This window comes from Hypanus sabinus, chromosome 3 (genome assembly GCF_030144855.1).
Source record: "Hypanus sabinus isolate sHypSab1 chromosome 3, sHypSab1.hap1, whole genome shotgun sequence".
NCBI lineage: Eukaryota > Metazoa > Chordata > Chondrichthyes > Myliobatiformes > Dasyatidae > Hypanus > Hypanus sabinus.
This window is the reverse complement of record NC_082708.1, coordinates 105,110,673-105,254,851: the sequence shown is the minus strand read 5'-3', so window position 1 is coordinate 105,254,851 and position 144,179 is coordinate 105,110,673. Positions and strand designations below refer to the sequence as shown.

Here is a 144,179-nt window from a genome sequence, read left to right as displayed (position 1 = left end):
TCTGGAGGATAAAACTGCATAACTTGAATAAAACTCCCAGCAAGTGTTGTCAGGTAATTGTCAAGTCAGTGTTGTTAGATAATTTCAGAGGGCTGTGTAGACTTCCCTGAATTTCTGAGGAAGGTGAACTGCCTCAAAAACTTTAACGTCCAAGCTGCTGGGGGACAAGTTGTTTCACTTTCTGGGAGAGTGGTTGATACCTGGAACTTGCTGCACAGGAGGTGCTGGAATCAGATGTAATCAGTCATCGAGAGATAAAGTACAGAAATGGGCCCTTCAGTTTAGGGCCCACTCTAACCAACAACTACCCATTTGCCCTAATCCTACATAAATTGTGGCCTTTTTCCCCACATTCTCATCAATTTTCACCAGGCTCTACCACTCACTAACACACTCGGAGCAATTCACAATGGTTAATTTGTGTCTTTGGGGAGGGGGAAGAAATGGAGAACACACACATGATGGCAGGGAGAACCTGCAAATTCCAGACAGGTGGCACTCAGGGTCAGGACTGAACCCACACAGGCCGCTGGTACTGGTTCTACCAGATGCTTCACAGCATCAACACAACACCTTTCTTGCTTGAGGAGTTACAGTTACAAGCCACTTTATGAGGTACTGTCTCTGTCAAAGTACACAGCAGTGGCAGGCAAGTCTTCCACAGGAAGATCTACCAGTCTCATATAAAGCAAACTGATGTTAAATCTGTCTTTAATAATGTTGGCTAAAGAGGACATGCATCCCAGAACAATGGTAGAGTCATAGAAAACTGCAGCACAGAAATAGGCCATTCATCCCATCTAACCTGTGCTGAACTATTCTGTTGGTATTATATCCCATCCGGCTTCACTCAAATCATAGCCCTTCATATCACTCCCACACATGTACAGTACCTATCAAAATTTATCTTAACCGTTGAAACCAAACCTGCCTCTAACACTTCTGCTGGCAGTTTATTCTGCAGTCCCACCACACTCTGAGTGAAGAAGTTCCTCCTCAGTTTTCCCTTAAATATGTCACCCTGCACCCTTAACCCATGACCTGTAGTGTTATCTCACCCAACATCAGTGGAAAAGGCCTGCTTGCATTTACTCTATTTGCACTCTTTTATCAAATCTCTCCTCATTCTCTTATCCTCCAGGGAATATAATCTAATCTATTCAATCTCTTATTCAATGTCAGCAAGACCAAGGACTTCAGGAGTCACAACTGAGCACATCTACACTGAGCACTGTCACAAGAAAATAGCATCCATCATCAGGGACCCCCACTACCCAGGTCACGCACTATTCTCACAGCCACCATCAGGAAGGAGGTACAGGAGCCTCAAGACTCACATCACCAGGTTCAGGAACAGTTATTACCCCTCATCCATCAGGCTCTTAACTCAACTTCATTCGCCCCATAGCTGAAGTGATCCCACAACCTATCAACTCACTTTCAAGGACTCTTCATCTCATGTTCTTGATATTTATTGCTTATTTATTTATGATTTTTCTCAGCACAAGCTGGTAAAACCTGAGGTACAGGCATAGCCTAGCACACTCATTTGTCAATCACTAGGAACTTTTGGATTATACTAATAGTGTTTAGTATTGTGACTTTATGAAGATTTGAATAACTATCACTGTCTAGGCCTAATTGTTTAATGCTATTGAGTAGTGACTTTGTGATGATACCCAGTTGTAGATTTTACTATTGGGACAACGTATACCCTGTTCATGTTCCATAGTCTCTCAATTTCCGCTTTTAATTCAGCATATTTCTGATGTTTTTCAATATTGATTTCTGTAAGCTATGTGTGTTTGTAATAGCTGTAAGTAATTAGTTCTTGCTTGTTTATCCTCATTATCATATCCAGCGGGTTATAATGGATGGTCCTATCTGTAATACTGGATTGGTCATTTCATAATTTGTGGGACTCTGACTCTAAAACTGGACCAGGCTTGTATTCATAGTAAGCTATGGTGTCCTTTATGATCTTGTATCTTAAAGCAAGGTTTGGTGAATGATGTTTGCCACTTGTGTGCCACTTTAGAAAATAGTTCTACTATTCAAATTAATTTCTTTAGCTTTACTGATGAAAGAGCATATAAATTAAAAATGTCCATACAGAGAAGGTGTTATTATTATTAATTTTTATTTTATTTTATTTATTCACTTTCTTTTTGTACTTGCACAGCTGTTGTTTGTACCTGTGTAAGTAATCAGATTGAGTTAAACTGCTGCAGGACCCTGTAATCTGTTGGACTGTTTCTGTTTTCCCTTTGCATTTATTGTCTTGAATTTGTTGGTCTTTTATTATGTACTTTTGAATTTTTTTTAATGCTAAACTCTTGATCCTGTATTGCCACAAGGAATTTCTTTATTTCTAGTCCCCTTTGTTCCCCTTTGAAGTAGTGGGAAGAACTCTCCAGCTCTGAGTTAAATGTTTCCTTGTCGACATCTAGTGTACTCAGATTGTAGGGATGTCTTCCATCGCGGGTCAGGCTCTTCCATTGGTTAACTTTTTCTTGTATAGTGACAATTTCCTCATTTTTCTGGGTTGTGCTTTCATTGAAGTTTAATGGTGTGTACTTATCAGAATTGGATGTGTTTGTGTGGAGTTTTGAATCCAGTTTTCATTGAAAATATATTCTTAGAAGTTTTATCTGACTGTTGTGTAATATTTTATGTCTGTTATTCCTCTTCCTCCTTGTGTTCTAGTTAGTGTTAATCTAAGTGTATTCAAGTGTACATGGTGTTTTCTAAAATTTGTCATTTCAGTTGTTATGTTTCTTTGTAAATTTTCCAGTTCAGTTTCGGACCAAGATATTATGCCAGAAGAATACGTTAATATGGGTATAGTGAAAGTGTTTATTGCCTTTCTTTTATTTTTACCATTGAGCTCTGCTTGGCAAATTCTCTTAAGCACTGAACTAAATGCTGTCAAAAATTTTCCCTTTATCGCACTATGATCTATTTTCTTTGCTTGTTGATATTGCAGGTACTTCTATGTTTCATATTCATCCATCAGTTGTATTGAATCCTGCTGCTCTGTTTCATATTCTATTAGCTTTATTGAACCTTTCTTTATGTTTAATATTCTGCACTTATCCAGTCCAAAGTTCATGTTTATATCTTTAGAAAATTGTTCTACTATTTGAATTAATTGCTTTAGCTTTACTGATGAAGGAGCATATAATTTAAAGATGTCCATACAGAGAAGGTGTTAATATTATTATTTTTTCTTTTATTTTATTTAGTCACTTTTGTTTTGTACGTGCACAGCTGTTGTTTTTTGCATGCCGTTGGTTTCGTTGATTCTATTATCATTATTGGAATTATTGAGTATGCCCTCAAGACAATGAATCTCAGGATTATATATGGTAACCTATACATACTTTGATTTTAAATTTACGTTGTACTTTGAGCTTTGAACTTTCTCTATACCTCAAGTCCAGCAATACCCCTGTAAATTTTCTTGGCATTCTTTCAATCTTATGGATATCTTTCCTGTAGTTAGGTATCTACATAGCTTGCCATCTGCTGTACTCAATACTTTGAATTATGAAGGCCAACAACGCCAAAAGCTCTATGACCCTGTCAACCTGTGATGCCACTTTCAAGGAATTATGGATCTGCATTCCCAGAGTCCTCTGTTCTGCAGCACTCCTCAGTGCCCTACCTCTCACTGTACAAGTCCTACCCTGGTTTGTCCTCCCAAAGTGCAACACCTCATGCTTGTCTGAATTTATTTCCATCTGCCATTTTTCCAGCTGCAAGCTTTCATAGCTTTCCTCTCTCTCCACTACAAGCCCAATTTTGGAGTCATCCACAAATTTGCTGATCCATATGGTCAAATAATGCTGTTTGAATTTTAAACAGTGACAGTAAGGGCATTAAACCACCAATATCAGACCAGCTTCTGGCACTAGATGCTCTTTGACTTCAATGTAAAGAAAATGGGATTCAATGTACAATGGTTCCAAACTATCTTCCATTAGAATTGAGCTATGAAGGCACTAGCATAATAACAAGAATTCGTGGTAAATTAGCAAGAAATTCTGTTTGATCATCAGTAATGTATTCAATATACAAATTAGCACACTCACAACAAATTCATAACAATTCTGCCTAATTGGTATGAGAATAATTTGTTCCTTGTGCTGTTTGATCAGGACCATGGTGCACCATTTCCTGCACTGCAATATTATCAGTTGACACGTTCAGCAATACATCATTGTATAAAGATTAAAAGTGTAGGGGCAGGTATAATTACACTGCCATTGCACTTAAGCTCAGTGCCGTTTTTTTATATTGTAGTTTAGAAGTTTTAAGACTTTCAATATTACCAGCATTTGAACCAATCCTAATGAAAGTTCCCTGAGCTGAAAGGTAACTCTTTATTTTTCTGGAGATATGATTGGCATGCTAGGTATACTAAAGCATTCTGACTCTTTAATTGAAATAAAAGATATACCTGCAGTCACTCTTCAAATTATCGGTGGTGTTCACCACGTTTTATGGCACAATAGCATAGACGTAAGCACAACGCTTTACAGTGCCATTGACCCAAGTTCAATTTGTAAGTAGTTTTCCTGCTCTTACCTTGGCCACATGAGTTCCCTCCAGGTGCCCTGGTTGCCTCCCACAGTCTAAAGACATAATGGTTGGTAGGTTGATTGGTCTTTGTAATTTGTCCCATGATGGGAGAAGGGTTAAATCGGGGGTTGCTGGGCAGCACAATTTGAAGGGTCAGAAGGGCCAGAATCTCTGGCCCAACTCGAAGGGCCAGAATCTGTGCTGTATCTCAATCAATCAACAATCAAACAAGCAAATAAACAAAGACATAAATAAATAAATAAATAGATAGATAGATAGATAGATAGATAGATAGATAGATAGATAGATAAACAGATAGATAAATAAATAAATAAATAAATAGATAAATAAATAAGATTTGTCTTTCCTACAGTATTCTCTGTGTCAGGCATTTAAAAAGGGAACTTCAACAAGTGGCTCACCGAATTAGATAAATTAAAGATAATTTGAAACCATCAATGTTTTCAGTATGAACACAAAAGACATGTCGATGAATTAACGTTTAATTAGAAATGGCCTTATTTTCGTTCTAGTGTTGTGCTTTCTCCAGTTCTGATTGCCTGTATTTTCGTGATTGCTACATAAGGATCTGAGTGATGGACACCAGATGTTAATAACCTCGAACTCTAATATGGGTTGTGCCTCATTCCTTGTTGAGAGTTGTTACCATGGCTTTTCTATCCACTAATATCATTAAAGGCTGTGGGAGTCAACCAACTCTGAAGTTACAGTTTGCACCATTGTGTGATCATCTATCAGGAAGCAAGCTTTTCTGTCATTTACAGGGCCCAAAATCAATAGATCGACTCAACCTGCAAAATAACACTGGACGACTAAATTTTTTCAAAGGTGTGGCTTCCTCAGAGTTTTTTTTTGGTTTTGATTGACTGCCTGAAGCTGAACACAAATATAAATTCCTGCATCACATAAGGATTTGGAGAAACAAGAAATTAATTGTTTAATTGCAAAATAGTGCTGATGCTTTGCAATAGTTCACCTAAGCTAAAAAATGTTTTATTGGTTTTTATTTGTACTCGGTGTCTGAGGCTTTTCACTTAAGTGTCCAACAATAATCAGCCAGCACTGATGGATTCCAGTTGCCCTGATACCGTTTCTCCATGACAGCAATGTCCTGGTGAAACCTTTCATCGTATTTGTCACTGAGAGCACCAAGACTTGCAGGGAAGAAGTCTAAATGGGAATGTAGAAAATGAACCTTTAGTGGCATATTGTACTACAGTGTTTCTTTTATGCTTGTAGCACGTTGTCAACCAGCTGCATGTAGTTTGCAACTTTGCAATTGCCAAGAAAATTTTCAACAACAGCCTTGAATGCCTTCCATGTGATTTTCTCCGGTCCCACTAGAAGTTCTTCCAATTGCCTGTCATTGATGACCTGTTTGATTTGTAGACCAACAAAAATGCCTTCCTTAATCTTGGCATCAGTCATTTTGACTTGAGTTATGAATTGAAATAACAACTATTGGAGATTTCAAAGAAATTATGTACTAGGGACATTTCATGTTAATTTCCATCAGACACCCAAAAGTATTCAAGAATAAAACCTTTGCTGTCCAGTGTTATCAGTAGTCAATAAGTTTGAGAAAATTTGTAAAGATTCGGCTGATTAGTATTAGAATAAACCAGTTCCACAGCTGTTTAAACTTGGTGAAGCAATGTCATTACACAAGCCCTGAAGAAATGGAACAACAGGCCAGATTAGAAGTTTTCATGATCAAGTGTGTTTTAAAGCAGAAGGTATCCCTCACTCAACACTGCAGATCATGATCACAATGTTACTTCTGTCAGCTGGTTATACACTCAGTGATGATGCTACTTTATAGTTACAACAGTGACAGCACTTCAAAAGCACATCAATGGCATTCCAAACTGACTTGAACACACAGAGCATTCCAAACTGACTTGAAAGGTGCTATAGAAATGGTCTCAACATTTGAAATACATTTTTTTTCAAGTGCTCATAACAAATTTAATTGGATGAGTGACCTGCCTCCACTGAGCTGAGTACTATTTAAACTGTTGAATGATTTCTCCGGGTCAGCGAGCATCACCCATTCTTTTGATGGACTTCACAACGATCTCCACATTGCCATCAGGTTTGCTGGATTTGCAAGCTGAATTCAAAGCCCAATAGCTACACCTAGTGACAGAAACCTCCTAAAGGCAAAGAGCTGACACCAGCAATGTTCATTCGGCTGGGCCCTACCCTGTGTTTAATTTTATTGCAGGTGAGAGGAGGTTAATCTGTAGTCACACCTGGTCAGAACCAGACATTAGATGTGACTTTGGATGTTCATTGTGCATTGCTTTTATCTTAAAAAGCAGAACAACGATTTCGTTGTCAGCACTGCACACAGCAATAAGAAATTTATTGGTCTTGCCTCTGTGATATTTATGAATGTAATACCTTTGTCTACCAAACAAAATAACATTTTCATTTGAACGCACTTACTTCAGAAATCATTTATTTCAGTTTTTCAGACTTAATGAATTTTGCTCTGGTGCCTTGACCCGATGTTGATTTTTCAATCATTATTTGACTAGGCTTGATAACTATTAAATTCCCAGTAGGTCTGCAGCCCAGAGCACCCTGTCGTGTGAGAGTTATGACCATGGCAGTGGTTTATCTTTTATTATTTTCTTAATCTGATGGTGCAATAGCAAAGAAAGAGGTCAACTGTGTGATTGCTAACTTAACCTTCCTGCAGAACAGTAATTCAACCAAAATCAGAAACCCATCTGCACTGTAAACTGTACAATATTAGTTTAAAATGTTGTTTTAAACCACTCATTGATTTTCGTGAACAAATTGGAAAAAGTATTTAGAAACAAAACAATTGCAGCATCTTACTGTAAAACTTTAACAGCGTTATTGTCATTCTTTTCAAAGTCTTTCAAAGCATTTTATTTGTATCAGATACAGTGCCTTGTAAGGGTATTCAGCCACCTGCCCTTTGTTCACATGAAAGAGTTTTACAACCAGGATTTTCATCGATTTAACTGAGAATTTTTATTTGTGAGCCCAAAAATCAGGGAAAATTGTAAAGCATGAAAAACTAAAAATTCAAAAACTGAAATGTCAGCAGTTGAAGGGTATTCGTCTCCCTTTGCTCAGTACTTGGTTGGACCACCACTTGCAGCTATTACAGCCAGTAGCTTTTCTTGGATAAGTCTCTGTCAGCTTTGCACAACGTGATGGAGCAAGACTTGCAAAATTGCTCAAACTTTGCCAGGTGCAACCTTGAGATATTGCCAGAGATTTTCAATTGGGTTAAGGTCAGGACTCTCAAGGACGTCAGATTTCTTCATTTGAAGCCTCTCTGTGGTTGCTCTGGCAGTGTGCTTTCAATCATTATCCTATTGAAAGACAAAATCACTCCCCAGTTTATGCTTTCTGGCAGAGGCCAGCAGGTTTCTATCCAGGATTGACTTTCCCATCAATCCTGACCGGCTTTCCAGTCTCTGCTGCTGAAAAAGCATCCCCATGGCATGATACTCCCTCCACCAGACCTCACAGTCAGGATGGTGTCAGCAGGCTGATGCACAGTATGAGGTTTATGCCAAACATACCGCTTAGTGCTGAGGCCATAAAGTTCCACTTCAGTCTCATCCAACTACAAGACCTACTTCCACATCTTTACAGTATCTTCAGAGTGATGCTTTGCAAAGTCTTTACAGGCAGAGATACTATTTTTTTTAGCCAGGGCTTCTTCCTTGCCACTCTTCCATAAATACCAATTCTGTGCAAGGCCTTAGAGATTGTGGAGCTATGAACTTCATCTCCAGTTGCAGCCACTGACTTCTGCATCTCACTCAGAGCGACTGTTGCCATCACAGTAGCCTCTCTTACAAGTGCCATTCTTCTCTGGTGACTAAGTTTAGAGGGGATGGCTTGACCTAGGCAGTGTAGCAGTAGTTTCATACTTTTTCCACTTTTCACCTGGACTGCAGTGAGCTCAGGGGTTTATTCAGTGCCTTTGAGGTGGTCTTGTACCCTTCCCAGATTTATGCTTCTCTTTTAGAATTTCCCTGACGTGCCTTGAAAGTTTTCTTACTCTTGTGGGATAATGTCTTCCCTGTCAAGGGGGGTGGGTCACTCAACTTAGAGGGCGAGACCTGAGGCTGTGAAACGATCTCAGATTCTGGCGTCTCCTCCATGGTTGTTGTAGGAGGTGACTCTGGACTGCAGGAAGAGGTTCTGACAGCTCTGGCCACCTTTCTTCTCTAACGATTGACTCTGTTCTCCTCAACTGATCGATGTGTTGTCTCCAGAAGATATCAGACTCGATCTCCACCGTGTGTGTAGGAGCATGGTCCAGTTCTGCCCTTAATTTTTCCAAGTACCCATTTTTGATCATCTCTGTCGTCTCTCACCAAGGCTGCTTGATGAGGAGTGAAACATCGAACCTCCTTGTTTGAGGAGCCCTCAATTTGTCTCAGCTGTTTGTCCTGCATGGCTGGTGAGGTGTTGGTCGTGGAGTGCACTGCATTGTGATATGCAAGGAAGAAATTTGGTGAGCCTCTGATTCAGTGTAGTGTGTTCTGCTGACATTGCTCACCGTGCGTTCTTCAGACTCCGGACAAACCTTTCCACCAAGATGTTTGTCACTGGGTGGTAGGGTGCAGATGAATATGTCTTATTCCATTCATTTCCATTCCACAACAAACTGTGGTCCGTTGTCACTGACTAAATGATCTGGAACACCAGCCCTTGAGCAGAGGCTTCTCAACTCATCAACAGAATGTGAGAATGTAGTGGAGGCTGTTGAGAACACCTCTGGCCACTTTGTAGCTGCATCCACTACAACCACAAAATTAGTGCCCATGAATGGTCTGGCAAAATCCACATGAATCCTCTGCCAGGTTAATACAGGCCATTCCCAGGGATGCAGAGGTGCTGATCTTGGCACCTTTTGCACTTGTCGGTCTACCAAACAGTGCATGACAAGCTGCTTGATCTGCTGATCTATTCCAGGCCACCAGACCAAGTTCTGAGCCAATGCTTTCATTTTGACTAGGCCTAGATGATCGGCATGTAGCTCCTCCAACACTTTAGGTCTCAGCTTGGATGGTACAACCACTCTCAATCCCCACATAAGCCAATCCCCATCCCGGCACTGGTAAAAATGGGGCAACTGCAATTTCTGCTGCACATTCCAGACATTTTGTGTGGTCATGTAGACCTGAAAGAGTGTGGGGACTGTTCTCGTTTCCCTTTGGATCATCCCCACCATGGAAGGGAGACATTCGATTTGTGTTTGGGAGAATACATCAAGAGGAGTGTCCTCTTGGAAATTTTTCAGATATCTCCTTTTCCAAGTTCAGTTGGACCATCCATTCACATTTCCGTAATTAGCTGTCCTCTTGACTTCGATCTTGTAATTGCGTCCTCCAGGAAACAGAGACCATCTCTGTATTTGTGCTGCTGCTGTTAGTGGAATTTCCTTCAGTGGATTGAAAATGGACACCAGTGGTCAATGATTAGTAAGAAGGGTAAACTCTGTCTCATACAAGTACTGGTTTAGAGGTTTTACACGCCAAATCAAACTCAAGGCTCTCTATCAATCTGTGCGTAATTTTCCTCTGTAGTGGTGAGGGAATGTGATGCAAAGACTACATGGCGTTCACGTCCATCTCTCATAACATGTCACATGACTGCTCCTGTACCACAAGTTGAGGCATCACAGACAGGCTTCAATGGGTGGTGTGGATGATAATGTGTGAGTGGTGTCTGACATCACCACTTCTTTTACCTTTATGAAAGCCACCTCACACTGCCTGGTCCATTACTATTTCTTTCTGTACTCCAGTAATGAGTTCAAGGGGTGGAGCACAGTAACTAGCTCTGGCAGGAACCTGTTATATAAATCCTAAATGACAAATCATAACAAGGACTGTAAAAGGGACACATCCCTAGGCCACACAATATCCACCATTGCCAGAGTAACTGATGCTTGGTTTAAGGAATTCACACTTATCATGTCATGCTCTGAGCCCATAATCTTCTAATCTTTTCTTACACTGTCTTGAAATTTTTAGAGATTTTCCTTGTCATCTTTACTGGTAACAATGATGTCATCCAGGTAACACTATGTGGCTGGGCAGCCTTGCAGACCTGGTCCATAGCTTTCTGCCAGAGTGCGGGTGCAGATGCCCTTCCTCAACTAACCGGGCACAGCATGCGTAATGCAGCACTGTGTGAGTGTTAATGGTGAAACGCACTTTGCCCTCCTCTTCCATCTCCCTCTGCAGGTAGGCCTCAGCTGTCCACTTTGCTGAAGTGTTTCCCTCTGGAGAGGTTTGTAAAGATGTCCTCCATCCTGGTCAGAGGGTATTGATCTGCTTTCAGTACTGGGTTGATGGTGACCTTAAAATCACCACAGATCCTGACAGACCCCATTCTTCCTGGCCACTGAGCTCTTCAGTTTTTATTTATCAGAGACTGTTCGGTTGCCAGCAAGATAGTCAGTACTGGGAGTGAAAAACTACTCTTCTTTAAACACCTGGCATCCTCTCTTCTACTGTCTTAAAAGGGAAAGACACCAGCGCCCAGAACCTGCTTGAGTTCCGTCGATTTTAAGTAGTGCTAGATTTTGTAATCACATTAAAACATGTTGCTAACTTTTCAGACCTTGGGTAGTTGTGGTTCTCAGCTGTGTAATAGTCCGAAATGGGAGTATTTAATGGCTTCTGTAAGAACAGCTTGCACGAGTCACCTTCCTGATGGCGTCCCTGGGACCACTGGCATTGCCCATGGGCTCCACACCACCTTGGAAAGAATTCCTCCAGCCTCCATGTGATCCAGCTCACTGGCTACTTTATCACAATGGAATAATGAACTGGACAGGCTTTGCAAAACTTGTGTGTGTGTGTTATTTTCATATAACACTATTTTACCCTTAATATGTTTGAGTTTTCAAATGCCATCCTTTAACACTGCTGTGGGATCATCCAATAACTTCCTGAATTCACTTTCAGTTGACTCTGTTGGAGGGGATGTAGCATGCAAGTGGTGGATGGATCTCCAATCAAGTTGTAGTTGTCTCAACTAATCAACTAACAAGGCTGACCTTCCTGTTTCTGCCATATAAAATTCTAATATAGCTTGTTGGTTGTTGCATCTCACTGTTATGAACGTCATTCCCACAGGAGTCATCTTTTCTCCAGTATCAGTTTTTAGCTGGATACCTGCAGGCTTCAGTTCAATATATTTAAATGATGTTCAAAATCTTTTTGTGGAATGATTGAAACAGCTGAGTCTGCATCCAATTCCATGTTAATTAATTTGCCAACCACTTCTGGTGTAAGCCATATTGCTCAAACTCAAGGCTACCCAGCCCTGTATAACCCAGATTTTTCATCAACAGCATGCAGGTTAGTGCTCTTCTTGAAATTGGAACTTGACGTTTTTAATTTTATCTCTTCCCAGTGCAGTCCATTTATTTTTGTCTGCCCAAATGCTCTTTGTATGTATCCTACTTCGTTGCATTTTCTGCAAGTTTTGCCTTTAAATCTGTATGGATTAGGTGTATGTGAGCCCCTGTCACAATGGTAACACAACTTATTCAGCCAGGCTGGTTTCTGTTCAGATGTTGCAATTTTGTTCATGCTCATTTCCATTCTTGACTTCAACTCAATTGTGTCCCTGTCTGCTGTTTCCATTGCTACAGCTATTTCAACTACCCTTTTAAATGTAATGTGCTTTAGTTATGAGCTTTCTTGTAAGATTCTACAAACTAAATGATCACTCAGTTCATTATTAAGCCATCACTGAACTGCAAATGCAATTCAGGCACATAAGCTGAAATGGACTCCCCTTCCTATTGATTCTGATTACGAAACTTAAATCATTTTGCAATTAACAATGGTTTAGGTTCCAAATATTCCTGTTTTACTTTCATGATATCAGCAAGGATCATTTCAACAGGTTTAGTTGCAGAAATGAAACAACGAGTCAACCGATATGTTAAGGTTAACCTGCAGGTTGAGTCAGTGGTGAAGAAGGTGAATGCAATGTTGGCATTCATTTTTAGTGGTACAGAATATAAGAGCAGGGATGTGATGTTGAGGCTCTACAAGGCACTCAAGAGCCCAAACATGGAGCATTGTGTGCAGTTTTGGGCTGCTTATTTTAGAAAGGATATACTGACATCAGAGAGCGTTCAGAGAAGATTTACGAGAATGATTCCAGCAATGAAAGGGTTACTATATGAGGACTGTCTGGCAGCTCTTGGGCTGTATTCCCTGGAGTTCAGGAAAATGAGGGGGAATCTCATAGAAACATTCCGAATTTTTAAAGGCCTGTACAGATTAGATATGGCAAAGTTATTTCCCATGGCAGGGGAGTCCAGGACAAGAGGGCACAACTTCAGGATTGAAGAACAGAGATGCAGAGAAATTACTTTAGTCAGAGGATTGTAAATCTGTGGAATTTGTTGCCATGAGTGGCTGTGGAGGCCAAGTCAGTGGGTGCATTTAAGGCAGAGATAGATAGGTTCTTGATTAGCCAGGGCATCAAAGGGTATGGGGAGAAGGCACAGTAGTGGGGATGACTGGAAGAATTGGATCAGCCCATGATTGAGTGATGGAGCAGACTTGATGGGCTGAATGGCCTACTTCTGCTCCTATGTCTTATGGTCTTATGGTATGCTCTTCCACCCAACATACTCAGCAAAACTGGTTCTCGTTTCTCATCTGTTATTCCATTTTCTATGAAATACTGCTCAATTCACTCAGTATGCAATATCCTGTTATCACTTGTGAAACTGAACACATCTTTTTTTCCAATGTAGCCAACCACTTCTACTTTTTTTTAATCTTACTTATGATTATTATCATCCAGTGTGCACTGTTATGAACCCATAAATTTGTATGTTCCTTGCCTGCCTTTTCTTTAACTCAACCATTTCTGACCTTTCCTTGCTGCGCTTTTTAAAAACTCTAATGTCTCACTGTACTTCAACAGGTCTGCAGCTGTCTCCGATTAATTTTCAAAATGTACACTGCCACTGTTATGTTTTGTAACTTCAAACATAAAACTAATTGAAAGGGGTTCCCGGATCCAGGAATATGTGTCTTAGTTTCATTTTTACTTTAAGCAAGGCACATGAACATACATGGTGGTGTGATGACGTATACCATTTATGTACTTCCGCATGTAACCCACAATGCACTATGTAAAGAAGAAAGAATTCTTAATGCTTGTTGTCCATTATCTGGCACTTTTGATATGCTTCATTATTCCTTCTATATTCCATATAACCATATAACAATTACAGCACAGAAACAGGCCATCTCGGCCCTTCTAGTCCATGCTGAACGCTTACTCTCACCTAGTCCCACCAACCTGCACTCAGCCCATAACCCTCCATTCCTTTCCTGTCCATATACCGATGCAATTTTGCTTTAAATGACAATACCGAACCTGCCTCTACCACTTCTACTGGATGCTCATTCCACACAGCTACCACTCTCTGAGTAAAGAAACTCACCCTCATGTTAACCTTAAGCTTTTGCCCCCTAAGTCTCAACTCATGTCCTCGTGTTTGAATCTCCCCACTCTCAATGGAAAAAGCCTATCCATGTCAACTCTATCTATCCCCCTCATAATTTTAAATACCTCTATCAAGTACCCCCTCAACCTTCTACGCTCCAAAGAATAAAGACCTAACTTGTTCAATCTTTCCCTGTAACTTAGGTTCTGAGACCCAGGTAACATTCTAGTAAATCTGCTCTGTACTCTCTCTATTTTGTTGACATCTTTCCTATAATTCAGCGACCAGAACTGTACACAGTACTCCAAATTTGGCCTTAACAATGCCTTGTACAATTTTAACATTACATCCCAACTCCTATATTCAATGCTCTGATTTATAAAGGCCAACATACCAAAAGCTTTCTTCACCACCCTATCCACATGAGATTCCACCTTCAGGGAACTATGCACCATTATTCCTAGATCACTCTGTTCTACTGCATTCTTCAATGCCCTACCATTTACCAAGTATGCCCTATTTGGAATATTCCTATCAAAATGTAGCACCTCACACTTATCAGCATTAAACTCCATCTGCCATCGCTTAGCTCACTCTTCTAACTAGCCTAAATCTCTCTGCAAGCTTTGAAAACCTACTTCATTATCCACAACGCCACCTACCTTAGTATCATCTGCATACTTACTAATCCAATGTACCACCCCATCACCCAGATCATTAATGTATATGACAAACAACATTGGACCCAGTACAGATCCCTGAGGCACACCACTAGTCACCGGCCTCCAACCTGACAAACAGTTATCCACCACTACTCTCTGGCATCTCCCATCCAGCCACTGTTGAATCCATTTTACTACTTCAATATTAATACCTAACGATTGAACCTTCCTAACTAATTTTCCATGCCGAACCTTGTCAAAGGCCTTACTGAAGTCCATATAGACAACATCCACTGCTTTACCCTCATCAACTTTCCTCGTAACCTCTTCAAAAAATTCAATAAGATTTGTCAAACATGACCTTCCGCGCACAAATCCATGTTGACTGTTCCTAATCAGACCCTGTCTATCCAGATAATTATATATACCATCTCTAAGAATACTTTCCATTAATTTACCCACCACTGACGACAAACTGACAGGCCTATAATTGCTAGGTTTACTCTTAGAACCTTTCTTAAACAATGGAACCACATGAGCAATACGCCCATCCTCCGGAACCATCCCCGTTTCTAATGATATTTGAAATATTTCTGTCAGAGCCCCTGCTATTTCTACACTAACCTCCCTCAAGGTCCTAGGGAATATCCTGTCAGGACCTGGAGATTTATCCACTTTTATATTCCTTAAAAGCACCAGTACTTCCTCCTCTTTAATCATCATAGTTTCCATAACTTCCCTACTTGTTTCCCTTACCTTACACAATTCAATATCGTTCTCCTTAGTGAATACCGAAGAAAAGAAATTATTCAAAATCTCCCCTATCTCTTTTGGCACCACACATAGCTGTCCACTCTGATTCCCTAAGGGAACAATTTTATCCCTCACTATCCTTTTGCTATTAATATATCTGTAGAAACCCTTTGGATTTATTTTCACCTCAATTGCCAAAGCAACCTTATATCTTCTTTTAGCTTTTCTAATTTCTTGCATAAGATTCTTCTTACATTCTTTATTTACATTCCATCTTTGTCTTTCCCTCTCTTTTACTTTCCCTATATCTTAAACTTCATACATCTAACTTTTCCAAGTTCAGAGGAACCATCAGTAACCCAAATCTATAACTCTGTATATTTCAAGTGTTCATGAGCTGCAAAGTAATACTGCAGCTACATAAAATCCTAGTTAGACCACACATGGAATATTGTGTTCAGTTCTGATCACCTCATTATAGGAAGGATGTGGAAGCTTTAGAGAGATTGATTGGAGGCTGGATTGGAGAGCATGTCTTAGGAAAAGAGGATGAGCAAGCTTGGTCTTTTCTCCTTGGAGCAAAGGGAGAATGAGAAGTGACTTGACAGATGATGAGAGGCCTAGATCGAATGGACAGCCAGAGACTTTTTTCCAGGGAGGAAATGGCTAGTACAAGGGGACATAATATTAATATAGCTGGAGGTGAGTATGGGGGGTGGGGGGGAGGATGTCGGAGTTAAATTTTTTTTACAGAGAATGTTGGTTGCCTAAAATGTGCTGCTGGAGGTAGTGGTAGAATTAGGTACTTCAGGGACATTTAAGAGGCTTTTAGATAGACACATAGAAGATTGAAAATTGGAGGCTTATGTGAGAGGGAAGGGTTAGATTGATCTTGGAGTAGGTTAAAGATCTGCACATCATGGGCCGAAGGGTCTGTACTGTACTAAAATGTTCTATGTTCTATGCTCTCTAAATGCTGACTGACCAGTTGGGTATTTTCAGCACTTGCTGTTTTTATTTCTCGGATCTGCAGTATTTTGCCTCTGTTTTTACTATATTTTCCTTTTGAAATGCAGATTTTAAATGCAGTGCTGTCCAAAGTAGAACAAGGGCTTGTCATTTCAAAGTGCACTGATTTATTTGAAAGTCATTCTTAAGTCCAAGGTAGAAAATTACCTGCCTCGAAGGACGTTCCCTACAATTGTTTGCATTGACATTGACCACTGCAGAAGTATCTAAAAAGAATTATTTTCAGTTTTGAATTTGAAATTCTACATTCCAGATCCACTGCACCAATGAAAGAAGGGAAAAAAGCAATTTTCTTAATTTATCCTTTCAATTTCTCAACTTGAAAGCCCCCTAAAATCCCACAGATGTTAAAATATTTACACAAGGATATCTACTTAGTGATCATTTATCAGCTGTTCAATATTACGGCTCCAAAAGAATGGGCTAATAGAGCTCTCCCTACCATATGTGGAATTATCTTTAGGACACAATTTCTTCCTCCTATTTTAGCTAAATCTAGTTCATCAGATAGAACGCACTGAAAGGTTGGTGCCAAGAAGACCAGACCATGACCTCAAGGATCAAAACAAAGCCTTTGAGTGAACTCTTAATAGCCTTTTTACTACATCATTTGTGAAGACTGAGGAGAGTGAAAGGAAAACCCTCACTTAAGGCCAACTGCTGCTATTTGAGTGATCAGTAATGATGTGAGCTCCTGCAGCAAGCCAAGCCGACAAGCCGAGAAATGGTCAATTCTCCTTCGATAGATTAACCTTTATCCCTTTCTTTAAGTCTGAACAGCTGAACCAAAGCCACAATGAAGCCACACTTACAGGAAAGAGCCTGGTAATTTACTATTCCACAGACTATAAAGAAAACACATAATTTCAATTACAGTCTTTAATGCTGAAGAAGGAATAACTCCCATTCAACTCTTGATATCTCACAGAAACACTCCGAAATTTTAATTTCAGTTTGCATTCTTTTTCCTTCCACTAGAAACTTTTTTAAATCATCTGCTGTCTTAAAGAATATTAGAATTGAAAAAAAAATCTGTGAGAAAGCTTAACTATTTTCATTAATAAAACAATAATTGTGAGGTGATAGTCCAATTACCACTGCAATGTATATATTCAGGATTTCTACACTAGCATTTATAAATTCAACAAGAAAGTCACCTTTTGTTCTCTATTTTCTATTTTGAAATTTCAGATTGTCAGGTCATATTATAAAGTTTTAAAGGAAAAACAAAATTAATGATGTTGCATATGTTAAGAATGTTGGCATGAGACAATTTACAGATGCATTGGATGTAAAATTAATGTTTGTAATTGTTTCCTTCACCTTTGCATTCATATCTGCTTCTTAGCCCTTTTTATCTCTAGTCTGCACGGAGATTGGGTCATGGGATTGCATCTTACATATTGTTATCAGGATATGAGGTGCAATTACATTTCTGGGGAGAGGCAAGGAGAGAGAGAGAAGGAGTCACATATTTCCTCTTGGTTAATGGAGGTCATGAGTTCCAGGAAGGCAAGCAGTAGCTGGTGTTGCTCTGTACACTTTTCTTGGATTTGGTCTGTGGTGAATAGTCTGTGTCTTGATGGATGGAAAATGCCTTTGAATTAGAGCATTCAAAGACCATACAGAGGAAAAGATTAAGAGGACCTTGCCAATGACTTTCCCTATGGCAGACAGATGAAAGGCACATCTGTAATTAATCTGATTTATCACCTTTCTTGAAGATGGTCTCTTCGGCTTTTTTAACAGGCCGGGAAATTCTGAGATTGTAGTGGCCACAAGAATACATTTAAGTTCACTCTCGTCAAAGACAGAATTGAGGAAATGTTTGGAGAGCTCTTTCCAATGGGACTCCTTGCCCCTCTGAGCTTGATAAGCTTTCCTCTGCTTTTAGCTTTCAGTGGTGTGGGCCTTTTGGTGTCTGAGCTGTGGATGGTCTTGGCAATGAGGAAGAATCCATGTGATTATTGTGATTATTGGCACATTGCAGATAATCAGTTCTCTTTCCATCTACCATCTGCTCTAGATGTTTTTTATTGGACGTTGACCTCCTGGGTCTTTTCGATTTATATGTTTGTCCTGAAGACATTATGGTATTACCATCTGTTAAGGATTAAATTAGTCCCTAGACATCCTGGTCATAATAAAATAAGCAGTCCTGGTGAGTTTTAGTCCTGAAGCCAAGAGTCCAGGGAGCTCATCACTGAGGACTTCTGAACACTCTGAATGCTGCATAGTGCTTGTTGCTTAGGAGCTGTCAGATTGCCTGTCAGGCCGTGACCAATCAAAGGCTCCTGTAGAGGATCACTGCGTCTTTTAAGTTTGATCTTACTTTAGCATCATTTCTGCTGCCTTTGCTGAAGAGAATGACTGGCAGGATTGTTCCACATGATTGCTCCTAGCATTCAGAAGCAAGGGATGCTGATTTTTCAGTGTCCCCAATAACAACGTAATATTTCAAGTGTCACAAGGTTCGGATATGGCCCAAGTGTGGAGTGAGAGACACAGACTTTAATGGAAACAGAGTTAGGGGGTAAAGAAAACAATAAACACAAGGCCAAACCAGGCCATTAACTAAAACTCTGAAAGGGGGAACAGAGCCAACACTGTGGCTGAAAGAAACAACTATATATAAAACAAATACCACTAGTCTTCAGAGTCGGTTGACTCGACAGCCCAGTTTCCCAGGCAAGGCCGAATGCAAGCCGCCAGTGAAACATTGCTGTGCTTTGCTCAAGTCTCAACAAGCACTACAATGAAAAGAATGTTAAATACTATCACAATGAAATAATAATTAGCTGACATGTGCATATTCACGAGCGCAATTGCTGTATCTGTGCTGCCAAATCTGTGGTTGTGACAACAGGTGTCAAAACCTGTTTCCAGAGTCTTGCCATTCTATCTTGTTCTTGCTTTTCTGATGAAATGGTGTTAGTTCAGATAAGACTGCATTGCAAGCACAGATTTCTTACAGGCACAAACTGCAGTGTCCAAGAACTATTTTAAACTGCTGGTATGGAAATAGTGGGTTGTTGAATTCTTTAACTTTCCATACATGCCGTTGCCTCAGTTTCAGCTTTTACTCTAATACAACAAGAAAATTCTGGAAATACTTAATAGGTCAGACATCTGTGAGAAGAGAAATAGAGTTAATGTTTCAAGTTAAAAACCCTCCATCAGAACTGGGAAGGAAACAACCCAACTCTGATAAATGTTCTTCAACGGTCTCCTTCCCAGTCCTGACAAAGATTCTCTGACTTAAAACATTGTCTGTTACTCTTTCTCCAAATGTTACCTGGCCTGTTGAGCATAGCTGGCAATTTATGTTTTTATTTCAGATTTCCAGCATCTGCATGTTTTTAATTTTTAGCTTTTACTCTGTTACTTGTTTTCACTGGTGAACTTAATGATACCTCATACAAAGTTCAGCTGTTACACCAGAAAAAAACTTTGTTTGAACATGTTGCTTTCTCAGAATTTTTTGTGGCTGTTATAGACCACTCGAATCTGAACACAAATATAATTTCAGACTACTTGTATCACATAGGAATTTGGAGAAGCAAAGAATTAACTTTTATTGAATATAACATGTTTAATTGCATAATGCTTCTGATGCTTTGCAATAGCTCAACGAAGCTAACAATGTTTTGTTGATGATTTTCATTTCTACTCTGTTTCTGAGGCACTTAAGAATCCAACAATAATCAGCCAGCACTGGTGGATTCCAGTTGCCCTGATACTGTTTCTCCAAGACCGCACTGTCCTGGAGAAACCTTTCACCGTGCTCTGCACTGACAGTGCCAAGATTTGCAGGGAAGAAGTCTAAAGGGAATGCAAAAAATGAATCTTTAGTGACATGGTTTCCTTCATGGTTTTGTATGCTTGAAGCATGTTGTCAACCAGCTGCACGTAGTTTGGTGCTCTGAAGTTGCCAGGAAAATTTTCAGCAACATCCTTGAATGCCTTCCATGTGATTTTCTCCGGTCCCACTAGAAATTCCTCGAATTGCCTGTCATTGATGATCTGTTTGATTGTGGATCAACAGAATTACTTTCCTTAATCATTCTAGTTATTCTAACTTGAAATATAAATTGAAATAATAAATTTAGGTGATGTCAGAAAAATGGTGCATGATAGGGAAATTTCATGGTGATTTTCATGATCAGCAGCCCAAAACCTATAAGATAAACCCAGAAATATTCAGGAAGCAAAACCTTTGTTATAAAGAGAAAGGAAATTCGTATCACTGAGTTCAAAAAAGGTTTAAAGATCCAATTTATTATGAAAGTATGTACACAGAATACAATTCTAAGATTCAAATTCTCCAGATAGCCATGGAAATACAGAAAAATTATGGAAGTTATTGGAAGAAAAGACATCTAGCCCCCCCCCCATACAAAAAAGAAAAAGAAACAAAACTCAATCTCCAAACTGCAAAATTCCAACCTCTCCCTCACCCAAAAAGGTAACATATCGCCCACCCGTTAGTCAGCAACAAGAAAGAAAACACAGGAAAACTGAAGGAGACCAACGTAAAGTACAGTCCACACCTATAGTCACATATGTCTCAAGTTCAAAAACACCCTCCATCAGGATCGAACTCAGTCCTTCCATGGGGCCTTCATCTGCCGAGGCCTGACACGGCCTCCCGTGGGACACGTCCACTGGCCTGACGCGGCCTCCTGTGGGGAATGACATCTGGCCTGACGCGGCCTCCCGTGGGACACGTCCACTGGCCTGACACGGCCTCCTGTGGGGAATGACCTCTGGCCTGACGCGGCCTCCCGTGGGACACGTCCACTGGCCTGACACGGCCTCCTGTGGGGAATGACCTCTGGCCTGATGCAGCCTCCTGTGGGGCATGTCCACTGGCCTGACACGGCCTCCCGTGGGGAGTGACCTCTGGCCTGACGCAGCCTCCCTTGGGACACGTCCACTGGCCTGACACAGCCTCCTGTGGGGAATGACCTCTGGCCTGACGCGGCCTCCCATGGGACACGTCCACTGGCCTGACACGGCCTCCTGTGGGGAATGACCTCTGGCCTGACGCAGCCTCCTGTGCGGCATGTCCACTGGCCTGACACGGCCTCCCGTGGGGAGTGACCTCTGGCCTGACGCAGCCTCCTGTGGGGAATGACCTCTGGCCTGACATGGCCTCCTATGTGGAGTGACCTTCGGCCTGATGCCGGGAATGCAACAAATTAATTGCATAGTGCTTTAATAAGGTTCGACTTAATTTCTTCTCACATTCCTTGGAGAAAATACATGGAGTGAATGTCACCATTCCCCAGGGAATGCAAAATTATTCAGGTGATTCTGCTAATTTTTGAGTATACAGGACTGTGATGGGTTTAGCTTCAGAGGATGCAGTAAGTGGGATAATTGTGGTTGTGCTTGTTAGGGAGGTGGAGAAAGATGAAGAAGGACTGTAGGATTTAAGAAAACAAAGTGAATTTGCGTGTTATCTTATTATTTAAATGATATGCCATTGGAGCTTCCACTTGACGTGTGAAGGGAACCTACACGTGCTTTGTCTTTGCAGGTTTTAACAGGGTTCCCATTCTTGAGAACTGTTCATAATTTGTTCATAGATTGCAAATCAAAAAAGCACGTGTGAGCTGAGTTCTCATACAGCAGTAATTGCACGCAGCCCTAGTATAGAGAGCAAGTTCATCCCACCGGTCCCCCAAAGGCATATTTGTATGTATGGGTTGTAAATAAGTCTGGCATTCGTAAGCTGGGAAGGATCTGTAGACATTATTTCTGTGGTGTTCTTGTTGTCTAACACCAACTGAGAGTATTTCTACACCTACACTGAAATAGATTATTCTTTGTTATGTCACATGACTTCATCGCTTCCAAATGAAATAGTCAAATCGACCAGAAACTAATGGTAGATTCATACTCAAGGTGTAATTGGTCTAGAAAGAAATATTTTATGGTTTATAAATGATCCTTTTACGAGAAATGCATTTTAAAGATAGTCTCATTTTAAAAAAAACACCAGCTATCACTAATTCTAGCCAGCAGGATTAGTAAGAGGATCTCCAATGAGCATTTTCAAGTTGTGAACTTGCAATCTATGTCATTTTATACTGAGTTTCTGCCAAAAATATAACATTTCTGTGCAAGAGTAATCATTGTGCAAAATGTCAGTCATATCAAGACAGACATAACTTGCAGTACAGGGTGATCAAAGGCCTTGATCTATTTCTATCTAGTTTGAATATTATTTTTACTGGGAATGGAGATTGGAAACAGGACACACATACAGAATACCTCCTGGAAAACTGAAGCAAAGTTAAGAATTAACTTTTCAAACTATTTTAAAGTAAAAGTTTTGGTCCCTTTTAATTAATACAAAGAAAGCTTTTAAATGTAATGTTTTATTGGATTTTTATCAAAAAAATGGACAAGAACATGGTAATAAATATTGTATTAAAAGAAAGAAAGAAAGTTATAATCTGTACTTAGTGGATTAGTGACATAACATTTAAATGTGCCCTCACTGAAGAGTTTTACAACAAAATTCTGTGTGCCGTGGTGTCACATCATCATACAATTGAGAAACAGGCCCTTTGGCTGTCAACTCCATGCCAGTATTCTTTACTCATCCCAGTTTTCAGCACTTAACCTGCAACCTTCTATGCCATGGTGATTCATACCTGTTGCACAGACACACCAAATTAAATAAAAGCACACAAGTGGGAGATGGCTTTAACTGGTATATTCATGTTGCGGAGAGACAGAGACAGAGAGAACAAGATGCATGCATAGACAACAGTCCATACGTAGTGCTAAGGGGAGTCATTGCTTTAAAAGAGATAGATCCATACATTACAAAAATCTCTTTTAAATCTATCATTTACCTCTAACTTTAAATCTAAGTCCTCTGGGGAAATATTCCTTACTGTCCATCATATCTATTTCCTTCATAATTTTATACACCTCAATCAAGACCTCATTCGGTCTAAGCTCCTCCAAAGAAAAGAAACTTAACCTAACCAGTCTCTCCACACAGTTGAAGCACACCAACTCAGTCAACACTCTAGTGAAGCACCTCTGCACCCTCCCCTGGGTGTCGTCTTTCCTCAGGGTGTGGCATCCAGAACCATGCACTCTACTCCAATGAGCAAACACCTGGAAGGAATGTCTCGGGCCCTGAATGGTGGTGAGGGAGGAAGTGTAAGGGTAGGTGTAGCACTTGTTCCGTTTACTCTACTCCAATGGCTGCTTTTGACTATCGAAAGTCTAGGCAGCAATGGAAAACATCCAAGTATGAAAAGTAAACAGCCACTGTATTTATTTGTTGTGCACTATAACCATATAACAATTACAGCACGGAAACAGACCATCTCGGCCCTTCTAGTCCGTGCCGACGATCTTTTTTCAAACTTTTCTTCTTTGGCAGCAATATTTTAAAACCAAATTTTGATATAAAAGAGAGTGTTTGTTGAAATCAAATAAAAAACTATACTATAAAATGCCAGAGAAGTGTTTCTTTTCCACTTAACTGTCTTCTTAAACATAAATATACAAAGCACTAGGCCAAGAAGACACCATAGCTTATCACTAATTCAACTTTATTCTCATACGTAAACGCTTTCAGATCAACTATACCTGCAGTTGCTCCAATTACACTTTATGGTTAGAAGTAAAGATCAGTTTTGTTAGTTCATGGTAATGACAAAACAAGTAAATGCTTCTGGAATAAGTCCTAAAATCTACTGGCTATTTTTATTGCCACACAATAATCTCTTTCAAGAACTAGAAGTTCCTGTAAAGCTATTGTGTACATATGGCATTTCTGACAAGACACCATGAGAGCTCTATTTCCCTGTGATCCTCATCTACCAATAGATGTGTGTAGAACAGGACAGCTACCCTTTACTTGCAACCACTATTAATAAACTACAATATACTTCATGTCAACAAGGGCACAATCTCTAATAGTCAAAAAAAGGAAAATGTGGAAGAGTGACAGGGATCTGGGAGGGCAACAGGATTAACTGGACCTGGATGGAGATTTGGACTGAAGTCCTGGTCAAAGTCAGGAATCTGTCTCATTGTATTCTCCACTCTCCAAAGTGGTGCAGGCAATTTGTGTACTGGCTGCCATCAGCTGTTTCACCATAGACCAAGTTTGAAGTCGAAACAAGAGAAGAGCTCTTCAATGTATAATAATGCATTAAACTCGTTTGACAGGTAGCATTAGTTTTTAACAAGTGGTACTGAAAGAAAATACGAGTATTCAGGTCGGAAAAGAACTTTGATGTCTATCCATCTTATTCCTAAGCACACTCTCCTCCAAGGTGTTTCATTTATAACTGTAACAATGAGATTAATATTAAAAATTGACTGTTTTTGTCTCACACTGCACCTCTGGACTTGAGCTTCCATCCTGCTCGCCTATCCTTGACCGCAAAGTGACAAAGATGGTGGTTAAGATCAGCACAATAAACAACACAGTATTAGAATGCTGCTTGCAGTGAAACCGAGACCTAATGCGCTATGCTGCTTGTGCTGCATCTACAAACTGCATTTTTATAACCAAGCAATACAATCACAAGTCATTGTACAAACTGTGAACTATGGAAACAGGCTGATCACATCTTTGAATTTGACAAGGATTTTTCACTGATTTTTCACAATTAGTAATGTATTTTCACTAACAGCTGATTTTTCACAATTAGTAATGTATTTTCACTAACAGCTGATTTTTCACTCACTGATTTTTCACAATTAGTAATGTATTTTCACTAACAGCTGGAGAAATAATTTGGCTTCACCAGCAGACTCAAGGAATCTGTCTTTATATAGTACATCCAGGTACCATTCCCTTCAAATTACTGAAATGAAAATGCAAAGATCTCCACAATGGACAGTCTAGGTGAAAATTTACTTCCATATATCCAGCTATCATTTCACTCTACACACCATTTGAATAGCAACAGATGATATTTCTTTGAGGTAGCAGTATTTGCAAGTACCTTTTACAACCAGAAGTTCTTCTCTCATCCTATTCGGATAAAGGGCTTTTGACCTGATACATGAAATTTGCTGTTTCTCTACAAATGCTGCCATCTGATTTCTGAATTTTGGAAATTGAACCCATGAACATTAACTCACTACTTTTTTTAAACATTTTTATTTTTATTTAATTTTACTATTTAATGTAATATATATTTATATTCTTACTGCAATGCACAGGTTTTTTCTCTATTATATGCATTGCATTGCACTGTTGCAGCAAAGGCAACAAATTATATAACCTATGCTAGTGATATTAAACTTGATTCTGATTCTGATTCTGACCTGGTGAATGTGTCCACCAGTATTTGCGTTTGACTCCGGTCCCATTGTTCTTCAACACCGAAAACAATCTCCTTGTTCTGCTTATGCTTTTCACCCACTCTGTCCCAGAAACAATTGAATTACTAATCATGAATATTCATTAGGAGAGCAGTGAGCATTATTGGCAACAACACTGGCAATGTGCTGGAATAAACGCACTTGACCTTAAAAATTGCAAAACTGATGATAAGGCTAGTTTATAAACTGACCAGCTAGGAAGCAAATAAAGGAAAATATCTGCAACAGGATGGCTCCCAAAGGTGATGTTCCAAGGATTTAATTTACATAAATGAATATAATCAGCAATTGTATTCATTGTCTTCATGAAGACTGTCCATCCTAATGGATTCTGCTTAAGTGAATGTCCTTGGTTCATGGTTCTGTGAAGTGGTTGCCGAGATAATAAGGCTGGCTTCTTGTGACAACGGAGATCCAGTACAGGTGTGCCTAGGATACGTTGCTGACTTTTTCATGTGATTGTATGGCAATTGTTGGTGAAGACATTGACCTTTCATCTTCTTTAAATGACAACCAGCTTCATCATGGCACACCGCAAGCATTCCACATTGTACTGGTAACACAATAGAAATAAATATATTTAGGGCCATAGTGGATGATGCATGTCATTCCAGTTCATTTTTATTACTATTTCCAAAATATTGTAAAGAAGTTCTATCTCAAAAATAAAATCTAGCTATCCTCATTGGTTTTAGCTGTTTGGATATAGGTTAAAGGCGAATAACAATAGTATTATTTAGAAAATCAAAATGAATGAAGTTTTCAGTTTTAATTTACACCATAAAACCATAATATATAGGAGCAGAATTAGACCATTTGACCTACTGAGTCTACTCCGCCATCTCTTCATGGCTGATCCAAATTCCCTCTCAGCCTCAGTCTCCTGCCATCTCCTCATAACCCTTCATACCCTGACTAATCAAGACTCTGCCTTAAATATACATAACAACTTGGCCTCCACAGCTTCCAGTGGCAAAGAATCCAACAGATTCACCACTCTCTGACTAAAGAAATTCCTCCTCATCTCTATTCTAGTAGGACCCCCATCTATTCTGAGGCTGTGTCCTCTGGTCTTTGCTCTCCCACCTTAGGAAACATTCTCTCTTCATCCACTCTATCAAGGCCTATCACTATTTGATAGGTTTCAATGAGGTCTCCCCTCATCCTTCTGAATTCTAGTGAATACAGGCCCAGAGCCATCAAATGCTCTTCATGTGACAAGCCATTCTATCCTGGAATCATTTTTATGAACCTCCATTGAATGATTTCCAGTTTCAGCACATCCTTTCTAAGATAAGGGGCCAAAACTGCTCACAATACTCTAAGTAAGGCCTCACCAGTGCTTTATAAAGTCTTTCCCTTTTGTTGGTTATTTGATAGATTGAAATTTGGGACTTCAATCACATTTGATAAAATTCAGTTATAACAGACTGACATTATACCTGGACTTATTAATTGTATGTTTGAAGTGTACACAGTGGTGTGAATTTTTACGATTCTCTCTCTATGTGGGCAATGTTTGCTAAATTATCTGAAAATATCAATTACACTATAATTTCCTCCAGTTTTAGTAATGCTACATTCATTTCTTCATTGCAAAGAATCTCAAATGTGTTTATATTACATTATGCAAAAAATTATCACTTGTTACAAATGGAAAAACAGATATAGATCTGTCAAGAGTATTTACAGGGGAACAAAATCCATTATCTTGTAATTTAGTGTGAGTTATTCTGTTATTTTCCTACATTGAAAGCCTACATTTCATTTTTACATCAACATTAGTTAAACTGTAATTACAAATTTAAAGACTAAAAATCACACTGGACAACAAAGATTTTACTTCCTGAATACTTTTGGGTGTACCTTATAGATTCTGGGCTGATGATCATGAAAATCACTGTGAAATTTCCCTATCATGCATCATTTTTTTAAAAAATGTTGCCCACAATACAAGCTGAAAGCTTCCTATCTTGTTAGGTCAAAACACAATGAGCTGAAAAATAGAAAGAGAATCAATCCCACCCTAGAAAGCTCCCATATAAATCTAACTTCAAAAAAAAATTCTAAAGCAACACACACAAAATGCTGGAGGAACTCAGTGGGTCAGGCAGCATCTATGGAAAGGAATAAACAGTGGTGTTTTGGGCCAGGACCCTTCATCAGGACTGGAAAGGAAGGGGAAAGATGCCAACCTGATTCTGCAGTGTGGTCATGAGCTTCAACTCTGATAATGTGGACAATACTTGCGTCTCCGAGCTTCCAATCAGATTCCACTCCTGTGAAAGACTGGAACAATAATGGAGTAGATGTTAGATCCAGTAAGATACGGCAAGTATAAATCGTGGAACTCCCTATCCAGCAGCAGTCTGGGTGTACCTCCACTTCAGCTCTTTGTACCAACTTCTCAAAAGGCAATTAGAGCTGTGAAATAAATGCCGGCTCTGTCAGCAACATCCAGATTGAAAACCACATTACTGGTGCTGAATGTTCATGTGGATGATGGTGGTTGATTGCAATTACCTCTGCATATATGCATAAATGTGTGCAATTGGTATCCAACAGTCTTGCATCTGCCAACAATCAATGGTGAATTTTAATTTTTGCAAATTCCATCAAAATAAAAAAAAACTTAGGTAAGGGACCTCAATGCAGAATACTCAAGTGATGTTGAAAGTCACTGTACTTTGACATAACACACATTTGCTCACCCAGCAATTAGGAAAGCTATACAAAAACTGGAGTTCATCACCTGAACTAAAAGCAGGTTAAATAGACCACAAGGACAGAGCTTTGAGGAATTATCTATTAGATGTTAGTCATTCTACACTCTATGTTAGTTAATGAACAAACAATTCTCTGTATAGTTTGGAGTAAATGGACACCTGGGAGTGATTAGTGAAAGTGCCAATGGGGGTAGTGAAAGAAAAGAGCAAAGCTTAAGCAGTTTATAACTGAGCACAACATTAAATTACAGGCTTGTAAATGATCCCGTAGTTCTCCTGGCTTTTTGATACAGTCTTTGGAATGAACTGAATGGTTTTTTATTCTACCTTTAAATGTATTTTCTTTACCCATAGCCAAAATCAGGTTTGTATCTGGTTTTTATATAATTTAAAAATATATGTTTTATCAGAGGAAAAATATTACCCCGAGATTAATTGTCTTGAAGGGATTTGCAGGAAAATAAAGAAGTATAATAGAATGATAAAAACTGTACGTAAGCATAGACTGACAAATAACCAATGTGCAAAAGAGATGTTGTGCTAATTAAAAATAGATAAATAAATAATACTGAGAACGTAAGTTGTAGAGTCCTTGAAAGTGAGTCAGTAGGTCATAGAATCAGTTCAGAGGTGATGTGAGTGAAATTGTCCGCGCTAGAGATTGGATGGTGTAGGGTAGATGTGGGAAGGCTTCTCCTCTGGTGAAGTGGTGTATCCTCCACTTCTTGTAGGCTTTTCCATTCTTGGACACTGGTATTTCCACACTAGACCGTGATGCAAACAGCACTCTCCTGTGTGTCTATAGAAGTTTGTCGAAGTTTTTGATGACTTGCCAAATCTGCTCAAATTTCTAAGAAAGAAGTGGTGCTGCCGTGCTTTCTTTGAAATAGTATTTACATACTGATCCCAGCACAGATTCTCTGATGGGATAATGCTCAGGAATTGAAAGTTACTGACCCTCTCCACCCTCAATCTCCTAATGACCACTGAAACATGGGCCCCCAATTTCTTCCTGCTGTAGCTGACAATCTTTCGTTTCGCTGACATTGAGTGAGAGGTTGTAGTTGTGGCACCGTTCAACTAGGTTTTCGATCTCTTTCCTATCTGGCTTATACAAACAAAGTGAGGCTTTCTTCAGTGAAACTTAAGTGGTCTGTTTGTTTGACTCTTATCCATTGCTGGCAACAGGCTTCAAGTAGGTCAAGTAGGTTTATTCATTATAAAAGGAAAATCTACTCCCCATGGTGGCTTTCTCCCAGACAGCATACCCACATTCCTGGTTGTAAACAGAAATTACCCTGATTGAAATTTGACATAATACACCTGCCATCCCTGCTTAATTACTCCATCAATATCCCACAGCCCAAACTCCCATTCTCTTCAAGATCTCAATCAGTCCTCAGCTAAACCGTAGACTTCCCCCCGCCTCTGTCCCAGATCTGTCTCCCCTACATAACTGCACTTCCTCCTTGTGTTCTACCTGGCTGACTTGGACTTGTTCATAAAAGGACTTGGCAGCTGTGGAACTGGCCAAATATTATGTTGATCTACCACACAGCACCTTTAACATGCCAGGAGGGAAGAAGAAAGATAAGAAAGTGTAAGTGGGTGGTGAAGTAGCATAGCTAATGCGAAGTGGTTGGCAATTGCTGTAAGATTGGGGTTCAATTCCTGCTGCTGCCTGTAAGGAGTTTGTTTGTGGGTTTCCTTGTGTGCTCCAGTTTCCTCCCACAGTCCAAAGACGTACTGTTAGGGTTAGTGAGCTGAAGGCTTGCTACATTGGCGACACTGGCGGATTTGACACAAACAACGCAATTCTCTTTATGTTTTGATGCATCAGCAACAAGTAAATCAAGCTAATGTAATAGAGCTCCATCTCCTCGACACAACTGCAACATCTGGTGCTGTCTGTGTGGAGTTTGCATGTTCTCCCTGTGACTGCAGGGGTCTCCTCCCATTCCTAAAGGCATGCAGTTGGTAAGTAAACGGTAAATTGCCCCAGTGTGTAGCTGAGTGATTCAACCTGAGGGAAGTTAATGGAAAGAAAGGGTATTAGTCCAAGCTGAACATGGAGTGGCTGACTCAGTGGTCTGGAAGGCTCTGTGGCGTCGGAGGAATTTCAAGGCACTCCTGTGTAGAGAGTGTGATGGAAGATTATATGAAAGGAAGCAAAAAAAAGTGTAGAAAGGCGCAGCTGACTTGCTTTCTACTATTGTACAGCTCCACACACAGTAAACGTCCCGGTGACAGAGCACAGCCAGAGCTGTAAGAATCGAAACTGTCAGTGCTAGAAATCTGAAATAAAGCAGAATATGCTGGCAAAACCCAGCGAGTCAGGCAGCATTTTGTGAGTTAGAAAAATAACTTGTATTTCAGGTTGAAGATTTACCATCACCATACTTGCAATATCTCTGTTTCTCTTTCCATACTTGAGCTGCTGCTTTTTTCTAGCAGTTTCTGTTCTTGTCATTGGAGAAAACAGTCTCTCTGGTTTACTGTCCTTGTGTGGAAATGGCTAGCTACCTCTTGGTTATTTACTCCATGGGGCTGAGGTCAGAAGTAGGTGCAGTAGGAAATACTCCAGTCTCTGTCATCAATGGCAGTAAAACATCGAAACTGATAGTTTTTTTCTAAATGATTTTTAGTTTTAAGCTAGTTTCCTCCTGTGTTCTTTATTGCTTGCCATAAAGACATCTAAGGCAACCAAATAACTTGGAAAGGATCCCATACAACGTACAACATGTTATTACTGAATCACTGCAGACAAGCTTTGGAGCTCGAGTCAATTCCCAGGCTAGAAACATAGAAGGCAAGGGTGTTGCATGTACTCAGGATCATCTGGGATGCTGAGGATATCGTAGATGATAGCTTTAGCGAGGCAGTCACAGTCCTCCTGTGGTGAACTACATATACCTGTCTGGACACCCCCCCCCCCCACTGACTGCTCCTGTGGCTCCTCCCCACAGACCCCTGTATAAAGGTGATTGGAGGCACTGCTCCCCCCACCCCCCAGTCTCCAGGATGTTGTGTGGTGGTCTCTTGCTGCTGACGGTGCTTTCTTCCAGCTAATAAAAGCCCATCTTGACTCACGTCTCCGAGAGTTATTGATGGTGCATCACCTCCTGCAGCCATAAACTTGCACAGCCCGTACCGTCAGCACCAGTAGTCAGCCATGGGGCAAAGAAGGGAAGTGTGAAGACCGACAGAATGATAATGAAAGGGATCTTGATGGTAAGCGGAGCGAATGAGCATCTTTGTGGCCACTATCAAGACTCCAGGGTGGTGTATTGCCTTCCTGGTGCTGTGGCAGGGGGGAGGATGTCTCACAGTGGGTACAGAGCATTCTGAGAGAGGAGGTTGCAATCCTGGGTACAAATAGTACAAGCAGGAGTGGGGATGAGGTCCTGTAAGGAGATTTTAGGAGCCAGGTAGATGATAAAATGGATCGACAGGCTCGTTTCCAAGACAATGAGACCTATATGATGATTTGCATATGAAATGGACAGAAACCGATATCCTCACTGAGCTATTTGTGAGGGTTTAAACTGGAGTGGCAGGGAGATGGGAACCACAATAGCAAGGCAACGGGTGATAGGGATGAGGGCAAGAAAGTTGGCATGACAAGTAATACAAGCATTCTGGTGGGAAACCCTAGTTGGGCAATCTTTCACTGATTCTGCTATTTATTTAAATCTTACATCCATCCCACAATGTGAGGGAGTAAAAATCTTTCTGTTGTGACTCCGTTGCAATGTACAGACATGTGAATTTAAAAGTCTAATGGCTTGTAGAAAGAAGCTGCCCTGTAGCCTGTTGGTCCTGGCATTAATGCTGCGGTACCCTTTGCCAGACAGAAGCAGCCGAAACAGTTTATGGTCGGGGTGACCCGTGTCCCTATTATTCTACAGATTTGCTGCATATGCCCACAAGAAAATGAATCTCAGGGTTGTAAATGGAGACATATATGTACTTTGATAATAAAATTTCCTTTGAACTTTGAAAGAAAGTACACTATGGGGCTTGCCATGGGACTGATGGGCTGCAATGTGTTTATTATGGATAAGGGGGTTGAATTTTGGGCCTAGATAAGTACATGGAATTACAACATTGTTAAGTAGACCTGGTTACACGAGGGACTGGATCAACAGCTCATCATCCCTGGGCTCTGGATGTGATGTTGGGGGGAAAGGGGGGGGGAGCAGGGTAAAAGAGTTGGAGGATTTACACTACAGATAAGATAGAATGTCACTACCGTACTCAGAAGAGGACATACTGCAGGGTTTATCCACAGAGGTAACATAGGTGGAGCTCTGAAATAAGGAAGGTGCAGTTACACTGATGGGATTATACTATAGACCACCACCCCCCCAAAATCCAGCAGGAGGTGGAGGCACAGACATGTAGACAGACCATGAAGGGGTGCACAAACAACAGTGGGAGACTAACTTCCTTAGTGTTGACTGGAACTTCCTTAACACGAAAGGCTTTGATGGGGCAGAATTTCTTCAGTGCATCCAACTCAAATTGGTATATGGAGAGTCCAGCTAGAGGAGAGAACATACTCAGTCAAGTTTTGGCTAATGAACCACACTGGGTGATGGGGCTGACACTGATTTTTGGAGCAGTGACCACAGCTCATTATGTTTTAAGATAGTTATATGGAGGAAGCTGGATCCTGTGAGAAGGTACTAAATTGGGAGAGCATAAGTTAGGACAGGATCGTACAGAAGCTAAGGGAAGTGGACTGGGAGCCACTGCTGTTGGAGTAACTTGGGAATTGTTTAACATCCAGCTGACTGGAGTTCCAGATTGGCCTGTTCTGGGAAGGAGTAAGGATGAGGAACTTTGGATGATGCAAGAGGTCCTAAATTTAGTCAAGAAGCAAACATACGGTTAGGAAGTTGAAATCAGTCTGGGCTCTTGCTATTTCTATCTTGCTATAAAAATATTTATTTCTAAGTATTTCTATTTTATTTCTAAATATTTCTATTTGTATTTTTCTATCTTGCTATAAAAATAGCAAGATAGTCCTCAAACCGGGATTATGAATAGCAAGAGGGGCCTTGCTTATCAGGATCAAGGATAATCCCAATACATTTTACATTTGTGTTAAGAAAAAAAGAATAGCTAAGGAGAGGGTAGGTCCTTAGAGGACACGGTAGAGAATTTGTGCTTGGAGTCAGAGCAAGTGGCAGAGGCATTAAATGAGTACTTCATGTCACTGTTTACCTAGAGGAAAGATTTGGAGGATACTGAAAACAGAGTAGGGCATATTAATATGCGAGGACATTTTGGGACTAAGGTGGATGCAGTGCTGTGTCCTCTGAAAAGCATTAAGGAGAGAATCCTCAGTATCTCAGAATATTGTATGAGGCCAGTGAGGAGATTGCTGGGGCTTTGACAGAGGTCTTTGTATCCTCTCCAGCAGCAAGTGAGGTCCCAGAATGATGCTGCCTGGATTAGAGGGTATGGGCTGGACAAACTTAGGTTGTTCTCGCTAGAGCATCGGAGCCTGAAGGGACATCTGATAGAAGTTTTTGAAATTATGAGTCACAGAGTTATAGACATTCAGAATCCTTTCCCCAGGGTAGAAATGTCAAAGGCTAGAGGACATGTGAATAGGAAGTGAATGGAGGGACGTGGATTAATACATTGGAAGACATTTAGCATAAATGGGCATCAAGACCAGCACATGGTGGGCCGAACCACCTGTCCATTGCTGTACTGTTTTATATTCTATACAAATCTAACAGATAAGTGATGATGGGTTAGTGTGCTTCAATGAAAACAAGAGGGGTACATTAAGGCATTGGGTAGCAGGGTGGGGAGACGTCTCTACCAAAGGAGGTGTAAGGCATTCCTTGCCTTTGCTAACCTGCAGGTCACCTGCTCAGACCCCTACCCCCGATCAGGGTCACGTGAAGCCACGGGAGCAGGTGGTGGATGGTCGTACGAGCAGCTGGTGCATATTGCATGTCCTGGTTATGCGACCACTGATGCCAGGCAGACAATCTCTGAAGAGTAAGTATTGATAATGGCTGGGGTCACCCGTCTTGTAAAGTCACTGCCCAGAAAAAAACAATGGCAAACCACTTCTGCAAAAGAATTTGCCAAGAAGAATCATGGTCATGCTAAGACCATGATCAGCCATGATCATACGACAGGGCACATAGCAAACAAACACGAAGGTGGGTTGTAACTGGGATAATGTTAAGGAAGCAGCTATGTTGTTTATTTAATAGGTGATTAAAATATTCTGTAAAAAGTTCCTTGCTAGATGCTTAAATGATGGCTGCAAGGATTCTTCTACTAAACCATATTGTTTTCAGTAAGGTGTTAACATCTGCATATTAAACACAGAGGTAACTGACTCTGTATGACAGTGAACAATGTAGAAACAAAATGCCAGATTGTTTCACATTTTGACTGATTTTTAATTCCATCATGGTCAAAGTTATTTTGTGAGTGCAACAAACATTAAAACACAAACTGGGCATATCATTGAGCAAGGAGTACGTGGGCTTCTGACATTGTATCGCATTAGCAAGAAGATATGCGGAATCTACTTAAATCAGAATAACTCTTCTGGTATTAAAATTATTCAGTCTTTTTACAAAGGTAGCATGACTTGGTTAACTAAATTCAAATCTAATAACCTTACAGTGAATGAATTTCTGTAATTCGATAAAATGATATTTTAAACGGCAATTTAGTGATCAGGAAATGGGCATGAGCTGTAGAAGTGTGTTTTCAAAAAGGATCCCATTAAAGGACCAATTATGCCACATTGTTAGTCGCAGCATTTTTATTTATTGATAATGATGTTGCAAAAAGTTGCTTACTTTCCTGGGTTCCACCAGAAATTTGTTTTATATTTTGGAACTTACATTTACAAAGATAGATTCGATGTACAGGGGAGTGAGATGTTGCTGAGGAACAACATTACTGTCACCCATGCCTGTAACCACTCGTACTGGGAGATTTCTAAGTGTAAACTCATAGGCATTTACCTAATCAGTCACTGACACAGGAGGGGTCATTTCAGTGAGGTCTGCACTTGTTTGCTGATTATAGCAGAAACAAGGAAGAAAGTGGCTTAATGAATGTGTTGTAATAGTAGTACCTTTTCAGTAAAGATCATTATCATGCATCAGATTAATTACAATCAACTCACACTGCAGAGGAAGTGTTGAGGATTCAAAGCATGGTAGAAACAAAACAGAATCAACTCTGTGCCAGTCTGAAGTGTAGTCTGTGCTCATTATTTTCCTCACACTGAATGTAAGATCCATAGTGCAACCACTGCTACGCAGAGAAGTCTTCAGAATGAGCTTATTAATTTTATCTTGTCACACTCTACCAGGTCTAGTATAAGCTGCCTTCTGCTTGTTTCCAGTACGTGCTGGCCCAAAAATGCTCCATGAACTGCTTTCAGAGCTTTCTTTGCAGATTTGCTTCCTTTGCAGAATTTTCTAATCGTTATATAGATTGTAATTCCCCATGATTATTGCCAGACTTTTCTGAGAAGCTCTCATTATTTTTTTTATTTTATACTCTGTCCTATGCTATAGTCACAAAAGAGAGAGGCCTGCACATCATTCCCACAAATGATTTATTGACTCACAAACCTGCATTCTCTTTCCTGAACTTATTCATCCCTGCTTATGGCTCTAATTAATTCATTGAGGCACTTGTCTAACTTCTCCCTGCTTCCTACACTTCTTAAATCTCACATACTCTACAAAACCCAGGAGCAAATCGTATCTCCTGTAGCTATATCTCTTTCATGAGAGAATCTGCAGATGCTGGAGGTCTAAATCAGCACACACAAAATGGTGGAGGAACTCAACCGGCCAGGCAACATCTATGGAAATTGATAAAGAGTCGATGTTTCGGGCCGAGACTGGAAAGGAAGGGGAGAAATCAGAGTAAGAGGATGGGGGGAGGGGAGGAAGAAGTACAAGGTGGCAGGTGATGGGTGAAACCAGGAGGGGGCCGGGGAGGGGTGAAGTAGAGCTGGGAATTTAATTGGTGAAAAAGGTACAGGACAGGAGAAGGGGAATCTGATAGGAGTGGACAGAACACCATGGGAGAAAGGGAAGGGGGAAGGAGCACCAGAGGAAGGTGTTGGGTAGATAGGAAGATAGGAGGGACAGTGGAGGAATGGTGAGGTGGGGAGCAATTACAGGAACTTCAAGAAATTGATGCTCATGCTAAATCCCTTTAATAGTTAACACATACAAACAAGCTGGATGAACTCAGCAGGTTGGGCAGCATCCATTGAAACGAGCAGTCAACGTTTCGGGCCGAGGCCCTTCGTCAGGACTGAAGAAGGAGGGGGCAGGGGCCCCATAAAGAAGGTGGGGGGAGGGTGGAAAACCAATCAGAGGAAAGATCAAGGGGTGGGGGAGGGGAAGCAGGGAGGGGATAGGCTGGAAAGGTGAAGAAGGAATCTAAGGGGAAAGCACTATGGGTAGTAGAAGAAGGCAGAGTCATGAGAGAGGTGATAGGCAGCTAGAAGAGGAGGCAGAGTGAAAGTGGGATGGGGGAAGGGAGAGGGAGGGAATTACCGGAAGTTGGAGAATTAGTCTCTTTAATAGCTATCAGTTCAGAAATATGGAGGTGAAGTTAACACTCGGGTCTCATTGCCAAGTGCTCTGCAGACTTGTATGTGAATTGTCTAATTTATTAACATACTATGGTGAATCAGTCACTTTTTAACAGACTCTGCTTATCATTAACTTAGGGTACTAGATTCGCCTTGGGGTACCTATTTGTGCAATGGAGGAGTTGAGAGGAAATCTGTCTGGTGAAAATGTTACGGTTTATAATATCACATCCTTATATATGTATAGATATAAAGAAAGTAAAATCAAGTAAATGTGGTACAACAGAAAAGCTATATGGTCAGTGATTTCAGACAGGTCAAAAAGGATTAATACCATGTATAAATAGATTAGAGTGTGTTAAAATGCAGAAAATTAACACTGTGTTCCTAGCTAAACAAGCTTGTACAATGACTCCTTGGTATGACCACAAGCATGTCTTATCTTGTTTAAATTACCATCTGAAGCAAATGTAGGGTCAGTTTTCCACTCAATAAATGAGGAAGTGAAAATATACAACGAAGTTTGTCTTGTTATTAACTGGTTGGCCAATCAAGATCCAAGTAAACAAGTCAAATTCTTTTGCAATCTATACACACCCTCAGCAATTAGACTGAATATAAAGTTACTTGAACTTATTATGTAATATCAATGAAGAATACAGTCAATTGTGTAGTTACATTAATCATCCATTTTACTGATTAAATGCTATCCGGATTTGAAAGTAATGACGCTATTGTTACCAAGAGTGAGTAATTCCTTAAAGAACAATTAAAAATATGATATCAAGATAAGGAGTCGCAAGATTTAAAAAAAAGATTAGCAGCTAGTGTTGGTAAATTAAGAAAGAACTGTTTAAGCATTTAAGCACAAATATGGCAGATTCCAGTTCAGTGAAAAGTAGTGAGGTGACTTTCAAGAGAGTACGAAAGGAAATTTAAGATACTCCACAAACATGAGAAAGTCTGCAAATGCTGGAAACCCAAAATGCTGGAGGAACACAGCAGGTCAGACAGCATCTATGGAAATGAATGAACATTTGACGTTTCGGGCCGAGACCCTTCTTCAGAACTGAGAAGGGGGAAGACACCAGAATAGAAAGGTGGGGGGAGGGGAAGGTTATCTTATACTCTCCTTATAATATGTAAAAAGCTATATGGGAGGCTTTACTTGCATTCCATTTGCATCCTGCCATCTTTCACTGATTATGACAGCGTTGGGGTAATAAGTTGAACCAGAATCAGGTTTATTATCACTGGCATGTGTCGAGAAATTTGTTAACTTAGCCGCAGCAGTTCAATGCAATATATAATGTAGAAGAAAGAAAAAAATAAAATAATAACAATAATAATAAGTAAATAAATCAATTACAATATACATATATTGAATAGATTGAAAATCATGCAAAAAATCAGAAATAACCTTTTGCTATATTATCATTTGGAGTTGTTTTATATATTTTCAATGGTTTTTGTTGACCAAGATTCAAGAGTTAAGTATATACAGGACTTAAATATTCTAAATTATGGATTTCACTCTGCAAGGGCTCAATAAATTGTTGCCAATATTAAAGTCACAGCTAAGCTTGGGGTCACTAAGATGCTCGATTGGTGTTGTAACACAGGTTAACTGCCTTATTTTACAGTCACACAGATATTCCAATATCCAGTGGAGATCATATCTAAATACAAAAGCAGTTTCTAAATTTTCTCTGTTAGTTCCATACCAGTTATTAAAATTATATAAAATAAAATGGTGCCTAGGAAGTGCATAAAAGAATAGGAGAGGAGTGCAAGATGAATATATTAAGCTTTGTTGTGTAAAATAGACTGGATTAGAACTTTTGATTTTCGATATTTTTTAGTTTTCAGATACTGAGAATCATCTCCTGTTTTGTATTGAATTATCTCATTAGTTGTAAGCAATGTGAAATAAATTCTGACAGCAAAGAGAAGAAAAGATCCTGAAGACTAACAAATTTCATATTTACTTAAAGCTTCATTTTGCTAGGGTTTGAGATTTCACTCCTTCAAAGCTTAACAGAAACGAGTAATCTGTTAATATTTCAGGCAGAGACCTTTCTCCAGGATTGGAAAGGAAGGGGACATGTCAAAGTATGAACTTACTCAGACTTCTCCCCTTCCTTTACAGTCCAGATGAAGGTCTTGGTCCAAAACATCAACTATTTACTCTTTTCCATTGCTGCTGCCTGGCCTGCTGAGTTCCTCCAGAATTTGTGTGTTTTGTTTTGGATTTCCAGCATCTGCAGATTTTCTCATGCTTGTTAAGTTTAATAGAGTTGTCTTTTCTATTATATTGTCCCTGAATTGAGATTGAGATACAGTCTCCCCTGTAGGTGTATAAGTTCATTCATGTTGCAGACCTTCAGTTGGACTGCAGAAACATTACAGAATACCTTCAAATTTTGTGCATAGTATTTTAATAAAAATATAGAAATTGAATTCAAACCACTATTTAAACCTGTAAAATGTGATGCAGTCACCATAACAACATTGGCAAAACTACTTTCTTTGAAAGTCCTACCATCAACAAGTTCCCTTGCACTGTTAGAAACAATGTCAATTTTAAATGTAAATACCTGGCCCACAGAAGTTTCAGCAATACCCTTTCTTTATTTTTAAACATTGGAACTGGTTTTACAAATGATACTCTCTGGTGAAATTTGTGCACGCATCTTCATGCTTTCTCATGCACCCATTTTAACCTTAATGAAATTACCTGCTGTTCATTGATTGTTGAAGTTTCGGTTACATTGTCAATGCTACTGCTGCTTGTTTGACTCATTTCTTCCTGATAACGGCTCTTCTTGAAATGTTTCTGGAATCTAGTAAACAAAACCTGTTATAATTAACCAAGCTCCATGTACAATTAACAGTGAGTGAAGTGTTTAAACTTTTAATTTGGAAAGTGAAGGAAAGAAAACAATGAGGGAGCATGATTGTAAAAATTTGAGTGCAGCTATTTAGGGATACATTCAGCAAGCAGTTTTTCACACAAGTGGCAAGAGATAATACTTCCCAGCCTAAAGAGGCCAAGGATACTCTGTCAAACGAAATGTTCAAAATTGATTACAATGCGTTATGTCAAAGCATCTATTCATTAAGCAGCCACATGAATTAAAGAGAACAACTGGTTGATATTTTGTTAACTTCTGGCACAAAGCATAAAGCAACTGATATATTACAAAATAGATATTGGGAAATGTAGAGGAGACTTAACTCAAAAACAAAGCAGTGGAGATGATTTAGCGGTACATGTCAACTTTGATAACTTTAATAATCAACTGCAAAATCCATAAACAATAATCCAAAATCCATAAAAACAAGAAAGAACAGATACTAAACTCACAGTCATTAAGGTTACTGAAGATTAGGAGTTACCAGTTGAGGCTAGCTGGTTTGCATGAGTGAGGAAGGACTGTGGATGAGAGCGGGGTTTAAATAGGCTGCAGGTGACTCTTGTTAGGTAGTTGGAGACTGGGAGGGTGATCCAGATGGGTCCAGTGGAACTCTTCGATGTGCAAAGGATCCAATGAAAATGGGCAGCACCCAAGATCTCTTCTCCAGGCCGTACCTTTCTCAGATGACCAGATACTGCATGGCCCATCCACAACAATATGTATCCATCAATCAGTGAACTGTATGCACTGCACCACCTTCCAACATCCTAGGTTCCAGAGGGGCAGGCTCAGGCAGGTTGAGTAGTCCTGCTTGAGACAGGACACCTGGAAGGTAGGTGAAATCCTGAGGGATGGAGGCAGCTGGAGAAGGGTAGGTGACTGAATTGATGCGATGGATAATCTTGAAGGGACCAATGAACTGGGGTGAGAGCTTGTGGTGTACAAGGACAGATCATGGGTGGATAGATAGACACTGTCCCAGGCTGGAATAATCTGGCTAGCTGCTACTTGTGGCAGTAGGCATCATAGGATGGCTGTTCATGCCTTCTCCCAAGCACTCTGGCAGTGTTGAACCAGGGGCCTGATGGATGTGACCTCCACCATTATCTCTTCTGTGGGGAACAATGGGGGTTGGTAGCCATGACAAAGGATGACATAAGCACGGTAGAGGAAGTGTGCAGATTGTTGGATAGCTCAGCCCAGACCAGACAATGCTTCCATGAGGAAGGGTCAGAAGCAGCAAAACATCACAGAAATTTCTCCACTTGCTGATTGACTATTTCTAACTGTCTATTGGTCTGTGGATGATAGCTGGAGGACAACCTCACTGAGGTGTAGAGGTGGGAGCAGAACTCGGCAGAACCGTGAGACAAATGTAGGCCACAACCCAACACGATATTCTTGGGGCAAGCCATGGAGATGAACGACATGTTGAAAAACCAGGTTAGCTGTCTCAACAGCTGATGGTTGTTTTGGGAGAGCAATGATGTGGGCCACCTTGGAGAACTGGTCCACCACTGTCATGATCACTGCAGCCCCATTGGAAGGAGGCAAACCCGTGATGAAATCCACGGTGGGACCATGGGTGTCAAGGAACAGGCAAGTGTACAGGAGCCCAAAGGGCTGTTGGTTGGGTGAATTAGACTGGGCAGGCAGTAACAAACCGATGTACATCTGCAATCATGGTGGCCCACCGGGACTGGTGTCACAGAAAATCGAGAGTACGTCATGTACCTGGGTAGCTGGAGAGGGGTGAGGAGTGGGCACACTGTCGGGCCTCAGAGGCCACCACACATACATGCAGCTGCCAGGTGTGTTGACCGGACCAGGCTTGCGCAGTTGGGCCTGGCAGATCTAGTTCTAAAGGTCCCAGATGATCAGGGTGAGTATCTGGGAGGATGGATCTCCAGCTGGGTCAAACTGTTGTGACAGGGCATCCACCTTAGTGTTCTTGGAGCTGGGTTGGTAAGAGATGGTGAGGTTGAATTGCCCAGCAAACCTGATGAGGGTTGAGTTCACGGGTCTGTTGTATGGGTAAGAGGTTCAGGTGGTCAGTCCAGTTCAGAAGGAACTTGGTGTTACCCATCAGCTAATGTCTCCATTCTTCCAAGGCCCATTTGATGGCCTGTCCCCTACTCCATAACGGTGCTGTGTAGAATTAAACATGCACAGGAAGGCGGCACAAGGGTGTGTGTTCCTGTCTGGTCCTCGCTGGGACATGTGCCCACATCACACGTGTCCATCTCTACCACAAAAGGTCCAGAGGGGTTCGGATGGCGGAGAATTAGAGCGGTGGTGAAGCGTCTCTGGAGATCCTCAAAAGCGTGGTCCTCGGCAGCAGGTCAGGTTACCCATGAGGGAGGTGAGAGGATTAGCTGCAGTTTTTGATAAACTGGCAGTAGAAGCCCAAGGAGCACTTGAGGGAGTGTGGTCAGGGCCATCCAGTGATCCTGCGCACTTTCTCTGGGTCCGTGTCCATGTCTTGGCGTGAAAGGACATAACCCAGTAAGGAAATGACTGGGGTGCAGAACTGGCCTCTCTCTAACCTGCAGTGCAGTTGGTTTTCCAGGAGACGCTGGAGACTGATCAGACATTTATAGACATAGTCTTGGGGGTCCTTGGAGAAGATGAGGTTGTTGTTGAGGTAGACAAAGACACACCAATGTAGCACATCTCAGAGAACTGCGTTGATAAAAACGACTGGACTGTCGGAAAGTCTAAAAAGCATCTCCAAGTATTTGTAGTGACCAGTGGATGTTATGAATGCCATCTTCCACTCATCCCCCTGGCATATACAGATCAGGCTGTAGGCACTCTGTAGATCCAGTTTGGTGATTTTGTTGAGTCCGTGACAGTCAATGCAGGAGTTAGAATTCGATTTAGAAAAATCTTTCTGTTGTGACTCCGTTGCAATGTACAGACATGTGAATTTATAAGTCCAATGGCTTGTAGAAAGAAGCTGCCCTGTAGCCTGTTGGTCCTGGCTTTAATGCTGCAGTACCCTTTGCCAGACAGAAGCAGCCGAAACAGTTTATGGTTGGGGTGACTGATGTCCCCGATGATCTTCCAGACCTTCTTTCTGCACCTACTGCTGTAAGTGTCCTCAATGGAGGGAAGTTCATGTCCACACATATGCTGGGCTATTCGTACCACTCTCTGCAATGCCCAGAGACCGAGGTTGTCACGGACCCCGTACCAAGCAGTGATACAGCCAGTCAAGATGCTTTCCATGGTGTCCTTGTAGAAGGCCTTGACGATTTGGGGGTCCATGTCGAATTTCTTCTGTTGCCTGAGGAGAAAGAGACACCAATTTTTTTTTTGACAAAGAAGAACCTTCCACCGGCTGGGGACTGGAATGTTGATTGAACTTGTGCTGTAGTGTTCCTGGCTCGGGTCTCAGGAGGGGACAGGGAGAACAGATGACCTCTGGCCGTGTAGTCTACGAGGTAGCAGGATGCTGGCTATGTCGTGGCATCCCTGAGGGAGTTTGGTGAGGCCACGTGTTTCCTCCATCTCCACGGATCTATGGTGCGAGGTTCACTGATGTTGCAGGCAGTTACCCCTCAAGTGGGTCCCTGCTGAACCGGGTGGCAAAGCAAAGACCATGAGTGGAGAGCCGGGGGAGTGTTGGGCGAGTCGATTAGATGGACTCACTGTGCTCTCTGATGCTCACATGCAAGGCTGTGTGCATGTCTTGAACGTCCCAGCTCCCAAGGGACGTCTGTCAGTGGCTGTGATGCAGAAGGAGTGAAAGATAGGCTGGGAATTGAGTCCAAGCTGCACACAAGGAGTCCTGTCCAGAAATAAAAACACAAAATGCTGGCAGAACTCAGCAGGCCAGACAGCATCTATGGGAGGAGGTAGTTTCTCCTGTCCAGAACGTTGGCTGTGGCGCCTGAATCCAGCAAGTTCCTCTCATGTGCTTAGAGCCATTGGAGTCTGGAGGAAAAGAGAGAGAGGGAGAGAGATTTGGGCTATGACACTGGGTTGAGTGGCCAGCGGAGCTTTTCAGATAGAAGGCTGTGCCTGGTGGTGCCATTCCTGGAAGCATTTGATGCACGGGTATGCAGACAAGTTGTTCCTCCATTGACGATCAAGTTCTTAAGGGGTTAAAGCAGCTCTCTCTAGCTGGACAGGTTCTGGAGGTGAGGCTCCAGCAGCCTGAAACGGTTCTGGGAACGAAAACAGGTCTGGCTGGGGATCTGGAGGGTCGTTCCAAAAGATACTTATCGATTCGGAAGGCTGGAGTGGTGAGGCTTTTGAGGTTAGTGGCATCTCCTGGGTAGACAGCTCAATTTTGAGGCACTTTGAGAAGCTGTTATAGGATGGGCCAGCAGCACTTCCACATCTCATCTCCATTCCGCTACGAGGGTCCTGAATTCCCCAGTGAAATCTAGGACCAAGCATGAGCCTTGACGCAGGTGATGTATCTGCTCCACGATCCCTCTTCCATTTCCCGGAGCATCACATCAGGGAATTCCTCACATTTGTTGCAAAAGATGGGTTTATTGTCCCAGTTAGCGGCGGCCCAGGTCAGAGATTGCCCAGTCGAGAGAGAGAGAGGCGCTGAAGGCAAACTTGGCTCAGTCTGTAGAAAGCAGAGTCAGCTGGAGCTTGAAGTGTAAGATGCACTTGGACAGGAAGTTGTGGCATTGGGTTGGAGATCTGTCAAAGTGTATAGGGAACCAGTATCCCAGCCTCAGGGGGAAGAGGTTGACTGTCATGGGGTTGCTGTATTGAGACTGGTGAGCAGATCGTCAAGGGTTTCCTGCTGCTCCTGGATGGATTGCTCATGTCAATGGACAGCTTACTTCAGGTGAGCATGTTCTACTGGGCCAGTTGATGATTCACTCATCCAGTCAGGGAACAAATGGGACACTTGACCCAGAAGCAGAGCAGCAGAAACGATTTAGCAGTGACCGGAAAATTTAATAAACAACTGCAAAATCAACAAGCCGCAAGAGGCCACAGAACAAGAGAGAACAGATGCTAAACTCACAGGCAATGAGGTAACGTGAACCCATGGTTGGGTCCTCTACTCTGCACCGATCAAAGCGTCGAGCAAGGTTAAAATGCCAAGGACAAGACCAGGAAACGAGTTGGCGTTCAGAGCCGTCTGCCTGTGTTTGACTGGTCCTCCTCTCACTGCTGGCGTAGGAGTCTCGATGGCTGCAAGGTTCGATGGCATCAGCGGCCAGTAGCTGTGGGCTCGCTTTTGGGGATTCTGCAGTTGGATGTTTAATGTTCTCAGTCCTGAATACCCCACAGCTGCGGGTTAACTTCTGTGGACTCTGCAGTTCATGCGCCATGTCTTTTTTTGTTTACTCTTTCTTACTATTTGAGTGCTTTGATTGAGGAGCTTTGGCGTGGAACTGCCTCTGCAGCTGGGGCCTGCCATTGCTTTGGGGGGGTTTGATGTTTAACATTCCATGTGCTAGTTGCTCATGTTCTGCTGTCTGGATGATTGGTTCTTTGTTCCTGAGTTAGGTCCTTTCTGATCGTCGTTGTGTGGGCACTTTGTTTAGATGGGTTCTATGGTGTTTCTTGGTTTTATGACTGCCTGCAGGAAGAGGAATCTCAGGGTTGTACACTGTTTACATACTCTGATAATGTCCTTTGTAACTTTGAAACTGAAGGCTAGGAGCCAATGGTTGAGGTTGGCTCGTTCGATGAGTGAACAAGGATTGTGAATGAGAGCTGGGTTTAAATAGGCTGCAGGTGATGATTTGGAAATGAGTGAGAGGTGACTCCTGTTAGGTGGGTGGAGACTGCAAGTGCAGTCCTGACAGGAGCCCCTTAAGGCCACCCCCTATGGCCCAGGACTATCTGCTGGAATTCCTCAATGGGCAATGATCCAAGATGTAAGTAGATGGCACTCAAGATCTGTCCTCTGGGCCATATCCTTGTCGGTTGACCAGGTACTCAAACCCTGTCCCAGACGATGTAAATCCATCAGCCAGCGGACAGTGTACATCGAACCACCTTCCACCATCCTAGGTTCCAGGTGTGCAGGCTCAGGTGGGTGGAGTGGTCCATGAACAGCAGAATTGAGGCCCGTTGTCCATGGACCACGTGAAAGGTAGGTGTGATCCTGAGGAACGATGGCAGCTGAAGATGGTCAGTGATCAGGTTGATGCGACAGGGACCAAAGAACCGGGTGACAGCTTGTAAGAGTCATTGCACGGGGGCAGATCTCAAGTGGATAGCCAAATATGGTTGTCCTGGTGGCAGTAGGCATGGTAGCAGCTAGGATCGTCCTCCACGCCCTCCTCCAAACATTCCGGCACTGGTGAACCAGGGCCCTAACTAACAGAACCTTAATCATTGGCTCCTTGCAAAGAACAAAGGGGGTTTTTAGCCATGAAGCTTTCCAACTGGAGCCATACCCATGGGAGAGGAGGTGTGGAAATTGTGTAAACAGATGGTGTATAACAGGAAAAGGAGTAGTTCCAAGACTAACACTTGAGAAACACTGCTAGTCACCAGCAGCCAACATGAAAAGGCCTTCTTTATTTCCATTGTTTGCTTTCTGCCAGTTAGCCATTCTCCTATCCAGCTAGTTACTTTCCTGTAAGACCATGGGCTCTATTCATGTTTAGCAGCCTCTTTGTCAAAGGCCTGCTGAAAATCAAAACATCCACTGGCACTTCTTTGTCTATCCTTCCTGTTGTTTCCTCAAAATGCTCCCCCTTGGGAAAATCATGCTGACTTCGGCCTAATTTATTGTGTGTCTCCAAGTACCCCAAAACCTCATGGACTCTAACATCTTGCCAACCATCGAAGTCAGACTAACTGGACTATACATTCCCGTCTTTTGCCGCCCTCCATTCTTAAAGGGTTGAAGTGTCATTATTTTAAACAAATCAGGACACAGCTGTGGAAAGAGAAATTTTTCAGGAGAGAAACCGAAGTTCTGCCAATCATGGATCAATATACACAGTAGCTGCTTGATGTGTTGTGCTTTTCGATTTATATACAAATCATTGTGAATATCATCCATTTATACTCACCCGATGCGGTACGAAACACAAGCTCCCACTGACAGCAAGCAGATTAACAACATCATGCACGCGGCTATAACCACATTACGCTTCTTTTCTTCCTCAAATTGGCGCAGTTCCCACCATTGTAAGTCGCTGTACTCGCACCGCTCCCCCACGTAACCTTTAGGGCAGCTGTAAAAGGAGCAGAAAGCAGGTGAGGAGAGAGGATGTGGAATACTTGTGCCTTCTACCACATTGTAGTCAGACTATTGAACAGCCCCCTTGGATGAGAAATGACCCTTGACCTCATCACCTACATTGTTGTGGCCTTGGATTGTATTGTTGGCCTGCACTGCACTCTCCCTGAGACTGTAACACTCTGTTCTGTATTCCGTTATTGATTTTCCCTGGTACCACCTCAATATACTGATGTGATGGTATAATCTGTGGTGGATGGTCTGTAAACTGGTGTTTGTCCCTTTAAACCCCATGAGATAAAAATAAACTAGATACTGATTTACGTAGGGAGCCAGGAGGCATGGGAGCTTCCACAGAACTATTGCAAGTAGTTGGACTGCGGCATTACTTTCAGCTGCCCTCACACTCGCTACTCTCTTGTTGCCTGTCTGTGAGCACTGCCCAGACTGAAACCAGCAAATGTCAGAGACTACTCCCCAATGAACAGTCACAGCACTTCCATCAGAGGTGGCCGGGGCCAGAGGCAGTAGCCAGCAGGGTCAGGTTCAGGGAGAATGGCTAGAGAAGGGAAGCCTTACAGAGGTCCTGGTATCAGGCCCACGTCCTCTGTTCATTACTATACCTATTCTGAAACCCATTTCTAGTTTAGAGCATAGAACTGTCCAACATGGCACCTGCCCTTTGACCCATGATATCGTGCCAACCTTTCAACCTACTCCGAGTCAATCTAACACTTCCCTCTCATATAGGCCTCCATTTTTCTTTCATCTATGTGCCTGTCTAAAAGGCTCTTAAATCTCCCTCATGTAGCTGTCTCTATCAACACACCAAGGAGCATTTCTAACACATTTATCACCTGAGCAGGTTCAATCAAGTCATCTTGCATTCTCTGTATGAAAAATGTTGCTGGCTCTCCGCTCTCGCACAAGAATGATCACATATCCTTAATTCAGCCCATTTTCTTCAGATAATACATATAATCATGTAGTAAGTTTCCATATTTAAAATTTAACTGTATCCTTGCATTCTCATATCTGTTTTGAATAGGAACATGGCTGGTGAGTGTATCCACATGTAAACATATGCATATATCACATATGTGATCCATTAGGTTTCTGTGGTTTCTCCCATCATCCAGAACCGTTAAACTTCATTTGAATTTAGGGACTACTTAGCGCCACAACTGTAATATGTCATCTGGTCTTGTCCTATCAGAGGTATTCCCTTTGTTCTACCCATTCTCTACTACTTCTACTCTACTACTTTGTTCATTCTCTACTACTTCTACTTCTATTCTTCTACTCAATTTCTCTACTACCTAAAACTAACCTGTTTTCTCTCTTTCTCAGTTCTGATGAAGAATCCCAGATCTGAAACTTTGACTGCTTCCCCGTCCTCAGATATGTCTCATCGACTGAGTGTTTTCAGCATTTTTAAAAACTTACATTTCAGTTTGCCAGCCATACTTTTAATTTTCACCAAAGATACTGCAAAGTCGCTAGTATCTGTAGAGTTCATTAAAAACTAACCTCTACTCTGCCAGATCTGCAGATATTTGTACGGAAAGTTACAGTCTCCCCTCTCGGGGAAAGTAGGAGAACACCATGACACCATTTCACAAAGAAGAAAGGGAGTTCAGACCCATTATTCTATATCCAGGGTTTTCTCACAACCAAGTATATTAAAACAAATAGGTGATATTTCTGACTGTGCGATTGTCTTTCATATTATACCACTACTATGCTTCAAGTTTTATTTCATCACCTATAAAATGATAGCATGTGAAAAGTGTCACAATAACTTAATTCTTTATTTGACCTAGAGGCAATACTACATATACCATTTGTTCTACATTCCATTCATTTTCCCTGAAGTCACAGCAGAAAAACACAAGACATAACTCCTTTCAATTCCTTTCCCTTTAATTTCTTTTCATGCTTTTGCACTTTCTCCATTCCTTTTCAATTGTTAACTGGCAGCACATACATCAGCAGAGCTCATAAACATTGTGTCCATACGGCAGAAGGGTTGGCACTCCCACTCATCTGCTGCAGTCTACACTGAACTTCACAGCTCAGTAAGCTAAATCTTGAAGCAGACATTCCTGATCCTTGTCTAAAGATGGCGCCAAATGTACTGATAGGAATTCAAAGGCGTCACCAGGAGGGGATGGACTGAGCTTACAAGAGAGTAGTGTTTTCCTGGTTGGTGCAGAATGGGAGAAGACAATCTGAGGCTAAAGGTGTTTGAAACATATTGAGTATTTTTTTAAACTTTCTCTGTAAAGCTAGGGGAGGGAGGAATATGATTAATGACCATTACCTTGTAGCCTGTGGCTCAACCTTAGTTGGTGATCGGTGTCCTTTCACTGTCTGAAAATTTTTTGCTGTTATTTCCTGCCCAGAGTGGGCAGGTTAAATTCACCTGAACCCTGTCAGTTGGTTACTAATTCCCACTCCTGCTTAGCATTGGGACTTCTTTTTGCTAAATCAGATATTGTGAAATTAGTTGAAAGCCTTGGGCATTTTTCTGCATTGAAGCACTGATTGAGATGTGGTGATTTTGATATCCTTCAACTAAAACAAATGTCATGTGACAACACTGCCATCTACAGCAAATTCCCTTTTTTTAAAAAAAATAAATTACTTTCAGTAAACATCCACAGAAGTGAAGCATGAAGGTACACTCTAGGTACAATACAGGTTCTTCCAGCAACTCCTCATTATATTTTCCTTTCCATTCTTCCAAAACAAAACACAGCAGAGCTTAAAAAAAGTATATTAAAGTGGTTGTTATATTGCAGCTTGAAAATGGTGTGGATTAATTCAGTCATCTGATATCAGCCCCGCTGTTTCATTCCCATGGAATCCAAGCCTCAATCCATATTGCCTGCTTTACACTCTCTTTCAAGTTAATACCACCCTCTCTTTCTCTCTCGCTTTCTCTCCGCACACACACCTAAGGTGAGTGTTCTTCAGATATATTCCAACTGCCCTTATAAATTGCAAGGAATATTTACCAGAGATTAATTTCATAATCATATTTCAATACAAGTTGGTGGATCATTTTTCACATAGCTGAAAATTGCCAGAAGTAAGATACTTCATAACTATCTCTAGTCTCTTGGCTGTGAATAACCTGATTTTAAAGAAAACAAATATGAATTTAAAAGCTCTTTAATTGTCATTTCCTTTCCATATTTTGATATGGCAAGATTTATGAAGCTTTCCAGAGAGTGGCTTTACTTGCTAGAAACATAAACACAGTTTTGCCACACTAATAATTTTCAATGTTGTAATCTGATCTGTGCCCAGTTTTGTGACGCTAGAGCCGATCTGGGTAAATTAGAACCTGGACCAGTCTGAAGGGATGTGGAAACAGGAGCTGGTACTATTTTGTGCCCCATTATTAGTTACTCTTTCAACCACTTTCTGTTGTCTTTCATGTTTGCTGCTCGTTCTTTCTTACTTTAGCCTTGATTCCTATTCAAAATGTCTCATCGTGAGAGTTCCACCTAACTCTGTGTCTTCAAACCCCTGCAACCTCGACTTTCTTTCTTGCATGAATAAAAAGACTATCTTCTTTATGTTGAGGTTGTGTTTCTTATAACTTGTATGTGACTACTTCACACATCTCATGTAATGCTGTGCTAATGGGGGCCCTTCCTTCCGGCTGTCAGATGCGGCCGAGTTGGTTTCGTTCTCCAAGAGCCATGAATATTGCTGATTCAAATCCATCGCAAGAGAACTGAAGCAACGCACACAAAATGCTGGAGGAACTCGGCAGGTCAGGCAGCATCTGTGGAGATGATGTTTCAGACCGACATCTTTCACCAGGACTGGAAAGGAAGGGGGAAGACACAAGAATAAAGAGGTCGTGGTGTGGAGGAGGAGGTGACAGGTGAAGCCAGGTGGGTGGGAAAGTTAAAGGGCAGGAGAGGAGCGAATCTGATAGGAGAAAAAGGAAAGATGGAGGGGCACCAGAGGGCAGGTGAGAGTCCAAGATGGGGAATAGAAGGGGGCGGGGGAGGGGGAGGAAAAAAATTACTGTTTATGCTATCTGGTTGGAGGCAACCTAGATGGAATATGAGGTGGTGCGTCTGCAGCCTGAGGAGGAGCCTCACGTGCCTCATCTTGGCACAAGAGGAGGTCATGGACCAACATGTCGGAATGGGAATGGGAACTGGAATTGAAATGCGGGAAGTCCTGCTTTTCCGGGAGAACTGAGCACACGATTGTGGAGGTGTCCTTCGCGGGTTTGGTTAATACCGAGGATGTTTCATCTGTACGTAAACAGCCACAATATGTAAATGAAGAGCAGCACCATCTTCCATGGAAGAATATGCAATATTTGTCATTGAAATAATCATCTCACCTCTTTGGCAGGTTCTCTCTGTTTACATATTGACCAGGATTATGAAAGATCTCCAACTTCAAAACTACACCATTGCAGCAAAGAGCAAAGTATCACTCTGGAGTTATGGCAGACAATACATAAACTCAAGCATTCCTTTCCCTTGCATTAAACTCGTAGGATGTTTTATTTCCTTCGTACTTTTTACTTTCTGCCACTCAATTTGCTATTTTACACTTCATGCTCAGAAATGTCAACAGCACACATATCACTGCTTTTATTTACTTGCAGGAAACTGATATTATCTCGGTGATAAGGGAGCAAATTCCTCCATTCAGACAGAAGTCTTCATGTGAATGTGGGCAGTTCACCATGTGATTCTCCGGCTTGTGTGTCGGTATCTCAGATATAACGCTCCTGGCAGTTGCTTCCATCAAACTTTCAGCGGGCGCAGCAGATCTGATTGTACCTAGGTGAATTGGAAATGTTTCATACCTTAAACACTTTGATGTTACAGGCAACAACATTGCTGGTAGAAAAGGTCATCTGTATTTCATTTTTAAATGTATTCTTCCTGGTAAAATAGGTGTGAGGTGAGGCTTATCCCTGACTGTCCATGAGGAGGCGACAATGAGCGACATTCAGAACGTTTGCAGTCTGTGTTCTGATGGTGCTTTTGGGTAGGGCACAACGACTTGGAAGGAATTGCAAGTGATGCATAACCAGTAAGTGGCACTGTGGGGCTTAAAGTCATCAAGAGAAACCGTGTGGAAAAGGCCCTTCAGACCTCCAGATCCATGCTGACTGTCAACCATCTGTTTACACCTATCCGACATAAATCCCATTTTCATTCCTCTAACATTCCCAGTGGTCAAGAGGACCACTACCTTGTCGAGGGGTTTGGGGGCTTGCATGCCTCAATGACCCAGCAAGCTTTGCTGGCTGGAGTCAGGGCTTTACACTTTGGCTCTTGGTGTAGGGTCACGCAGGCTAAACAGGTCAAAGGGTAGAGGCCAAACTGACAGCTGTCAACCAGCCCTCCAGGTTTAGGGGGTTACAGCTCAGGGCTAACAACCCAGACTGGTAAAAAAAGCTGTTACGTAAACAGGAATGAAGATTTCTTCTACATCTGAGTGTCCACCAGGGACTTGCATGACTGACAGGAGTGAAAACCAGGAAGAAGCTACAGACATGATGAAGGAAGCCCTGAAATTGCTTGCCTAAACACCAGCAGTGTAATGGGCAGTACGTAATTAACATTACCATCAACTCCCACCAGATTTTAGCACTCACCGAAACACTAGGGACAATTTACCAACTGACATGAGCACTCAGAGGCAACCCATACAGTCACTGCGAGAGTGTACAAACCCTGCACAACCAACACCTGATGCCACGATTGAACCCACATCTCTGACACTGTTAGGCAGAAGCTCCACTAACTGCACCTGTATCCCTGCAAGCGCAAATGCTACACCTGTCCCCACACCTCCCCCCTTACCACCATTCCGGGCACCAGACAGTCCTTCCAGGTGAGGCAACACTTCACCTGCGAGTCTGCTGGAGTTTTCTATTGTATCCGGTGCTCCCGGTGCGGCCTCCTCTACATCGGTGAGACCCGACACAGATTGGGGGACCGCTTCGTCGAGCACCTACACTCCGCCTGTCACAATAGACAGGACCTCCCGGTTGCCACTCACTTCAACTCTGCCTCTCATTCCCATCTAGATATGTCCATACATGGCCTCCTCTACTGCCATGATGAGGCCAAACTCAGGTTGGAGGAGCAACACCTCATACACCGTCTGGGTAGCCTCCAGCCCCTTGGTATGAACACTGAATTTTCCAATTTCTGGTAATTGCCTCCTCTCCACCTTCCCCTATCCCAGGTCCCTCTCTGCCTCTCTCCCCTTTCAACTTGTTGCATCATTATCTCTACAGTTCTTTCATGCTTATCCCCTCCCCCTCCCCCCTTTATCTTTCCTCTGATTGGTTTTCCACCTGGCGCCTCTAGACCCTACCCCTTCCCATATCTCTATTACTGGGCTTCAGTCCTCTCTTCCCCTCCCTATTCCTAATGAAGGGTCTCAGCCCAAAACGTTGGCTACTCTTTTCTCAAGGATGCTGTCTGACCTGCTGAGTTCTTCCAGCATTGTGTACGTATCCTGTGACAGGAACTTGGAAGAACTGCTTTTCCTGAACATTTCTTGCTTTTAAACTTCTTAGTGATGGAGAACATGGGATTAAAATACTCTGAACAACAAATAGGCAGCAAAAGGCACTTGCAGCAACAACCTTACTTAATGTTAATCTCAGCTATTTAAATATTTAACAAAGTATATTGACTATAATTTTAAGAAGTCTTTTGTTGACAAGAAACCTTCAGAAGTTATTGGGAATACTTTTGGAACTGCTCTGTCTTCACTACCTACCCATGCATGGAGGTGCTGCAAGCTTTCAATTACACACACGAATGGAGACTGCTGCACTCGCAACAGAAGCAAGAAAATGCCCCACTCACACATGCCCTACAAGAACTGGTTTGGTTGTTGTTTGTTGCTGAATGGATCAAATCTACCTCATTGTTAACTAAAATATATTTTCTAGGTTATTTTAATAAAGTATTATTTGTATTCATAATCCAATGCTATATTTGATCAAGTTAGTGCAACTTTGAAGGACCACATTGAATGAGATGGAGTCCAAATCCAGTACATTGTCACATGCACAGATCCGTGCGCACAGTGTCATGAAAAGCTTACTTCCAACAGCATCAGGTACACAAAATTCACAAGAAAAACATAAATCAACCACAAATCAGACTAAATTGTACAATAAAGTACACAATTGAAACAAACTAAAGATTGCATTGCAGTGCAAGGTAATCATATCTCTACATACACACACACATACACACGCTGTACACACACACTATACTGAAATGTTTGTGAAAACGTAAAGTTCAGCATCACTAAATAATAGGATGGCACGGAGGCATAGGGGTCAGTGCAAAGCTTTACAGTGCAGGTGACCGGGTTCAATTCCCACCACTACCTTTGAGGAGTTTGTACGTTCTCCCCATGACCACATGGGTTTCCTCCGGGTGCTCCGGTCTCCTCTCACAGTCCAAACTGTCCCGTGGTTAGGCTAGGATAAAATCGGGAAACTGCTGGGTGGTGTGGCTCGAAGTGCCATAAGGCCTATTCCGCACTGCATCTCAATAAGAGACTCATTCAGTGTAAAGCTCGTCTACTTACGCAAACAATGATATCCTGTTCCTATAAACCCTTTGTAACACGTACAGGTGTAATTTCCATCTGTGTTCGTGCAGAAAGCATTTTCATCACAACTGTGCACCCCAGTTTTGCATTCATCAATATCTGAAAAGCCAACATTAGAATCACATTAGAACATACCATAAGTCTGATTATCACTGCCATATCTCATTTAATATCTACAGTTCATTTATATGTATACGTACACATTTAAAGTGTCAGTAATGTATACTGATGGCCGGCTTTAACAAGTTTGACAAAGACTGAAAAATTGTTACAAACTTTAAATAAGGAGATGAGAAGTAGGAAGAGTAGACCATTCAGCTCCCTCACTCCTACTCTCTCATTCAGTCAGATGTTGATTGATCTTTCCTGCAATGCCTTTTTTCTGAACTACTGTAGCCCTACATCCCCCGATACCCTTAATATCCAAAAACCTATCTATGTCTTTATAGTATATATTCAACAATTGAGCCATTGAGATCCTCTTAGGCAGAGAAATGTAAGATTCACTACCTTTTAGGGTGAAACCAAACTTTTACTCTCTGAATGGTTGATCCCTAATTTTCAGAAACATTGTGCTTGCATCTACACTGCCACACTGGTAAGGACTTTATATTTTCAATAATTATCACTTTCTTCAAAATACAAGCAGTTACAGAGCCACTTGGCTTGAACTCTCCTCACAGGACAAGCCCATTATGACCGGAATCGGGAAAGTCAATCAGTGTTTGTTTCTGTATATGTTATTTTTTTATCAACTCATACTGAAGGACACCTAGGCCTTTCTGAACTTCAACACCTTTCAAGCTCTCATCAGTCAAAAAATAACCCAGCTTTCTATATTTTTCCACCAAACTCATTTTTTATATCTTTCTGCACAATATTTTGTCTGCTACGTTCCTGTCCGGTCACTGGACATGTGTATATCACACTAAGCAACACTCACAGAATGCTGGAGGAACTCAGCAGGCCAGGCAGCATTGATGGGAAAAGAGTACAGTACAGGATTGCTGAAGGCCTGAAACGTCGACTGTACTGTTTTTCCATAGATGCTGACTGGCTTGCTGAGTTCCTCCAACATTTTGCATGTGTTGCTCAGATTTCCAGCATCTGCAGATTCTCTCATTTGAATATCACACTAAAGCCTTTTTCATCCTTCTCATTGTCAGTATGGTCACTCTGCTTTGTGTCATCAGCAAACTTTGAAATATTGAACTTCATCTCCTCATCTTAATTTTTAATACAGACTGTGAACAGCAGGGATGGCAGATGTGATCCCCACATCTACCCAACCCAAAATGACCCATTTATTTCTTCTCTGTTTTCTAGCTAGTAACCAATCCTTAGTCCATTGCAATATATTATTCCTAATCTATGTTACTGCCCATTCTTTTTAAAACTATCTTTTGCTTGGGGCCTCCCTGAAAGCTTTCTGAAAGTCCAAATGCACTGTTGCAGCTACATCACCCTTAATTATGTTCCTAGTTACAAACTCAAAACAATTCCAGGAGATTTACCAAATCTGATTTCTCTTTCGTAAATCTACATAGATTTTGTCCAATTGAAATGTCATTTTCTGTGTCCTATTATCACTTCTTTAACGCTAGATTCTAGTATTTCCCCTGCAACTGATGTTATGCTCCTCTAAACAGCAGGGTTATATTTGGTAGCTTCCATCTATAACCATTCTCAAGTCTCTGAAATATCAGAAAATGGTAATTTGTATGTCTATTTTCTCCACTGCCATCACTTCTTAAATTCTAGGATGTTTATCAACAGATTTAATTTCTTAAATACTAATTTTAAATAATACCAACTTGTATTAACTCATTTCATTGTTCTCCACAATTTAGAAGGTTTTGCAGTGTCATCTATTGGGAAAACAATAATAAAATATTTGTTTAATATCTTTCCTAGCTGCATATATATTTTCATGCCTTGGTCTGTGAGGGATCCACATCAACATTAATTAATCTTTTTCTATGGAAGTTTCTATAGCACAATTTTACTTTTCTTACTACAACACCCTCATATTCTAATTATCCTACCTTATGAATGCCTTAGCCCTCTCTTGCTGAAATTCTGAAATATTCCAATCCCCTGGCTCACTGGCTTTTGCGGAGATAAAATAAACATTTCCTTTTGATCTAATGCTACGTTTAATTTCTTCCTATAACCAAGGCTCCACCACTTTACCGGCGGAGCACTTTTGCTTTGAAAGGTAGGTTTATGATACACCCCAAAAAGTAGTTACAATCATATTGTAAGATAAACAGAAGTATCTACCTTAAGTAGAGTATACAAAGAACATGTACGTGTCTTACACATCCCCATTATTCTGCTCTGTGTGGTGGGAAAGGCACCATAAAGTCAACCTGACTGCATCAGCTCAGTCTAGGGCACATTATGAGAATTTACTGGAGAAGGCGTGTATACACTATGTGCAATGACAGCAGAATAACAAGGGTGTGTGTGTGTGTGTGTGTGAGAGAGAGAGATAGAGAGAGAGTGAGTGCGTGCGCACGCGTGCATAAGAGGTGCGTTTACCGAGTGTTCTCCATCATAAAAAGGATTTTTATAAATTATAACCTAAGTAATTCTTTAAGTATTAGCCATTACTGGTTTGGTCACATCTTTTAATAATGTTTCCCAGTGTACCTTTGCCAATTCACGCAACATGCCTTTTCAGTTTGCTTTATTCAACACATTCAATTTAGAATGATTTTTAAAATAAAATCCCTTCACATTGTGATCAGCCTTCCCTAAAGGCCCCTTATTGACAAACTCCTTGATGAACCCTTTCTCATTACACAGTAACACATACAAAATATTCTGTTCTTGTGTTGGTTCCTGAACATACTGAACTACACTCCATATCTTTAATAAACCACATAACTTTGTTTTCTACACTATTAATACTACTTTGGCGTGTGAATCTCTATATGTTTTGCAGTGTCCTTATAATTATTGCATTAATATGCAATTCTAATTCCATGATTTTTACAATTCCCTGCATTGCTGCTATTGCTTGTGTGCTTTCATACAAATGCCCAATGTTTCCTTCTTAATACTATTTCTTAACTTTTTCCAAACTAATTCCAGTTCTTAATCTTTCAAATTAAGCTCTGCACTCTTTACTCCCTGTTTCCCCTTTTTTTAAAAGGCTACGAGAAAAAAAGGTCACAAAGCCACGTGCTTGCCACCAGCAGAACATCGTCTATGAATAAACTTTTCACCATAACAGAAGAGCCCATCACTACAATAATCAGGATGGCATCTACAAACATAGCTGCCCTGGGTTAAGTTAGTCTGCTGTGTGTTCAATGCACAGTGCAATGGCAGTTACGCATTCTTCAACATCTATAAGGAAGTAACATTTTGCATCATGAAATAGCTAACAGCTCCAATTAATCTTCAGACCCTGGGGACTAGTAGGTGAGTAATTTCCATTATGCAGCTTGCTTGTTTCAAATAATCTGGCCAGCTGCAGAATACAGTGGGGGCTTATCAGTAAGAGGCCATTAGGGAACACAAATCGCAATATGACAGGGTTTTATATTTAAAAGTTCATTCTGAATCTGGGAGCAGCATGACAGCATAGCAGTTAGCGTTAGCCCATCAAGTCTGCTCTGCCATTCTATAAAGGCTGATTTATTATCCTCTCAACCCTATTCTCCTGCCTTTTCCCCAAAACCTTTAACACCCTGACTAATCAAGAATCTATCAACTTCCTCTTTAAATGTGACTTGTGCTCCACACTTGTCTGTGGCAATGAATTCCATTGATTCACCACCCTCTGGCCAGAGGAATTCTTCCTCATCTCTGTTCTAAATTGACGTCATAGAGTCATTGAAAAGTACAGCACAGAAATGGGCCTATCAGCCCATCTGCTCTGTGCTGACCCACTTAAGCTGCCCAGTCCCATCGACCTGCACCCAGACTATAGCCACCAATACCCCTAATATTCAGGTACCCATCCAAACTTGTCTTAAACATTGAAGTCAAGCTCACATGCACACGTCCTCTATTCAGAGGCTGTGTCCTCTGGTCCTAGACTCCCTCAGTCCAGCAAATATCCTCTGTACATCCACTCTATCTATCCCTTTAAATATTTGGGATAGGTTTCAATGAGATTCCCCCCTTATTTTTCTAAACTCCAGAGCCATCAAATACTCCTCATATGATAACACTTTCATTCCTGGAATCATTCTTGGGAACCTCCCCTGGGCCCTTTCAAATGGCAACACAACTTTTCTTAGATAAAGTTCGTACAATATTCCAAGTGCAATCTGACCAATGCCTTATAAATCCTCAGCATTACATCCTTGCACTTATTTTCTAGTCATCTTCAAATGAATACTAATATTGCAATTGCCTTCCTCACCACTATCTCAGCCTGTAAATTAACCTTTAGGGAATTCTGCACAATGACCCCCAAGTCATTTTGTGTCTCTGAATTCTCCCTGTTTAGAAAATAAGACCATAAGAAATAGGAGCAGGAGTAGGCCATTTGGGACATCGAGCCTGTTCCATCATTCAATAAGATCATGGCTGATCTGGCCGTGGGCTTATCTCCAACTACCGACCTATTCCCCATAACCCTTAATTCCCCTACTATGCAAAAATCTATCCAACCTTGTCTTAAATATATTTATTGAGGTAGCCTCCACTGGTTCATTGTGCAGAGAATTCCACAGATTCACCACCCTCTGGGAAAAGCAGTTCCTCCTCATCTCCGTCCTAAATCTACTCCCCCGAATCTTGAGGCTATGTCCCCAAAACCTTTGTGTACCTCTTTATTCTTTCTACCAAAGTGCATGACCATACACTTCCCATCACTATATTCCATCTGCCACTTCTTTGCCCAATCTCCCAATCTGTCTAAGACCTTCTGCAGACTTCCTGCTTTCTCCACACTAACTGCCCCTCCACCTATCTTCATGTCGTATGCAAACCTAGACAAAGCCATCCAAATCATTGACATACAACTTGAAACGAAGTGATCCCAACACCAGTCCCTGCAGAACACCACTAATCATTAACACCCAGGAACTTGGAACTGCTCACTGTCTCCACTTCTGATCCCTCTATGAGGATTGGTTCATGTTCCCTCACCCTACACTTTCTGAAGTCCACAATCAGCTCTTCAGTCTTACTGATGTTGAGTGCAAGGTTGTTGCTGCAACACCAACAATTAGTTGGTATATCTCACTTCAGTATGCCCTCTCATCACCATGCAATGCACGGTGATAGTCATATTGGCAATATGACTAGAAACTGAAGATTGGAAGTGGTGGTGGACGTGGAACAACATTTCTGCAGATTAGGAAATTATTTGAAAAATTATGCATAGTGTAAAACCATTCTATAATCAATATGTCACAGAAGAATCAACAAGGTTGTATTCCATTCCACCTTCAAAAGAAATTTCTTTCACAGAGAATTGAAAGCTCAAACACAAGGTCATTAATTAATTAATAATTAGACTCAACTCATTACCTTTGCAGATGTTGCCTTGCCCAGTAAATCCTTCCGAACACTGGCATCTCGCAATTCCTTTTGATACTATACACTGAGCATTGGGATCACATTCCAAGACTCCACAGTCATCTTGATCTTGAAAAAAGGAAATCAAGGCAACTTGGTAAATAAGTACATTTGCATTAGCTTTGTTCTAAGGAAAGCGTAGAGAAAAATATACAAATTAGCACAATAGGATGGAAATAGGAAGTGGAGACCATGCGCCCTATTAGTGTATTCAGTACTAAATGGAATAGTCAAGCTTGGTCCAAATTGCCCCTATTTCAGGATGACACATTCTGTAGTTTAGTAGTCTCAGGTACAGAGAAAGGCTAGACATAATATATTGAAGTACATTCAGTGCTTTGTGAATGAGCTGAAGAGTACAGTCAAAGTGAAAAAAGTTGTATTTTTGGAGTGATTATTACTACTTCTATTCGTAAATACAATCTGAAACCAGGTGGTCAGGTGCTGTGTTGGCCAATTGCAAAGTGCCACACGCAACAAATAAAGTTCAGATCAACTTTGTGGTAATGAACTCGATCAAGGGAGGACTGTCCTTGATGTACTTCCACAAGAACTTTGATCTCAACCTGATCAAAGAGGAAGTATGTCACGACGAACCTTTATGTAACACTGAATTAATGACAATGGCAGTGTAGTATACATTTCTGAGCAGCACACGTTAGGAAGGATGTGATGCTTTCAAGAGAATGTGAATGATAACTCAGAGCATGCGTGATTGACTTTGGTGAATCTGAGTTTGTTTTCCTTGGGGCAGAGCAGTTTGCAAAGGGATATGACAGGTTAATTTAAAATCATAAAGGCACTGGGCAGAGTAAGTAGAGAGAGCTGTTTCCAGTGACAGGAGGATGAAGAACACAAGAAAAGTAAATGGAGGTCATTGGCAAAAGTGACATGACAAAAGTATATTTGCAGAGCAGGTGGTTAGCTCCAAAAACGCATTGTCAGTAGTACTGGAGGCAGAATCAATCAAAATGCTGGCTAAGTACTTATATTATAATGCTTTGGGGAAGTGCTGGAGAGTGAGTCTATCTGAATTAATCTTACATACATTTAGTGCAGACTAAACAGTCTGAATGTTTCCTTCTGATTTGATAAACATCTTGAATGGCCTCTCTCATCTGCTTTTATCTGAGCAATGCTTATTGTTCAATAGACAACAAATTCTTGCTATGGAATTTAGTGTAGCTTTTTGATAATTCCATGGGACTATTTTTAAATTTTCAGTCTGGATTATATTAATTGCTAAATAAATAGTATAAACACCTGCATGAGTAAGAAAGCAATCATTGGTGAATCTATTAATCACCCCCATTCTATCAAGTAAAATGCAATTATAGTTAGGAATAAGGATTTAATCATAGGTCGCTTGCATTAATCTAGTCAAAGCTTTTTCTATTATGGAAGCCTAAATGATTGCATTCCCACAAGTTGCAATTTCAAAGTTATCATTATTTTTTAGAAAATCCCTAAATGTGTTTGCTCCTGGTGGCACAATGCCCAATTAGTTTATTGTTGCTAACTCACAAGTCTAGGGTCCCGGGTTTGATGCTGACTGGAGATGTTTTGGAGACTGTAATTGCAAGGGTCCTCTCACTTTATTCGGTTAAATGGCTACCATCCTTTACAGTGTAGTTTAATGTGGTAAAATAATTAATAGGTAATTAATGGGGATATAAGTGCAAACAACTTGTTGGGCTAACGGAAGCTGGAGATGGGCAATGAGACTGATGGAGTTGCTCTGCTTGAAGCCAGTATGGAATGGAGTGGTCAAATTACTTCTTTCTGTGTGGTAATAGGTAAAAAATAAATGCTTATCAGAGCAGCAATTACCTGATATCATTATCTCTGCAACAAGTGAGGGTCTTGGCTGGAGTTCAGGAGTAACCTTATCTTTACTGGAATGGGCAGCAGAGGAGTAGTCTTCAGACTGGGACAGATTCTCATCTTCTAACACAGGGCTTGAGAACAAATTCACCTTGGCAGAAGATGTAATTCTGGGGTCTGTTGGCAAAAGTCCAAATGTTGCTTCATACTGTTCAATTTGAAAGTACAGTATTAAATTCCCCATCAGCTACACTTCAAATCCTCTTTTCAAGGAAAGCTTTGGATTCTTGCTCTGTTCTGATCAACCATACCTGTTTTGTTTTCATAAAGCTTGAAAAGTTACTTCACCAAAATCATATCAGGCAAATCAAAGAATCTGCTTAAAAGCGTGGATAAAGAGATATATACTACAATGTTTTAAAGATAGAGAAGCTAAATGGCTTAGTGAGACCATGTTAAATAGAAACCTAGACAGATGGGTTGAGTTGTTCTCCGATCTTAGAAATGCACTTGCAAACGTTTCATCACCGTGTGAGGAGACATCGTCAGTGAGCTGTTGTCTGAGGCCTGTCCTCTGAATTATATAATAAAGGCCAAGCATTCAGAGGACACTGCACAATCAACAGCACACTGATGATGTCTCCTCATATGGAGACAAAATGTTTGCAAGTAAATTGCCAAGATCAGAGAATAGCTCAACCCAAATATTAACCACCCGAGCTACATGTCTTCAGAATTATTCCCAATAGATCTAGACAACTGGGTGTACAAAGCTAAATTACTCAGTGAGACCAAATTAAAACATAGACCTAGACAATTTGGTGTACAAATCCCAGATGTAGTAATGATTAAACAAAAAGCCAGAAATCTAGGACTACAGGACTGCTGAAGTGGTAGAAGTTAAAGCCATATTTTACTCAAACTCCTAATGTATATGTTAAACCCCTTGGTATAAATAGCTTCAAACACAGGCTGTTTCTAATTTTCTCTGGACTTCCCACTCATTTTCCAACATTTTACCTTTCACTTAGAAGTAACGTTTAACTTATCTTTTGTTTTCCAATATTTTCCCCTTGTCAGTTGAAGCAGTAACATAAAACACTTAAAGCTATATCTTTGAAAGTATTGCTAACCCCATTAGCCAGCGGCTCAGTACACCTTTGTATCTTTTCTTCCCCTTTCTTCAGATTACATGAAGGTGCCTCTCGATTTACACCTTCGTTGCTGGGTTCCTTCAGATGGCTGAGCCCTTTGTTTAAACTTAAGATAATTCCAAATTGTCCAGATCATTCTTGTCAAGCATTTTGATCTACCGCTCGATCTTATATTGTGCATGATTTATTAGAGAATTGCAAGAGTGATGTAAAGGGCATTGGCCATTGAGTCAAATACAAAGGATCAAACAAGCTTATGGAACGAGACTGAATAATTGTACAAAGCAACATGCACAAAATGCTGGAAGAACTCTGCAGGTCAGAAATGAATAAACAGTTAATGTTTCAGGCTGAGGGCCTTCACCAGGGCTGAAAAGGAAGGGGGAGTTCAACGGAATAAAAAGGTGGTGGGAGGAGAAGGAGGATAGCTAGTGTGAGCAACAGGACTCAACTTTTTCACAACGCTAACTGATCATACAGTAAAAGTTTACATTCGGTCAGATATTGAAAGATTTCATTGTCTTCATCTTATATGTATTTGTCCATAACACAACTTAGGGGTGGGGAAATATCATAGGAGCAATATTGTTTCAAACCAGTACATTCCATGACATGTTGAGCGAGTGGCAATGCGGAGCTAGGCCTTAATGGGCCTTGCGTTTCGTTCAGAAAAATATGAATCCTAAACAGATGTAGTTCTCAGCAGCAAATTTTCATTTTGACAAAGTGGATACCTTAAAATGACTTTTGTAAGAATATTACAAATTTTCATGCAGCTTTGGTAATGTTCCTGATAGCTATCTGCCCAGTTCTATAATGTGGCAGCTAGATAGGCTAGAATGATAATAGCTGACATAATGCCCATTTACACTGGAATTAAGTGTACGCTTGCTGAGTTCCAAGCTGCCCAGGACTGAGACTGATGTATTACCAGTTTTTTGCAGATTTCAGTTTGAAGTTCTTTTCACTGGCATTAGAAGCAACTGGTGCAGTTTATCTCTCAAGAAAGGTTGTCAAATTAGTTAAAGTTATCAAAGATTTGAAATGACAAAGCTCCCATTCCTTATGAAGGGTTTTGGCTTTATTGGAGCTTGTTTATTCCTTTCCATAGATGCTGCCTAACCTGTTGAGTTCCTCCAGCATTGTGCATGTGTGTGTAACTCTGGATTTCCAGCACCTGCAGAATCTCCTGTGTTTATGAAAGCTCCCATTCACCGACTCTGGAGAGTCTGTGTTGTATTGAGTAAGATGTAGAGATGCAGGCCGAGACGCTGGACACATTCAGCAGGTCAGACAGCATCTGTGACAAGAGGAAGTGTTTATGTTCCAGGTCTAAGCGGAAGGTTGAACTGTATCTCATTTCACAGGTTCTGCCCAACTGGCTGAGCATTCCAGGTTCTATTTCAGATTTCAAATCATCTGCAGTTTTCTTGATTCTCATTTGATAATGTTCATAGCATTTCATGCAAATAGGAAATTATTAGCAAGAAATAGGAAATGATTAGCAAGCAATAGGACAATGAGGAAAACATTTCTTACGTATAGTTGTTGAAAGATTTGCAAACTGACATGATTTTCCATCTGCTGCTTTCTGGAAACCATCATGGCAAAAGCACTGGGCAACTCCCAATCTGTTCTCACAGACCTGACTACATCCACCGTTCTTATACAGGCAAGGATCAGCACCTATGGTAATAGCACAAGAAACATGAATATACTTCAGAACTATCACTGCAGAGTTTATTTATGGACATCTCAATAGGCAGTTGACGGTGAGCAGTTCTCAGCAGACGAAAGGAATTAAATGTGAAATCCACAAGTGGTCCGTCACATCTTACTTTGCCTCCATAAGCTGCTTAACAATAATAACTGGGTTCCCAGTCAAATATATTAAATGGTATGAAATTCCTGCACTGATATTACAAACATGGATTGAATGTGGAGTTTGAACAGAACCTTTCTTTTCCATTTGATGGTATGGTAGGTCTTAATTACTCTAAAATAACTTCTCTTGGAACTTATACAATTATGTGATCTCACATTTCCAATTTTAATCATTCTTAGAGTATTATAAAAACAAATTCATTTTAAAACTGTATTTTTCTTTTTTTTTGAAGCTAGTACGATTTCCAAATTTTTAATTTTATTTTACCAACCTAATTTCAAAAGTTGATACTGAATTCAAAACAATCTCTGTTTCAGATATAAACTGCTCAGCAATACAAACTGATATACTATGCTTTCCATTATTCTTCCTTTTCATAACTTCAATTTACAGAACACTTAAGAAAGTAATTTCTCTTTCAGATATAAATGCCTTATTAATGTAATTTGATTTATGAAAGAGACACAGGCAGGCCGCAGGTGCTCTACATGGCCTTGAAGTTCAAAATTCAAAGTACATTTATTTTCAAAGTATGAATGCAGGATACAACCCTAACAGTAACTTCCCACAAACAGCATCAAAACAAAGAAATACCATGGAACTTACGGAAATAAAACATTAAACACCCAACCTGCAAAAAAAACCCAAATCATGCAAATTGCAAAAAAAAACACACATACTATAAAACATCAGGAAGGAGATACAGAAGCATCAGGATTAGGAGCGGCAGAGAGGGTAACAGCTTCCTCCCTCAGGCTGTGAGACTAATGAATACCCTGCCATCACTGGGGTCTTGTCACTAGGACAGAGAGTTTTATACTGTTCACTGTACTGTTTACCTGTTCTGCACATTACATGGATTTTGAATTATATTTTATTAACCTACAGTATTTATGGTAATATTTTGGTTTATGTGCTATGCAGGAATATGTTTTGTGGGTGAACCATGGTCTGGAGGAACATTGTTTCATTTGTTAATATATGTGTTCAGTCAGATGACAATAAAGGTGAACTTGAACATTTCACTCAATGAATCTGCTCAACAGAACGTTACACTTTCCTCTACAAGTCATCGTTTCTCACTAATACTCAATCACCTCATCCAATTGTCTTCAATATTCGTCCAAAACTTGGGCCAATAGAGCAGGAGTTTCATCTCAGCATGCAATCTCCCCTGTGATTCTTGCTTCTCATGAGTGTCTTTCCCTCAGAGGTGGCTGTGATAACTGCTCTGAGAGTAGGACAAGCAGGGGATAAAAATGGTGAGATTGTCATCAACACCACATAATGTGGTGGGATGGGGTTACGCAGTTAGTGCCAAAACAGCATGACACGCCTAAGTATTGCACAGTCATTGGGTCATCCAGAATGCAGTGTAGGGGAAGGTTGGGCCGGTTCTGCTAGGGCTGGTCCAGGCTTTAGAGTTCACTTCGATTTGCCCCGTTGTGTGATAAACTGAGGCTGAGCCTATGGGCCTGCTCCAGTTACTCCAGGCTTAGTGGTTCCAGTCTCACTTTCATTCTGAATGCTGTTGTTTGCTTTTATTGCTTACACGATCTGTGTTTTATTTTCTCTCTCTGCGCAATGGGAGTTGGTCTTATATAAATTGGGTTATTTTAGGTTTCTTGTTTTGTGGCTGCCTGTAATCAGACAAATCTCGAGGTTATATAATTTATACATGCTTTGATAAAGTAAATGTACTTTAGACATTGAACTTTGAACTTTTAAGTGGAAAGATTCAGATAATGACCATCCATAATCAAGATGTAACCTGAATGTGTTTAATAACAGACATGGTATTAACTACCTTTCTAGGTCAGGCAACAGCAAAACCCTTATTAAAGACAAGTGCAAGTTTATCTCTGCATAATTATCTATGTTAGCTGCACTAAATTAAAATATACTGCAATGAACAGGAAAATAACATGAGAGTGGATTAAACTTAATATGGAAATAGGAATCTGCAAATCTAATGAACTTTTACTCCATGGATGTCCCAAGTGTTTTAGAGCCAGCCAGTGATTTCATTAAATAACCAATTAACGTTAGCCTGTTAGACCAGATGGTCATCTTCCACAATTTTAACCTAACTCATTGGATAAAACTTTGATTTAAGATTCCATTCAGTATTGCGCTGTGTAAATCAGAGAGATTGTAAATTCGCACCTGGTTTCATGCAAGGCAAGTTAAATTACAGTGAGAAGATAAATGATTATTATATATATTTTACTGTTATTTGAATTAAAAGGTTTAACTGGGATCTCGAGTACTCTATTTTTTTAAAAGAGTTTTTTTACTTCGTCCAACAAGTCTAATTTACCTGGTCGGGCCATTGGATGAACTACAGAAATAGACAAAGGTCGCCTCATTCCACCTTGGAGTCTCACTCTGTTGTGACGAGTCCACTTGTCCATTCTCATTATAGAAGGCTTACTCCAGTCTGTAAACCACACATGATCTTCAAATACCACTACGTCAAATGGGTGTCCTTCAGGAAGGGAAAAAATGTCAAAACCTTTTTTAATAACTGTTCACTTCTTGTTGCAGATGAGAAAATAACACACAGCTTCGTTGTCTTAAAAATGCCTTACCTACTTCATTCTGTTCAAGAATCTGCCGGTTGGATCCACGTAGATCTGACATCTCAATAACAGAGCGTTTGGCATCACACCAGTACAGCTTCTCAGATAGATAGTCTATGGTTATTCCACTGGGGCAAACAAGATTATCGCTGATAATAACCAATCGCTCATCACCTTCCAGGGTAGAACTTTCTATCCTAGGTTCATTTCCACAAGCTGTCCAGAATAGCTTCCTTTAATAATTTAAATAATGTACAATCCAATCATTTAAGGCTTATTTCATTTGTTTAGCATATGTTAATTAAGCCCCTTATGAATTGAAACAAATGCATTTTCATTAATAACATTGAATAACAAAAGTTTTGCTTCCTGAATACTTTTGGCTGTATCTAATGGATTTTGGGCTGTTGATCATGAAAATCACCATGAAATTTCACTGTCACACTCCTTTTCTTTTGAAATTGTCTATATTTGTTATTTCAATTCATAATTCATCAGAATTACCAATGCCAAGATTAATTCAAGCATTTTTGTTGACCTGCAAATCATTGACAGGTCATTTGAAGAACTTTCAGTGGGACCAGAGAAAATCACTTGGAAGCCATTCAAGGTGTTGTTGAAAATTTTCTTGGTAACAACAGAAAACCAAACTACATGCAGCTGGTTGAAAACGTGCTTCAAGTATACAAAACCATGGAGCACCACATTTCACTGAAGATTCATTTTCTGCATTCCCATTTAGACTTCTTCCATGCAAATCTTGGCACCATTAGTGATGAGCATGGTAAAGGGTCATTGCAGTCATGGAGAAACAGTATCAGGGCGACTGCAATGCATTGAGGCTGGCTAATTATTGTTGGACTTTTAAGCGAGAAGCCTCAGCCTGAGTACAAATAAAAATCATCAACAAAACATTTTTAAAGCGTCAGCATCACTATGCAATTTTTTAAAAAGTTGATTTCTTGTTTCTCCAAATTTGTATGTGATACAAGTAGTCTGAAATTATATTTGTGTTCAGCTTCATGAAGTCTATTATAAACAAAAAAAATTCTGAGGAAGCAGAACTTCTGAAACAAAATTATTGCCCAGTGATATGAACAGCTCAGCAAATTTTGTACATCAGAATTATTCTTTTTTGTTCTGCATTATCAAGGTGCTAAGATTTTTAAAAGGTAAAGGGCTGCATCATCTAAGTTATTTTATTCTGTACAGTAATGAAATCTATTGGAGTTAAAAAGCTGTAATGAATAGTCCGTGAGCTAACCCTCTGAAATACAGAATCACTGTCAGCTAGAAATGGGCACACTGTTAATTTGTGTCATTCTCAATTATGGAACTGAAGAGAATGTTTTTGTAAAAAGATACAGGTTTTAAAATATTATTGAACTTATTCACTTTCTTATGAGCAACCTGTTCAAATAACCTGAAGAAAGTTAGAAAGCAAGGTGAAATCAAACAATTGATCTCAACAGGCCTCTGTATAACATGTAACTGACAATCAATTCTGTTCTTTGATGTTTCAAAATGGTTGTTGTAAACTTTGTGATAATAGTTACTCTTTAGCTTCCTCTCTGCCAGGGGTTCCCAGCCTGGGGTCCACAGACCCCTTGCTTCATGGCATAAAAAAGGTTGGGAACCCCTGCTCTAAAACATAAGTCCTTGAGTGCATTTGTCATCTCCTCTGCACAACATCATCAGTGAGCTTGATGGCAAGTCATGACTACAGGTCTATGGATATCTGCATTGAATTGTCCCAGGCCACACTTCTTCTCCTGGATCCTCAGGTGCCTAAATTGCATGGCAATAGGATGCATATAATCAGTAAGAGATTACTGTTGGGTTTATATTGTACCATTCTAGAGACATTTACCAAAAGTTCAATTGCCCTCATTTTCTAGAAATAGTTTGTTTCTTCTGTTTGGTGCTAAGTGATTTCCTGCACAGAAGCTATTTGAATGTGTATGAGATTCATTGATCCATGCAGTAGGTTGGCTAACATTGTTTATGCGCATTAACTGGTTCACAATAAGCTTTACATCATAAGACATAGGAACAGACATCCACTCCACCGTTCCATCATGGCTGATTTATTTTCCCTACAGCCCCAGTCTCTGAATTCTCCCCGTAACCTTTGATGTCCATGCTAATTAAGGATCAATCAACCTCTGCTTTAAATATACCCAATGACTTGGCCTCCACAGCCACCCATAGAATCACCATCATCTAGTTAATTCACCTCCTCATCTCTGGTCTAAAGGATCATCCTTCTATTCTCAGAAGGCCCTCTGGTCCTAGATTCACACTACTGGAAAGATCCTACACATACCCACTCTACCTATGTCTTTCAATAAGATCCTCCTTCATTTTTCTAAACTCCAGTGCGCACAATTCCAGAGCCATCAAACACTCCCCACACAGTGACTCTTTTATTCCCAGGACCATTCTCATAAACTTCCTCTGGATGCTCTCCAATGCCAGCTCAACCTTTTTTAGATGTGGAGCTCAAAACCGCTCACAATACTCCAAACGTGATCTGACCAATGCCTTATAAAGACTGAGAATTACCTCCTTGCTTTGCGATCCTCTCAAAATGAATGCTAACATTGTATTTTACTTCTTCACTACTGACTCAACCTGCAGGTTATCCTTTAGGAAATCTTGCACTCCCAAGGTCCCTTTGCACTTCCGATTTCTGAATTCATTCCCTGTTCAGAAAATAGTCTGTGCCTTTATATTATTCCCTATGCCACCATTTTCCCATTGTGTGCCTCAGTACAACATCTAATATTTAATTGTTTAATGAAACAAATGATATCAATGATACTAGTTGCATATCTCAATCAGATTTGCCACACTGGGCCCTTAGTACCATCAAGGATCACATCTGTCCATCCAGCATCGTCTTTGACTTTCTACCATCAGGCAGGAGACTCCGATGCATAAAAACAAGAATGGTCAGGATGGGAAACAATTAGGCTTCTGAACTCCCTGCCGCATCACATTCGAAGTGTCACCGGTTAACTTGTCCTGTATCTGACAATATTTAATTTATGCACTTTACTTCGTTTATTTATGTGCAATTCATCTGTAGATTTTATCCTTACCTTCCTAAGTTATTGTGTGTTATGTGTTTTTCACCCTGGCCTGGAGATTCATTGCCTCATTTGATGGTATACATGTGTGTAATAAATCTGACTTGACTATTTCAACAAATCCAGTTATCTACGTATAACATCATTATTAAATAATCAGCAGCATGTACCTACTCACAGACCTCCACTGGTTCAATAGTTAGGTAGAGAATATGTGAACAATTGGATTTGTTATCTGTTTAGCATTCTGGGATGTTGTGACCTTCAGCATCACCACAGACCTAGTTACTGAAAGGATGATCAGGAGGCAAATTCTCAGTAGTTAAAAGGTCACCACCTTCTCTGTGGGTATGAAAAATTGTTGGCAGGGTTTCAAGAACAGAAATATTCTCTTTCATTCTGCTGCCATGATGTTTCAGTGTGCTCCTTTCAACTTTGAGTCAATAAATTTTAATAACAGAATACACTCAACAATACAAATGATGTGCTCTAATTCTATATTGTCTCCTCTGACCAACCCACTTGGCTGCTTTACTACTTTATAATTGAAAGCTTACTTCACCAATGGATGGACAGCAATTCCTCTCGGCTTGTTGACACCTTCACGGACAATCACCTCTATGTGCACACCATTGAGCCCACTCCTCGCAATGTGGGACAGCCTGTAACAAAGGCAGGGGGCATTGAAGGCTGTTGATTTCAGTTATTGTTTAATTTACAGTATTTGTTATATCTTGTTTACAGGGAGTTTGTACATCCTCCTCGTGACCACTTGGATTTCCTCTGGGCGCTTCAGTTTCCTCTCATGTTCCAAAGACGCGCGGCTTAGAGTTAGTGATGTTGACAACACTTGCAGGCTGCTCAGCACAGTCCTCGCTGATCTGATTAGACCCAAACAACACATTCTACCATGTTCTGATGTCTCAATGTACATGTGACAGATAATCTCATCTAATATAATTTGACACTGTAGTTTGCATAATATTTGATAGTAAACAAAGTACTGTAATTATTGCTTCCAGCATGAAGTTACTCTTTCTTTTGTAATAATCTGTAAATAACTTATACAGATAGAATAGGCTGCAAAGGGCACTTCAATAGGAGCGTTCTGAGCTCTTGAGGAATGTGCACGAAATGCTGGGAGAACTCAGCAAGATGAGTGGCGTCTATTGAGGGGAACAAACAGTTAACGTTTTGGGCAGAGACTCTTCATCAGGACTGGAAAGAAAAGGGACAGAAGCCAGAATAAAAAGGTGGGGAGAGGGTAGAAGTACAAGCTGGAAAGACTTAGGCGAGACCAGGCGAGGGGGAAAGGGGGATGAAGTAAGAAGTTAGGAAGAACAGGTGGAAGAGGTAAAGTGCTGATAAAGAAGGAATCTAATGGGAGACGACAGTGGAGCATGGAAGAAAAGATAGGAGTAGGGGAACCAGAGAGAGAACAATGATAGCTCAATAAATAGACAGTATTATTATAAACTAATACAATCTGCATATTGAACTGCCACTGTTCACAGCTGGAATGAAGAAGAGTGGGCGATAACCCCGCCTGTCAGATTGCCTTATTTCAAGTGACAGATTCTTATACCTGGAAGTCATACTGAGCTCCCCCATTTGTATGCAATAATCCCCTGTTCATTGTCATGTGATGGAGAAATCACACTGCCTTGATTGACATAAGGCAGTTGTTCTGGCCATGGGTTCCTCCTGAAGTTTCTTTTAAGGTCGTCTCTATGCAGTGTTTTGCTGTACAGGTGGGGTCTATGTTTGGAGTAAATCAGTTTGCAACTCGTTAGCTGACACAACAGACACTCTGGACACTGGGAATCTAGGATTTCCTTTGCTTTAATGCCCTTGTGGTGGCCACTCACAGAGCACTGTGGCTTAGTCAGCACCATTCATACTCACTATTACAACTCTATGGGTTCAAACTCTACTCCAGGGGCTTCAGCATACAATATCTCAGCTGACACCCAGGGTTTGTCTGTTGAATGGCATAAAAGTGTAGGGGATGGTAGTGGAGGGAGATTCAACTGCAGCTTTCAAAACAGAACTGTATAGTACCTGAAAGAATAGAACTTGCAGGATTAGCGGGGGTGCGGATCTAAGTTAGCTAACCGTACCAAGATTGTTGGTGGCAAAGGATTCAGCAGGGTATAGATGACTTGCAGATATTGGCAGAGAAATGGCAGATGGAGATTAGCCTGGCCAAAGGTGAAGTGCTGCACTTTGTGAGGTCAAATGTAAAGAGATCAGAATGCTGTTAATGGGAAGATCCTTAACAATGTTAAGGACTCTGGATTGGGGATTGCCAACCGTTATGTGGATTTTCTGGTGTAGTCTGTTTTGTCATGTGTTTTTGTGATATCATTCTGGGGGAATGTTGTTTCATTTTTTAACTGCATTGCATTTGTGGTTTTTAAATGACAATAAACTGAATCTGAATCTGAATCTGAATGTTGATGTGCTGAGGGATCTTGGGACCCAAATCCATGGGTTACTGCAAGTAGCTACACAGGTTGATGGGGTGGTAAAGAAAGCCAATCATTATTAGTCAAAGAACTGAGTTCAAGAGTTGGGAAGTTATGTTGCAGCTTCAACAAACGATAGTTCAGCTGCATTTGAAGTTTTACATTCAGTCCTGGTCCCTGCATTATAGGAAAGATATCAGATCTTTAGAGAGGGTACAGAAGTTTACCAGGATGCTGCCCGGAGTAGCGGGCATGTGATAAAAGGAGTGGCTGGTCAACCTAGGCTGTTTTTTTTGGAGTGGCAGAGGGTGAGGGGAGATCTGATCAAGGTTTATAAGAGAGAGGCATAGACAGAGTAGACAGATAATATCTTTTCCCTGTTGTAGAAATGTCTAATACCAGACAGCTGGCATTTAAGGTGAGAGGGGATGAGTTTAAGGAAGACGCAGGTTTATTTACACGGAGAGTGGTGGTTGCCTGGTGCAGTGATGGAAGCAAGTACAATGGGAGCATCCAGGAGGCTCTTCGTCAGGCAAACAAAGGTGAGGGAAATGGAAGGAATTGGGTTTTGTGTGGGCAGAAGGGACAGGTTTCGTTGGATATTTGATTAGGTGGGTATAATATTGTGGGCCAATAGACCTGTCCCTGTGCTGTACTGTTTAATACTCAATGCTCTATAGAAGAATTAGGGAAACATATCCCTGATCCTGGTCAGCAGTGATCTCTTAATCAACAACATTAAAACCAATTATAGAATTGTGCAGCACAGGTCCTTCAGCCCATCGGCCATCTCTTGCCCCCTTGTAGTAATCCTATGATCCCATCAGCCTATCCCAGAGTCTACCATTCATCTGCCCTTGAACAATTTACTGAGGCCAATTAACCTTCTAACTTAGAGGTGGTTGTGATGTGGGAGGATGATGAAGCGAAAGATCGATATGGAGAGAATGTGGCAACTTCACACATTTAGCACCAAAGGCCAGGATTGAGACCGATTACTGGAACGGTGAGATAGCTGTATCACTGCACTACCCAGGACTACTGTATACAATTCAAAAGTACCTCATTTTGATGTGTGTATTGCAACCTGTAAAATATGCTATAGAAATGCCGATTAAAAACAATATATTCCTTTGTTTTCTTCCAAGTACATAAATGTAACATATTACATTCAGGATACAGAAATCAGGTTTAATCAAAATTTTCATGCGAATCTTCTCCTTTGGGAATAGCCAAAGCAGAAGCAATGATATCACAGCTTCAGCTGCAGACTATAATGAAAAACAAATTTCCAATGTAATAGTAAGGTAATAATATTTTAATCAGCACCTTTCGCAAATCTTTTTCCCTTCCTGCTCCTGATGCTTGTCACAGGAAAGCCTGTAAATATTTGCACTGATTTAGTTGGATCAGATCTAACATGGCAGGTGCGAGCAGCCCTGACGAGGAGGTTTCAGCTCAGGACAGGTCCAGTATGTGACACACAAACGTAAGGATAGTTTAACAGAGCAGATGTCATCGGTGTCTATACCACAGCTACTGATTTTGAGATGGGAATTAGGCATGGTTTTAAGGAGGTAATGCATAAAATATAAATTTCAATAATTGCACTTATTTTCTTCAGCCAGTGCCACAACAAAAATAGGTTGAAATTGGAAAAAGAAAATATTGCTGAGGGATTTTTGAAAGACCTGCATCTATCAATCACTTCTTGTCAGTCACAGAACACAAAGGTATGAAATCAGTGGTTTAATGTTTTGAAGTTACAAAACATAACATTGGCAATGGGGTATTTTTAAAGCGAACAAGAGACGGCTGCCAACCTGTCAAAGTACAGCGAGACACTTGCCTTAAAAATACCTTATCGACAATGTTATCTTTTGTGACTTCAAAACATTAAATTAATTCCAAGGAAAGACGCGGAGTCTGGGGATGCAGGTCTGGCTTCATCTTTACTTCTAGCGAGGCGTGTATGTATCACATGGTAGTGGGATGACGCATGCAACTCACATATTTTTACATATAACCCATAATGAAGTATTCAAATGAAGAATAATATATATATATATACACACACACACACACACACAACAAATGGATTCTGAGAGCATGAAATGTAAAAGTATGAATATTAATGATCCCTTTTCTTGGCAAATCGCTGAGACCGTCTTTTCCTTGGCCAAAATAAATGTATCTCTCTAGATACAACCAAATCCTATTTGCTGGTGCCTACAGTTATTTCCTATTGGATTCTTTACGAAGCACTAACAGATGTCCAGCCAAACACGTGATTTCCACCAGCTAGTTAAAATTAGGGTAAACCTCGAGAATTAGCTCTTTAACTACAGGCGTACCTTCTGTCAATCCAGTATAATTTGCGGTTAATCCAGTCCACAGCTAGTCCTTCAGGTGAATCCACATCTTTGCTAATGAGTTTCTCACGTTCAGACCCATCCAGATTAGCTATTTCGATCTGTTTGAAACCCATGTGAGTGAAATAAATCTACAAATGGAAAACGAAAACAGAGTGGCTTCATCAAACTGCTCAATAAATGTTACTCAGAAATGCCCATTTAAATATCGAAGAACATTGTACCCATATGAACTCACACAATAATCTTATTGAACTGCCATCTGTTTACCATATGCAAAAGCTCACATTCAGCACTGTTATTTCAAGCTGTAGTGATGAGTTGGAGAATGGACTGCTTTTGGTTTTGGGCACAATGATAACATTGGGTGACAGACACGCAGAATTAGATGCAAGGTAGTGATTTTTATATTTTGCAGTTAGAATCAGGTTTAATATCACTGGCCTAAGCTGTGAAATTTGTTGTTATGTGGCAGCTGTACAATACATAATCATAAAATCTGAAGTTAAGAGTGTGTGTGTGTGTGTGTGTATATATATATTTAAAAAATTAAATTAAATAAGTAATGCAAAATAAGAAACTGAAAAATAGTGATGTGGTGTTCATGGAGACCTGAAATGGCCATTCAGATATTTGATGACAGAGGGGAAGAAGCTGTTCCTGAATCATTGAGTGTTTGTCTTCAGGCTCCTGTACCTCCTTCCTGATGGTAGCAATGAGAAGAGGGCATGTTCTGGGTGATGGGGATGTTGATGGATGTCGTCACTCCTTAAAGATGCCCTGGATGCTGGGGAGGCTAGTACACATGATGGAGCTGACTGAGTTTACAACGTTCTGCAGTTTATTTCAATCCTGTGCAGTGTCTCCCCTCTCCCTCCCCACCACCACATACCAGACGGTGCAGCCAGTCAGAAAGTTCTCCACAGTGCACCTGGAGAAATTTCTGAGGGTCCTTGGTGACGTACCAAATCTCCTCAAACTCCTAATGAGATATAACTGCTGTTGTGCTTTCTTTGTAACTGTATCGATATGTTGACACCCAGGAAACTGAAATTGCTCACCCTTTTCACTTCCTATCCCTTGGCGCAATGCACTTCAATAATTAGCTTAACCTACAAGAGTAACCCTTTTATCAGTCCACAACTTACAACTATATCTGTGAAGGGAAGCTGCGTGGGTTTTTGACACATAGGTTCCTCCTGACCATCTCAATGAAATGATACCATCTGACTAGGAAATCAATGGGTAACTGTTTTCAGAAGAGAGGTGATGATTACAGGGAATGTAGCGTGGCAAACAGCTGCTTCATGACCACTCACTTTAATGGATGAAAGATCATCAGTTCTGCGCCTGTGATTTCTAGTGTAAGCCGTCTGATTGCTCCCACGTGTTACTTTCAAAACACTTCTTGGTAACTAATCTAGTCCAATCCAAATGCAACTTTATTCTCAACTAATGTGCAGGCAAACTTTTCCAGGGCAGAATTGAGAACATTTTCCTTACTCTAGAAGAACTAAAGCAAAGGCACTTCCCTACCTGAATCCCAGCAAATTGAACATAAACCAAGTGCGTTTTAAGATAAAGATAAAATATTGCCTCATTATTGAATCATTAGAGTAGTAATGTCCTTGGTGAGTGATTGAATCCATCATTGTTATCTGATTGTCTTATAATTATCCAGAATATGATTTAATGCTTTTCATGATCAATATACCCGATTAGTTAATCACCATGATCTGAAAGTCTCTTGATAATGCTAATGTAAGCAATTTTGAATGATGATTTAAACTATACTATAAAAAGTATATCTAATTAATTTTCGTTCACTTAAAATAGTCTAACCTTTCTGCAAAAAGCTCGGATCATCTTGGTGTGCTGCAGATTTCACCAACAGTAATTTTGCTTCAGAAGTCTTAAACCAAAATGATATGTTGATTGAACCCCAGAAGAATCTGAAGACTTAAGGATAAACCACGTGAAATTATAAAATCCTATTTACCTTACTTTGAACTGGATCATAATCAAATGATAAGACTCTTCCCATCTGTCCTTCCAGAACAATATGATAATCTGTTCCATCAAAGTTTATGCGCCGTATATCGTGACTGTTTGCAAATAACAGGAATGGTCTGGGACCTGGTAAATAATAAATTGGACTATTTTCAAAAAAAAAACTCAGAAGCAATGTTTGTTGTCCAAACCTTTAAAGTGAGCTGGAGGAACCATACTGGGAGGCTTAAAAGGTACTCGGCTACAAATACACACCAAAAAGACATCCTCTCAAAGCTTCAAAGCTCAGGACAAGAAGGCATAAAAGATAAAAAGGAAAGGAAAGAAAAAATTTTAAGCTCAGTGTTTGACATTTGGAGCAGAAGTGTAAATTTAATTACACAATGGAGCGCCGCAGAAATGATAGAAGAAATTTGTGAGATAGCAAAATGTTCATTAAAATTTACCAAGGAACGGAGACCCAAAATAGAGAGTTTAATTTTTTTAAGAACTATAGGGTTGAGGATAGATTTATGGAGAAACTGATGATGACAATTTTGAAAGGGCGCAGGCAAGGAAGGGGAAGAGAAAAGGTGCATCTTGTAGTGGTAGTTAATCCTAAACCATTCAGTTAATGACTCACATGTGGGAGGAGTTCCCATATTATACAAGCAGGGTTGTCAATGAAGTTCAGTCGATGCTGGTGTCCTGGTGTGCTCTGCACCATTCCTCAATATTGAACACAACACATCTGAAGTAGATGTGTAAGTAGTTTATGAACTCAAGCAACACACACAAAATGCTGGAGGAACTCAGCAGGCCAGGCAGCATCTATGGAAAAATGTACACTCGACGTCGACTGTGCTTTTTTCCATCAATGCTGCCTGGCCTGCTGAGTTCCTCCAGCATTTTGTGTGTGTTGCTCGGATTTCCAGCATCTGCAGATTTTCTCTTGTTTGCGTTAATGAACTTATTCTTGTTAGAAGTGAATTGGTAAAGAACATCGCGGAAACAGTTTATCATAAGAGGGAGGGAGATTTTTGGTTAAAATGATGGATAACATGACAAAAGACAGAGTGGATTAATCTTGCAGATCTGACCATAACAACAAATGCAGTACTGGAAAGCTATTCCATGTATATGTAGTTCCATGATGGCACTGAGCTGCCATCTCTGTTGAGTCGCAGCTCAGATATGTAACTCAAATTCAACGTGCCATGAGTTAATGACATTGTCAACATCGGGCATCACAACTAACCTGAAGCTCGGCAGTGCTGTCCATCAAGCTGCAGACTGTAACCAGGCAGACATTCACATTTCCAAGACACCAGACCTTGCGGTACACAGATCTGGCTACAACCACCATTATCTGGTGCCCTGCAACCTGAAAGAAAAGGTCAAACCAGCGGTGAACTCAGTGAACAACATTTATTGCTTAAGTGGCTTTTTGTCAAACATTACTCAGAAACTACCATTCTGGCTTCATGTGTTTGATACCAGTTGAAATGGTGTGAAATGTCTCAATGTGAGATTTCATTTCCCAAGGTAGAGAACAGGCTATCTGAGGAGTGGGTCACAACGAAAGACAATACAGTTACACGACATCATGTTGTAACAATTAGATTCTTGCAGAGCAGAGGCAAACCTTCTCTCAGAAATCCCCAAAGTCAATTAGTTAGTTTTAATATAATTACAGCAATTACCATTATGTTATTCTTAGTGCATAATCTCTGTGGCTGTCATGCATGTAGAATGTGCAACATATTGATCAACTAAATTGATAACCAAACGTCATCATCTAAAGTCACAATCTTGACTATTTGGGAAAGTGCAGCAACAGGAAAAATCTGAGTTTAAAAGTGCACTTCAGTACTGCTCATCTATCTGGCCTTTTGGGCCAATACCTATTTAGCTTCCTCTTACAATTACTCATGTTAATAGCGATCATGCTGTCCATGATATGAGACAAACAGAAGAAAAAATGTTCTCAGGATAGACCTGTTATTACCAAGTTACTGAGTACAGAAGCGATAATCAGGCTTCTATGCATGTTCATCAAATTAGCAATGTATGAACTGGGTAATGCAAGACAAAAAGGGAAAAATAAAATATTTTTAATTTATTCAGTCTATTTCCTCAACCAACTCACCTTTCACAGTTTTACTTAATGTCCGCTTCAATGCAATAAGAGGTTGGGCCTTCATTGTCCTTTTAAGCATTGAATTTCAGACTGTCAATACCCTCAAGGTGAAAAAAAATCCTTAACACCCACCTAATCTTTGCATCAATACATATCCCCTGGCTATTTACCTCCTTGTTAATGAGAAGAATTTGTTCTGAAACCAGTTTATCTGGGCCTTTCATAATTATTTACTCCTTGATTATATCTTCTATTCTTCGATAGAGAACCTGGGCAGTCGATCTTCCTTCATAACTAAGACTATCCATCAATACCCCTGTAACTTTCCTTTCCAGCTCTCTTCCATCCTTTCCATGATGTATATAATGCTCTAACTCACCTGGCCTTTTATATTTTATGTCTTAGCCAATAAAGGGAAACGTTCTGGATGCCTCCATAAAAACCTGACTATCTGTTCTACACTCAGACTTCTTTTCCGCCATTTTGCAGGTTCCAGATGCATTCCATTGCCTTGCTTGCCCTTCCCAAACTAATTACCTTTTACTCCTCACAAAATAATTCTGTATAATACTTCTTTTATCCACCTGAGCAGTGCACTGATAGCATCTGCAGTCCACAACCCACTTCCTCACTTTCAAAACCAGAGCCAAATTCATCATTAAACTCTTTTCAGTCTTTCATTACTTAAGCCTAGACATAAATCATCAAAACATTCACCCTAATTGAGAGCTCCTGGTCCCCACTGCAAAAAAGTTCCTATTTGCTAAAATACTCTTTGAAGCAAGTTTGGATCTAGTTTGCAACACACGGACTTTCACATTTCGTATGAGGTCCTTCCACAAACTGTCCAAGCAACAAAAAAAAATTATAATCTCTATTAAAGTTTGCTGCTAATATAAATCTGAAACTGCTGGCATTTGGCTTTATATAAATAAAAACTACAACAAATTCAGAAAAGTATACTTTCATGATCAAATGTTGAAATCACAAGGCACGTATGTTGTTCTGCTGTTGTTTCATACTAACTCACCTTGGTGCTCAGCTTTTATGTGCTTGGAAAGGTGTGAGGTTGCTCAGTGACTATGAATTAAACTCAACAGAGATAGGTTAAGTCTTAGCTAATGTGTTTTGGTCATCTTTCAGCGAAGTGACAAGTTCACTGACACGTACACTGATGATGATGAGAAGGATGGTTTAGGGTGGTTCTTGGGGTATTACTGAGGCAGGCAGTTCCGTTTGAGATAGTGCAGAACTTCTTGAGAGTTATTGGAGCTGTACTCATCCAGGTAGATGAAATTGCTCCTAATTCTAGAGGGTGGGAAGACCTTGAGATGTCTGGAGATGAGCCATTCACTGCAGGATAACTCATCTGTGACCTGCACCTGTAGCCTTGGTACTTACTGCTGGTTCAATTGATCTTCTGGTCACCAGTGATCTCCAGATTACTGATTATGGGAAATTCGTGATAGTACTGTCACCGAATGTTGAAGATCGGTGATTAGAAATCCTCTTGCTGGAGATGCCCATTGCCTGTCACCTCCGAGGAACAATTACCTGCCACTGTTCAGTGGGGGTCTTGGTGTATACTGCTTCACCACAGAGGAGTTCAACAGTGAGTGAACATCCCCACTACTGACTTTACCACAGAAAGTCATTGATGTAACAGCTAAAGATGTTCAGGCCCACAACACTGCCCCATACAATGAATTTCCCTGGGCTGAATAACCAAGAATTTATTTTGTTGCTGTTCATATTGCCCAAGAAAGGGATCCAGTTTCCTCTAGCTTCATGGACCTTTTAAAGAAGCATTTGAAGTGTTTGCATCCATTTCTGGTTGGAGTCCCTCTGTTCAATGCATTGGACACTTGCTGTCTCCATCAACACAAGCACAGGTGTCACTTCCCCATCTTATTTCCTGCAATATGATGACAGGGCTCCATTTTACCATCAGAAATTGGACACAACCCACAACTTTGAGGTCTTTATCCCTCAAAGAAACAAGGAGTACCTACACTTGGTTTAAAGTGCCCTTGAGGCTAGCTGAAAGGTGATAGGAAGAGTCAGGTAGGTGGGAAAGGTAAAGGGTGGGAGAAGAAGGAATCTGATAGGAGAGGAGAGTGGACCATCAGAGAAAAGAAAGGAGGAGGGTCCCAGGTGAGAAGAGGTAAAAGGCCAGAGTGGGGAATAGAGAGAGAGGGGAGGGGGAGGGGAAAAATTACTGGAAAGAAAAATAGATATTCATGCCATCAGGTTGGAGGCCACCCAGATGGCATATACAAGGTGCTGCTGCTCCACCCTAAGAATGACCTTAACTTGGCACAAAAAGCAGCCATGGAACAAGTAAAATTTGAATACAAGTCCCTTGTCACATTCTTTACAGCTCCAAACCTGTCTGCAAATTCCATATTTTATATCTGTTATCATTCCTGACATAGATTCTTTATATTAAATTTATCAGATAACTCCCAGAGTTGAATGGTATTTAACACTTGAAGGACAGTATTCTATTTAATCAAACAGTAGTAAATGAGTTCCAATTATTCAAAAAGTAATTATTCTCAAAAATGTCTTATCAGTTGAACTTGCTTTTCACTTTTCTAATGTCTAATGCTTAACTACATAAACATTTTTTGAAAAACAAATGCTCATTGACAGGGTAATGACTTCAGAATAATCTTGGTATCTCAACTGATACCTGAACATGTTTTGCCATCCGATCGTAAAACAGATCCTGGTGGACAGATGCAGACTGGTCCCTTAGATGTCTGAATGCAGTCGTGGCTGCATTCAGTGTAATTTTCCAAACATGGAGTAATATCTGGTAAACAAAGGGGGAAAGAAGAGTGTCAGTTTGAATAATATATTTCAACAATTATTCCAGCATGCTCTAAAATGACTTTTTTCATCCCTTGTTATTGAGAGGTATTACATCTTGTTCCCATTGAATAAAAAGATTTAATATTCCTAAACATTACTCATGGATTATTAGTAATATCATAATGAAAAGCTTTCATTTTCAAGCCAACCACTATCACTGCAAGGGCTGAGGTGAAAGTCCTGCCAAGCATTTAAAGAATGTGACAAGCACAGGGAGATTGTGCTGGAATGGAGGATCTATTTTCCTATTTTATTTTTCATTCAAGACTGAAATTAATAACTTTTGGCTAGGAAGTTGTATCGAGGGAAGAGTCGGCAGGAAAAGAGATCATCACTATTTTGGAAATGGTTCTGTTATGGCCAAAAATAGCAGTGTAAACATGGACTATAAATGCATTTCCAATTACTCCTTTTCTCCTTTTCAATTTTCAGCAATTAACAAATTAAGGAACTCAAAGATCACACCTACATGCCCATTACCCAGGGGAAAATACTTCCCATCCATCTTATCTATCCTTCTCATAATTCTAAACATTTCTACAAGGTCGCTCCTACATTTCAAGGAATGAAGAGTTATCCTGGCCAACCTCTCCCTGTAACTCAGGCCCTCTAGTGTTGGCAACATCCTTGTAAATTTGTTCTTCAACAATCTGAAATACTGCATGACTATTTTCTAGATTTGCACTTATTTATCTTGAGAAATCCATATAAGCTAATGAACAATAAATAAATGGTTAAGGTATGAAACTAGTTACCTGAATGGGACTGAAGTATTTGTGAAACAAATTTAATAGATGAGGAAGGAGAAATGAAAGGAAGTATAAAAGAGGTGCAGATTTGTGTGTGTAAAGCCCTGGTTAAGATTTCTGCTGCTATGTTGTGAGGAATTTCATTTAGTAGTTTTCTGTAAAGGCAGCATATCCTACAGGTTGAATGTTTTGGTTTCGGCTAAAGATAAGGGGCCATGTTGTTCAACTTAGGAATTTTGTGTCAGCCAATCAGGATGGTGGGATTGGGAGAAGGTTCTAGAGGGAGATTTGTAATGGACAGTGTGTGTTCTTGGTCTCTTGCTGAGAGGTGCAGTACAAAGAAGATCAGGAGAGATGCCCGTAGGATTCAATCTGACGGGAAGATGCGATTGCAAGGAGTGCTTTGCGAGACGAAGGAGTCCAAGATGGGAAGCTCTACCAGTGATTGGTGATGACAATTCAGTGCCATGAGTAACAGATATACCCGGCTTTTGGAAGAGATGAGTTCCAACAGTTGTGTGCACATTTAGACTGATCTAACTGTAACGGGCCCTTATATTTATTTTTCTTTCTTTTCTTTCTCTTAATAACTGTTTGATTAAGTTCAAATTAGTAAATATACTTTCTGTATAATTTAATGCTGGGGTATGACATGTCATTTCTGGGCTACCAATAATTGTGTATGGGCAGAATTTACACAATTCACTCAAGTCGAGGTTTCTTTAATCAGAATTTCCTGTTTGGTTGAACCCCAGATCTTATTGACCGTAGACGTATATTGTTATAGAGGTGGCCTTCTTACTGCTGAGTCACGAGGTTGTTAGCAGAGTCAACTATTGAGCCGAGTTTGCATAAGAGCCCAGCGAGAGGGTTACATGTAGAATGTAAGAACCAATGTAGACACATCTTTTGACATATATTTGACAGATTTCATATAATATCTAGATCATAGTTCAGCTAAGAGTTACTCTCTTCTATTGCCAAAGAAATAACATTATGATTTTAAAAAGAATGTTCAAAAATTATGTTAGCTTTCTCTGGTCCTTAAATTTACATATGAGATTTCACTCCCGTAATAATATTGATTCCTACTCTGAAAAGCTAATTCTTGAGATAGTGAGAATCTGCTGGGTCTTTAAACGTAGAGTTTCAGCCTCTTTTTAATCAGTGAGCTCTGATGAATTAACCATAGAATCTTGGACTCACAGTAAAATACAGAATTCCTGAGCTAATCCTATTGCCAACGTTTGGCTTGTATCCCTCTAAACCTTCAGTTTGTTATCATATGGACAAGTCTATGTAGCAAAGGTATCATGGCAAGCAAATTCCAAAGATCCAGTGATGGTGTACCATCCATATAGAATAACAGCCTTTGGCTGGGAACAGAGGATCAGAAATGGGACATCAGCTGGGTTCATTGGCAGACCAGCAATGACAAATGGACAAGGCCATACCACGGATGTGTCGTAAGCAGTCGGGTTAATAATACAGTCTCCTCGTGGACAGACAGAGGGGGAAATTTCCATTTCTATGGGGGCTACAGAATTGTTATCAAAACCATTCAAACTCACAAACTACTGAAGGGCGTAAGAAGTGCTTATGGCATTAGGACTGCATATCAGAAGCTTTAAAACTAAAGCAAAGCTGGAGAGGTGATTAGTTAAAGAGTCAAGTAGTTTTTTTTTCAGGAAGCAGCCTGACTGAGTATAAGTTTCCCAGTCGGTTCAGATTGGCAACACCATCTCCACAACCTCCATCAGTACAGGTACACCACAAGGCTGTGTGCTTAACTCCCTGTTCTGTTTGCTTTACACTTACGACTGTGAGGCTAACCACAGCTCCAAGTTTGCCGACACCACTGTCATGGGTGAATCAAAGGTGGTGACAAATCAGCCTATAGGAGGGGGATTGAAAATCTGGCTGAGTGGTGCCATGACAACAACCTTGTACTCAATATCGGCAAGACCAAAGAGCTGATTATTGATTCAGGAGGAGGAAACCAGAGGTCCATGAGCGAGACTCATCAGAGGATCAGAAGTGGAGAGAGTCACCAACTTTAAATTTATTATTATTTCAGACGACCCGTCCTAAGCCCAGCATATAAGTGATATCAGAGAAAGCATGGCAGAGCCTCTACTTCCTCAGGAGCTTGCGGGAATTCAGCACAACATCTAAAACTTTGACTAACTTCTATAGCCAAAGTTGGTCAAACTATAGAAGTAATGGAGGGCAGATTGATCAGCTGCATCAGAGCCTGATACGGGAACAGCAATGCCCCTCAACAGAAAATCCTACAAAAAGTAGTAGATACAGCCCACTCCATCACAGGTAAAACCCTGCACACCATTGAGTACATCCACACAAAACGTCACAGAAAAGCTGCACCCATCATCAGGGACCCACGTGCTCTCTTCTCCCTGCTGCCATCAGGAAGATAGTACAGGAGTCTCAGGATTTACACCACCAGGTTCAGGAGTAGTTATTACCCCTCAAACATCAGGGTCTTGAACCAACGGGGATAACTTCACTTGCCCCATTATTAAAATGTTCCCACAACCTATGGACTCACTCTCAAGGACTCTTTGTCTCATGTTCTCGATATTTATTGCTTATTTATTTATTATTATTATTTCTTTCTTTTTGTATTTGCACAGTTGTCTTTTGCATTCTGATGAAACACACAAATTAGTGTGGTCTTTCATTGATTCTATTAGACCATAAAACCATAAGATATAGGAGCAGAATTAATCCATTTACCCCGTTTAGTCTGCTCTGCCATTTCAGCATGGCTGATCCAATTTTCCTCTCAGCTCCAATCTCCTGCCTTCCCCCATATCCCTTCATACCCTGACTAATCAAGAATCTATCAAACTCTGTCTTAAATATACAGAAAGACTTGGCCTCCACAGCTGCCTGTGGCAACAAATTCCACAAATTCACCATTCTCTGGCTAAAGAAATTCCTTCTCATCTCCATTCTAAAAGGATGCCCCTCTATTCTGAGGCTGTGTCCACTGGTCCTAGACATTCCTACCATAATAAATATCCTCTGCATATCCACACTATCGAGACCTTTCACCATTTGATAGGTCTCAATGAGGTCACCTCTCATTCTTCTGAATTCTAGTGAATACAGATCCAGAGCTTTTCATACGACAAGCCATTCTATCCTGGAATCATTTCCATGAACCTCCTTTGAATGGTCTCCAGTTCCAGCACATCCTTTCTAAGATAAAGGGCCAAAAACTGCTCACAATACTTTAAGTGAGTCCTCACCTGTGCTTTATCAAGTTTCAACATTACGTCCTTGGTTTTATATTCTAGTCCTCTTGAAATGAATACTAATGTTGCATTTGTCTTCCTCACCACTGACTCAATCTGCAAATTATCCTTTAAGGAATCCTGCACAAGGACTCCCAATTCCCTGTGCACCTCAGTTTTTAGTATTTTCTCTCAATCACTAGATTCTGGTTATTATTCTATTATGGATTTATTGAGTATGACTAAAAAAATGAATCTCACAACAGTTGTATATGGCAACATATGTACTTTGATAATAAATTTACTTTGAACTTTGAAGTAACGTCTTCAGTTCCAACGTTAGATATCAGTGTTTTATGATGGAAATTCTAGATGGCATGATATTGCAGCTTTTGAGTACAGAATGTGAACAAAAGAGGCTATCTGGATGCTGGAGGTCAGAGTATTGATAGCAGTCTTGTCCCTTACCTATAATGGCTTGGGAAGGTATAGATTTTCAGAAAATCTTACCCTGGCATGTTTTCATATCGGGCTGCAACACGAACCCTTTTGGACAGAAGCAAACATAAGAGCCTGGGACATTTTCACAGCCCAATGTGCAGCCATGGTTCCAATAAGCACATTCATTGACATCTGAGGAGTAAGGAATTATGTTAGAAATACTATTGTTTGTGATTGTAGCGACCAATTCTAACAAGTGAATTGCTGCTGTTGGCAACCTAGCACGGTTGTTACCCTTGTGTGACCACACTCCAGTCACCCCGGTAATGATGTCCCAAAAGTTGAAGAACTGTATTTGATCCTTTGTTTGTAACTACCAAAACATACAATCTTGAAGCAATTAAGCCTAATTAATTGTAATTAAGCAAGATTAAGCTGAATTAAGTGGTCAACAGAAGATGTGACACCCGAAGGTCCCCAGAACTAAACTGCCCAGAAAAAAGCACAAATACATAACTTACTCCCCTTGCTTTTACCAAGCCCCCACCCACATGACTAGTTTCCATAATAAACATAAAATAAACATGCTACGCTGAATACAATGTAGATAGAAAACAGATGCCTGGCTCCTGCAGTGATTATGAATTATTCCAGTGAGAGCACAATAAACGTTTTAAGGTGCTTCTGTTTTCTATCTAGTAAATATGACATGATGTCCGCACAGGCTTGTTACCGTACTATTATGATCCATGCAACGTAGCAGATGTAAACCATCAGTTAAGACAGAAAAAGTGGAGAAGTTTGCAGTTTGGAAGTTGTGAGAAAGATTAAACCATGAACAGGGACACTGCAATGAGATTCTTTGCTAAGAGATTAAGCTTACCTTTGCACGATTTCCCATCAACACTGAGAACGTAGCCAGCTTTACACTTGTAGCAATTTCCATTGAGGCTTTTCTTGCAAGTATTTCCAGCATCATTTTCTGCAGAATTTAGAGACAATTTTTGAAGCTTAGTGTTTTTCCTTTGATGAAGGGGCAGATGACAAAAACTGAAAACTGAGATGGGGAACCACTGAAGTACTTTGCCCAAGGGGCAGTAAGCCAGCCAATGCCTCAGATTCATACCTGGCCCTCTGCAGATAACTTGCACTTGCACAGAAGCTTCAGTCATGAGCAGTGAGATAACAACACTGAACAAAACACATGCTGAGAATGGAGGCCTAGAGATGGGACTAGCCAGCATAAAGGACTCTGAACCTGGAGACTGAGACTTGCTTTGACATGAGCTTAAGAGGGCCTGCCTTACTTTATCTGTACTAATCATTGTCACGGCAGCAAGTCCTGCTTCATATGCTGTTTACTCCACTACTGTGCTTGTTAATGCCCTCAGTATCTCAGTTGTCTATGGATTCTGACCTGACAGGATGTCTGTACATTTGTCCACACCTGGTCAACCTGATACCCCAATACCCAATGTTCCTCTTCACCAGTGGCAACAATACCCAATGCTTCCAACTCACTTTAGTTGAATTGATCTTCCCACCCACCCTCTTCATTCATCAGCACAGACTTCACAATAGGTTGTCCCTGTAACCCCACACTCCAGTCCATCCCTCACCTTCAAAATCCTCAGATCACTGGAGACTGAGTCTTGTGGAGCTAGGAAAAAAAGGGCCTTCCTTTACATAAAGAGAGTGTGGGAAGTGCTGTTGTACACATCAACTTGAGCCTGATGTCCACAAAGCAGCTTGGATCATATAATGTAATCCCTGCTGGGCTTTCTGTTCCAAAATAATTGGCTTGTTGATTTTCAGAAGGCATTTGATAAGGTCCCACATAGGAGATTGGTGGGTAAAATCAAAGTTCAGAGCATCGGGGGGAAGACATTGACATGGATAGAAAACTGGCTGGTAGATAGAAAGCAAAGGGTAGCGGTGAATGGGTGTTTCTCGGAATGGCAGGTGGTGACTAGTGGGGTGCCACAGGGCTCGGTATTGGGACCACAGCTGTTTACAATTTACATCAACGATTTAGATGAAGGCATTGAGAATAACATCAGCAAATTTGCTGATGATGGGTGGCAGTGTGACATGTGATGAGGATGTTAGGAGAATTCAGGGTGACTTGGATAGGCTGGGTGAGTGGGCAGATGACGTTTAATGTGAATAAGTGTGAGGTTATCCACTTTGGGAGTAAGAACAGGAAGGCAGATTATTATCTGAATGGTGTAGAGTTAGGTAAGCGAGAAATACAAAGAGATCTAGGAGTCCTTGTTCATCAGTCACTGAAGGTGAATGAGCAAGTGCAGCAGGCAGTGAAGAAGGCTAATGGAATGTTGGCCTTTATTACAAAGGGAATTGAGTACAAGAGCAAGGAAATCCTCTTGCATTTGTACAGAGCCCTGGTGAGACCACACCTGGAGTATTGTGTACAGTTTTGGTCTCCAGGATTAAGGAAGGACATCCCAGCTGTAGAAGAAGTGCAGCGTAGATTCATGAGGTTAATTCCTGGGATGTCTGGACTGTCTTATGCAGAGAGGTTAGAGAGACTGGGCTTGTACATGCTGGAATTAAGGAGATTGAGAGGAGAGCTGATTGAAACATACTAGATTATTAAGGGATTGGACAAGATAGAGGCAAGAAATATGTTTCAGATGCTGGGAGAATCCAGTACCTGAGGGCATGGTTTGAGAATAAGGGGTTGGTCATTTAGGACAGAGTTAAGGAAAACTTCTTCTCCCAGAGAGTTGTGGGGGTCTGGAATGCACTGCATCAGAAGGTAGTGGAGACCAACTCTCTGGATGCTTTCAAGAAGGAGCTAGATAGGTATCTTATGGATAGGGGAATCAAGGGATATGGGGACAAGGCAGGAACCGGGTATTGATAGTAGATGATCAGCCATGATCTCAAAATGGCAGTGCAGGCTCGAAGGGCTGAATGGTCTACTTCTGCACCTATTGTCTATTGTCTATTGTCTATCTCACACCATTGCCAGCAACACTCCTTTGATATCAAGGCTTCTCCATCTCTTTTCTTTGGCATTGTCCCTTTCCAGAAAAAGTCAAGTACCTGGTAATAATTAGTTCAATCCTGGACACGCTGCAACCAAGTCCCATCACTGGCATCAACATTAAATTTAATCATCTCTTTTTAAGGTCTTGAGTTAACTTACTTTACTATAACTGCTCTGTAAATTAATACACAATCCACTAATGATTTACTTTTTGATATTATTTCCCACTGTGCCCTTAATATTTCAACTCACTTTCCATTCCTGAAGCAATCCACTTGCCTTTAACCTATTACACTTTGTTCCACAGCCTTGAACTTTCTTTTTGGACATAAATTATTCCTTTTCCTTTTGACTGTTTGATAACTACATCTAACACCTTGGTGGTTCTCTTAACCAGGACAGCCCATTTTTATGTCTGTTACAGTTTAGACATGGTCCCTATATCAGCGGGTAACTGGCAAAAGGACATGTTGTTGATCTGGTATCCCTGTGCCAAACTGTTCAAGCATCACTATACCATCTGAGAATTTAAATTCAAATAATTACAATAAAAACTGCAATTTAAAAGTTTGCTAGTGTAATGGTTAAAAATTAAACTATAAGATTATTGTAGAAATGTATTATATTTACTATTGTCTTACAGAGAACATAAGAAATAGGAGCAGGAGTAAACTATTCACCACCTTGAACTTGTACACAACTCAACAAGATTGTGGCAGAGTTCAAAAATCACCTCTGTCCTACTCACATATCCCAAGATTATTCCAATATTCAAAAAACTCTCAACGCCCGGATGTCTTCCACCTTCCACAGAAAAAGCGTCCAAAGATTCAACACATAAGGTTTGGGATATACAAATATCCTTTTTTTTTTGCACTTTGAGGGTTTGATTGCTTTTTGAACAAGTTCCATGGCTTTCTTTGCATTGTGGCTATCTGGAGAAGACAGATCTCTGGGTTGTATACTACATACAGACTTTGATAATAACTGTACTTTGAACTTTGAACTATTTGAATAGAGATAGCCTGCCTAGGGATAGTTAACATGGCTGTGTGTGTGGCAGATCATGTGTAACCAATGTTATAGTTGTTCAAGGAGGTTACCAAGTAGGTTGATGAACGGAAAGCAGTAGAGGTGTTGTTCTAATGGACTTTCGATAAAGTCCTGCAAGGGAGGCTGGCCTAGAATGCTGTCACTTGACTTTCAGGGGAAAGTAGTCAATGGCAAGTATTTAATGTTGGCTTAGCAGGAGAAATCAGAGAGTGGTAGTAAATGGTTGTCTCTCTCGTTGGAGTTGTGCTACCAGTGGCGTGCTGCAGGGATTGGCGCTGGGTCCATTGTTGTTTATCACCCATATTAATGAATTAGATGATAATATGTAAACTGGATTAGCAAACTTGTCTCCAAGTTTGGGGGGAGGGGCATAGTGGACAGTGAGGAAGGATATCAATGTTTGCAAAGTGATTTGGATCAGCTGGAAAAATGGACTGAAAAATGGCAGCTGGAATTTAATGTAGACAATTGTGAGGTGTTGCACTTTAAAGGACAAACCAGGATAACACTTAGACAACAAATGGTAGAGGTCTGAGGTGTGCAGTACAATAAAGGGATCTGGGAATGCAGATCTATAATTCCCTGAAAGCTGTACCACAGATAGATATAAACAGAAGTTCTAGCATATTGGCCTCCATAAACCTGGGCACAGAGTATAAGAGTTGGGATGTTACGTTTAAGTTGTGTTAGACTTTGGTGAGACCAGGTTTAGAGAATTGTATGCTATTCTTGTCACCTAAGTACTGGAAAGATGTCAATAAGCTTGAAAGAGTGTAGAGAAAATTTGCCACGGATGCTTCTAAGACTTGAGGATTTGAGTTACAGGGACAAAAATACTTATGATATGTGTGCCCAAGATGGCACAGATAAGAATGTTGTTGGCATGTTGTGCTAGCCTACGGTTCTTTAAACTCAACAATAATGAAAAGATACAAGTTGATCATTGTTACTGTCAGATGAAGCAACCAAAGATCTTCTACAATTCGAGAGCAGTGAGATAATTTCACAGGAAACATCTCACACCAGCCTGGCACCAGTTAGACCATAAAGCCTTAAGACCATAAGATACAGGAGCTGAATTAGGCCATTCAGCCCATCAAGTCTGCTCCATCATTCCATCATGGCTGATTTATTATCCTTCACAATCCCATTTAATTTTACTTAGAGATTCAGCATGACAAACCATGCTGCCCAGAAAAGCACCTACTTAACCCAGGACTAATCACGGGGTGATTTACAATGACCAATTAACCTACCCACTGGTATGTCTTTGGACTGTAGGAAGGAAACGGTGCAGTCAGAGGAAACCAACGTGGTCACAGGGAGCATGTACAAACTCCTTACAGAGGACACCAGAATTGAACTCAGAACTCCCGTGTCCTGAGCTGTTGTGGCGCCCACCCTCCTGCCTTCTTCCCATAAACTTTCACGTCCTGACCAAGAACCTATCAATCTCTGTTTTAAATATACCCAATAACTTGGCCTACACAGCTGTTTATGGCAATGAATTCCACAGATTCAGTACCCGCCGGTGAAAGAAATTCCTCCTCATCTCTGTTCTAAATAGATGTTATTCTCTTTTGAGGCTGAACCTTCTGGTCCTAGACTCACCCACTATGGGAAGTATCCTCTCTGTGTTCACCCTACCTAGACCTTACAATATTTGATAGATTTCAATGAGATTCCATCCCCACCTCACCATTCTTCTAAATTCCAGCGAGTACAGGCCCAAGGTCATTAAGCACTGCTCATACATTAATCCTGTCATTCCTGGGATGATTCTTCTGAACCGCCTCTCTTTGATAAGGGGCCCAAATCTGCTCACAATACTCCAAATGCAGTCTGACTAAAGCCACAGCATTATCTCCTTGCTTTTATTCTCTACTCCTCTTGAAATGAATAAAAACATTGTATTTGCCTTTCTTACCACTGACTCAATCTGCAAATGCTGGAGAGGTAGTAATGGGGAACAACAAAATAGTGGATGAACTGAATAAGTATTTTGCATCAGTCTTCACTGTGGAAGAAACTAGCAATATGGTGGAAGTTCCAGGTGCTGGGGGCATGAAGTGTGTGAAATTACCATAACTAGAGAGAAAGTTCTCGAGAAACTGATATCTCTGAGGTACATAAGTCACCTGGACCAGATGGTGTACACCCTAGAGTTTTGAAGGAAATGGCTGAAAAGGTTGTGGCGGCATTACTAATGATCTTTCAAGAATTACTAGATTCTAGAATGGTTCCGAAGAATGGAAAATTGTAAATGTCACTCCACTCTTCAAGAAGGGAGAGAGGCAGAAGAATGGAAGCTATAGGGCAGCTGGTTTAACCTCAGTTGGGAAGATTTTGGAGTTGATTACTAAGGATGAAGTTTCAGGGTAACTGGAGGTACATAATAAAATAGGCCGTAGTCAGCATGGTTTCCTCAAGGGAAAATCTTGCCTGACAAATCTGTTAGAATTCTTTGAAGAAGCAACAAGCGGGGTAGTCAGTGGAGAATCAGTTGATGTTGTGTATTTGGATTTTCAGAAGGCCTTTGACAAGGTGCCATACATGTGGCTGCTTAGCAAGCTACAAGCCCATGGTATCACAGAAAAGGTTCTAGCATGGATAAAGCAGTAGCTAATTGGCAGAAGGCAAAGAGTGGGAATAAAGGGAACCTTTTCTGACTGGCTGCCGGTGACTAATGGTGTTCCTCAAGGGTCTGTGTTGGGACCGATTCTTTTTACATTATGTCAGTGATTTGGATGATAGAGTTGATGGCTTTGTTGCAAAGTTTGCAGATGATATGAAGATAGGTGGAGGAGCAGGTAGTTCTGAGGAAGTAGAGAGGCTGCAGAAAGACCGACAGATTAGGAAAATGGGCATAAGAATAAGAAAATGGCAGATGTTGGGAAGTGTATAGTCATGCACTTTAGTAGAAGAAATTAAAGGGTTGATTATTTTCTAGTGGAGAGAAAATACAACAGCTGGGGTGCAAAGGGACTTGGGAGTCTTTGTGCAGGATTCCCAAAAGATTACTTTGTAGGTTGAGGTTCTGGTGAGGAAGGCAAATGTAATGTTAACATTCATTTCAAGGGGACTAGAATATAAAAACAAAGATGTAATAAACAATCAAAAGCACTAGTGAGGACTCACTTGTAGTATTGTGAGCAGGTTAGGACCCCTTATCTAAGAAAGGATATGCTGAAACTAGACAGGGTTCAAAGGAAGTTCATGCAAATGATTTCCAGATTGAATAGCTTGTCATATGAAGAATGGTTGATGGCTCTGGGCCTGTATTTACTAGAATTCAGAAGAATGAGGAGTGGCCTCATTGAAACCTATTGGACGATGAAAGGGCTTGATAGAATGGATGTGGAGAGAATGTTTCCAATGGTGGGAGAGTCCAAGACCAGAGGACACAGCCTCAGAATAGAGGGGCATCCTTTTAGAATAGAGATGAGGAGGAATTTCTTTAGCCAGAGAGTGATGAATCTGTGGAATTTTTTGCTACAGATGTCTGCGGAGGCATATATGTATATTTAAGGCAGGGGTTGATAGATTCTTGATTGGCCAAGGTATGAAGGGATACCGGGAGAAGGCAGGAAATTGGAGGTGAGAGGAAAGTTGGATCAGCCATGATGAAATGGCGAAGCAGACTCAATAGGCCGAATGGCCTAATTCTGCTCCTATATCTTATGGTCTTAGGATGGCAATTTGAAATTTATGAACAGTATGCAGAAGAGTGCTGTATACAAAGTGTTGACATCTCTAAGGATCTATCCTAGGATGCAGTTACAAAGAAGGCACAACAGCAGCTATATTTCATTAGTCTGAAGACCTAGTATGTCACCAACAACGCTTACAAATTTCTACAGATGTGTCATGGAGAACATTCTGACTGGCTGCATCACCATCTGGTATGGGGGGAGGGGGGGTGAGCTGCAGAAGAATGTAATCTCAGTCAGCTCCATCATGCTACCAGCCTCCCCAGCATCCAGGATATCTTCAAGGAGAGATGCCTCAAAAAGGCGGCATCCATCATGAAGGACCCCATCACTCAGGGCACCCCCTCTCCTCATTGCTATCATCAGGGAAGAGGTACAGGAGTCTGAGGACACACACTCAATCATTCAGAACCAGCTTCTTCACCTTCGCCATCTAATTTCTGAATGCACATTGAACCCGTGAAAACTACCTCACTACCATTTTTTCCCTCTTTTTGCACTACTTATTTAATTATATATATAAGCATTAGATTGCTGGTGGCAGTTCCCAACCTGATAACTGTGAGGCCGATTCAGTTGCCGGCTGACAAAACGGATGCACTACTTTGAGATCGGCTGGAGGCAGAAAAGACCGCCTAGGGCTGATGACAACCACGTCCTTCCCGGTATACTTGTTCATTCGCCGGATAGTGCCGGTCTTCCAGTCAGAGTAGTAAATATGTTCAGCAAACAGAGACAGTCCAAATGGCCAGTGGCTGAGCAGAAAGAAGGAGAAACGCCAAATCATTAGAACGCGTTGTATTTTGTTCTTTTTGCAAGCCACACAATTCCTCCTCAAGAGACAGAGTTCCACTCAAAAAATATCTTAATCAAAGTGTACTGTAGTAATTATCATGTGAAGCGATTTCTACACTTCAAAAAGGAGGTACACCATCCAAAAGACAATAGAGGAATTTGGTTAATATCAGTGGTAGGAAATATTCTGGTTATGTGTAATTGAAGAAAATAGGGAAAGTGGCCTCCTTTGCAAGGAGACCTAGCATTTCTGAGTCACTTATGAAGAAGAGCAGTGGAGTTTCTCACTGTTTTCATGGCCAATCTTATCAAGAACCATTAGGGATGTACAGTAACTGTTGGCCATGTTATCAATGCCCCAATTCCAAAATAATTAATTTTTAAAAAATTCTGCAGTCAGTATCTCCAAATATCAGCAACACACACAAAATGCTGGGGCAACTCTGCAGGCCAGGCAGCGCCTATGAAAGAAAGCATGGTCAATGTTTTGGGCCAAGAACCTTCACTGGGACTTAATATCAGACTGTGTACACATCAATGTCAGCCAGATATTCATGCAATCAAATTGTCTTTTCCTTTTCCAGGACATAAATGCAGCAAAGATTCCTCAGAATGTGTGAGCCAGTCCATCACTTTAACATTAAAGAAATAAGCTACCATTGAAGCAGTATCAAAAAGAGGGACTGTCCCCCTAGCTCTCCATTTCCCATCCCCCTTTCGCTCTCTCACCTCATCTCACCAATCACCTTCCCAGGTCTTTACTTCATCCCTACCCCCCTCCCAGGTCTCACCTATCACGTGTTTTTCCCTCCCCTCCTCCCCACCTTTTCAATCTACTCCAGCTTGCACTCCAGTCCTGCCGAAGGGCCAAGGCCTAAAACGTTGACTGTGCTTTTTTCCATATTTGCTGCCTGGCCTACTGAGTTCCTCAAGTATTTAGTGTGCGATGCTCGGATTTCCAGCATCTGCAGATTTTCTCTTGTTTGTGGCTTAAATATGCATAGCCTAAGTGTTGCATTCCATTACAATACTAAGGTAGAAAAGACAAGAGCTTCCATATTAACAGACGTTAAACTATTTGAAATAGGTTAATGAACCACTGAACCTGCAGGCAGTATATATTTAATGTGACAACTAAAAATCTGCTGGAATAGCTCAGCAGGTTTAGCAGCATCGAGCAAGGAAAGAAATCGTGGACACTGTAGTCAGCCAGTTTTGACATGGAGCATTGTCAATTCCTTTCCTCCCACATTGAGTTCCTCCAGCAGATTATTTGTTGCTCCAGATTCCAGTGCCTGCTGCCTCCTGTGCCTTCAGTGTGTCTTCACTCCTGCACTTGTATAGCAAGCGTGAATACCTGGACGATTACAAAGTGCATAGAATTTTTTTATCGACATGTTATCTGTGAGGAATCCACATCAAGATGGAAGAGAAGGAAATGACAATCGAAAAGAAACATTGCTGATAAGGTAATAAGGGATGCAAAAATGACTGAACTTTCTTGTCACTAGACTTACTCTACTGCTTGTTTGATGACCTGAACTGAGCCTCCAGCGTAGTCACATGACCTAATGCTGCTTGACATGGCCCCAGCCTCACTTTGAAACCAGAAGAGCCGCTTGTCAATAAGATCCAGTGTTAAAATCTTCACTTTCGTTATTGGCTTGACAATGGAGATGGGTCTGGAGCCATTTAGACAGGCGCGATGAATACACGGAACAGAATCTTCTGACGCCCAAAACATATACCTTGAAAAAGATAAAGCAGTCTGCGTTAGTTATCACAGTAATGAAAAAGAGCTTTCAAAAGGGCCTTCAAGTGTTGACTGATGGTTAATGTGGATTACAGCTGGTTAGGAGTTAAGGGATCAGTAATGACTATTATGAATTTGTTAGTGTAGAAAAATTAGGAAGATATGAGTAGAATGGGATAATATTACATTGTGCAATTGTGTAAAAATTGCCTATTAAGATGATTTTGAATCTGCCAAACATGTTGTTCCTTTTCGTGCCTTTTGGTGCATCGGGTGGCATTTTTGGAACACTTGACTGTTTTATGCAAGGCCAAGTTGCTAGCTTGATGCTCAACCCAGCACAGATGGATTTGAACTTGGGACCATTCGCCTCAAAGTCTGGTGCTCATACTGCTACACTGCCAGTCAGCATCTGCACAATGTACAGGTGGAGTTAGGAGAACTCTACCAAATATCGAAGAATAATTATAATAAGGGATAACAGAGAGTGATTGACATTTATGCAAAGCCAGTTACAGTAGATGTGATATCTCTGTACAATTCCTTGTGAAAGGACTGTCTTGGGAAGTCACCTGGTTCAGCTAGAAACGTACTGTGCTTGAGTACATCAACATAAGGGAAGAAGAATATATATATATCAATAGGAATAGAAAGAAACCGCTAATTAAAACAACAAGTTTACTTTTTAAAATTATGTTTTACATTAGAACACGTCTATATGCTAAATATATCCAACCTTTGTCTATTCCAATATATTGTCTTTGGGTGGCAGGGTGGAGTTACATCTCTACCAAAGGAGGTGTAAGGTGCTCCTTCCCTCCGCTAGCCTGCAGGTCACCCTTGGGCGAGGTGTAGCACCTGCTTAGCCCCCCGATCAGAGTCATGTGAACCCATGGGAGCAGGTGGTGGATGGTCGTATGAGCAGCCAGTACATATCACAAGTCCTGGTTATGTGACCACTGACCCCAGGCAGACAATCTCTGAAGAGTATTGATAATGGCTGGGAGGTCATCCATCTTATAAAGACACTGCCCACAAGAAGGCAATGGCAAACCACATCTGTAGAAAAAGTTGCCAAGAACAATCATGGTCATGAGACCATGGTCACCCACGTCATTTGGCACGGAACATAATGATGATGATGTTTGTATTTTAAACAACAAATGTTTTATAGTGCATTTTATAATTAAGATCAGAACTATCAATTTATTTGAACGAAGATTATTCTTTCGTGGTTGATTAATGTATGTTCCTTGAGGTTCTTCATTGAGATCTATATATAATGGAAGTAGTGTCATTGGCAAAGAAAAGGCATCTGCACCATTATTACAGATGTTTTAAGTAATGCAATGCTCGAATGCTGTTTTCTCTCAATTTCATATTGTCATTAATGTGCCAGATATGTTCTTACTTATTAATAACCACATACACTCAATGGCCACTTTATTAGGTACAGCCTCTCTTTAATGTAAACATCTAATCAGCCAATCATGTGGCAGCAACTCAACGTATAAAAGCATGCAGACATGGTCAAGAGGTTCAGTTGTTGTTCAGACCAAGCATCAGAATGGTGAAGAAAGATGATCTAAATGACTTTGACCATGGAGTGATTTTTGATGCCGGATGGGGTGTTTGAGTATCTCAGAAACTGCTGATCTGGGATTTTCATGCACAACTCTCTCCAGCACTCACAGAGAATGGTGTGAAAAACAAAAAAACACCCAGTGAGCAGCAGTTCTGTGGAGCAAAACATCTTGTTGATGAGAGAGTTCAGAGAAGAACAGCCAGACTGGTTCAAACTGACAGGAAGGGGACAGTAAGTCAGAAAAACACATATTACAGCAGTGGTGTGTAGAAAACCATCTCAGAACGCACAACACATTGAACTTTGAAGTGGATGGGCTACAGCAGCAGAAGACCATGAGCATACACTTAGTGGCCACTTTCTCTTATTAGGTTCTGGAGATATCTAATAGAGTGGTCACTGAGTGCATGTGTACACACACACACACACACACACACACACACACACACACACACACACACACACATACACACACTCACACACTCACACACACACTCACACACACACTCTCACACACACACACTCACACACACCCTCTCACACACATGCACACACTCTCTCCCTCACACGCACACTCTCACACACACACTCACACACACACACACACACACACACACACAAACACACACACACACACACACACACACACACACACACACACTCACACACGTCTAATTTAATATTAACAGTGCAGAAATGAACAGATTCAGTTTAAATCAGCTTTACACAGGGTTGGTATGTTTAGAATGGCAGGTGCTGAACACAGAGAAATAATTTAATTCCTTTTAAATATATTCTGGTGTTTCTACAGAAGGCAACAGTGTCATTATCTCTTACAATTAGAGCAATTGGAATCTTGGCATTACATTTGGCTGTGATTTACTAAAATCTGTGATGATAGGTCTTAGAGTCAGAGAATCATACAAAAGTACAGCACAGAAATAGGCCACTTGGCCAGTCTAGTCCATGCTGACTACTAAGTTAAGCTGCCTATTCTAATCGACCAGCACTGGGACCATAGTCCTCCATATCTCTACCATTTATGTACCCATCTAAACTTCTCTAAAACTTTGAAATTGAGCTTGCATCACTCGCAGCACATTCTCACAGCCCGTCATGCTCCTATTAAACTTTTCACTTTTCACCCTTAACCTATGACCTCTAGTTCCAGTCCCACCCAACCTCAGTGGAAAAAGCCTGCTTATATTTACCCTATCTATACCCCTCATAATTTTGTATACCTCTATCAAATCTCCTCTCAACCTTCTACACTTCCAAGGAATAGAGTCCTAACCTGTTCAATCTTTCCTTATAACTCAGGTCCTCTCATCCCAGCAAGGATGATGGGACAACACGAAAAAGTATCCCGCTCTCCACGTTGCCAGGTAACAACTCAGTGTCAGTAATGTCTTCAGTACATTTATCTTTTGTAATGATTGTTATCCTGTCAGAACAAGTTCCAACAAGTATCTGCATAAGTTTCTATGCCCTTCGCTTTTCTTGAAAAAGATAGAATTTTGGTGCTAAACTATTCTCAAGAGCAATTATTTGTGCTTCAAATATACAGGAAAGTTGCCTTGCATTGACACATCATTAGTCTGATCTGCACGTCCTCTCACATAACAAGGGTATATCAACCCTCAGCCTGGGACTTCACACATCATGTGGGCAAAAAAGTTACCAAGTACTAAATATTAGAAGCATCCAAGAAAAATTAAAATGTTAGGATAATAAATAAAATGCAAAGTATTAAAAAAGTAGAATGAGACCTTGCATTTGAAATATACTCTTCCTTATTTTAGGAAATTACTGTTGCTTCAGAACCAAGTGGTTCTTTCGTAAGAAAACATTGCGAATGATTTATTCACAGATAGACTGAAAACTCACAATGGGATATAAAAACAATCTTTTCCTTTGCTAATGATATTGTTGAAGGACAAGTTCTGCCCAGATCAGAATAGCGCTGCTTCATTTTCTATTAATTAAGCCAAGAGATCTTTAGTATCCATCTGAGAGACGGGAATAGGCATTGTTATCCCGGAATAGGGGGATAAAGTAGTTTAAAACCAGAGCAATAAAATAAAATTAAATTAAGACTGGATGTGTATAATGAAAAGAAAAAGGTCTGTAATAAATTTCTGGTGGTTATAATAAATTGAGTTTATTCTGAAGCTGCACATACTGAAGAAAAGAGATATATTCAGGATCGGAGCAATTGATAGACATTAAGACCATTACATCATAAGGCACAGGAGCAGAATTAGGTCATTTGTCCCATCGAGTCTGCTCTGCCATTTGACCATGGTTGATCCATTTTCCACTCAGCCCCAACCACCTCCCTTCTCCCTGTTTCCCTTCATGCCCCGGCAAATCAAGGATCTGTCAGCCTCTGTTGATAGCCTTAAATCTATCCAAACCCTTGGCCTCCACAGCCGCCTCTGGCAACAAATTCTACAGATTCACCACTCTCTGGCTAAAGAAATTCTTCCTCATCTCTGTTCTGAAAGGATGCCTCTCTATTCTAAGGCTATGTCCTCTGTTCTAAGACTCCCCCACCATAGGAATCATCTTCTCCTCATCCATTCTATCAAGGTCTTTCACATTCAATATAGGTCACCCCTCATTCTTCTGAATTCCAGTGAGTAAAGGCTCTAATTTGGTTGTGTCCCTGTGGTATCCTGGTAACCACACAGATGATTTACTTTCTCTGTGCTGTTTTAAATTTTCATTCTTTGCAAATCAACTTCCAGGCATAACAATTAAAGTGGGTCAGGTTTCCTCTGAATGCGTTTTTCATTAGGTGCTACTTTGCAACTCTCCTAGAACTACTTTTTTGGCAAAGGATAACTTGGCTTCTCCTGATCTTCCGCCATTCCTTTCTCGGGACAAGCAATGTTAAGTAGCATTCTAGGTACGTTTTTCATGCATTTAAAAAAAATTCTTTCACCCCCTTTCCCCGTTTTAGCTTCTGGTGATCCTGCTGATCACACGGCAGTACTGTGGGCTTGCAACTTGCCTGGATCAGCCAGAATTCATTTCCTTCAAGACATTTCTGGCCAACTCACAAAGAAGGCTTTTAAACAATAGTTCTGGTTTCAGGTCAAAAAGCCTCAAATATACAGAAAAGTCTTATTAACCTGCTTCCTCACACAGTCCCAATAAATCTAATCACTTCCTTGCCAGATTCCCTTGCTGAGAGAGAGCTTAAAGTCCTTAATTTTAACCATGTTTTAAGGTATTTATTGAATCATGTTTTGACCAGTTTATTTCAATCCCCACAACTGTCTCAGATTCTTATTTGATATCCATTCCAGATGCATATTTAGACCAGAGACCTTGAATTATGACTCGTAGAAATATACAAGTCGAAGTCATACCCTTTCTCCGGATCCACTGCCATGACCGTGGGAAAAGTCAGATCTCTTAGCAGGATCTTGGAATTTTCTCCATGCACGTTTGACATTTCAATGGTCCCTTTCTCTCGATTGGTCCAAATGATGGTGTTGTGTAACCAATCAACAGCAAAGCCAAAAAGACCTTTTCCCACAGTCCGCACAGTCTGTGATGCAAATAATTCAGAGTTATGCTCTTCATTGTTTTCTTGCAAAACAGTAAAATGGTAACAGTGCATCTTTATTCAGTAGTCATCTGGTCATACAGTGAACTGGTTTAGAGAATTCATGGCAAAAATCAATCCAAAAATTAAATCAAGATTTATCCAGTTAAATCATTCAATATTACTGAAAGTCTTTCTACATGACGGACATTACAATAGAATTTGTAGGAAAACTGCCTGATTAATTGGTGCAGTTTTGGCACACAAGGATGGATGGAGGGAACATGGTGATTGAGTGGACAGCCCAGCATCTCTTTAATGAAAATATTTAGAGCCATTCTCAAAGGGGCAAAAGAAATCCTTCCATTTCTTTGAATATTTTGATCCATTGAGGTGGAGGAGAAAAGGAACAGTGATTTGAGAATGATCAGGTCTAAAGGAAACATGTAAAAGTGAAGAGGCAAGATAGACTGTCAGTGGACTGTCAGGTTTACTAGAATGTTACCTGGGTTTCAGCACCTAAGTTACAGAGAAAGGTTGAACAAGTTAGGTCTTCATTCTTTGGAGTGTAGAAGATTGGGGGGGGGGGCTTGATAGAGGTATTTAAAATTATGAGGGGGATAGATAGAGTTGACATGGATAGGCTTTTTCCATTGAGAGTAGGGGAGATTCAAACAAGAGGACATGAGTTGAGAGTTAAGGGGCAAAAGTTTAGGGATAACATGAGGGAGAACTTCTTTACTCAGAGAGTGGTAGCTGTGTGGAACGAGCTTCCAGTAGAAGTGGTAGAGGCAGGTTCGATTTTGTCATTTTAAAAATTTGGATAGGTATATGGACAGGAAAGGAATAGAGGGTTATGGACTGAGTGTGGGCCAGTGGGACTAGGTGAGTAAGTGTTCGGCACAGACTGGAAGAGCCAAGATGGCCTGTTTCCGTGATGTAATTGTTATATGGCTATATGGATGGTGGAGGGCCTAGTCCATATGTCCGATGGCAAATAAAGTAAATGTGTAAATTTGGAAAGAAACAAGATATTACATTTATATGGAAATCCCTCTCAGCAATTGACGAAGTATTTTTAAAATGAGTGTGAAGTGGGTTGCCCAGTTTGCCAGTCTATTCACAGACTGCAACAGACAGCACTGGTCTGGTTTATAATACCTACTGGATTCAGGATGAAAGGTGACGGGCGTTACATTACAGGATTCTCCTTACTACCTTGTGTCCGATTGGTACTGTGACGGCCTGACAGGAAAAGGTTGTGTAGTGGTTTGTGTGCACACCAGCTTGCCTATGTGAGACCTGCACATAACCCTACAAATGCATCGGGCCAGAAGTCCTGACACCGGACTGTGAGAACGGCTGAGAGGATCATAAGGGTCTCCCTACCATCCGCAGGGGACATTTATCAGGACTGCTGCAAACACAGGGCCCTTCGTATTATTAAGGATCCCACCCATCCACCAGCATTCTCTTCGACTTTCTACCATCAGGCAGGAGACTGCAATGCATAAAAACAATGATTGTTAAAATGAGAAACAGTTTCTTCCCTCAGGTCATTAGGTTTCTCAACTCCTTGCTTCATCGTATTCAAGGTCTCACTGGTTAATCTGTTCTGTACCCTACAATATTTAATATGAATGCACTTTAGTAGATATATACTCCACTTGGAACTGAGAGCCTCAGCACACATGTTCCAACTATTAAACCATTAAATAAAAACTGGAAGTGCTGGAAATATTCCCCAGATCCACTGCCTCTGAAATTTGTCGGTATATCCTGATGTTGGCCAGAGTCTGCAGAATGCTTTAGAACATAGAAATTTACACCACATTCAGGCCCTTCGGCCCACAATGTTGGGCCGACCATGTAACCTACTCTATAAACTGCCTAGAATTTCCCTATCGCACAGCCCTCTATTTTTCTAAGCTCCATGTACCTATCCAAGAGTCTCTTAAAAGACCCTATTGTATCCACCTTTACCATCTTCACTGGCAGTGCATTCCACACACCCACCACTCTCTGTGTGAAAAACTTACCCCTGACATCCCCCTTGTTCCTATTTCCAAGCACCTTAAAGCTATGCCCCCTGGGGTTAGCCTGGGATAAAGCCTCTGGCTATCCACCCGATCAACGCTCTCTCTTGGTCTATAACACTTCAAACACAAAATTGTGTGATTGGGTCAACAACTGTGCCTTGCTGGCAGCAAACAACACTCCTACCCTCGTCATTATTACCCTCTTGTCTGGAAAACCATCACTGCAGTCAATAGCCTGTGGCTTTCCTTTTGGAGTTGAGCTTCTGAACTGCCTGTAACACCTGCCAAGTCGCAAAGGTGCAGGGTCAACACGGGCCTTAAGAAAATGCAAAGAAAACTTGTGCTACTCTAAGATCTTGAGCACCACCTATTCTTCCCGGTGCTTTCTAAGTGGTTGAAGAGCTTAAAACAAGAATTAAACTTGACCACATCCTGTGAGATTGTGTTGGCAATTCTTCAGGAACGTTCCTGCACCAAATCGAAGAGACTGGGTCAAGTTCTCTGAAATTCAAAACGACGTCAATTCAAGAAACAGTGATCCAACAAGAAATGGATGCAGAACCTGCTTGTCCAACGCCCTTCTAATTCTGCAGCCCCTGGGAACCTATTTCCAAGAAGCTCAATAAGAGAAAGGTAGTCTGTCATGAAAAGGAGAAGATTTAAGCTTTAAATTTACATCAAGCATTACTCTAGTCATTAATTCAATAACTTCCTATTTCTTCAATTTTCTATTCTATCGAGATTCTATGTAGATTCTCGGTAATGGGTATGATGACATCATTTTAAAATAATATAACTGATTTTCTGCATTTCACAACATGCAAAATCAGACAAGTATAATTTTGCCCGACAGCTCCAATAAAAAATACTGCAAATCCACTTTGATATTTGTCACTTCCATTCTGATGAGTCTGTCACAGTCATAACCTGATTAAAATGTGCGGAAATAAAATCAGAATGCTCTACCTACAGAGTCCTCCACTCACCTCCAGTAACAAACAACCCGAGGAAGGAACTCGGCAGGAAGAGCAGTAAATTGTAAGCACAAGAGACTCTGCAGAGGCTGGAAATCCTGAGTAACACACACAAAATGCCGGAGGAACTCAGCAGGTCAGGCAGCAGCAATGGAAAGGAATAAACAGTTGATACTTTGGGCTGAGACCCTTCACCAGGACTGGAAAGGAAGTGGGAAGAAGGCAGATTAAGGGGATGGAGGAGAGGAACGAGTTCAAGCTAAAAGAAAATCAGTGAGGACAGGTATGAAGGGGATGAAGTGAGAAGCTGGGAGGTGATAGGTGGAAAAAGTAAGAGGCTGAAGGAATCTGATAGGAGAGGAGAATGGTCCATGGGAGAAAGGGGAGGAAGAGGGCCACCACAGGGAGGAGATGGGCAGCTGAGCAGAAGATTATGGGTAAGAGGAGTGGAGAATGGAAGATGAGGGAAGGAATATGGAGAAACATTACGATAAGTCAGAGAAACTGATGTTCATGCCACCAGGTTGGGGGCTACCCAAACAGAATATGAGTGTAGTTATCCCCTTTTAGTTTCAGTTCCTCCAACCTGAGAGTTGCCTCATCATAGCAGGCATCATAGTGTGTGTGTGTGTGTGTGTGTGTGTGTGTGTGTGTGTGTGTGTGTGTGTGTGTGTGTGTGAGATGAAGGAAAAAAACTTCATTTCCCAGTGTGCAGTGCGGGCTGTTCACCCGGAACTGGAAGTGACATTGGTGACCGGGTCACACATGTTCTTGGCAGGCTGGAGTGTCCCGTGTACAATGTGGTCGAGCTGAAGTCAGTCTGATTGTTAACGAATGTGACTGCTTTACCCACACAAGCATACCAGGCAGTAGAGGGGCCATGGACTGACATGTCAGAGTGGGAACGGGGACTGGAATTAACATGGTTGGCCACTGTTTGTTGTAGGTGACGCGAAGGCGCTTGACAATGTTGATCCCCAGTCTGTGTTGGGCCTCACCGGTATAGAGGGAGTCGCATCAGGAGCACCAAAACAGTAAAGAACCCAAACAGATTTGCATATGAAATGTTGCCTGTGAAGGATTGTTTGGGGCCCTGAAAGGAGGCAAGGGTGAGTGCAGGAAAAGAACTTCCTACACTTTGGGTTGCAGGAAAGCAGCAACCATCATTGGAGATCCCCAACACCCAGGTCATGCTCTCTACATGCTGCTTCCATAAGAAGGTAGAGGACCCTCAGGACCTGCACCACCAGGTTCAAGAACAGTTAACTACCCCTCAGCCATCAGGCTGTTGAATAAAAGGGGATAACTACACTCACTTGCCCCCATCATTGAAATGTTCCCACAACCAATGATCTCATTTTAAGGACTAAATCTCATTACCTCATGTTCTCATTATTTATCTGCATTTGCACATTTTGTTGTCTTCTGCACTCTAGATGATCCTGTTACAATTACTATTCTATAAATTTGTCGAGTTTGCCCACAAGATGAATCTCAGGGTTATGTATGGTGACACATATGTACTTCCATAACAAAACTTACTTTGAAGTTTGAAGCCTTGCATCAGTATCTACAGTGTCTTGTGTTTCCATGTGCACTCACCTTTCTGTTTGTGCCATTTATAAAGGCCTGTTGTAGAAGTCCACTCTCTCTATCTGCCCAGTAGATCTTTTCATTCCTGTAGTGAAAATCCAGGAGAACTGATAGCCCAGAATTTGTCACAATCCTCTGGTGGTTCGTTCCCTCTCTGTCAATCCTGTATATTGCATTACCGTGGCTGAAGATCAGGTAAGGTGGAGGAGCTTTAAAAAAAATTAAACATGTATAAACAGAGACACTGAGCTGTCTGAAAATGCCTCATAAGATAAGCAGTAACACCTCCATTATCTGGGAATTCTCTACAATACTCGGAGGGGTGGATGTTTCCTAATCTTTTTCCATATCAACAGCAGTTACTGTTTGGAATTTGTGGATTCCACGCATCATTGCACTGATAAAATGGGTCAAACTAGACTTGCACCTGTATAATAGGCACTTAAGGCAAAGGCATAGTATGTCATAAAGCTAACTGATGGATTACGTGAGCTGCTCATCAGAGCACAAGAGACCAATTATTATGATTAGCAACATATACTTGGCTGATGAAAACCTGTAAGAGAATGTCTATGGACGAGCTCAGGAGAGAGTTCAAATAATCTGCTCATATTACTATGTTTCTGATTCATTCTGGCCAACTACTTAGGAAGGGTGGGATAGAAATGCCTTTGGAGACAGTAGCAGAGATGTGCCGCATGCTCCATAAAGTCTCCAGACGCCATGCACTGTTGGCTGTCCGTTTCCTTCAGTGAACATTCCTGTGCATGTCCTTAGCCACTTCTATTATGCCAGCAAGGGCCGGAAAGGCATTGGAATAGGCTGACCGTGATATCAGGTAGTGATACTTCAACAAAATCAACTGTTTTAACCTTCCCGAATCTTGTTCATATTCCTTCAAAATTGAAATTGACAATTTTAACTTGCAACAATAACGAGTATGGGCATGATACAAAATGTAACCAAGTTTCAAACATTTTAACAGGAATCTCAGAAATTCATGGATTATTACTTATTAGTAAATTAAAATGTAGCTCCCAGTGGTGTGTGACCTGACCAGTGGAGGCTTCATAATGATTGCATAGAGCTTTTTACTAGCTGTAACAGTTCCAAGCATATTTTGGTATTGCAAAATGCTGTCTCAGAAGACACCAACTTTGTCCATTTAAAGTCTACTAAACAAAACCTGCCTCGGGAAATAAGTGTGCGAACAGCTATAATCCCAAAGAGCTGTAATCTATGTTTGAATGATGCTCGACCTGAAGCATAAACTGGATTTTCTTTCGACAAATGCTGCCTGACCGGCTGTTTCCTGCTTTTGTTTCAGATTCTGGTCTTTGTCATTTTGTTTATGATTCCAGGTTCGGTGATTGTCCAGTCACAGCTGATTGATCAGTGGAGAGAAAAGTATTTTCTAGGAAAAAATGTCTCAGCTTGTCACCCATGATCACTCCTCCACATTAACTAAAGATGTCAAGGCACCAAAGAAATCTAACAAAAGGAATTATGTGTAATATTCCTGAAAAAGAAACACAAATAGAAAGAATGAAAATTGTAATGGTTCAATATATTTGTTGGCATATCAATGAAATTTGTAGTTTGGTTTTATTTAATTTTTCTTGCAATTAACCTTCATAATCCAGGACCCCAGAACTAGTTGTCAAGAGTTAGTCAGATAAGGTTATTCAGATTCCTTTCTGTAATAGAAACACAACCTTCTTGGGTTTTCTTTCCTATTACCCAGACTTTAAGTGGACACCATCGTAAGACCATGAGGATTAATAGCCACTTCCAACGCAAAGTATCTGTCCATTCATATGTCCTGGTGCCTGCCACAGGATTAGGGATTTTTGTTTGCATAGAGCAGACTGGTGGTAGCATATTTAGAATACATAGACTTAATTTACGTAAATGGCATTAAAATGCTGAATGCTCGGGTTCAGGTTTTTCCTAAGAATGTAGCACCTGGCAATGATTTTTGCAACAGCTCTCCACCAGTTCAGCTTACAACCTTTAGTCTTATGTTGACTACAGTGGCATTTGAGATCAGATTGTTTTATTGTCCAGAGTTAATTGCTAGATATTATGCATCGAACTCCATGTATCTCTGTTACAGCTGACCCCCCCTTTGGATTTATACCACTTGGAGTACTGTGCTCAGTTCTGCTCACCTCACTACCGGAAGGATGGGGATGCTATAGAGAGAGTGCAGAGGAGATTTACAAAGATGTTGCCTGGATTGGGGAGCATGCCTTAAGAGAATAGGTTGAGTGAACTTGGCCTTTTCTCCTTGGAGCGATGAAAGATGAGACGTGATCTGATAGAGGTGTACAAGATGATGAGAGGCATTGATCTTGTGGATAGTCAGAGGCTTTTTCCCAGGGCTGAAGTGGCTAGCAAGCGGGGCATAGTTTTAAGGAGCTTGGAAATAGGTACAAGGGAGATGTCAGGGATAAGTTTTTCACACAGAGAGTGGTGAGTGTGTGGAATGCACTGCCAGCAGCAGCGGTGGGGGTGGTCACAATAGGGTCTTTTAAGAGACTCTTAGATAGGTACATGGAGCTTAGAAAAATAGAGGCTATGTGGTAGGGAAAATAGGCATTTTCTAGAGTACGTTTCATGGTTGGCACAACATTGTGGGCCAAAGGACCTGTAATGTGCTGTAGATTTCTATGTTTCTTCTTTGAAGTAATTCATGTTTCAGGTCAAAATCATTGTGATCACTGGTGGTCAGAGAAATACCAAACTTAGAATTTCATTATTCATCTGAGCATGAATATTGATCAGATGCCTCAGTACCACCAACATATAAAATGTCTCCACTTTTGTTGTTTTCCCCTTTACTTTTGTATTAATTTTGCTGTAATCAGTTGATCAGTGACTTACATTCTGGATGACAAGACCAGTTATTGTCCTCTAATGCGTAACCAGCCAGGCAGGAGCAGGTGTAGGAACCTGGCAAGTTTGTGCAGATCTGACCACAAGTTCCAAGCCCTCCATCAAAACATTCATCGATGTCTGAAAGACAGGGTTTACAACAGTGTGACAAGCCAGCAAGTTATTTGCTGCGATTCTGACCCATAATGCAGTGATTAGTCATGTTACACATATAAACAGCAAGTTCTTGACTAGAGGACCAAGTCAGCTTGTTTTGTCTGAACTGCAGAACAAAGTTTATCTGCAAATTGCATTTCACAGTGTTTTATGTACAACGTGCACTTGATATGACATAAGTCTGTTGTCTTGATCGTTATTCAGCATGACATCTTAAAAGATGCATTTTATTCAGAGGGATCTAAAATGAGAAATCATTTTGATTGTAGATTTAAGACAAGACTCTTTTGCGATTGAACAAATGATCTTTTATGCTAATACTATTGTGTTTTCACATTGAGGTGGCTTAGTTGGGACAACTAATGAAAAGGGGAAGAAACAAAGACTTATTTCAATATGTTAAGATTTTGGATCAGTTTTTCGCCGCTATACAATACTTTCAATTTTTCCATTTCAATCATTTGAAATTCTCTTGTTTCCTGACCTGATACATGTCTGGAACATCATCAGCCTTACTAACCTAACAGCACACACAGAAAGCTGCAGGACAGGCAGTGTCTACGGAAAAGAGTGCATACGCCGTTTCGGCCGAGACCCTTCCGCAGGACTGGAGGGAAAAAAGAGATGAGCAATAGATTTTAAAAGTGGGGATGGAGGGGTGGGGGGGGGGGGGGAAGAAACACGAAGTGATAGGTAAATACCAGGAAGGGAGAGGGATGAAGTGAAGAGCTGGGAAGTTGATTGGTGAGATACAGGGCTGGAGAAGGGGGAGTCTAATAGGAGAGGACAGAAGGCCATGGAAGAAAGAAAAGGGGGAGGAGCACCAGAGGGAGGTGATGGACAGGCAAAGAGATAAGGTGAGAGAGGGAAAAGGGGCTGGGGAATGGTGGGTGGGGGCACTACCAGAAGTTTGAGAAATTGATGTTCATGCCATCAGGTTGGAGGCTACCCAGATGGAATATGAGGTGTTGTTCCTCCAACCTGAGTGTGGCCTCATCGCGACATATTGGAATGGGAAGTAGAAGAATTGAAATGGGTTGCCACTGGGAGATGGCCTTTTCTGACAGATGGAGTATAGGTGCTCAGTGAAGTGGTCTCCCAATCTACATCGGGTCTCACTGATAGACAGGAGGCCACATTGGAAGCATCCTTATTAACCTATGCTGGCTTCTTTATTCCTCCAAACTTCAAACTTAATTCCTGGATTCATGTTCAAGGTCCCCCATCTTCTCACACCTCTCTTTCTTTGAAATCTCCTCAGGTCCTAAACCAATCTAAAAATTTACATTCGTCCAATTCAAGTCCCACTCACTCCATTGATCCCTGTTGCTTCTTTGGTCCGTACATTCAGTTGTCTCTAACCCTTCCCATCTCTGGGTCTCCCTCAAGTTGCTCCTTCAAACTTACCTTATCAGCTGCTCTGGTGTCTCCATCATTAGCTTTATAATAGTTAGCTTTATAGGCACTATTATAAAACCCTTTGGACACCACATGATCGACATCACAAAAATAAAACTCAAAAATAAATTGCAGGTGCTGTAAATCCGAAATAAAAGCAAAAAAAGTGTTGGAAACACAGCAGGTCAGGTAGCATTCATGGAGATAGGAACAGTTAATGTCGCCCGACCAGAGGAAGGATGTTGAGGCTGTGGAGAGGGTGCAGAAGAGGTTTACCAGGATGCTGCCTGGTTTAGAGGGCGTGTGCTATCATGAGAGGCTGGACAAACTTAGGCTGTTTTCTTTGGAGTGGCAGAGGCTGAGGGGAGATCTGATAGAGGTTTGTAAGATTATGAGAGGAATAGATAGAGTATACAAGGAGTATACTTTTCCCTGGGTAGAAATGTCTAATATCAGAGGCACCCAGTGAAGGTGGGGGAGGGATCGCTTCAAAGAGGATATGAAGGGTAAGAGAGAGTGGTGGATGCCTAGAATGTGTTGTCTTGTACGGTGGGAGAGGCAAATATAGTAGAGGTTTTTAAGAGGTATTTTGGTAGGCACACGGATGTGAGGAAGATGTAAGGACATGACATTGTGTAGGCAGGAGGGGTTAGTTCTGGGTTTTTTTAGTTGGTTTGGCACAGCTTTGTGGGCCAGAGGGCCTGTCCCTGTGCTGTACCGTTCCATGTTCTGTATATTTTCTATGTTCAATTCTCAGATGCTATGTAAGACTGCGAAAGGGAGAAATTAAATTAGTTTCCAATACTAGAAAAGATAAGGAGGGATGAGTGAAAGAAAGGGATAAGTGTAGTGGGGGGAAATAAATTAGTTGATGCCATAGCTAGAAGCAATTTATGTTACTTTCTCTGTGTTGATATCATTAGATATAGGAACAGAATTAGGCCATTTGGCCCATCAAATCTGCTTCGCCATTTCATCATGGCTGATCCATTTCCCTCAGCCTCAATCACCTGCCTTCTCCCTGTAATTCTTCATGAGCTGATTAAGCAAGAATCTATCAACTTCTGCCGAAATATACACAAAGACTTGGCTTCCACAGCTGCCTATGGCAATGAATTCCACAGATTCACCACTCTCTAGCTAAAGAAATTCCTCTTCATCTCCGTTCTAAAAGGATGCCCCTCTATTCTGAGGCTGTGTCCTCTGGTCCTAGACATTCCCACCATAAGAAACATCCTCTCCACATCCACTCTATCAAGATCTTTCACCATTTCAATAGGTTTCAATTAGGTCACAGCTCATTCTTCTGATTTCCAGTGAATACAGGCCCACAGCCATCAAACACTCTTCACAAGACAGGCCGTTTAATCCTGGAATCATTGTTGTGGCCTCCTTTGAACCCTTTCCAATGGCAGTACACCATTTCTTAGATAAGGAGCCCAAAACTATTCACAATACTCCAAGTGAGGCCTCACCTGTGCTTTATAAAGCCTCAACACTACATCCTTGGTTTTATATTCTAGTCCTCTGGAAATGAATGTTAGTGTTGCACTTGCCTTCCTCACCACCAACTCAAAACCTGCAAATTAACCTTCACGTAATCCTGCTCAAGGACTCACAAGTCTCTGATTTTTCAATTTTCCTTCCACTTAGAAAATAGTTTAATCTTTCATTTCTGCTACCAAAGTGCACTTCCGGACACTATTCTATCTGCTACTTCATTGCCCATTCTCCTAAGATGTCTAAGTCCTTCTGTATCTTTTCTAATTCCTCTAAACTACCTGCCCCTCCACCTAACTTTGTATCATCTGCAAAATTTGCAACAAAGCCATCAATTCTGTTAACCAGGTCATTTAGGTATAATGTAAAAAGAATGTGTTGCAGATTGAGCTGTTGGATATGCTCAGCAGTACAGACAATACTAGAGGAGAGAGAGTAACCCAGCCAAGATCACAGATGGATGACTGGCAGAAAAGCCGAGTTCTGATACAGACAGAAAGAAAGTGAAAGTGACTCTAAGTGGGAGAATTTGATATATTAAGTCCAGAATTCTGCAACCCGTGTGGAAGGAAGATGGAGTGTTGTTCTTCAAGCTTGCGTTGTGCTTCAGTGTAACAGTGTAGGTGGCACTGACAGATAGGCAGAGTCAGAGTGGGAATAGCTAAACTTATCCTCTCAGTCTTCCTCAGATTCAGTCCCTTCTCCAAGATCGAACTACAGGTATCTGCATGGCCCAAGATGTACCTGTCTTTTTATAGGATAAGATTTCTTTCAGTCCTGTGTGGACACACTGGCTCAACTCTTTTTTCCTAGCACTTCAGTAACGCTCCTGCTGTAAGCAACATATTACGCTGTCAGTCTTTAACTAAAACATCATTAACCCATCAGAGATATTACACCATCACTCTTTAACTACAATGTTGACCCATCAGAGATATTACACCGTCACTCTTTAACTACAACGTTGACCCATCAGGGATATTACACCGTCACTCTTTAACTACAACGTTGACCCATCAGAGATATTACACCGTCACTCTTTAACTACAACGTTGACCCATCAGAGATATTACACCGTCACTCTTTAACTACAACGTTGACCCATCAGAGATATTACACCGTCACTCTTTAACTACAACGTTGACCCATCAGAGATATTACACCGTCACTCTTTAACTACAACGTTGACCCATCAGGGATATTACACCGTCACTCTTTAACTACAATGTTGACCCATCAGAGATATTACACCGTCACTCTTTAACTACAACGTTGACCCATCAGAGATATTACACCGTCACTCTTTAACTACAACGTTGACCCATCAGAGATATTACACCGTCACTCTTTAACTACAACGTTGACCCATCAGAGATATTACACCGTCACTCTTTAACTACAACGTTGACCCATCAGAGATATTACACCGTCACTCTTTAACTACAACGTTGACCCATCAGAGATATTACACCGTCACTCTTTAACTACAACGTTGACCCATCAGAGATATTACACCGTCACTCTTTAACTACAACGTTGACCCATCAGAGATATTACACCGTCACTCTTTAACTACAACGTTGACCCATCAGAGATATTACTTAACTACAACATTTACCCATCAGAGATATGCCATTTGTTCTAGTCACCCGTCTCCTACTTCTTGGTTATGAAAACTAACTTATTCCCTCTGTTCCAATCCTGACACGAGGTTGCAAGGTCTTTCTTCACTCATTTTCTTTCTACAGATGCTGCCTGACCTCTAAAGTTTGAAGTTCAACGTACAGTTATTATCACTGTATGTATGCATTATCTAACCTTGAGTGATGCATTATACAATCTCCTGAGTGTTTTTATTTTATATAAATGAATGTAGCTGATCTTATACACTGGAGTAGCAAACTAACTGCATAAGCTGTGAAATGCTTAAAGTCTACCAAAAGCAAATGTGAGGGATTTTGAACAAAAGGCTATTTTCCATAAGAAAGGTGTTCCATTGCAAGTTTGTATTTGTAAAATGCAACACATAGTCCACAGCTGTCCAGGTGCAGTTGTAGCTACACACACCTGTTTAGGACAACTGCAGTTCCATCACGAGATGTGTCTATATGTTACTGCGCAGTATGTCTGTTGTACTGCCCTTGCTGAGGTGTTGCAACATCAACTGGACAGTCAGACAAACTCCATTCATAATGACATAGGAGTCAAGTCATCACTTTTTATTGTCATTTCAACCATAAGCTGCTGGTACAGTACACAGTAAAAACGAAACAACGTTCCTCCAGGACCCTGGTGTCAGGGTATAGCATCCTGTCTCCCTGGGTTTAGAGTAGACTCAATAGCATGACATAGTGAATAAGGAGTGAAAATGAAAAACAGCAAAACACAGTGCAATTACTGACTGTTCCATTCACACAAATAAACATACACAGATATATACAGATAAATATATACACAAATAAATAGGAACTTCGTTAAGTTTCCAGCAAGTAAATACTACAGGTAAGTAGTATCTGTAAACTATTAGCATCTAAGTTAGTGTCTAATAAACTCAAAAATCTTATTGATACCTTTAGATTAACTTCTGGACAATATAATTATCAATGTACAACAATGCTTCTGCTGGGGAAACAATAAGAAGCCTTTAGATAGAAACTTCTTTCACTCCTAACATAAACCTCTGGCCTACTGCCAACCAACTTGCTTTTCGATTTCCTACTTCCTGGCTGACCTAATACAGATCTGAACCAGCTCATTTCAAAACAAAAGTTGGATGTGCTTAATCACAGTGAAAACAAACCAGTTGCCCGGAGGGCAGAACACCTGCAGTAAAGGAGTTTTGATGACAAATAAGGTGTCCATTTCCAACATAATAAATATAAAATCATAAACACCAGAAAGTCTACAAATGCTGGAAATCCAAAGCAACATACACAAAATGCTGGAGGAATTCAGCAGGCCCGGCAGCATCTACGGAAGTAAACGTTTCAGGCCAAGACTCTTCCTCAGGACTGAGAAGGGAAGAGGAAGATGCCAGAAATAAAAGGTGGGGGTAGGGGAAGGGAGATCGCCAGCAGGTAATGGGGGCAGCCAGGTGAGTGGGAAAGGTCAAAGGCTGAAGAAGGAGGAGTCTGATAGGAGAGGAGAGTGGAGCATAGGAGTAAGAGGAGGATGAGGGGACCTGAAGGGAGGTGGGGAGATAGGCAAGTGTAGAGAAGCTTTAAGGGAGAGGACGCTGGAGTGGGAAAGTTAATAAGAGGGAAGGATGAGATGAAAAAAGTTACTGGAAGTTGGAGAAATTGTCATTCATGCCATCAGGTTGGAGGCTCCCTAGACAGAATATGAGGACCAGGGGACAACTTTTATTTATCTATTTAGGGGTACAGCACAGTGTAGGCCCTTCTGGCTCTTCGAGCCATGATGGCTTGCAAAACCCAACAACCCCGGCTTAACCCTAGCCTAATCATGGGACAATTAACCTACCCGCTATGCTTTTGGACTGTGGGAGGGAACCAGAGCACATGGAGTAAATCTGCGTATTCCCCAGGAAGGACGTACAGAGGCTCCTTACAGAGAACACCAGCATTGAACTCAGAACCCCTGACCTGTAACAGCGCCACTCTAACCACTACACTACCGTGGCTTTGTCAAGTTCCTCTACTCCATCGCCAAAAGTGGGATTTCCCAGTGGTTTGCCATTTTAATTCCAATCCCCATTCCCATTCCAACATGTCAGTCCACGGCCTTCTGTTGTGCCACAATGATGCCCCTCTCAGGGTGGAGGAGTAATATCTCATATTCCATCTAGATAGCCTCCAATCTGATGGTATGAACATCGATTTCTCTGAATCTGACATTTTTTTCCTTCCCCTTTCCCTCTTCTTAAATTCCCCACTCTTTACTCCCCCTCCTGACCTGCCTCTCACTCCCCTGTTGCCCCTTCTCCTTTCCTAGCAGATTCTTTCTCCATCCCTTTACCTTTTCTACCTATCACGTCCAAGCTTCTTACTTCACCCCCACCCCATTCCCCATCCACCTGGCTTCACCTAACATCTTCCAACTTGTACTCTTTCCCCTCCTCCCACCTTTTTATTCTGGCATCTTCCCTCTTCCAGCAGAAGGGTCTCGACCAGAAATGTCACCTATGCTGCCTGACCGGCTGAGTTCCTCCAGCATTTTGTCTCTGTAGCTGTTATATACCTGGATTTCCAGAAGGCATTTGATAAGGTGCTGCATAGAAGACATGTCAATAAGAGAAGAATTCATGGAGTTTGGTATAATGTGGATAGAGGATTGGTTAACTTATGGAGTGCAGTGAGCTGGATAAATGGGGGTTTCTCTAGTTGGCAGTCAGTGATGAATGGAGTTCTGTAGGGTTTGGTGCTGGACCCACAACTGTTTGTGATATCCATTAACAGTTTGGAAGAGGGGGCCGACTGTGGTGTATCTAAGCTTGCTGATGACTATAAACTGAGTGGAAAAGTAAATTGTGCAGAGGATGTGGAGAGATATAGACTGGTTAATCAATGGTCTGGCAGATGGAGTACAATGATTCTTTAGATCCAATTTTAATCTCTTATATTTGGAAAAATAAACAAGCTCGTTTAAGTAAAGTTTATTTACAAAGAAATAAAGAGATGGGTGGACTAGCCCTACACAATTTTAGGTTTTACTCTTGGGCTACCAATATAAGGAATATTACTTTCTGGTCCTATTATATTTATCATAAAGATTGCCCATCATGGGTCTCCTTAGAAGTTAATTCTGTAAAAAATTCCTCTATTGTCTCTCTTCTTGGATCATACTCTTCCTTTTCAGCAAATAAAACAACAGATAACATAATTGTTAAGCAATCTTTAAGGATCTGGTCTCAATTTAGAACATTTTTTGGTTTAGCGAATTTTTCATTATCATCTCCCATTCTCCTTAATTATTTTTTCATCCCTTCCATGACTGATAAAGTCTTTAAGGATTGGGATGAACTAGGTATTAAGTGTTTTTGGGACCTGTTTATCTCAGGATCTCATGCTTCATTTGACCAATTGTCAAATAAATTTGCACTCCCAAAATCACATTTTTACAGATACCTTCAAATTAGAGATTTTCTACGTTTCCAATTAGCTACTTTTCCTATAGGTCCTGATAAAAATTTACTGGATGATCTTTTAAATTTAAAACCTTTTTTAATGGTTCTATTACTGGTATCTATAACTTGTTGATTGATTCTAGTCAAGACTTTTTAGATAAAATAAAAAAAGCTTGGGAGGATGACCTAAATTGTCAGATTTCTGATGATAGATGGAATAAGGTTCTTAAACGGGTTAATAAATCATCTTTCTGTGCTCGTCATTCTCTTCTACAATTTAAAGTGTTTCATAGAGCTTACATTTCTAAACAGAAGCTCTCCAGTTTTTACCCGAATGTTTCTCCACTTTGTAATAAATGCAACTCTGTTGATGCCTCTTTAATTCATATGTTTTGGTTTTGCCCTACAATTGAAAAGTTTTGGTGGGAAGGATTTCATACCTTCTCTCAACTTTTTAGGGTCCAATTTGACCCAAATCCCCTTACTGCCTTGTTTGGTATTATTGCAAATGAAGATATAACTTTAAATACTCCTAACCTCCAGGTTTTAATTTTTACCTCTCTTTTAGCAAGAAGAGCAATCTTGCTTAAATGGAAGGAGTCTACCCCTCCTACACATCTTCAATGGCTACGTGATATTATGTCATATTTAAATTTAGAAAAGACCCGCTGCTCAGTCTTAAATTCTTTTTATGATATTTGGGGACCTTTCCTAAATTACTTTTCTCATTTATAAAGTTTACCAGTTCACAGACTTTTATGTATATTTTTATCTTCTCTTCTTAAGTGAATATGATTTTTTTTCTAATTATTCATTGTCATCCATCAGTTTTTTTCTTTGGTAGTTGGTAAGGGGTTGACTTTTGTTAATATATATAAAAAATTTCTTTTATGATGTATGACCTATCTTTAAATTTTTGATTACAGAGTGGTATACCTTTATGTGTTATGCTATAACATTTTGATCAATTTTATTACAATATATGAATATACACAAGTTATGTTGATATGTATCTATGTGTTGCTCTCTGTAAATCTTTTTTTCTGAATAAAAATATTGTAAAAAGAAAAGAAAGGAATACAATGCTGATTGACATGAGGTCATCCACTGAATGCTGAAAGAGGGCAGCACGTTATTGTGCAGAGGGACTTGGGAGTGCTTGTGCATGAATCTCAGAAGGTTGTTCTGCAGATGCAGCAGGTTGTTGAGAAGACAAATGGAATGCTGGCCTTCATTTCTAGATGGACTGAATTTAAGAGCAGGGAGATTATGCTAAAACTGTACGGAGTACTGGTGAGGCCTCACCTGGAGCACCACACGCAGTTCTGACCTGCTGACTAGAGGAAAGGTATACTGTCTTTGGAGGCAGTTCAGAGGAGGTTCACTAGGTTGATTCTGGTGATGAGGGGTTAATCTATGAGGAAGGATTGAGGCACCTGGGAATACAGTCGGTCCTCCTTATCTGCAAGGGATTGGTTCCAGGACCCCTCACGGATACCAAAAAACGCGGATGCTCAAGTCCCTTATTCAACCTGTCGCAATGCAGTGGATCTTAGGACCCGGGGGAACCCCAGACCTTATTTAACCTGTCTGAGTGCGGTGGACATTAGGACCCGGCAATGGGCTCTGAAACCGCAGTGTTTCTGTTCATGAAAATAATCACAATCATGACTGAAAATAAAGTGGAAATAATAAAGTGATCGGAAAGAGGTGAAATGCCATTGGTCATTGGAAAAGTATTAGGCTACGTCAATCAACGATCGGAACAATTTTAAAGGATAAAATGAGAAAGGCCCTGCGCCGATAAAAGTTACAATTGTTACTAAGCAACGCAGTGGTTTTATTATTGGGTTTTGGGGTTTTGGGTTTTTGATCCTCCACATCAACCAGGCACAGATGGAGAGGGTGCTCGGGAGCGATCTGTCACTGGATCGAACTCAGGAACTTCTGTTCCCCAGCCCGGTGCTGAAGCATACGTTCTTAAGTGTTTTATATGCATAGAAAGGTAAAATATACACTATATACTAAGACAAACGTTTGACTAACTGACACTAAATAATACTAGATATACCTGTTCCGATTTACTTAATAAGAGAACTTCTGATTTTTTTTTTCGATCCTGATCCATGATAACCCACGTACATCCTCCTGTATACTTTAAATCATCTCTAGGTTACTTATAATACCTAATACAATGTAAATGCTGTGTAAACTAGTTGTTATACTGCATTGTTTAGGGAATAATGACAAGAAAAAAAATCTGTACATGTTCGAACAACAAATGCTGGAAAAGCATTTCTGGGTTTTCTGGATTCGTGGTTGGTTGAATTTGCAGATGTGGAACTCACGAATAAGGAGGGCCGACTGTATACTTGACTGATATGCAATCTAATAGAAACATATACAATTATGAAAATGATATATAATATAGAGACAAGAAAGCTGTTTCCATTGGTAAGTGAGACTAAAACAAGGGGACATAGCCTCAAGATTTAGAGAAGTAGATTTAGGTCAGAGAAAAAACTGCTTTTCCCAGGGAATGGCAAATCTGTTGAATGGTGTGCCCTGGGAAACATTGGAGGCTACCTCATTTAATATATTGAAAAGACAGTTAGATAGATTCTTGCACAGCAAGAGAATTAAGGGTTATGGGGAAAAGGCACGTAGGTGGAGCTGAATCCAGGCCATATCTGCTATGATCTTATTGATTAGCAGGGAAGGCTTGTTTTTTGTATTTAATATTTCAATAATATTTGAGTAATCTTTTATATATGTTGGTTGATTAAGCATTCTTGTTGGTGTAATAATTCATTTTGGGTTATATGTTTAAATACATGAACTGCATACAACATTAGACTACCATGTGATACATCCACGCCTCGCTTAAAGTAAACCACAAAGTTAGACCCACACCTGGACTCCCGTGTCTTCATTTGAATTAACTTAATGTTTTGAAGTTACAAAACGTAACATCTCAATGGACCAGAGAGCCTACTCCTGCTCCAATTTCTTATGTTCTTATATCACATTCAGCCATTCTCCTTAACGCAACACCGTTAAATGATTATTTATTTTCAGGAAAGTAACAAGTACCAGGACATTTCAAGTAAATATAAAATGCTGTGAAGAAAACCACATTGAGTCACTGCTTAACTTGGAAAGGTTCTGTGTTACATCTCTAAGTACTTATTAACACTGACTACAATATCAATGAATCACCTTGCAATCACTATTCTCTCAATGGCGTACTGCAGTATTGACATTGCTAAAAGCTAACTTGATCAAAAGCACATTTTTTGTATATTGCTCATTTGTTAAATATCACTTCAAAATAAGCTCAATGTATTCATATTATTTATCAACCTAAAGCAACATTTTTGCATTTTGCATTTTGAAGGTCATCTGCTGGATTAAACCAAGGTTTATTGTATTTTTGAGAAATCAGTGAGACACAACATTTATTTGGTCAATTTTATTCCTTTGGAACTTCGCTTCTCTTCTTAAAGGAAAGGAATGCCTGCAGGTCATTGAGACATTCACAGATGCTATTGCAATTGTACTTCAGCATTTTAAAGCTCTGTTAGGTGTGGAAAGATATTGTCAAGCAGTCAAAGTCTAACTTACATCAATGAAAGGATACACAACATTGTCCCTCTGAACAAGTCTGATATGTTTTGAAACTGTTTTCATTGAGAACTGCTGGAAGCTGGACGTGAATCCAGACTTGGAAGAAATACAAAGATATATGTTTTGAGTAATAGCCATGTATAATTTAAAATGTTATGTTATTTTTTTGTGTTGAGGTTTTTGATTAATTTTCTGAAGACAATGCATTGATAAGGATGATGGTGGATAGTTGTAGCTCGGGTTGAGGCATTTAATGTTGCAGTGTTTGTGTTCTCTGAGCTCGGCAATCATGACCAGTCGAGGTGACGTCCTCAGGGTGCAGTTGTTAGCGTTTCTCTCTGGGTCTGCTCGCATTTATGTACCCACCACACCCCCACCCCCCGTTCGCTTGCCTCGGTCCTGATCGGCTAGGACACCACTTTAACTGGGACACCGCAGAGGTTCTGGCGCAGGCAAACTTGAAGCAGGCATGAGGGTTTTTAGAAGTGTGGTTCTCTTCTGATTGCATTATGATTACTTCATATTGAAGTAGTGTAGTGTAGGCCTCCGTTTGTCTTGATTGACCATGGACTTGCGCCTTGGGAAGTTTTCGCCTTGCAAGCCTGGACAAGGTTTTTTTTCTGCAAGTCTCCCCTCTCCACGCCATGCCATGTTATCCAAGGGAAGGGTATTACGACCCATACAGCTTGGCACTGGCGTCATCGCAGAGCAATGTGTGGTTAAGTGCCTTGCTCAAGGACACACACGCAGCCAAGGCTCGAACTAGTGACCTTCAGATAACTAGATGAACACCTTAACCACTTGGCCATGTGCCAGCGCATGGAAGTAGATGCCATCTACAAACCCCTAAGAGCCAAAGAAACATGGGCTAATAGAATTCAAAGGGCAACTAAAGGGGTAGCGAGTGAATATGGAGGGGGGCAGAGAGGAACACCAACAACTATGTGCTGGGAATGAGACATTGATTGGTGATGAAACATCTACAAGCTAATGGCCAAGCTCGGCAAACATCACAACATCAAACAATGAACTGCACTTTTAAGAATATATTTAAAGATAATACTGTTGTAAGACTTATCCTAAAGTAATCAAAACTAAACTTTCCAAGCAGCTCATCCACAGGAGCATACTTTACACAGTCATATTCTTGGAACCAATTTAACTATGATCTATTTTTTGTCTTGTTGAATTGAGAGTAATATGCTTTGTGGCATGGAAAAGCAAAAGCGTACATGTCTTTGCTTCTAAAATGACATGTTACATGAAGAATTAATTATAGAGCGTGAAAGAAACATTCCCCTCAAGATTTATAGCTTGCAAACAGACAGACAGACACCTTTTATCAGACCACAACATTTTTGAAAACTTGATATTCATTACAAGCAAGTTCAAATACTTGATACAAAGAAAAATAATGTGAATTTCCTTTATAATTTTGAAAATTATTGAATGCATTTTTGCTATTTCTTCCTTTCATAAATATTTCTCAGTTGAAACAAAAAATAAACTAAAATATATATTTCTAATCCATTTTGTAGCTATTTCTAGATTGCTTATTTAATTGAAGTAAGGAAAATTATTGGTTTTATTGTCTTTCTTTTGCCATCTACACCAAAATATGTATAGTTTATGTTAGTTAAACACAGAGAAACATAGAAAATCTACAGCACAATACAGGCCCTTCAGCCCACAATGCTGTACCAAACCTGTACTTCTTTTGGAAATTACCTAGGGTTACCCTATAGCCCTCTACTTTTCTAAGCTCCATGTACCTACCCAGGAGTCTCTTAAAAGACCCTATTGTATCCGTCTCCACCACCATCGCCGGAAACCCATTCCACACACCAACCACTCTCTGCATAAAAAACTTACCCTGACATCTCCTCTGTACCTGCTTCCAACCAGGGTGCTATACAGCTGTAACATTATCTCTTTGCTCTTAAACTCAGTCCCACGATTGATGAAGGCCAATGCACAGTGTACACAAAGTACACTGCAGATGCTGTGGTCAAATCGAGATGTACAAACAAGTTGGATGAACTCAGCAGGTCAGGCAGCATCCGTTAAAAGGAGCAGTCAATGTTTCAGGCTGAGACCCTTCATGAGTCCTGACGAAGGGTGTCGATCCGAAACGTTGACTGCTCCTTTCAATGGATGCTGCCCGACCTGCTGAGTTCAACCAGCTTGTTTGTATGTCCAATGCACAGTATGTCTTCTTAACCACAGAGTCAACCTACGCAGTAGCTTTGAGCGTCCTATGGACTCGGACCCCAAGATCCCTCTGATCCGCCACACTGTCAAGAGTCTTGCCATTAATACTATGGTCTGCCATCATATTTAACCTACCAAAATGAACCATTTTACACTTATCTGGGTTGAACTCCATCTGCCACTTCTCAGCCCAGTTTTACATCCTATCAATGTCCCACTGTAACCACTGACAGCCCTCCACACTATCCACAACACCCCCAATCTTTGTGTCATCAGCAAATTTACTAACCCATCGCTCCACTTCCTCATCCAGGTCATTTATAAAAATCACAATTAAGTTTACTTTAACTTGTGTTTGTCCTCCACTTGTAACCTACTCTCCTGCTGCTGCTACTGCAATAAATGTGATTTTGATGGTGTTTATACCCAGTGTACACATGCCAATGGAATAAACTCCAACTTGAGCATTCTACACCGGGAAGCAGAATCATGATAATTAGGTTTTGCACTGAATACTCCCAATGTACAATGTTAAAAAACAAAATAAATTTCTATAAAAGTAGGGAGAAATGAACGTATTATTTTGTCTGATATTATCTGTGACAATAATATATTCCTTACAACTGATGTATCTTTGAGGTAAAGTAAATAATCATACAAAAAAAGAATTAATGTCAAAGCCTTTCCTTCAGCATGCAGACTACAAAAATACTGCCTAAGGCACAACTGATCTTGATATAAATAGGAATCCAATGAAACCATAGGTTTTCTATGTTTCTATGAAAGTAAAATCTATACATAACAAAAGGTGGAAAGTGCTAAAAAGAATGTTTGACCCGAAAGTTGACTTTTTCTGGATCCATGTTTCACTGTCATGACTTTTCCATCCCCTCGTCATGACTACGTTACCTACAGATCCTCAGCTTGGCCACTACTTGTTCAGCTTGAACTGAGAGGCCTAGGCAAAAATGGTAAGGACCCAGGTACCGGAGATTCCGAGACAAGACTCAAGGCACAATTTCAAGATTGAGACAAGAACAGGGTTCTTGACTAGGTGCAGGACAAGAATCCAGATAAGACAGAAATCCTAAACTATAATTGCAGACTGAGCTAAAGTTGAGCTGACAATTGAGCACTGAATATTTTTCTTCTTTGACCACTGATTCTTCATGGCGGTTGGCAGTCCAACTTAACGGTGCATTACTGCCACCAACTGGACTGGAGTGTTTTGTAGAGAATTAGGGAGAAAAGCCCTTTCTACTTCTCTTTTCAACTGAAGGCTAAATTCCCCCAAAACGCCCTATAGATTGTAAGTTATGAAAGATGATACTGTGAATTTAAGTCACTCACATACCATAAAATTTTTAAATGAAAATGATCAACCCCCCACCCCAAAGGTTGTAATGAAGCCTGCATTTGATCTCTTTCAAACTTATATGCTTCACACTTAAATGTTCAACTGTTCCATAATGATGACAAACCCTACATAACCCAGAGTGATGTTTTCTACCAAGATATAAGGAATAATTAAGCATAGTATGGCCAACACTAAGGAGCACCAAACCTGTGTTCAGGTGCTCTTTAAATATTAAAATTCTGGAACCAAAACATCACTGCCAATTAGCAGAGTGGGGCTGAATCCTTAAAGGGGCCACGCCAGCTATCGATGCTCCAGAGTCCAGGGAATCAGAGCATCTAAATGTGACTACCAATTAACAGAGCGAGCCTGATTCTTTAAAGGGACTACGCTATCACTACTCTGGAGAATCAGTGCATCTAAACCCCAGAGGCTGGCCCAGTTGGATGCATACCATAACACAGTTAGCATGTTTGAGACATGAATAGCTATCTATCCATCTCATTCCTGCTGATAGCAACCACAACTGTCTTTCATTGTGCAAGGTGTGACTGGAATCATTGCTGCGTTTTCCTCTTGACTTTGGTTTTACCAAAGTACTTCAGTGCCACACTAACTGTAATGCTGTCATGTTCAACCAACTTCTGGAACTTTGCTCTTCTGTCTGTACCTGAAACAAAACTCTGCTGAGATCTGGAGCTGAGTGATCCTGCTGAGGTCTTCAGTAACCAGGTTACTAATTGGTGCCGGTGGCCCTGTCAATGATACTTTCCACCACAGATGATGAACGTGAGAGAATTAAACACATAGTAGTTAGTATGAATTCATTTGCTTTTTTTCCCCCGTGTTTGGAGATGATCTTTCATGTTATTGGGAAATGCCGAAGTTGCCGTGGTATTGGAACAGCTTTAAGGGGAATGACAGTATTTTTCTGGTCCCACTGTTGTTTATTTATGCCTTTATTTCTCATACAATGCTTCTCAATGGTGGCAGGTGGAGATACATCTCTACTAAAGGAGGTGTAAAATGCCCCTTCTTTCCACTGGCCTGCAAGTCACCCTTGGACAAGGTGTAGCACCTGCTTAGCGCCCCCCCCCCCACCCCAACCAGAGTCATGTGAAGCCATGGGAGCAGTTGGTGGATGGTTGTCAAAGGCTTATCACTGTTACATACCCCGTAACTGGGTCACTTACCAGCAAAGATAGAGAGGTCTGTTGAAGTCTGATGGTACTACTTTTAACAGTATTTATTGATAAAAATACACAAAAATAATATCAATGCAAACATACAGATAATATACGTCGTCAATACTAAATCTAAAAGTGCGGGTATAATAATAATCAATAAGGAATAGCTCTATCTAGGGGATAATGTATTGTCCGATGGAAATATAAAAGTCACTTTAGTTCATTCAAGCTCCAGCTTTTTGGTTGGAGAGAAAGACGGGTTAAAACTTGCCCATTCCTTTTATGATGTCAATCCTTCGAGAGTTGTGCGGAGTTGATTTCCCTGTTGTTAGCTAAAAACCGTTCTTCCGTGGTAAAGGCCCACTGATTCCGGGGCAAATGGAAACGGATGCACGTGGCCTTCCCACCGGCTTTCGCTATTACGGGATCGCTAGCGTTTCTTCTGGTGCGTCTGAGGGGCTGTTCCCACAGACCCTCTTTTATCCTGACTCACAGGGCCTCAGATGTCAATCAGGTTGGGATGATGCAATCCCTCCACCAACCCCCCCACCCCCCGGTTCATTGCCTGGGGCTTCGATGCATCTTACAGGATTCACAATTCCGTCTCCAAGAGACAATAACTAGTATCAATGGTTCCGCTTTTCGGAGGCCAGGACACATTCCAAACACTTTGTGGATTCTGCATGTCTTTCTCTCATTTCCTGGGTCTCCTGAACTGACTCAATAGTGATCTTGCAACTCTCAAAAAGGAGGGGGCCATGAGCGTAACATCACAAGTCCTGATTCTGTGACCACTGATGCCAGGCAGACAATGTCCGAAGAGTTTTGATCATGGCTGGGGTCACCTGTCTTGTGAAGGTACTGCCCAGAAGGCAAAGGCAAACCAATAGAAAAATTAGCCAAGACAATCATGATCATGAAAAGATTGTGATTGCCTTGATCATTCAACATGGCAGATAATAACCAACCAAATACGTCTTAAGTGTTTTGCGAGTACCTATCTCAATCAGCGACTCAGACAGTGCATTCCAGATTACAGATACCCTGTTGCTAAAAGCTGTTCTTCCTCAGATAACCTCTAAACCATCTACCCACTATTCTAAATGTATTCATCAACTGTGGAATTGAGTTCAAGAGCTGTGAGGTAATGTTTCAGCTATACAAGTCCTTGGTCAGACCCCACTTGGAGTACCGTGTTCAGTTTTGGTCACCTCACTACAGGAAGTATGTAGATATTATGGAGAGAGTGTAGAGATTTACAAGGATGTTTTCTGGAATGGAGAGCATGCCTTATGAGAATAGGCTGAGTGAACTTGGCCTTTTTTGCCTTGGAGTTACAGAGGATGAGAGGTGACCTGATAGAGGTGTATAAGGTGATGAGAGGCATTGATAGTGTGGATAGTCAGAGGCTGAAATGGCTAGCATGAGAGGGCACGGTTTTAAGATGCTTGGAAGTAGGTACAGAGGGATGTCAGGAGTAAGTTTTTGCACACAGAGAGTGGTGGGTGCATGGAAAGCACTGCCAGTGACTGTGGTAGAGCTGAATACAACAGTGTCTTTTAAGAGACTCTTGGATTGGTACATGAGCTTAGGAAAATAGAGGGCAATAGAGCTGGGAAATTCTAGACAGTTTCTAGAGTAGTTTACATGATCGGCACAATGTTGTGGGCCAAAGGGCCTGGAATGTGCTGTAGATTTCCATGTTTCTATGTTCTATGTATGTGATCTAATTTAGATACCCCTGTCATGGGGGATATACTATTAATACCTACTCTCTCCATGTCCCTCAAATTTCTTACACCTGTATCAGGATTTCCCTCAACCTCCTTCACTCCAAAGAAAAACAAACGCAGAGCGCCCAGTCTGTCCTCACCAGTCAATTGCACTGTCATCCAGTGAATCTCCTCAATCACGGCTTTTTACAGTAAGGCAATTTGTGGCCTGGGGTGTTGAGCTGGTCTGCCAGTCTTGCTCTTTTCTCAACTTAGTCTCTGTGATAGCATCAATATCAAATTCTCAAGTGCTAAACCATGCTTCACATTCATCTGCCTTACTGATCTGCATTGAAACAGATGCAACTTCGCCTGCATTTACCCCATGTCCCATATCATGTCTCTGTCTGCTGAATTGTTTAAGTTTTCTGTTTATGTCTGACTGCAATTGTCTGTCTACTCTCTGTCCCATTCCAAACCCACCCCCCGAAATATTTCCCTACAAATCCTGCAAACCTTCTGGCTCAGATGCAGCCCATCCCGTCTGTACACATTCCTCTTTCCTCAGAAACAGCCTCAGAGATCCTGATAAACATTAACTTTATTTCTCACATCTACATGGAAACATTGAAACATACAGAGAAATGTCTCCTTTGCGTCAATGACGAGCAGAGTCTGGAGACGTGCCAAGAGCAGCCCATGGGTTTTGCCTGGTTTCTGCAGGCCAGAACTGACAACCCCTAACACTACATCTTTAGGAATGTGGGAGGAAACCAGAGCACCTGGAGGAAGGCCTCATGATCACGGGGAGATCATACACACTCTTAACAGAGAGCGGGGGGAATTGAAACACAATCAATTTTATTGCTGGCGCCACCTATTATGTGACTGCATCACCCACCACACGACCGCGTCACACACTCTCCTCGCTATGCATTCTAGCCACCAATCACTGTCTGTGTAGTAAACCAGTCTTGCAAGTCTTTTCTAAATGTACCCCTTCTCAACCCAAATCTAAGCCCTCTAGAATTTCACTTAAATCTATTCTCTGGTGGTGTGAGTCCTGAGGCTCCTGTACCTTCTACCCGATGGCAGCAGTGAGAAGGGAACGTGATCTGTGTGGTGATGGATGTTGCTTTCCTACACACATAGGTGTGCCCAGCTGTTGGGAAGGCTTTACCTGTGACGTACTTGGCCAAATCCATTAACTTTTGTAGAAAGGAATCGGTTATTCCAAACCAAGCTGTGATACAGCCAGTCAATATACACTCCACTACACATCTGCAGAAGTTTTTCAAAATTGTAGACTGAATGCTGAATCTCTGCAGACTCCTGAGAAAGTAGAGACACTGCTCTGCTTTCTTCACAATTGTACTTACGAGCTGAGCTCTGGACAGATCCTCTAAAACCTAGGAAATGAAAGTTGCTAACCCTCTCCACCTCTGATTCTCTAATGAAGGCTGGCTCATGGACCTCTGGTTTCCCTCTCCTGAAGTCTACGATCAGTTCCTCGGTCTTGCTGACACGGAGTGAGAGGTTGTTGTTGTCACCCCACTCAGCCAGATTTTCAATCTCCCTCCCGAAAGCTGATTCATCAACACCTTTGATTTGGCCCACAACAGTGGTGTCATCAGCAAACTTAAACATTTAATTGATGGAAATATCAAGAGGATGGGGAACAGGGAAAATTGGTGGGGGTTGATATGTGAGATAGCATGAACTCAATGGCAGAATGGCCTCCACCTATGTTCATGGAAACATGAAATCCTGAAAGCTCTCTTAACAGGGAGCACATGCTTCTCAAGTTTATTAGGGCCACCAATAAAACACAAATAACAATAAAACAAAGGGGTTTGTTTGATAAGTACTGCATTCTCACAGCTGCTGACTTGAATGACTCTTCAACAACTTTTTGCAGAGTTTTTCATAGGGTCCTTACAAGAAAAATGTGGATAAAGTCTTGATAGGATTGGTGTGAACTTCACTAACTCTGCTGTTCAGTCCAGCCATAGTTAGACCCAACCAGTTACTCACTGCAGGGAGCAGGTCTCCAAAACACTTCATGACGTGTGCTGTTCAGGCAGCAAACTAGGGAGGAGAGGATGGCCTCAGGAGCCTCCAAAAAAGCCACTGGTGTCTTCCGGCCTACCTATTGCTACTCACAATATAGGGGATCATGAGACAGGAAGCCGGGACCACAGGCAGAGCTTCACTTTCCTGGACATTTGTAACATCTGTAGGAGACTCAGGATATCATGTGAGGTTCTGGCAGGTTCTACTGACCTCCTGGCTGGGGGCCCAATGCTTGCTGGGTGCAAGGACAAGAGTGGCCAATGGCTGATGAGGTGACCATGCCTCCATTTCTGCACCTCAGGACCTTCCCAAGAGACAAAGGTAGCACTGTTAGCACTTGGAAATCCACCATCCTGGTAGCAGATGTTTTGTTACACGATCAGAAAGTCCTACAGCATGGAAACAAGCCTTTTGGTTTACTGGGCCCACACTGACCTTCAAACACTAATTCACAATCCCAATATGCTTTATTCTCCCAACATTCCTGTCATTTAACTCAAGTTTTACCACACACTTAAACGAAAGTGGCAAATTACAGAGGCTAATGAAGCTCCTGTTTGGCATGCTGGTGGAGACTGGATCCACATTGTCATAGGGAGAACGTGCAAATTCCACATAAACAACAGTTCAGCGTAGGGTTGAACCTACCCTGGTGAAGCAGAGCTGAAGGTAGAGGATTAATTAAATTGTGCTTCAGTGTGTAGGGAAATGTAGGACCATGCTTAACTTTCTGAATCTGATAAGATCTTTAGAGTGCGTATGAGGCTGAATCAAGGGGTGGAGAGTCACACTGCCGGCTGCCATGGAGACTGTGTTGGCTGCAGGCCTGTTCCTCCCAGCAGGAATGAATATGAACTCTGAGTGCCCTGACTTCTCTGGAATGACATCCAGAAAGGAAGGGATCAATCGACAGGCATAGTGCATCCATTGCAACACACACACAATGCTGGAGGAACTCGGCAGGTCAAGTAGCATCCATGGAAATGATCAACAGCTGACGTTTCGAGCCGAGACCCTGCTTCAGGACGGGAAAGGAAGGGGGCAGATGACAGAATAAAAAAGTGGGGGGAGGGGAAGGAGGATAGCTGGAAGGTGATAGGTGAAGCCAGGGGGGTGGGAAAGGTAAAGGGCTGAAGAGGAAGGAGTCTGATAGGAGAGGAGAGTGGACCATAGGTGAAAGGGTAGGAGGAGGGGACCCAGGGGGAGATGAGAGGCAAGTGAGAAGAGTTAAAGGATCAGGGAGGGGAACAGAAGCATAGTGGAGGAGGGGGGGAATACAAAATTTTTACCAATACTATATTCATTCCATCAGGTTGGAGGCTACCCAAACGGAATACAATGTTGCTCCTCCACCCTGAGGTTGGCCTCATTGTGACATATTGTTCCATCTGCCAAATGATGAACTTCCCATTGGCCAAGCATTTTCATTCCGATTCCCATTCCCATTCCAACATTTCAGACCATGGCCTCCTCTTGTGCCACAATGAGGTCACCCTCAGGGTTGAGGGGCAACATCTGGGTAGCCTCCAATCTGATGGCACGAATATCAATTTCTCCTTCCGGTAAAAATATCTCCCCTTCCCCCTTCCCTCTTCTTCTACTCTCCATTCTGGCCCCTTAACTCTTTTCACCTGCTTACAACTCCCCCGGGTCCCCTCCTCCTTCCCTTTCTGCTATGGTCCACTCTCCTCTCCTGTCAGATTCCTTCCTCTCCAGCCCTTTACCTTTCTTACCTGCCTGGCTTCACCTATCTATCACCTTCTAGCTATGCTTCTTCCCCACCCCACCCCCACCTTTTCATTCTGGCATCTCCCACCATCCCTTCCAGTCCTGAAGAAGGGTCTTGGCCGGGGATGTCAACTGTTTATTCATTTCCACAGATGCTGCCTGGCCTGCTGAGTTCTTCCAGCATTTTGTGTGTGTTGCTCTGGATTTCCAGCATCTGCAGAATCTCTTGTGTTTATGATGATGCACTCATTATTTTTTAAACAACTCCTGAGAACTTTAGATGTAATGCCAGAAATGAGGCTTTATGCAGTGAAGCAGAATCCAAGTTGAATGTGTCAGCAGTATGCCCACTAAGCCTAATTGTTGAGGTAACTTGGTAATAACACATAAACTTTGTGGTTAGGCTAAAAGAGCTGATATTTCCAAAAATTTCAGATTTGCCTGTGAGTCTATCTCTTCCTCCTAAACATCAAAAGCGTCGGAGTGTTAAAATCTGGTCCTGCAAGTTGGAAGTGCAAACGACTGCATGGACTCCTTAGTAAGTACAAAATCTGAAAAATAAATGTCTGAAAGGTACAGTCGGCCCTCCTTATCCGTGAATTCTGCATGCACGGATTCAACCAACCGCGGATCGGGAAAACCCGGAAGTTGTCTCTCCAGCACTCATTGCTTGAGCATATACAGACTATTTTTTCTTGTCATTATTCCCTAAATGATACAGTATAACAGCTATTAACATAGCATTCACATTGTATTACGTATTATACGTAATCTAGAAATGACTTAAAAGTACAGGCAGTCCCGGGTTATCAATGAGTTCCATTCCTGAGTCCGTCTTTAAGTCGGAACACATACATCCGGTATTATTTAGCGTCAGTTAGTCAAATGTTTTTCTTAGTATATAGTATATATTTTACCTTTGTATGCCTATAAAACACTTAAGAAACATACGTATTTCAATAATTAAACCACTGTGTTGCTTAGTAATAATTGTAGCTTTCATCGGGACAGGGCCTTTCACGTGCTGCATTAAAATTGTTCTGATCATTGACTGACTGTGGCCTAATGCTTTTCCAATGACTGATGGTGTTTCACCTCTTTCCAATCACTTTATTACTTCCACCTTATTTTCAATCGCGATCGTGATTATTTTCGTGAACAGGAACACCACGGATTTAGAGCTGCACTGCCGGGTCCTAATGTCCACCGCTCTGAATCTGTTAAATAAAGTCCGGGGTTCCGCTGGGTCCTAAAGACCACTGCACTGCTTCAGGTTAAATAAGGGACTTGAGCATCCGTGTTTTTTGGTATCCGTGGGGGGTCTCGGAACCAATTCCCCGCGGATAAGGAGGGCTGACTGTATTTCTCACCCTCACTGGCACAAATCGGTATAGCAGCTGAACTAACGGTTTATCACCTTTCTCATTTTTCATTAGCTAAGTATTACCCAGTACTTAGCCATTACCCACATGATGTCATTGTTTTAATTTTGTAGCCTATTAGTTAGTTTATTCTCGATCTAAGGAATTTCCCTTATCTTATCCATAAATGTGATGGGATTTTCAGAAGCACCATTCTGGTCTCTTGGCTTCTTCTGTATTCCTTTGTCTCCACAACTCCACAAGCATCATTTCTCAGCTCTTTGTTTAGTTTGCTTAGCATTTACATGTTCATTTGTACTCTTAAACTGAATTAAACTGAAATCTTGGAATTAAAACTGCTCGTCATTCCTGAATCCTGGAAGATCGCTAAGGATCAGAAAATTAACAGAGATCAACAGTACGAATCAGTGATATATGAAAATACTAAAAGCAAACTAGTCTAATGCTCGAGCCTTCATGGGATGGGAGATAAAGGTTGAGAGCAATGATCATTCTTGGCTGTGGCCTGGTTTTTATTTAACCTAGCAACATATTTGTTCCAAAGAAATTGCTTCTAACATGAAATGAGCCAAACTAACAAAAGCCATCCACAGCAACTTGACAACCCCTTTTGAATGAAGGACTAAAAATCTTGGAGATGACTCAATAACATCTTTACAATGCCGCAGGAGATTTTGCATTCGAAATGAGCAAAAACTTTGCATGAGTTCACAGTGTAGGTTCCCTGAATGGCACTGTAATTAATATTCTAACCATTCCTGAGACGAAGAAACTTATTGAAAGGAAGGTGACATTTAATGGCGAAGACAGAATTGTAGTAAGGAGCATTCTGTGTTGGTGCTTGGAAGCGCACTTGGTAAATGAAGCCTGGAATCAGCCCTCATTTACATAGGCACAATAGGGTAAAATGTTAGACAAAATGACGTCTGGGAAATACCAGCTGAAACGAATCATAGAAATGACAAGCTAAATGGAGAGCAATATTATGATACCAAAATGAGAGCTGATCTCAGGGTGTCTCATTGGTCTGTAACACATTACAGTGAAACAGAAACAGAAAAATAAATGATACCTCACAAGTCATGTGCAGAATATAACTCTACAAATCCTCTGGGTTGGCCTTTCTTATATTGGTAAATAGATGTGTTACAAATCTGAATAGAGTGTGAAGTATTGAAAGGGTCATTGACAGTTTTATGCAAATGAACACACTCCAAGGTCTGAAAGCTTCAAACTGCTCACAGCTTGTTGCTACTGGCAGGGAAGCAACTTTGTGGCTGGTGTCCATCTTCTTCTTCCCTGCAAGCAGTAGTTTACATAGTCAGCATTCAGTGATTTAAACTGCTAAATTGTTCAAGTGCAAAATCAATATAATTTTTACTTTATTCTTTTGTAAGGGAGAAATTTAAAGTGCCGTATAACAAGTATTCACAGTAAGGAGACTAAGTTCACAATGGGAATTCTAATTTAAGTGTATTCGCATATGAAATCAGGTATGTATAAACAAAAACTGGGTGTAGGCAATGAATCACCTATAATCTGGAGGCAACACGACTGAATCTGCAGATGCTGGAAATTAAATAAAAAACACAAAATGCTGGCAGAAATCAGCAGGCCAGACAGCATCCATGGGAGGAGGTAATAACGACGTTTCGGGCCAAAACCCTTCATCAGGAGTGAAGTAACATGGGATGGTCGAGGGGGAATAAGAAGTGGGGGGAGGGATAAAGTAGAGAGCTGGGAAGTGATAGTCTGGAGGGAAATAGGCTAGGGGGAAGATGGAGAATTATGGGGAATAAAAGAGAAAGAAAGGTAGGGCTGGGGGGAGAGATTATAGTGAGGGGAGAAAAAGAGAGAGAAAGAGAACCAGACTAAAATAATAGATAGGGATGGAGGTAGGGGTGGGGGCAGGGGTATCAACGGAGGTCAGTGAGTTGGATGTTCATGCCAGCAGGAAGGAGGCTACCTAGACGGGAGATAAGGTATTGCTGCATCGACCTGCGTGTGGCCTCATCTTGACAGTAGAGGAGGCCATGGTCAGACATGTCAGAGTGGGAGTGGTCTGTGGAATTGAAGTGCTACACCTGCCCCAACACTTCTTCCCTCACCACCATCCCAGGCCCCAGACAGTCCTTTCAGGTGAGGCACCACTTCACCTGCGAGTCAACTGGGGTGATATACTGTATCCGCTGCTCCCGATGTGGCCATTTATACATTGGGGAGACCTGCCACAGACTGGGAGACCGTTTCGCCGAACACCGGTGCTCAGTCCTCCAGCAGTGGCGGGATCTCCGTGTGGCCACACACTTCAATTCCACAGACCACTCCCACTCTGACATGTCTGTCCATGGCCTCCTCTACCGTCAAGATGAGGCCGCACGCAGGTCGATGGAGCAATACCTTATCTCCTGCCTAGGTAGCCTCCTTCCTGTCGGCATGAACATCCAACTCACTGACCTCCATTGATACCCCTGCCCTCACCCCTACCCCCATCCTTATCTATTATTTTAGTTTGGTTCTCTTTCTCTCTCTTTTTCCCCCCTCACTATAATCTCCCTCCAGCCCTACCTTTCTTTCTCTTTTATTTCCCATAATTCTCCACCTTCCCCCTAGCCTATTTCCCTCCAGCCTATCACTTCCCAGCTCTCTACTTTATCCCTCCCCCCACTTCTTATCCGCCCTCGACCATCCCATGTTACTTCACTCCTGATGAAGCGTTTCAGCCTGAAACATCGTTATTACCTCCTCCCATAGATGCTGTCTGGCCTGCTGAGTTCTGCCAGCATTTTGTGTTTTTTTACCAATAATCTGGAAGTCATTTGGGAAATGCTCAAATCCTTCCCCTTCTACCGCAGTTGTTCTGTTCAAGTGAATGGGAAAGATCTCATTGAGATTTAAAATTTAGATACGTTTCAAATGTAACTTCATAAATATGGAATGGAAGTCAGGGTTTGTTTTTTTAAAAAAAGTGTCATATAAAATAATGTTTTACTGAGTCAGGAATTCCCCCCGATTTAATCCTAGGCTAATTACGGGACAATTTACAATGACCAATCACCCCACTGTAGGAAGAAACTGGGTCACCCAGGGGAAGCCTATGCGGTCACTTGGAGAATGTACAAACTCCTTACAGGCAGTGACAAGAATTGAACCTGGGTTGCTGGAACGTAATGTGTGCTAACCACTACGCTATTGTGTCAGTCTTACAGATGCTGTGCTCATCAGGCAAGGGTAGTGCGGGTGACGATTGTAAACAGGGAGATTTCCCCTTTTGCATCATCGCAGCGCTTCATACCTGGATGTGTGAACCTAGCTCTATTCGTCTGAAACTTTGCTTGGGGCTCAAGATGACAAGTTGTTTGTGAGGACATATCTCAAAATAACTGCTTCTGTGGAACCCTTCCACACTGAACCTCTTGGGGCAATGTTGCTGCTGGCACTGGTGTTTTGAAGGGGGTAGCTTTATACAGGTAATATGAAGGATTATACGGAGTCATGCCAGTCATCATTAGCGTTGTTACAGCACCAGTGATGCAAATATCTTTGTGGCCTTTCACTCAGCTGGTGAAATAATCGGGCAGGTACCAGCATTTGGATCATGAGGCATGGAGCTGGTGCCTCTCATAAAGTGAAGTATGGATTAGGACAAGATCGTGCTCCAAGCATCCTGTCAATAGAAGGACCCAGTTGGTATTCGCTTTGGGTATTCATTTCTTGTGAATTGTGGCAAGCTGGACAGTTGCGTATTTTCCCATCTTGGCACTGAAGTCACCCAAGATGAGCTTGCCTGCTGTGGAATGTAGGCCAGAGTTTTTCCAGTGTCATAGAGGTTCTTTTTGGCTTGAATGGAAGTCATCTAGAGTAGAGCTGCATGCACTGAGGTACGTGACAAGGTGGTTCCATGTCAGCGTGGACCAAGGCTCTTCACTAATCCTGAAGGAGAGATGCTGAAGTGACAGACGAGAGCATTTATGATGGTGAACGTCATTTCATGCAGACAACATTCCTTTTCTGTTTTGCCCCTTTAGAATATTATGTCCTCACTCTCTTTGTCTTTAAATTGGCCATATATTGTCTTTTGCACCTAACTCAGAGAAGCAGCATTGAGGTTGTATCTAAGATAGCAGAAGAGCACTTACGTCTGTCACTGCTGGAGTTGTCCACGAGGTCCTCACACTCCACAACCTGAATTCCATACTGAAGTGAAAGTCCACAACCCAGCTCAGGAAAACATAAACAACCACTGGGTTCTTCAGTGCTGTCAATGTTATCTATGGCCCAAACACACAAGGTCCCAACAGCTAAGAGCCAAGAATAGTGAACTGCTCTAGGATGGACAGTCAACAGCTGCTGAAGGAAAAGTTCAGCTACCAACCTCAACAAAATCTTTGATGTGACCACATGGGACTCCATCCTACATGGGCTATTTTGTCCAGCCCTGACAACCCTCCTGACCAACAAGGAGTTCAAGAGAAGAGTTATATCCTAACTAAAACAAGATAAGGCCTTTTGGAGCAGAAAGTATCCCTGCTGAAGTTTTAAAACTTGACAGCAAAGAGTTCCAAAGAACACTGAGGCTGTCTACAAGAAAGCTCAGAGCCATCTCTGAGGAGACTGATGTCCTTTAACATCTGCTGGATGATGCTGAGGATGTTCTACGAGTCTGTGGTGGCCAGTGCTATCATGTTTGCTGTTGTGTGCTGGGGCAGCAGGCTGAGGGTACACCAACAGAATCAACAAACTCATTCATAAGGCCAGTGATGTTGTGGAGGTGGAAGTGGACTCTCTGACAGTGGTGTCTGAAAAGAGGATGCTGTCCAAGTTGCATGCCATCTTGGACAATGACTCTCATCCACTCCATAATGTACTGGTCAGGCACAGGAGTACATTCAGCCAGAGACTCATTCTACCGAGATGCAACACTGAGCGTCATAGGAAGTCATTCCTACCTGTGGCCATCAAACTTTACAACTCCTCCCTCGGAGTGTCAGACATCCTGAGCCAATAGGCTGGTCCTGGATTTATTTCCACTTGGCATTATTTACTTATTATTATTTAATTATTTATGGTTTTATATTGCTATATTTCTACACTACTCTTGGTTGATGTGATTGTAACAAAACCCAATTTCCCTCGGGATCAATAAAGTATGCCTGTCTGTCTTTCTGTCTTTCTGTCTGTTTCAGGCACAAATCCATAACCTCAAACAGGAGGGAGACCTCACAAATGCTGTAATCACGATAATCTTCAAGACAAGAGAGAGGTCCAATTTGGTAACTAGAGTGAGGTCTCCATGCTCTCTGTCATTCTGTTCATCTATTTCCTGTTCACTGCTGAAGAGCTGTTCTGAAACATGAAATTCCACACTGAAGGGCACAGCAGACAACTGTTTTAACATTTATTTTTGACTTTGGGAACAGAGTATGGCTAACAACATTAGTGTTTATTGTCTATCTTCAGATGTTCATGCATCACACCTCCAAGAGAGATGCAGGAAACAGTACAACAACCTGCCCTTCTGCCCATCAGTGAGGAGCAAGTGTTGAGCAGTGTCCTGAAGTCCAGTTTTCACTGCAATTTATCTTCTTTGGGTTGGCATGTAGTGATATCAGTTCCAATCTCAGTAGAGATTAGTGTCATAAAGACAAGCTCTGCCATTCACCCCCTAATTTTGCATTCCTCTTCCCACAAGACTGGAGGATTTTTCAAAACTAATAGGGGGTGTTCATTGCACAGCAATCACACATCAGACACAAAGCTACCCAAACCTCTAAAGTCCAGTGGCAAAATAAAATGAGACATATTGTTTAGGCAAAACGTATGAGAGGATGGGCCTCAGAGTCGATATTTGTGCAAAACAAAAGTCCACTATATAAGACATATGAGCAGAATGAGGCCATTCAGTCCATCGAGTCTGCTTCACCATGACTGATCCATTTTCCCTCTCAGCCCCATCTCCTGCCTCTCCCTGTACCCCATCGTGCCCTGAGCAATAAGACCATAAAACCTCCAGCTGCACCAGAATAACAGCCAATAATAAATATTCGCAATAAGGCTGTGGAACACGAGATTCATCCCAGACATATCTCTTAGCAAAGACAGACATTGAAAATGAAAATGATTACTGTACAGAGAGTAAAGGAAGGGGCTTAGGACAAAGCCCTGAGGGGAAACTGTGTTGAGGGTCAGAGGGGCAGAGGTGAGGGAGCCCACTCTTACCACCTGCCGGTGATCTGACAGGAAGTCCAGGATCCAGCTGCACAAGGCAGGATGAAGGCTGAGGTCTCTGAGCTTCTTGTCAAGCCTGGAGGGAATTCTGATGTTAAATGCTGAACTGCAGTCCAAGAGCAGCATTTTCACATAAGCGCTTTTCTTCTCCAGATGGGCTACCTATTGTAGGTATCTCAGGGCATTGAACAAAATACCACCAAAGCAGTCTCCAATGTGTCATCAACACCAGAGTCTGCAGATTCCTATAATCACGAGCAACACGCAAGAAAACCCAGAGGAACTCAACAGCTCAGGCAGCATCTAATAAGAGGAATAAACAGTCAACGTTTTGGGCTGAGACCCTTCAAGAGACCTGATAAAGGGTCTCGGCCCAGAACATCAAGCTATGCACATGGATGCTCTCGATGCTCATCATGATTTTAAGCTAACAAAATCTCCTTGCAGTATTTCACCATTTACCTACATGGTGGATGAAACTGACATTAACCTGGGATGTTGGAGGAAATCAGAGTACCCAGCAGAAGCCCACACAGTCATGGAGAGAACATGTGAAGCCCACATAGATGCAATAATTCACCAGGATGCCCAGCCCACATTTCCTCAAAGTGGAGACAAGGCACTCAAAATGTTTTTGTTTACCTCTTTCATAGGACCTGTGCAAGTGGCTGAAGGAGCCAACTGCTTCACAGGTGACCCACCTAGCCAACCACTTCATCAGACACCTTCGAACCCCTTCTGTAGAAAAGTCAACAGATCCAACATTGGCTTAATCGGTCATCACCTCAGAAGCCACAAGACCAAAGTACATCCAGCAGAAACCAAGTGCTGGAGGAACTCAGCAGGCCAGGCAGCATTGGCAAAAGGTGATGCCTGCTGTCCAGGGACTGGTTAAGGAGAAGGAAATACAGAAAGCAATATAGAAACAGTTAACACTACGTATGCCAGTCAGGTGATGAATTTCATATGTTTGTGAATTTCAAAAGGAATTCTTCTGCTTGCCTGCTAGATATTTAGCTGAGGAACTTTGGTAACCCCAGAAGAAAGCATGATTTATATCTGTGTCTTTGTGTCCCTTACAAATTAGTGCATAGCTTTTTCACTACCACTTAGTTTATGGTATATTGAGATATGTATTTGCCTTCCACAAGTCAGTATGAAGGAGCTGTGAGGTGCATTCACGAAGATGTAACACTCGAAACTCAAGAGCTCGTCCAATAAAACTCAGATCATGAGTGAGTAACTGGCTGGTGATCGGGTGAGGACATTAAATAAATTTTATGGGATTTGTTACAGTGAAGTAAGAGGACAAAGTCTCATTTAAGGAGCATCACATGAGCAAAACAGACTTCACTCAGTACATGCATGATGCAGCTTATGTGTTATTACAGTGCATGTCTTAAGACAACATCAGCATCTTCACTAGAAGACAGCAAGCGACTCCCTATAATATACTTAGAGATGCATTTATAATCCCTAAAACCTGCACCTGGGAGTGTCTGATGAGGCTTCCTTCTCTAAATATTGGTTATTATCTGGAACAATAACATTGTCCGGGAGCTTTTACACTACCAGATCCACCCAGGTCACAGCAATGGAAACACAAGGAAATCTGCAGATGCTGGAAATTCAAGCAACACACACAAAATGCTGGTGGAACGCAGCAGGCCAGGCAGCATCTATAGGGAGAAGCACTGTTGATGTTTCGGGCCGAGACCCCTCATCAGGACTGACGAAGAGTCTCGGCCCGAAACGTCGACAGGGCTTCTTCCTATAGATGCTGCCTGGCCTGCTGCGTTCCACCAGCACAGCAATGGAGATCTGTTAGACAAGCCTGCAGGTAAGCTTTGAATGTGCTGTATGTCATAGATCATAAACACAAGAAATTCTGCAGATGCTGAACATCCAAAGCAACACAGATGGAGTTGAGAGAGGAGGTGAATGGGCAGGTGTAGCACTTTAGCCACTTGCAGGGATAAGTGCTGGAAGGGAAATCAGCGGTGGGGGTGGAGAATGAATGAATATGGGAATCACAGAGGGAACGATTGCTGTGAAAAGTGGGGTGGTGGTGGCTAAAGATAAGTTTGGTGGTAGGGTCCCTTTTGAGATGGCAGGTGTTGCATAGAATGATGTGTTGGACATGGAGTCTCATGGGGTGGTAGGTAAGGACAAGAGGAGCTCTATCACTGTTAAGGCAGCGGGAAGATGGGGTGAACGCAGACCTTTGGGAAATGGAGGAGATGTGGGTGAGGGCAGCATCACTTAGGCAAACCCCATTCTTTGAAGGAGGAGGACATCCCCGGTAGCCTGGAAAGGAAAGCCACGTCCTGGGAACAAGTGTGGCATAGATGAAGAAACTGAGAAAAGGGAATAACATTTTTACAGGAGACAGAGTGAAAAAAGGTGTAGTCAAGGTAATCGTGGGAATCAGTAGGTTTGTAAAAGATGTTGGTCAAGAGTTTATCTCCAGAAATGGAGACAGATTGAGACAGGGGAGGGAGGTGCTAGAGATGGGCCAAGTGAATTTCAGGGCAGGGTGGGAGTTAGAAGCAAAGTTGATGAAATTGATGAGTTCAGCATGGACGCATGAAGCAGCATCAATGTAGCGGCGGAAGAGTTGGGGAGTATGGCTGACAAAGGCTTCAACATGGACTGTTCTACATAGCCAGTGAAATGGAAAGCATAGTTGAGGTCCATGCGGGTGCCCATAACTACCTCTCAAGTCCCAGATGTTATATTTGATACAGGCAACAGATTCATCAACCGCTGCTTGGAAAGGAGGTTCCCAACAGTAGAACATAGACAGCTGCTCAGTCACATGTAGTATTCAATATATCAGAACTTGTAACAATAGGCTCACCAACTATCCTCAAACTTGTCTCATTGATTTCACTTTTGCCTCAGAGTCTGGAAGGTCGTGAGTTTGAATCCCATTCTAGTTGTAGAGGGCTTCAGAATAGTATTTGTCTTAGGGTCTAAACAGCTAAAGTTTAGCTTTTTTGCGCCATCACTGGGAATTGTGCACAATAGATCAGAATATGAAGAAGTCAGACTTTGCATGGTATCGAAAGACAGAAGAAGATTATAAAGAGAAAGAAGACATGCTGCAAATCCAGAATGAGCAGTTTAGATGTTACCCAGTTAAATAGGTGCCAAAGTTACTTGTTGCCCATTTCAAGTCATTAAACTGAAGAGTTCTTTCTAATATTTAGCAACGACAATCCCAGTTTACACCAAAAAACTGTACAAATATCCCATTAACAGCACCAGTCACATAGGAATTTGCATAACCAACATTTTCTGAAAATCTTTTAGAAAGCTTTTGAAATTTTAAAATTTCGGTTCAACTTTAAGTGTATTTAAAACACATGTTTAATATCAAAAATAAATTATGCATACATTTTATATTAATAAAAACCTTACTTACACACTGGCTGTATTTTTTATTTAGTATTTCTATAACTATTAAATATAAATAAACTTATCCTAATTGAAGATATAATAATTCAGAAAAAGTACAATATGGTAATCAAGACGTAAAATAATACTTGTTATTTAACTTTTAAAACGTCCACAAGTAAAAATAAAAGTGGACTTACCAACACATGTGAAGTTATCATCAGCTAGACGGTAACCATCCAAACATTTCCAGTCGAGACAAAGTGTGGGAGATGGCAACACAGCACAGAGTATGACTGTTAGGAGAGGTGATACTACCATAATCTCTGTCACTTTTGCCTAGCTGCAGTGCACAGCTCACTGTTTCTTAAACGTAATTTCAAGGCAGAATGATAAAGGGCTACTCTAGAAGAAAGACGAACACAGTCTGTTAGTCTCCCAATGACCTTTTGTTATTAGATTGTGGAGCTCTAGATTTCTGTAAAGTGCAGCTACTTCGGAATACTTTGCAGGGTCTATAGCTTTGCCGAAGAAAGTATGAAATGCCTGACACCCTTGTGACAGATTTGGCAAGTTCAAAAAGAATCTAGATCAATGGTAATTCTGAAGTGTCCCTCAAATATTAATGCTGCGGTTAAAGGCAATTCCAAATACAATCCTACAGTCCTGGCTCTCAATGCTCCTTTAGTTGTCTTTGCTGAATGAAGAGTGCTTTCTCCTTGTTTGCAAGCATTTATAAGTATTCCCCTCCTCCAATAATCCTCAGAAGCATGAAAGTTTCACTCACTCCTCCCCTTTCTCTTTTTTT

General features: G+C 41.2%; 1 protein-coding gene across 1 annotated transcript; it reads right to left on the bottom strand.

Moving 5' to 3' along the window:
• Positions 1-22,961: 22,961 nt before the first annotated feature.
• egf (epidermal growth factor) lies at positions 22,962-143,692 on the bottom strand. The gene is given in 25 exon segments (XM_059963354.1): positions 22,962-26,467; positions 28,110-28,203; positions 39,986-40,091; positions 47,177-47,341; positions 51,986-52,169; positions 54,958-55,080; positions 58,215-58,276; positions 58,278-58,338; positions 60,478-60,594; positions 62,356-62,526; positions 65,043-65,189; positions 67,709-67,876; positions 67,980-68,203; positions 71,620-71,724; positions 75,885-76,033; positions 77,902-78,038; positions 79,150-79,275; positions 82,727-82,849; positions 87,428-87,550; positions 88,242-88,340; positions 95,687-95,889; positions 97,447-97,677; positions 102,645-102,826; positions 107,439-107,638; positions 143,572-143,692. Coding segments are annotated over 25 exon segments (3,639 nt in total). The 3' UTR covers positions 22,962-26,249.
• Between the last annotated feature and the right edge of the window lie 487 nt (positions 143,693-144,179).